General features: G+C 41.9%; 7 protein-coding genes and 1 long non-coding RNA gene across 11 annotated transcripts in view; 4 read left to right on the top strand and 4 right to left on the bottom strand.

The window, feature by feature from the left end:
- Positions 1-54,979: 54,979 nt before the first annotated feature.
- On the top strand, positions 54,980-78,412 carry LOC125310395 (liprin-beta-1-like). The gene is given in 27 exon segments (XM_048267764.1): positions 54,980-55,095; positions 55,467-55,564; positions 62,798-62,879; positions 63,783-63,988; positions 66,189-66,278; positions 66,427-66,540; positions 66,801-66,911; positions 67,709-67,801; positions 68,506-68,623; positions 69,417-69,436; positions 69,438-69,479; positions 69,631-69,718; positions 69,937-70,043; positions 70,510-70,628; positions 70,729-70,783; positions 72,262-72,409; positions 74,071-74,215; positions 74,489-74,620; positions 74,783-74,933; positions 75,221-75,332; positions 75,461-75,549; positions 75,642-75,764; positions 75,909-76,034; positions 76,268-76,456; positions 76,547-76,705; positions 77,018-77,083; positions 77,310-78,412. Coding segments are annotated over 26 exon segments (2,769 nt in total). The 5' UTR covers positions 54,980-55,095; positions 55,467-55,552; the 3' UTR covers positions 77,382-78,412.
- A 282-nt stretch (positions 78,413-78,694) lies between these two features.
- LOC125310396 (NADH-cytochrome b5 reductase 3) lies at positions 78,695-83,661 on the bottom strand. The gene is made up of 9 exons (XM_048267765.1): positions 83,555-83,661; positions 82,850-82,975; positions 82,497-82,569; positions 81,968-82,074; positions 81,606-81,735; positions 81,304-81,387; positions 81,126-81,211; positions 80,670-80,769; positions 78,695-80,358 (listed from the first exon to the last, which is right to left on the bottom strand). The coding sequence occupies exons 1-9, from the start codon at positions 83,573-83,575 to the stop codon at positions 80,186-80,188; spliced, it is 900 nt and encodes a 299-aa protein (XP_048123722.1). The 5' UTR covers positions 83,576-83,661; the 3' UTR covers positions 78,695-80,185.
- Positions 83,662-83,779: 118 nt separating this feature from the next.
- On the top strand, positions 83,780-88,440 carry si:dkey-222f8.3 (Poly(U)-specific endoribonuclease-C-like). Of its 2 annotated transcripts, XM_048267767.1 has the most exons (7): positions 83,780-83,911; positions 85,171-85,270; positions 85,729-85,840; positions 85,971-86,092; positions 86,190-86,302; positions 86,791-86,944; positions 87,284-88,440. In XM_048267767.1, the coding sequence occupies exons 1-7, from the start codon at positions 83,901-83,903 to the stop codon at positions 87,539-87,541; spliced, it is 870 nt and encodes a 289-aa protein (XP_048123724.1). In that variant the 5' UTR covers positions 83,780-83,900; the 3' UTR covers positions 87,542-88,440. The 2 variants fall into 2 exon arrangements, with proteins under 2 accessions (XP_048123724.1, XP_048123723.1); XM_048267766.1 differs by lacking the exon at positions 83,780-83,911 and having other exon boundaries at positions 85,157-85,270.
- A 711-nt stretch (positions 88,441-89,151) lies between these two features.
- Positions 89,152-91,274, bottom strand: tnnt2c (troponin T2c, cardiac). The gene has a single exon (XM_048267768.1). The coding sequence runs from the start codon at positions 90,454-90,456 to the stop codon at positions 89,593-89,595; it is 864 nt and encodes a 287-aa protein (XP_048123725.1). The 5' UTR covers positions 90,457-91,274; the 3' UTR covers positions 89,152-89,592.
- Positions 91,275-92,282: 1,008 nt separating this feature from the next.
- LOC125310394 lies at positions 92,283-94,205 on the bottom strand. Its single transcript, XR_007196303.1, has 3 exons — positions 94,178-94,205; positions 93,030-93,103; positions 92,283-92,329 (listed from the first exon to the last, which is right to left on the bottom strand). It is a non-coding gene; the product is annotated as an uncharacterized LOC125310394 (long non-coding RNA).
- mterf2 (mitochondrial transcription termination factor 2) lies at positions 93,611-100,491 on the top strand. Of its 3 annotated transcripts, XM_048267761.1 has the most exons (4): positions 93,611-93,875; positions 96,164-96,316; positions 96,445-96,639; positions 98,866-100,491. In XM_048267761.1, the coding sequence occupies exons 3-4, from the start codon at positions 96,566-96,568 to the stop codon at positions 100,031-100,033; spliced, it is 1,242 nt and encodes a 413-aa protein (XP_048123718.1). In that variant the 5' UTR covers positions 93,611-93,875; positions 96,164-96,316; positions 96,445-96,565; the 3' UTR covers positions 100,034-100,491. The 3 variants fall into 3 exon arrangements, with proteins under 3 accessions (XP_048123718.1, XP_048123719.1, XP_048123720.1); XM_048267762.1 differs by lacking the exon at positions 96,164-96,316; XM_048267763.1 differs by lacking the exons at positions 96,164-96,316; positions 96,445-96,639 and having other exon boundaries at positions 93,613-93,875.
- Positions 100,492-101,357: 866 nt separating this feature from the next.
- cry1a (cryptochrome circadian regulator 1a) lies at positions 101,358-118,482 on the bottom strand. The gene is made up of 14 exons (XM_048267760.1): positions 117,541-118,482; positions 107,917-108,025; positions 107,515-107,657; positions 107,171-107,355; positions 106,551-106,639; positions 106,277-106,417; positions 105,417-105,728; positions 104,867-105,018; positions 104,231-104,433; positions 103,909-104,022; positions 103,712-103,798; positions 103,513-103,590; positions 102,507-102,614; positions 101,358-102,397 (listed from the first exon to the last, which is right to left on the bottom strand). Exons 1-13 carry the CDS (start codon positions 117,696-117,698, stop codon positions 102,511-102,513), a joined length of 1,875 nt encoding a protein of 624 aa, XP_048123717.1. The 5' UTR covers positions 117,699-118,482; the 3' UTR covers positions 101,358-102,397; positions 102,507-102,510.
- Positions 118,483-132,696: 14,214 nt separating this feature from the next.
- LOC125310578 (ankyrin repeat and BTB/POZ domain-containing protein BTBD11-A) overlaps positions 132,697-144,179 on the top strand; it is a 124,510-nt gene continuing 113,027 nt past the window's right edge. The window contains exon 1 of the mRNA XM_048268134.1: positions 132,697-133,835. Within this exon, the coding sequence (XP_048124091.1) occupies positions 132,971-133,835 (865 nt within the window). The 5' untranslated portion in view covers positions 132,697-132,970. The remainder of the gene's footprint in view (positions 133,836-144,179) is intronic.

Raw genomic sequence — 144,179 nt, 5'->3', positions numbered from 1 at the left:
TCACTGTGTTAACGTCTTTGTCTCTTGTCTGCCCAATCCAATTTTTTCAAATTCAGAGTACTGGCAATCTTATTGTTCTGGTGAATTACACATTTACTTAAAACAATCTGTCAAGCTCATATTTGGTAAGTTAAATGACTATATGTTAACAAGATGTGTGTTTATTGTGATTCTTTGATAACACATTAAAAACAGAGATGCAATATTGTATAGGATCTTATAGTAGCCTACACTAATGCATATCATTCACTAAAGCCTTTAGAGGTGAAAGCCATGAGACACCACCAGACTCCAGTGTTTACTTTGAGTCCCACATATCAGCCAACCAGTACGACCTGCATATCTGAAGATGCTTTTTACCCTCATTTCCCAATGAGCATGGGTGGCAAAATGAAAAGAGGCTCACTTAATAACTCAAAATTGTTCAGAGAACTGCTAGTCTGAAAAACATTAACAAGATTCTCACATAAACACACACACACACACACACACACACACACACACATACACACACACTTTACCAAGTTATTCATATTTTAGTCTGTTACATGATTCTAAAGAGTCATTCTTGCCTTGCCTTGCAGTTTGTGGAGAGCAGTGTAACACTTTACGGTAAGGGTACATGAATTATCATGAATTCATGCATTAATTAATTCATGATTTATGCATTACTTCATTCCTTTATATGTTATGAATTATCAGGAATTTACATGAGTTTATAGTCTCTCATTAATGACCTCATGCATGAACAACACATCAACTAAAGCATTAGGTACGGTGGGTCCATCATTTATGATTTATGATTTGTTAAGCATGATCATGATTACATGCATGTCAGGTTAATTACTCATGAGTCATGTTTGTGGCCCATCAACTAAAGTGTGAACAATGGCATGTGTTTAGAGAACTGCGCAAGTTGTGTTCAAATCAGAATTTGAGTAGTGATGACTACATTTTTGGCAGAAAAAGAAATCATCATGATCATTCTAAATAAATCATAAATCATAATGATATGCTCACCATACTTAAAGGAACCGTATGTAGGAAATGTATTTCAATTAATCATAAAATGGCCCTGATATGTCACTAGACATTAAGAAATCATGTTCACTTCAAATACTTATATCACTGACAACAGTAGTCCGGCCCGGATATTGTCTTTTATAAAGTGAAGTTGCAGCCCTCAACTGATGTTGATGTTGTGTTTTGTCATGTCATGTTGTGTTTTGGCCTGATGCGCCACCCTCTACCTATCTACAAATCATGAAGTCAGTCGTGTTTCGGCATCCCAGGTTGGCAACCTCGAGTCAGGGGGCAGCTTAGATGGGCTACACTGCTCTACAGTATTTTAAAAGTGATTGCAGTAGCAGTTTTGGCCACAATCTTACATATGGTTCCTTTAATGCTTTTGTTGATGTGTTGTTCATGTATGAGGTCATGAATGACAGACTATGAACTCATGTAAATTCCTGATGATTCATGAGATATTAAGGAATGAAGTAATATGTGAATCATGAATTAATTCATGCATGAACTCATGATAATTCATGTACCCTTACCGTAAAGTGTTAATATTCTACAGATATGGCCCAAATCTGCCCACATTAGTATAAGAATACAACACTAGGATAGGAGACATACCTGCTAGCCGATCAATCCTGTCTTGGTCAGCAGCTCAGACTAAAGTTTATGCACAACCAGATAATATCCGCTATATTGACAAACTAATAAAACACATTAAAATGAGTCCAAACATATTTTTTCTCATGGATTATGGACCCTTATGCAGAACTGTAGGCCAGAGGAGGTGGGGTTGTTTGATGTAGCCAAACTCATCAACGGCGGGTACAGGTGACCTGTGGTATGGCCTAGGCCCTCTAATGCCCCCCTTGCTGGGACTGATGCAACACCATTGGGTTTTGCAATGCATCCAAGAAAGACTAAGGACTGCCTTTATTGGTTCAACAGATCTGCTTTTAAAATTGTGGATAGTAATAATGGCTTATGCTATATTGAAAGTGAGGAGCCTGCTGTGCCATTTCTAGTAAAAGTGTTTGTCAAAGTTTTTTGTCCTATTCCCCCCCCACACACACACACACACTTCCCATCTCATTATTTCACCTAACAATTTCCTAGAAAGAGCTACTTTGAGGCTAATTCAGTGATGGTAGTTTAAGACATGTGCCTATGCCTGTACACGCACGCACAAACACACACACACACACACTCACACACACGCACGCACACACACATACACACACACACAGTCACATAGTTCAGATCATGCGGAAAGCCCCATACTGGGATGTTCTGAACAATTAACTTCGCTTGACTTCCTCTTATGGCACCCCGGGTGAAGCCATTATTCAAAGCAAAGGTCCTATGGCTCAAAAAAGGAGCTGATTAATATCATTATAAAAACTAACACTGCAAATCCACAGTTGATTATATATTAGATGCCAACACTGGAGCGATTTTTTTAAAACCGACAAAAGAGAAAAATCACCTTAATCTTAAATTTGAACTTTTCCTGACATCTGAAATGAAATTTTCACTACACACATCAGTGCATCAGAGACAGAACACAGCTGTAGAGGCATGTCAAAGGAATGCCCACTCTCGTCTTCAGTGAAATAACAGATTTAATAAAGGCACTGCTTTTGAGTGTTTTTATTGATCGGTCTTAAGAACTATGCACAGGAAAGAAGTTATGGAGGTATTGATCTTGTGGACATTGAGCAATCATATCACCATAGCAGATGATTAACCTGTCATAGGTCAACTACCACAAGAACTGAAATATACCGAAAGGAAGAGGACAAAGCAATGGAGTAGCTGATCCCAAGAGTAATAGATTAGCAATTAAGTATTTAGGTATTTAGGTGATTAATTGTTTTTCTATCAGATTAAATTCCAAAACTAAATTACTCATTCCCTATACAATTACAGTTTGAAGCATTTTTGTTGGAGGGTCTGTGGCATTGCTGTCCACTCCAAATATGTTTCCATTCCTGTGGGTGGGTGGATGGATGAAGAAGCATCTAGAAGAAATGTTTTCAGGCTATAATTACTCCTTTACAGATTGGATGCTTTCTTGTAAGGCTGCAATCAGGATGTCATCTCTCTTGCTCATACATAAGGGCCCTTTGCCTGAGCGTCCAGTTAGTCACCATTAATTCTCAGATTTGTTGTGACATGCCATTCAACAGACACTATACAGAATTTGTAAGAAAATAATGTATGTACCGGTATGTCATAACAAAATAAAGATTGTCTAGGCTCCAGTTGTTCAATCATCAGAACTACCCGACTCATGCCCCTGTTTAAGTGTTCTTGTTGCATGAACTACAGAGCCTTGAGGCTGGCCCACAGATTAGTGTCCGAACACTCTAGATGAGGTCATCAGGAGCTGAGTCATGGTCACTGCTGATGACATGATATGCCACTATGGGCAGCTCAGTCCAAGAGGCACTCGCTCATTAATGCATTCTGTTTGAAGGCAGAGTCCCAATCAATAATTGCTTCTTTGAGTGTCGCAACCCCCATCACAGGACTAAGGATAACAAAAATAGCATGTTATTGATCTGAGGATGCAACAAATGAAAATCCTTTCTTAAAATCTATGTCTTATATTGCATGTATATTTTACTGATTTCGGTGTTACATTTACAGTACGGATAATAAAGTGTCTGACATTGCCAGTGCGTGCTTGGAAAGCTTGATATTGCACTATGTAATGTTGTCCAGGATCATGACCCATTTTGTTGCTACTGTCTTAGCTACTGGTGCTACTGTCTTAGCGTTAAATGGATTTGAATGTTGATGCCAAGGGGCATAAATGTCAGTTCGTCCATGGTGTTGCTTTAATGCATTTACCAGTACTTTACAAAGTATATACATTGTTCACACCACAATTTATGTATTATTCTGAGAAGACGTGAATATCTCTTGATTGTGTAAAAAATCAAAGTACCCTTTTGTTTCAATATGCATGTGTGTGTGTGAGTGTGTGACTATGCACAGTCAACCTCAGCTTGGCTTAGGGGCCAGACACTCACAATTCACCAGCCTTGGTCTTTGATTGAGGGGTTGTCATGGCAACCCGCTGCCGGTCAATATGGGGATGGACCAGTGGAAGACTTGCCTGCCAGCACGTTGGGCTATAATTAAACTCAAATTAGTGGAACTATGGGCTGTTAATCCTAACAATGGCTTTGTGTGGGTGAGTACATGCCAATGCAGGCTGGTCCTCAATCAGATTCACTACCCCCAGCGTTGCATGTGTATGAACATAGTATGAGCTTGTCTGGTCTTGTGTTTAGGATTATGTAACAATATGTAAGTGCATCCATTTGACAGTGTTCTGACACTTAATTTTAAAGTGCACAATTTCTTTATTCTCCTGTATAAATGGATTTGAATGTTACTGTTTGGCAAGTTGGCAAGTTATTGTTTGCCATGGTATGGGATCCATCACCATAATGCACTAGCACATAAAGGTAACGTATAAAGCATACAACACACTTACACAAAAAATATAACAGAACACAACATGTAAACAGAACATGTTTATCAAATAAGTGGTAAGCTATTTATTGTCTGGCCTTATTTTACACATTAGTCTACACTAACTACACTAGTGCTAATAAAATGGAAAAAATGTTGACTATGAAAACATTGTTGTTTATATGCACATCTGTCTATTGTTATTGGATTGATACGGCCTTCAGTTGCAGCACAAGCATAGTGAAATGAAATGCAGGAATAACTGATTAATGTCAACCTCCTCATCATCGCCTCCTATCACTGGACAAGCTGTGGTGGTTTTAATGGCACCTATGTTGACAATACCGTACTTCTCCACAAGACATAGACAATTAGACATTCTACTGTTGGCAGAATGCAATAACAAGAAGCTACCCGAAAGCCATTAAAAATATTTATGTGAATGACAACAACCCCAGCTGACAGGCGCCTCACATATAAACTATATAATGAATGGGGAGGCAATGGGAGACATGAATGGCTCCTTGATGCTATACGCTGAAAATAGCAATGGCCCACCAGCCTGTTGCTTTTAAGTTCTCATAAAAGAGAGAAGGCTTCTCCACCCGGGCGCTGCAGAAAATAAGCCCCACAGGTTGGGAGATGGAGAGGAGCATGTTTGCTGAGCCCAGCACACATAATCCCTCCGTCCACTGAGACTTCTATATAATGAAAAGCAAAAGAGGGGAGGGGGTGTTCTAACTCGGTCTTCTTGGCAGAAAAAAAACATACTGAATGTATTTATATCCTCTTCCCTCAGTAATGTATGGCCACCCACTCACTCAGGCAGCTCCGCCGACACATCCACCATCTATTCATGTGTTCTGCCTCAAAACAAAGAACCACCCCATCTCTCTCCATCTATCCATCAGTGTGTGCCTGTGTGTGTGTGTGTGTGTGTGTGTGTGTGTGTGTGTGTGTGTGCGTGTGTGTGTGTGTGTGTGTGTCGTGTGTGTGTGTGTTAGGGATGCTGAATAGTCAGCTGTGGGGGGTGGAGGTTATTTATGGAGTAAACTAGGTGGCTGTTAAAAAGGTACCACCCCAACCTCTCTGATGTTATATAAGCAGGTGCACCATCTTATGTAATGAACACTGTCTTATATAAGACACAAGAGGTAACAACCAAGACTTTCTAATCTAGAGAAAAAAAAAGACTAATTTTTTGGCAGGACTGGCTCATCTGTTCCAAATGGCATGTGCCATAAAGCAATCACTGGAATTACAATCCTATTATCCATTCATTCTGCATTTGCACATCATGAGTTACATAACCATACAATGGCTGGATTTTCCTTGCTCCTTCAGAAATGAAAGGCAATACAATGATGAGAAGATCCACTATAAGCCGGTTTTGTTTAAAAGGATGTCTCTCCATTCATTCAAAAAGTATAGTGCTGGTCAACTAGATGTGAAAAATTCCCTTAAATGCTTGATATGCTTTTTCTTGGTGTTCTACAGCGAAACACAGTTAAAATCATCTGCTTAATTCATTGGAGATTGAAAAACAAACCAAAACATTTTTTGAAATGTGTGAAATGTTCATGCATCAAGATCAAAGCCCCTCACAGCCATCTTCCATGTTTCCATGTCCCCACATGTGATCAGACACAAAAGACAACGACCAGAATGCCTTCATGTGCTTAAACAGCATCAGATGCCATTTTGTTCCTGTCTTCCCTCAAGATAAATCTCAGTCCAGATTCCAGGCAGCTATTGTGCTGTGACACAAACCTCCATTAACATGGTGACTTGCGCCTTTGAATGAAGCCACTGAATTACCACTGTATACCCAGGTCTGTCAATTCTATCCTGCTGGTCACACCTACCGATGCTATCAGCTGCCTATTGCCAGGCCCCAGTTGACACACGCATGACAAAATGGGACAATCTACAGCAGTGTAAGCCCTGGCTTGTCACCCACAGCTATCACACCAAGGCAACAAAATGGTCCCTCTTTTATCTCATGTGACACCTCGAGAGAGTGGATTTGTATGTTGTTTGGATCAAAGTGTTGTTGGAAAGTGTACAAAAAGCTGTGAGAGGATATACCAGTTTTGTCTACAATTTCGAGCCATTCTGAGTCAACAAAACACAAAGTCTTGTTCTCATTTAAAAACAGATCCTGTTTAAATCCAGTATGCCTCAGGTGTAAATTTTGATGGTAATTTTGATACCATAGATTTAATAGAGACCCAGTCAGACCAATAGTATGAAAAATCAGGAACAGAGTTTATTTACAATGATGCGCATCAAGGGAGAGACAGCATGACTTTACCTAAAGATCCATCAGCTGCTCTAACTAGACAAGGAAATAGTTAGGGTTTAAGTATCCTTCCAGGCTGACGGGAGATGGCGTTGGTCATCCTATCTCACATGGACTACACTGAATCAGACCCTGATTGGTGACAGCCTGACAATCCGGAGCAGATAGCTACTGACGCAGCCATGCAGAACAGTGAAACACTGCAAAGTCATAATATTCCCGCTTATCTCTAAATACTGTACAGTCACACAGAGATATACACAGGGACAGTACAGATATCATACAGTCATTACATAGAATCATACTTTTAGTATCAAAGTGACCTACTAATGAGAAATGCAGAACATTAAACCACATATTGGAATATTGGACATAATGCAGAACATTAAACCATATATTGGAATATTGGACATAATGTTCTATTCCACTTTCTCTCAATTTGAAAGATAGAAGTCACATTTAGAGGCTTCCTTTCTCTCTTCAATGTGAGGCACATCACAGATATTCCATAGTATGCACATTAAAGAAACACTATTATGGTTGTGCATGTACTTGGTACCATATACTTAGCTTGAGTAAGTAAGTCTCATGCTTAACATAGACAGGTTCACATTAGGTGCATAGATGCCTACATCTGAAACCTTTGCATTGTCCCCAATAAAATATCGCATTGCTGTAAGTTAATTATGTGATGGAGTGGGTACAATGTAACAATCTTTCATTCTGCTGTCACTCAGAGTTCATTTATACGACCTGCAATGACATGTTCTGTAAGACAATTGGAGATCTTGAGAAGCAACCAAAACGTTGTCATGGTTTTACTCTCTCTCACATGTTTGGCCATCTGCAAATGTACATGTAACATACAGCTTATCATTCCAAAAATATACATCGTTTCCCATTGACACATTTTGAATTTAGTTGTCCTTTTACATGCTGCCTAGCCTGGAAACCAGACTCTCTGACTTGCCTAGATCCATAGGCGTTTGTTTATTTCCGGGTGGGAGGGCACAGTTTGAGGTTTAAAATCATTGGAGTTCCTTTGAACCTCTTTGAACCAATCACTAACAACCGGCGTTTCGTCATACAGAGAAGTTTCTCTGCTGCACGCCCATAACAAGCATGGGTGCATCTTATCAGCAAACAATCACACGTTTCATCTGCGTAACTCTCGCCAAAATGCATCATATAGTGTTTTGTGAATGTACCCAAGTCAAACTTTCATATAAATGCATAAGTACGTCCAAAGCGCCACTTTTAAGCTTGTATGCGTTGTCGTTTTCTACAGTTTGACTCGGATACGTTCGTAGCCTATTTCAAGTGACAAAAATCTATGACTTAAGTTTAGCTGACGATATAACATCCTACTCCACTGTGACTTCATTCATGACACTCCTGTTAATAAGCTAAACTATTATTTACATTTGCTCAAAGATTTCATAAGTATAAGTCCTTTTCGCTACGTTGATGTATTCCAAGCGATCTGCTTCAGGGGCGGGGACGTAGTAATTGAAACACCATGCCTGGGTACGTAATCGCTCTCAGGGACGCCCACTGTTCGCTGGTTGGTCAGCTGCCCAACTGCCGAAGTAAACGAGCGTGAATCAACCTATTCCAGACGGAGTACTGTAGGGAGAAGAAATCGACCAGAAGTACGTAGGCAGGCCGAGGCCAGGCTACATGCTGCCATGTAATTTGTATCATTCTGATGATTCCAGTAAATCAGAGTGGGCATTATAGTAAAATGATTGTGTATACATTAAAAATGCTTACCACAGCTCCAACGTTCATCAGTGGATTCATTCAAGTGTTGTCCGTCTGGCAAGATTACAGATCATAAAGACCAATCTTCCAATCCGGTTTTCTGTAATATGACCATTGAAATACAGTAATAACATAGTAATAGTAGTATATTTACCATAATAGCATAAGTATAACATATAGCACAACTTCTCTCCTTTTCTGATTACTTCTAAGTTTGTCCCAGCACTCTTAAAAACAAAAAAAGAGTAAAGCCTGCTCCTACCCTGGAATTCTCTGCAATCATCAATCAGCAAGATTGGCAGGTCAGCAACCAATCACATTGCTGTGAGTTGGTGACTGCTGTTAAACCTAAACTTAAGTCACTTTATTGCAAATGATTACTTAGCTTGTGTTGGCTAATATTACTTTATCTGTTTTATCTAATTTTAACGTATAAACATTTGAAGCTGAAAGCATGAAATAGCTATTAACCATGGCGATAGGTTTCTCCATTGTGTGCGTATGGAATGGTCTCCCACAGAATATTCACATTAAACTTTTCCTGGTGTCTGTACTGCCGCTTGACAAGTTGAACACTGTCAATTGTCAGTGACAAATGTCAGTTGCTTGATGCATCCGTTGACCGATATGTGTGAATCGCTCATCACTCAACAGGCAATTTGATTTGGTTTACTTTAACACCATCAGATCTTATGCTGTTGATAAAATATTTGAGTTGTTATCGACCCAAAGCCATTTCTGAGAGTGTTGCAGCCAAATGTCTCTTCTGAAGTTTTCTAAGCACCTTTTTTCATTTTCAGCCCATAACAAGCCTTTTCATGCCTTCCACTCAAGCCATCTCCACTGAGAGCTACACGACTACAGATACTGTGAAGAAAGCAGTCAGAGTAAAATAAAATGAGTTGGTGGCACAGAAAAATGTCCATAATCACAACCAATCCAGTTTTAGAAGTGGTCATTGACACTGGCCTCCTCTAGGTTGTCAACTCCCTATGGAGTGGACTGCCCGCAACATGCTGTTCTGATCAATGCTACATTTGCCTGCAGCCTTTGATATGGTAAACCACCAATTCATCCTGCCATCACTGGATGAAGATCTTGATCTCAAGGGTAGCTCGTCTACACCATAAGTCCCTTCACATGCACAGCACCTCCTTGCATCTCTTGGATTACATGTATGGACTCAACAAATGCTGAGGACTCAAGTGGCTCACCATATGTCTCCATGTAGATTGCACCAAGACTATTCAACAGCTATGTGTAATGGTTCCAAAGAAATAATTTCTGAAGCACATTATAATGAACCTAAAGGACTGGACATGATAACATGTCTTAAGACTGGAGAGGCATGTAATCACACTTATCTTAAATCACTGAACGTGTATGCTAGAGTTAAGAGCAAAATCAGATATCCCCACAGAATGCATATGATTCTACATTAGTTTAATCATAAATACAACCTCAGTATACAGAATAGAAAAAGAATGTCCTTGGCATCCTGATGGAAAAGCTGAATGACAAATAAGAATGGGTGTAATCAACAAAGTGAAATGCCACAGGCACCTCTTGTATAGACATTTTATATGCTAATTTGGTAGCTTCTCAGAAATCTGAAACATATCCTCAGAGTGCATTTGGACATTAATTAATATGATAATGCTTATATTGCTAACAGATTTGTATGCTGACAAATTCCTCTTATCAGTAATAAAGAGGTCTTCCATTTGGAAACCTACTTGGTTGGAACAGTTAATCTTTTCATTTGACTAATTGGACACTTGACATTACAATAAGAGGGGCTCAAAGATCAGCTCCTGACATCAGATTAGAAATGCATGAAACGAGTCCAATAACAGGCAGGATAATAAGGACTAAAACATCAGTTAGTCAAGAAAATGTACATGTACAACCCCAAAACAGAAAAAGTTGGGATGTTGTGTAAAATGTGAATAAAAACAAAATGTAATGATCTGCAAATTTCTTAAACTCATATTTAGTTGCAAAAAGGACACAGACACCATATAAAATGTTGAAAATGACAAATTTGACCATTTCATGGAAAATGTTAATTTTGAATTTGATATCAGCAACAGGTTTCAAAAATAAGTTGGGACGGGGGTAACAAAATGCTGGAAAAGTTGCGTAATGACAAAGAAAACAAATGGAGGAATATTTCACAACTAATTAGGGCAACTGGCAACACGATTGGGTATGAAAAAAAGCATCCCAGAGAGGCAGGGTCTCTCAGAAGTAAAGATGTAGGGGTATTCATCACTCTGTATAAACCTGTGTGCACAAATGATGAAACAATGTAATTTTAATTCTTCTCAAGATGAAATTGGAGAGTTAATCATCTACAGTACATACTATTATTAAAACATTCAGTGAATCCAGAGAAATATTTGCAAACAAGGGAAGAAGCTGAAACAAATTGGATGGCCCTGGTCTTTTGAACCTCAGATGGTACTGCATCAATACCAGACCTATTTCCAGACCGGTCATTGTATGGGCTCAGGAAAACCTCTTATAACCATTTTGTATTTGCACAGTTTGATACTCAACTCAAAAACCAGCAGCCATGTTGTAAATTGTATTAAGACATGATACAGGAAATACCACTAAATTCTCTGGGCCTAAGCTTGTTTAAAATGGACTGAGGTAACATGGAAAAAGGTCCCGTGGTAACACCAATCAAAATTTGCCATTCTTTTTGGAAATCATGGACTCATCTGGGCTAAAGAGGAGAGGGCCTATCCAAGTATCCAACCTATCCTTGTTTTAGTGCTCAGTTCAAAACCCAACATCTATGACTGTGTGGCATCTTGCACATTTGGCAAAGCACAATCAATTCTGAATGATGTATACAGGTTTTGAGCAACATATACACTGCCATCCAGGCAATGTCTTTTCCAGGGACGACCTTGAATATTTCAGGAAAACAATGGCAAAATGAATTCTGCAAACAGTATTTCTCCATACATGTCTAGGTGCTAAAACGGCCCATCTGCAATCCAGATGTCAAATTAGGTGGATAATGGAATGAAAAACATGACTAAGAATACCCCATACTGTTGAGCAACTGAAATATATTGGGCAGGAATGTGTCAGGATTGTGCAGGAGGACCCAAGTGCAAGACTCAACCTCAGACCAGGCAGAATTTATTTTACAGACAACATACATACATACATACATACATTTTAATACATACATACAACATACATACATACACATACATACATACATTACATACAACATACATAAATACATACATACATACATACATACATACATACAGGACTTTGACTAGACAAACAGCGAGACGATCCGACAAGGAACAGAGAAACAGGAGGGTAGAAATACACATACCAATTAACAGAAAGACAGAGGACTGGACGAAACCAATGAGACAATAACAGGGAACAGGTGAGGAGGCAGAAATGGAGGGAAAACAAACAAGACAGGAAGCACAGACCAAATAAGGAGATGGGGCGGAGACAAAGACAGATGACAGGCAGGTAACACAAAGCACATGGGGAACAGGCAAAAACAAACACAGGACAATACACAAAATGGCCACCAGGGTGGCACAAACTCCAACAGTCCGGGCCAGATCCTGACCGAATGGGACAACATTTAATTCTCAAAACTCTAGTAAATGGTCTCCTCAGTTCCTAAACATTTACAGAACTTTGTTAAATGAAGAGGTGAAGCAGCACAGTGGTACAGTAAACATGCTCTTGTCCCAACATTTTTTGAAACATGCTGCTGCCATCAAATTCAAAATTAACATATATTTTCCATGAAATAGTCCAAATTTTCATTTTCAACATTGTTGTCTATGTCCTTTTTGCTGCTAAATATGGGTTTACGAGACTTGTATATTAGCACATTCTGTTTTCTGTTTTGGGGTTGTATAATCTATACATATACATCTATAATGTTTATTCTATATATATATATATTACAGTATATATTATTATATGTATAATAATTAACACATTTTAACACTATCAAAACTACATTAATATTTGTGTGTTTTCTGTTTTATCACTGATATTTGTGTGTTGAGCTAAGATAACACTTTTATGTACATCATAGGTGTGTAGGGTGACCAGACGTCCCGAAAAATTCGGGACAGTCCCGATATCCAAGCAGCTGTCCCGAATCCCGAATCCTGCCCTAATTGTCCCGAAAATTATACTCAATCAGAATACTGAGTAGTTATTTTCTGATAAACATTAAAAACTGTCCGTAGAGAGGTTGAGTCGACTGCATGCAGCCCCCGACGGCAACTAAGTGTCTGGATGCAGTAGAAGAGAGTTTGGTGTTTCTCACAGAGGGGAGGCGTCATGTGTGCAAAAAAAAATACGTTCGGCCTAATGTCCGATGTAGTTTTAAAAAAGCGTCCCGAATTTTAGCCAATCTCATCTGGTCACCCTATAGGTGTGTGACCCAGTTCGGAAACAAGTAAATATAATTTCTTTCAGCATGACAGGATCTAGAAGAACATCCTGAATTGCATCCATTATTTCTGACACATTATTCAGACACTAGGGAAATAACTACCACCCACTCAGAAGAGATGGTCCAAAATGCAGGCCATTGTCGTGGTTCTTGTGAATTTCATGAATGAGTCTCCACTGTTTTTGGGACAAATGCCGGAAGCGACAGATGAACAGCAAACAGCTTTTCCCCACATGTTTTTCTTTGGAAGTGAGGTGGATGAGTCAGCTCTCTGCTGGAGGTGGAGGTCTCATAGACGAGTCCTGCACACTATGAGTACAATGGACAGACGAGTCCTGCATATTATGTACACTGTAGATGGTCTGTTGCCAAAAACTCTAAAATACAGTAACATTTGGAGAATTATAGAATCAATCAGACCTGTGGCAGCAGCACAGTTCGATTGCAACAGATGGACCAAGATGACTTATTGGCAAAGGCAGGTAAAATCACCTTTTATTATGATGTTATAATGTTTGTAGTTTGCTTTTGTGATCAACTTATGATCAGTTTAACTCTGCTACACTACTGCACTTTCATGTCATCATATGAAGTGGTCTAATGACAAAGGTAACACAAATTGCGGGCATTAATTCAGTCGCAATTTGTGTCTCAGACATGTTAATGGTCAAACCATGTAATGGTTGTCCGCTGTAATTGGTCTATTTCAGCATCAATAGCAGAGGATGAGGTGGGTGCTGGGATGTGTTGTTGAGAGTGATGGCCTTATGGGTCAAACTGTTCAGCTGTCTGGTGCTCCTGGGCTTGATGGAGCAGAACCTGTGGTTGGATGGAAGTTTTTTGACTGTTCATTTCTGCAGATATTAAAAAGCAATCTGATTCAACAGAGTGTGACTCAGAAGATTTGTTGTTGGAACAATATGTTGTGACATTATGATTAGCATTTCACAGTGTAAAAGCATTAAGCCTTTCCTGACATAAATTGCGACTTACAAAAATCTCTGTCAATGTGCCTCTGGGCCTGTAGTTACCCTACTTCCATATTCTGGCCTCGTTGTGAGGATCCAGTGAATAATGTCTGTCTACTCATCTTTTGTCATTTCCTTCTTCAGACAACAATTGCATTCTCCATTAGGTCTGTGAATCTGCCAGCAGTTGGAGATCTGCAGAGAGAGAGAGACGGGATATTTTCTGTCCTCAATAGCTCAGAGACACAAATGAGCCTCCTGGAGAGGCCTGCCAAAGACTCTCTGCAGGCACTGGCAAAACTTCATGTCAGTGAGCTCGCACAAAAATAGATCTCAATTAGAGGGTATAATGGCATGCATTTATAACAAAGGTTTTTTTTTAAATAGTTTTTTACATATTTTCTGTGCTAAAGGAACAGGGGTTTAATGCCATTTTGGAGGGGAAGTATGGGGATAATTTAACACTGTATGTATAAGGAACCAAACTTAGAATCTGAGAAACGAAACCTAGAATCTGTAACCAAGAAATCAAACTCTCTAAACAAGAGCACTGTCATCTATGTTAAAAAGAAACTGTTTAGCAAATATCAAATGTGTAAAGTTCTATTACATTTATGCCATGTAATATTTATGTTTTTTCCCCAAAAGATTTAAAAGGCATCAACAGCTAGCAACATGAGACACAGTGACCTGGATACAAATAAATGTAATATTTTGGTCAGACGGAGGATTTTCTGTACATCATCACACTTAGTGTCTCTTTTGATGTGCCCATCTAAAGCCCATGTCTGTGGCATCCTGATGAGACTTGGCTGTCCTCTGTGTTCTCGGCCACACATTGCCCTTGCCCACCAGATGTTGGCAGTGGAAGCCAGAGTCCTGTCTCACACTGAGCTGGTGAGAGCCGTTTGATTGGATACCTAAAATATCATTTAGTGACCTTAATTATTATAACCTGGGGAATGGGCACATCATGAGATTTTCATGTCAGTATCACATCAATAGCTCAATAACTCAACCATTCAACCAATTTTATATTTTTTCTAATACTACTCAAGCCTATGCTGAGGTTTGGCTTGTTATGATAACTGCAATGCGTGCATATAGTGTGCATGCATTACTGAAAGTACAACACAAAGTTACCTCCACAGTTGCTGACTGAGAATAAACAGCCATTAATGTGTTCAGGGACTGCTTCACCCAAGGCCATTTAATTCATTTCAAATCAATTCAAAACCCTTATTTATCCCCCAGGTGGCAAGTCCCTCATGCAGTCATTACAGCGCAGACGCCGGCCAGAGGGCAACCATTCAAAACTCTATGTAGGACATGGTCGTGGTTTAGCTTCTATTGTGTGATGACCTGTACAGAAGACATAAAGCCCATAAATTAGCTTACACTAGAGAATGTGCAGAACGAGCACCTGGCTGTGTATGCAAGTGTGTGTGCAAATGTGTCTGTCAGTGTTGGTAAACTCTCAGCAGCATCACCACTCTCAGTAGTTGATGCAGCCACTGTACTGTACAGCTAAAGGTTAATTAGTTCCCCACCCTAATATGTCACACTGGCACACAGGAGCCGCACTTCAACATTTTATGTCTACCCTTCCTGTGTCCATTGTCTCTGAGCTGAAAGGGATATCATGTTGTTTACTTTGTGTGCACTGTGTACTTTTGCAGATCCCATGTGAATTCCTCCGAGGTTAAAATTAGTTGCATCTGTCTCCTCAGGAATGACACTACAAGACTGTTGGGCAATATGCCCATAGGTGTGACAAGTATCCTCAATTTGAAGACATTGTCATAATCCCCACTTAGGTTGCTGGAGAAAAAAGATTATTAAAAAGTATTCACAATCTCTGCAGGATGCTTCTCAGACTCCTGAAGGAAAAAGTGCTTCATAACAGAACTGGGCATGCTTCCATTCCAATAGCTCTCCCAATATTGGCTGTATGGGTCCCCTGTGGGCTCTGCTGCTTGTGTTTGTGCTCACCTCCTGTCCTTCATTTCTATGGTGTGTTTGTCGTCCCACTGAGAAATTCATTCACTTACGATTCACCTTGCTGCAAAGCAGGTGGTCTATGGTCTAAGATCTATGGTACCAGCAGCGTGGGGTCTATTTCAATCAATCCACAAGTCTCATGTCTCAAGTAAACGGCTTTCTGTTTGAATAACTGTCCGGGAGGGGTCGCAAAGGTCAAGTGTGCTGCATCACAGAGACACTGCTCAATGGTCACTTTGGGAGATTTGCAATAGATCAGATCGGCACAGGCAATCCAGCCACAATTTTAGTCAGACAAGCGGAATATACACGACGTAGGAACACTGAGGAAAGAGTCGTGAGATAAGGTCCCAGTGGTTTGGAGGCCATTGAGACTAAGACAAAAGCCTGACAGAGTCAAAGACTGGATAGACGTGTAGAGACCGGCACAAAAAAGATGTGAATCTCCATTGTGGGAGAGGAGAAGAAAAAAGGGAAAGAGAACTGACGAGGAAGAGAGACACTGGGCAAATCGATTTCTCGGTCTGTAACAGCAGGATGGTGCATCATGCCTTATGTAACTGGCCTGTCACGAGCATGCAGCACAGCAGGAATAAACATGCCGCAACAACAGCCACTCTGATATTGACAGTGACAGGGGTCGTGACATGGGGGTGACATGGAAACGCAGACAAAATGTCACACCAAGAATCTCTTTATGGCCTTCTTGCCCCCACCTGATGTCTGTGTAAAAGACCAGAAGCAGAAAAACAAAGCAACAACAACAACTCAAAACTGCAGGGATTATAAGGGTTAGAGTCCCCATATGTCCTTGTCCCAGATAAGATGTACTGTACCAGCACATAACATAATACTACTGCAGTGTCTTGAGCTAAAAACCAGCCCACATTCTTTCTGCTGAATAAGGTTTTTGAAGGATCATCACTGACCCTTTCCATCAATCATGATACCTGGGCTATGCATTTGAGACTGAAGAGTTTGCTTTAAGCAATGACTAGACACAATATGATGAAATGCCTTCATCGGGGACAAAAGAATAATATGTTCCCCAAAAAACAATTACCCCTTATCACACCACTGTGGAATACTCTGTTATTATGTTTGGGAAAAGTGGTGTTCAACGGCACAGTGTTTTTTTCAAGGTCAACCATACAATCATAACAGTCCTCACAACTATTATTATCATATTGTAAGGTTTGAAGTCCATAATGAAAAGTAGAGAACCTGTTTGAATGTGATTGTGTCTTATTGAATGGATGACTACCAAAGTATACGTAAGCAACTCAAAGACCCTCTCAGCCTTCAAGGAATGCATGCACAGGTGTCCTTTAAGGACAGAAAAATTACCCATAGCCTCTTTTCTGGTACAAATGGGTCTTAAATGTCTTAATGTACCTACTTTACTCCAGATATATTTAACAAAATATAATAAACAATACATTTCAAATTGTGAATCTTCAAAATGGCCTTTACATCATGTGTTTGTACAGAAAGACCTTCAGATGGAAAGCATCTCAAATCTCAGAAGAGTCTTGACATGGGATTTGAGGGGTGGACTGTGCCCCAGGCACTCAGGCCACTTAAACCCAACCAGGCGAAAGGGCCCTCCAGGCCACTGACAGCTAATAATTATCCAAGGTGGAGTTTGTGTTTGGGGAGCGATGGGGGCTCCTCTTGCCTGTGCTTACCGGAGAGCTCTATTTAGATGCTGTCATTCTGCTTGATGGAAAACATATACACCTAGTAGGTGACATTTTACATCACCATCATCATCATTTGCCTCATGTGAAGGTCAAGACAGAATGTGATCAGTAAAGCCAAATGTTTATGTAAGAAGGGTATGCATTGCAGATATTGAGCATTTTATATGCAGCAGAATTAAAACAATTTCAGTGCAGCAAAATGACAGCTTGGAATCAGACGAGGCACACATTAAAACTTTCTTTCTCATAGTGTTACACTGTGTGGTATTTTAACCGCCTTTCAAGAGTTGGAGTGGCAATCTGACGGCAACATCTGTGTGGTATTTCAGTCTTCCTTACGCAATTTCTTTTCAAGGCCTTCCTTTTGTGGCCAAAACACACCTACTGTAGAGTATTCACTCAGAACACTCTAATAGCTAGAAGCCTATTCGAATCTTAGTAAAGTACACTGATATCAACTGTCTCTGGAACAAATCCGCCCACTGAAGAAATACATTCCATTCATTTCAATCAATTGCATTGTCTGATCCCAAATTAAGCTCAATTGTGTCTCCCTTTTTATCCTCTGGATTGGGTGTCTAGTAAATGTACCTAAAGGATTGTAACTAAAACCCACATACTCATGCCCACCATTCACTGCCAAGTGGACTGAGAGACCTGTCAGTGTAATTACATAGAAACAGCAACCAGCCTGCATACAAACACCCTCTCTTTCTTTTTCATTAACCTTTAGTGCACCCCAAATCCACCCGACACACCAGGGCGTACAGTAAAGGCAGCGAGTGCCATTTCCCGGCACCCCCCCTGTGATTGGCCGCCTCACCCATGTCTGGTCGTGGTCGGGTGACAGACACCTCTCCAAATGTCAGGCTAATGAGGGCGTCTGCGTGGCATGTGCTGCTCTGTCGTCGAGGGCCGTGATGGAAAACATCCCATAATCGCCCGAGGCTAATGTTGTGTCTCACTTGGCCATGGACTGAACTCTTCAGCAGATGTAGTGATCAGCTGATTTGTGAAAGGGAAAATATAATGTCCAGTCATGTTATAAATTATATAAGTGGAAATGTTGCAGTGGGCTAATCTCCACCTGGAGATACCGTATGAATGGATTTGTCATTGTGTCATTTGACATCTGTGAACAGAATAGTCAGTGATTATCTTTCTACATTCACATTCCGAAACAGCAGAGTTGATATTTTGTCAGAATAAATGCTCAAATCAATTACTTCTACAAAACTCTTATACAACTTCATATGAAAAGCTAATTGTGGGGGATTAGCACAGTTCTTTCTCCATCTCTCCATCTCCAACCATTTCCCCATGTAAATTTCCTAATCTCTTGACTGTTGATTTAGCCACATTGTTGTCAGCGCACAGCCCCGTGGAAAAATCCCATTTTGATTGAGTTCAGAGGTTAATCGCACAATCAGTCCACACATGTGACTGTCTGGAAATCCATTCCAGTCATCCAGATTTACATGAACATGTCAGTGTGTATGAAACATGGTAATGGAGAGATTAGAGGTTAATGAGGCACCAGGGAAGCAATGGAGGAGAAATGGTGCTTGATGCGCTGCACAAGTGGAACAACAATTTTTTATTCAGGAATGTGGGCAGAGGAGACACACACACACATATAAATAAACCCACACTACTGCCAACAAATCTTATTTCAAACATCGCTCTCAAGGGAGGTGACGTGAGCAGACAACCACATGCTTTTCAAATGGAACCACCCCAGACACACATTCTTTATTGGATTATGTAAAGGTGTAATCGAATACATTCTGTTTTCACACCAAGCCCACAAAAATAATGAAAAAGTGTTTCAGACAAGAGCATGCTTATATTATAAATGCCTTTGCTCCCTAAAGCAATTATACATGAATATGTATTTCATGTGAGGCTGTATGAAGCCAGCTGTGATCTGTGTGAGTAGTGCAGTAGAGCGTTGTTTAGCCATCACCTGGGAAACATTGCCATGCAAGAGATAGGAGACAGACAGCCCCCTCCAGCAATGAATAAAAGGACTCATACATACATACATACATACATACATACATACATACATACTGTATATACATACATACAGAGCAATTAGTGCTTACACTGTGGAAGTTCTGTACAAAAGCAACCATTCATGGCCGTGGTTCTTGGAACCTTGCCTTCCTAGTGTGCCATTGTTTGATGATATCTGCTGTAATGCTTCAGTGGATAATACCATCCTCAGTATATTATATGACACTATACAACAGGGATATAGTGTGAAGTGTATTGCTGTATGCAGTATATGGCACTCCAAGGTAAAATCATGGTCTATTCAGGTGCTGCTAAAACAATAAATCGTACTCATACATTTCCACCTCAAACTGCAGTATTCCACCCCTTGTGTTCATACACCACTCAAAATGCAAATACCCAGTGGGTCAGAAATGGCTGGCCATTTCGAGTAGTGGGCAATCATTCTGTAAACACTGAGGAAATTCTGTCATCTCAACAAGTGCCAAAAGTGCCCTCTCGTCCTATCACTGGATGCGCTTGCAAACACTATTTTTCTCGATTGTCCAACAGTGGGCAAGTTTAAATCACATAGCAGGCTTGGCAATGGCAACTTTTCATCAGACTGAAAAACCCTATGTAGCTCGGCAAGTGTAGCATATTGGTTGCTTATAAGACAGTGCAGGGCTTTCCATTATGGATCTGCCATGTTTAGCATTGCAATCTCCAGTTAGACTCATTAATTCTCACATAGGTTTGCCTCCCCATATGTCTCTGTGCCGACCACATTCATTCTAAAGTCCATGTCCTATGCTTCCCAGCCTGTGGCAGCCCCTGGTCCATCAGCTGCATGCAGTTCAAAGCCTGTTCCCATCCTCCTCTCCACCATGTCTGCTCTGTGTGTGTGTGTGTGGACCTCCTGCCTGACACTCTCCCTCCCAAAAGGTCGTCTCTGCTTCTTATCCTCCCCTGAAGCTGTGGAGAAGTACATCAAAGGCGTCCTTGAGTCCCGTTTCATCTTTCCCGCCACTTCACTGACACATGGCTTTTTGATGAGAAGAAAGACCGAGCAGTCTGACCTTGTATTGATTACCATGGCTCACCCAAAATCCAGCGCCCCTAGTCTAACTGTCTGGGCAAAAACGTACCAAATTTAACTTCTCATTCCTTGTGAATACATTATGTTGTCACCAACAGAGTTAATACAACTAATTTGACGGCACATTAAAATATAAATTGAATATGTAGCAGAAATGACATGTCGGTGGTAGTAATTTTGAGACGATTCGACGTTGCATTGTCTGGCCTTGCTTAAACTTCCTCGCGTATATTATTATTATTACCTCAGGGGAATGGACTATGCCCTGATGAAACTAGTTGTAAAAAATAAAATTATTACAACAGTGATTGAAGTTTTATTGCAGAAACGCGTTGTCTTCAGTGAATCACAGGGTTCCTCTAGCCCAAAAAGCATGTTGATTCACAGCTGTAAATCCAGCCATTTAAGGTCTCTAAGGAAAAAACAAACCTGGAAAAAAAATCCCATTTGTAATAATTTTAATGACCAGGTTGAATCTCTACAGTTTATATTTATTGCATTAAACACATTTTAAACCTAAACCTGGCAAAACTTGTGAAAATCTTAAGAAAAATTGCAATGCACACACAATCCCTGGCGTTCTCTACCCTCAACAGACAAATTTGGGATATAACAGTTCTGGTTGCAGTCCATTTCAAGTACAAACTTATTTAGAACAAACAGTCTCAGTGTGCCTTGCTTCTTATCAGCATAGGCCTTATTCAGGGCCAATTCCAGCTACCAAAGCACCACAGGAAAACCTGACGGCCACTAAACACCACTAAACGGAGATTTATTCTTTTCAAAGCACACAGTACAGTTGTACAGTTTTACAGATGTTGTCGCGGGCCGCCAGAAATGTTTCCACGGGCCGCCATTGGCCCCCGGGCCGCACTTTGAGAACCTATGCTCTATAATCTTTGCTTGGCTGTCGATTCGAGGATGTCGGGCAAGAAAAGAAAGGTGGAGTACATCAGAAGTTATTTCAAGAAACAAAGTGTCATAATATTATGCACTGGTTATGAAACAAAGTGTAGCCCTAAGTCATAATATTATGCACTAGTTATGAATGCCAGAAAATTCGTTTTTTGGTAGGCTACACATTTAGTTGACAGTGCTATATGTGTATAGCCTATTAAATGGACGTTGGAATCAACCAAATACCAGCTAGTTCAGCTATATTGCGCTAGCAGATTTGTGGTTACTAAGGATAGGACATGAGTTTAACCAGCAATGCAATGTTTGCTAAAATGAATGAAAATGGCACGAGGATGTCAGTGAAAACAAATGCATTTATATGGCGCATTGACGAACTTGACACTCTGCTATCCTCCATCCCTGAGCATGACTGTCCGCTTCTTGTTCTCGGTGATATGAACATCCACTTAGATGCCCCAGGCTCAGCGGACTTTTTGGCCCTGGTCCACTCCTTTGACCTCGAACTGGTTCAAAGCCCACCGACTCACAAAGCTGGCAAAGAGCTTGACTTGATCTTCACTCGGAACTGCAGCACAGACACCCTCATGGTGACGCCTCTCCATCTTTCTGACCACTTCTTCATCCAGTTCAACGTCAGCCTGTCAGAACAGCCTCCGGCTCCTCCTGTCTCCAACGCACTTCTCCTCTGTGGTTGCCTCCGGTCTACCTCCACTCAACACCTTCTCCTCTCTGGAGGTTAATGAAGCCACTGACTCCATGAATGAATCCAAACATTCTCATCCATGGCTAAATGATACCCTCCGATCGCAGCGCACCAAACTCAGAGCCGCGGAGAGGAAATGGCACAAATCCAAACTAGCTGGACGACCTCAAAAACTACCAGACACTCCTGACCTCCTTCTCAGCCAGCATCACTGCTGCTAAGACTGCTTTCTACAATGACAAAATCAACAGCGCTACAGACAACTGTTCTCAACCTTCAAATCGCTACTCAACCCTCAGCTGCCTCCTCCTCCATCCAGCCTTACTGCAGACACCCTCGCCTCATTTTTTACAAACAAAGTGGCGGCAATCAGCAGTCAATTCTCTACATGCCCACTCAACGATCTGACTCAGATACCGCGACTCCTACAACCTCTAGGGACTGCTGGAACATCTTTTTCAGCATTCACGCCTCTCTCCGAGAGTGAAGTGTCCAGACTCCTGACATGCAGCCGCCCTACCACATGCTTTCGCTGGACCCTATACCCTACGAGCCTACTTCAGTCCATCAGCCCCGACCATTGCTCCAGCTATCACACATGTGATCAATGCCTCGCTAACCTCCGGCACATTTCCAACAGCGTTCAAAATGGCCCGGTAACACCGCTATTTAAGAAAGCTTCTCTCAACCCTGCTCAAGTCGGGAACTACCGCCCTATCTCACTACTGCCTTTCCTATCCAAAGGCATTGAACGAAAGCAGTCTCCAAACAGGTCTCTGACTTCCTTTCACTGAACAACCTTCTGGATCCAAATCAGTCTGGGTTCAAAAAGCGGCCACTCTACGAAACGGCTCTGCTGTCTGTAACAGAAGCCTTAAAAGAAGCTGTAGGCGACGCCGGGTCATCAGTACTCATCCTGCTTGACTTATCGGTTGCCTTTGACACGGTTAATCACCGTATCCTTCTCTCTATACTTCGCTGACATGGGAATCTCGGTTCTGCTCTCTCCTGGTTTGAATCCTACCTCACAGGGCGGCTGTTTAACGTATCATGGCTTGGTCAGCTATCTGCACCTCACCATCTCACCACAGGGGTCCCCAGGGCTCAGTGCTGGGCCCCTCCTCTTTGCTATCTACACCACCTCCTTGGGACAGATTATCCGTTCATACGGTTTCTCATACCACTGCTATGCAGACGACACACAGCTCTATCTGTCCTTTCCACCTGGCCACCCCTGGTTTCAGCACGGATCTCGGATTGCCTTTCAGACATAGCTACATGGATGAAGGCACACCACCTCCAGCTGAACCTCTCAAAGACTGAACTGCTGGTCATCCCAGCTAAACCTACCATACACCACGACATCAACATCCAAATTTGACTCCCCTGTCTGTTTCACCGACCAGGACTGTAAGAAATCTAGGAGTTGTTCTCGACAACCAACTAAACTTCTCAGATCATGTTGCCTCAGTCGCCCGGTCATGCCGCTTCGCACTCTACAACATAACGGAAAATCAGGACTTACTTGACTCAAGATGCTACCCAACTTCTGGTTCAGGCAATAGTCATCTCCGACTTCGACTACTGCAATGCCCTCCTGACAGGTCTCCCAGCCTGCGCGAGTGAAACCACTTCAGATGATCCAGAACGCTGGGCGGTGCGCCTGGTCTACAACCAACCTAAAAGGGCACATGTTACCCGCTGCTCATCCAGCTACACTGGCTACCTATGGCATGCCCATCATCAAATTCAAGTCTCTAACGCTTGCCTACAAAGTAGTCTCCGGTTCTGCTCCCACCTACTTGAATGCCCTCATACAGACTTACACTACCTCCAGACCGCTGCGCTCCTCTGATCTAACGACGCCTAGCTCTACCACCGCACGCTTCAAGCCAATCCAAACTTTTCTCATCTGTTGTTCCTGGCTGGTGGAACACACTGCCACTTTTCCACTTTCAAAAAACTCCTGAAGACCCAGCTCTTTAGAGAACATCTACTCTCATAGCAACACTTACAACAAGTCTTACTGATCCTAGCACTCACCAGCCGTTTTAAACTGACAAGTAACTGTTAAAAACAGCACTCACCGACGCACTTATTCTTACTGTACTCTAATGTTTTTTTTAAACTGTCCTAAAATTGTGAGAATTGTTCTAAAACTTACTGTTTACCATGTTGTTAGTCGCTTTGGTTAAAAAAGCGTCAGCCAAATGTAATGTAATGTAATGTAATGTAATATGGGCTTGACGTGCTGGAGATAGAACATGAATGCAAAACAGATGACAGAAAAAGCAACCCAGCCGCTCCCTTTATCATACAGCGTGTGGCAGGGTCACAGCAGCAGGTGAACTTGAATAAGGACATGGTGTTTTTTTAGTGTTAGCTAGTTATAGGCTATAGACCTAGTGAATACTACAGGTCTTCTTCGAGATTTGAGTCGTGCTATGTCACTGCTCATGACATCAATATTTTATTTATAAAGTGACAGAGGAACCCCGGCCAGGTTGTGGCTCAGATAGGGGAGATTCAGGGCTACAGGTACATTTGACTTGGTGTTGGTGTTTTGACTCAATGTTTTACTGCATATGCATCAGTAGGTAATGCATCATACAAAGTTAAAGTCAGGCACGCATCATATATTATTATTATTTTTTATTTTTTTTTGGGGGGGGGTGGGGTAGTCCCCACCAAAGCTCAGACCAAGCCTACGCCCTTGGCAATACCTTTCTGACTCAGTGAGCAAATCGCCAGACAGCACTGACTTATGGTCATGAAAGAGCAGTGTGTGGCTGTCTGTGTGTGTGTGTGTGTGTTTTACGTGGTGTTTCTGTATTAACCTTTTTGTTCAGCACCAGAGACAAACAGTCCGTTCGCCCATCTGACGGCAAAGCAGAGGTGTCGCTGGCCAGATGGGACTAATGTGGCGGATAATGGGTGACCAAGGGACAGGAAGAGAGGCTCCGAGGTGTGGATGTGGAGGTTAGGAGGGTATGGTGTGCTCCCCGGAACCTTCTCAACTTCAAACCAGCACATCGGATTCCTGCTATCAGAGGACGAGATGGGGACTGGTATTGGAAAGTGCTTGGACATCAAGTTCAAGGGTGTGCGTGTGTGTGTGTGTGTGTGTGTGTATCTGTACAACTTTGTCAATGCTTCTAAGTGTGTGTGTGTGTTTGTGTGTGCGTGTGAGTGTGCATGTGCGTGTGCGTGCGTTTCTGTGAATGTGTGTAGGTTTGTGTGCGTGTGGGTGTATGTGTGTGTGTCTGTGAGTGTATGTAGGTTTCTATGTGTGTGTGTGTGTGTGTGTGTGTGTGCATCAGTGTGTGGGCAGGGAAGCAGCTCCAGCAGTGGCACTGAGGAGTTTCTAAATGGGATGGCAGAGTCTCAGGTGGCCGAGAGGTGGACTATTGAACCGGCTCTGTTTGTGGTGCAAGTCCAGACGCCCGTACCACCCTGCCATCCCAGCACCGCCCCCATGCCCCCTTCCATCCACCCCACATACTACTTTTAAAGAGTGTCCTCTAATAGCCTATTAGAACTCACAGTCCGTGCTGTGCGGCCAGCTCCCTGTAGTGCCACTTTTTTTTTAAATGATCACAAAATGCTGTGTTCAGTACAAGTAAAGAAGTCTCTGGTGTTTAGCAGTTAACAAGTCTTCTGGTGTTTATGCTTTTATCCAAGCCAATGCCACCTGGCAATAGTGGTCTCAGGAATCAGTGGGTCATCTATTTGTCAGGCGATAACGTTATCACGGCTCCTCCAGACCCACAGTACTCACAATGCCCATAAGATAACAAGACAAAAAACATAGAAACAGTATAAGCATATATACTCTATTGATCCTGTGAGGGAACACCCATTGGTGGGTGTACCCAGTTATGGTCTGTCATATACGTTTCTAAAGTGTGTTGTTATTTAACACAAGGATGGTTGTGTTTTCTTCATATTCAGTCACATTTGAGCAGCACCACAACAGAGGACTCACTAGGCCTCCACAAACCCATCAGGCTGCCTTTCTCCAGTGTCCACTCCCACAACACTGTCAACATCTTATAACCCGATGTGCAAACAACATCCAGATGACCGTTTTGCATGCGTAGGTTGTGTCCTCATTCTCCACTGACCCATTTAGTCAGTGAATTATGTAGATGAACCTAATCCAAATTAAATAAATAAATTGAAAATAAACCTCTCTATTCAAGTTCAGCTTCCACAAGAAGTACCATCCATATTCTTATACCAGGTAAAAGATAAACCAAACTAGATGTACCGCATAGCGGTACAAAATATGACCGCCGCTCAGTCCTGTACATCCGTTCCGCGAAAATAAATCACACTTCAATTTGTCTCCATATTTTACTCCATCCCCACTCTTGAAACTTTTGTGTATGCTTGTTTGGCATGCCTGAGTGTAAAAAGGGCTGCACAGAAAGTACCCTACTGGTGCTGAAAAGGTGAATAGATTGTAGAATAGCCAAAGAAGATGTAGAATTGTTATAAAACCTTTAAAATCTCTAAACAATCACAAGTAGGGCAGTTCATCACAGTTCATCCATTGCAACTGGATTGATGAAAGGTCACTTACACCTGTAGGCTACATTGTATTTGGGAAAATCAAAAGGTATCAGCATAATGTTATTTATTTATTTATTTATTTATTTTTATGTATTTTTAAACAAAAACATCTCTGTCAGTTCCATGCCGTTTTCAACAGCTATCAAAACAAAGGTCATTTTGGATGGATGGATTTTTGTGAATGTTTCTTCTTCTACATAAGATTTTAGTCATCTTTAGTTCATGTAATACTTTATTGTCAATGCACAAATTAAGTAACAGTAGTCTGAAACGTTATTGTTAATGCACAAATTAAGTAACAGTAGCCTAGTCTGAAACGAAATGCTGTTTTACATCTAACCAGTGGTGCAAATAACTGACATGTCCAAATGGGCCTTGATGAAATGTGTCGCTAGACTGTTCATACACATTTTAACGGGCCAAAGTTGAAGAGCTTTTGTCCGTTATTGTTAGTGCAAATATAGGCTGATTCATGTTCCCTTGCATTGTTTAACTGAGATCCATGGCTCACCCAGCCTAGTCCATAGGCACCCGATATTGTTTAATTTTCCGATTGAGATATACACGCTCTGGCTATTCTAAATGCAAAAATGCATCAGGGAGTTATGACAAAACGGTAACTAACAAACTAGATCCTAATAGAAAGCTGTTAGCTTCCCTAAGCTACAGGTAGGATTATAAGGTAGGCCTATTTACAACATAAATTGTCAATAGGCTATGCTGGCGACACAAATAAAATCTCCTTTGGAAACCAATGGCTTACGCCTTACAGTATCAAGCGGACTTAAACTGTCATATCGTGGCAAAAAGTTGTAATAACATTCACGCACCTCCATGAGTCAAGGAAAGCGCGAATGAAGTAGCCACTTCTAAATGGGACCCACTACACAGTAGCTTAAGGTGTTTTGCTAAAGCAGCCATAATGAAATGAAGGTGTCATTGTTTGGATACTTCACACACACGTGCTTTTTAATTTCACAGACTACAACTACCAAGCTGTAATCAAAGCACATCGATTCCCCTCTCACACTCTGCACGCACTTAAAACAAAATAAACAGGCGTCTCAGTCTCACGCATGTATAGGCAAAACTGTATCAGACCGGTGTAACGTTGGTAAATCTTCCATTGCACAGAATGATTTTGTAGCACGTGCAATAAATGACAGTCGAAAAATACAAACAGTGCTGCTATACATTTGCTTGGTATAACCGCATTTATAGTTTTCTACAAATGCAATAAATCAAATGCCTCCATCACTCAACCAACGCTTAACGTAACATTACCTAGGTCCTTATTGATATTACAAGATTAACGTATCTGCAGTAAAACCAAGCATGTCCGATAAACATCCTCAGATTTATTTCGGCTTCAAGAAGAAATGGGAATTACACTTCATGTGAACATCGCCCTATCCTTATTAGATGTTCGCTGGGCGGTAAATTACAGTCCTTGTATGAAGGCCCATTGTTTTTTCCAACCCACTTTTAACTTCCAACAAAATATATCGCCAATCGCCAATACTGAAAAATGCAGCCATGATGATGATGATGATGAATATTTATTTTGGCTTTCTTTTAATCCTACTGATTTTCATTTTTTCCGGGGGGGGCAAATCACAAATGAGTGATTATGAGCCAGGTTGATGTGGGCCCTTGAGACCAACATACCATAAAAGATTCACAGAGAACTGTGTCTGCCCTACCCTCCTTTCGGGGTCCAGTCCAGCAGGGGGCTGCAGATGAAAACGAAAAAAAATGACGGTTCCATGCTATCCATGTGGGGGTACATGCCCACCAAGTTTTGTGTACCCCGGTCTTTCAGTGTCCCGGGAATCCTTGTTGGTGTAACGCCACTAAATGTACACATAAATTATTTTATTGTAAGGCCCCCATGAACGAAAGTACACAAAACTTGGCATGCATTCAGAGGGTGTCATAATGATCCTACAATTTTAATTTCGTGCAGTTTTGACCTTGTCAGCCAGAGATATTGAGATGAAAACACCTAATTTTTGCTTTTTAATTGTTAACTAGGTGGCTTATACATGAAATAAGTGGTAATGGGATGGGTTGACATGCCCCCTTAAGACCAACATACAAAAAAAGGTGGACCTCCTAGGCCCTACGGTTCGCGAGATATTCACAGAAAACTGTCTCCGCCACCTACAGGCCAGTTGGTGTATAGTAACATAAATTAATTTATTGTGTGGCCCCCATGAACGGAATTCCACAAAACTTGGCGTGCATACAGAGGGTGTCATAATGATCCTACACTTCCAATTTCGTGCAGTTTTGACTATGTTAGGTCACAGATACCTTCAATTACACCACCTCATTTTTACTTTTTTTGTGTTTAACTAGGTGGCGCTATACATGAAATGAGTGGTTATGGAATGGGTTGACATGGCCCCTTGAGACATACAACATACAAAAAAAAATGGTCCTCCTAAACCCTACGGTTTTCGAGATATTCACAGAAAACTGTGTCTGCCCTACCCTCCTTTCGGGGGGTCCAATTCAGCGGAGGGGCTACAGATCAAAACGAAAAACGATGGTTCCATGCTATCCATGTGGGGTTACATGTCCACCAAGTTTCGTGTACCCGGTCTTTCAGTGTCCCGGGAATCATTGACGGAAATTTGGGCACATAAAAAAAAAAAAAAAAAAAAAAAAAAAATAATCTGACCTATATGACCGCTGGCTAAACAGCGGCGGTCATAATTAACACCTAATTGTAGATCCTATCCACCACAGTGTTTAGAATTCATGCTTGATCGACCCCTCAGCCTCCCCCTCCTCTCTGAGCGAGAGAGAGAGGCACACACACTAGAGATGCGCTGATGGGCTATTATTTCAACCATAACTGCATAGCAAAACTTATCATCCATCCGCCATCCATCCGCACCAAAATTTTTTGACCAATTTTCAAAACTGCACCCGCCCGCCATCCGCTGATTGGTTTAATGTGGGTGATGCGGCGCTGCTGACATGAGGCTAGAGAGCTCTTGCCTGTTCTAGAAAGACTGATCCAATGCAGCAAATATATTAAAAGGCTAAAGTCCTACATTGGCTATGTTGTAGCCTATCCCCAGAATATCAGCAGCAAACTCCGTCTCTGTCTCGTAAAACAGTCTCCAAATAAAACGCACATCGGCCTGTTGCCTATTCTGCCAGCTTGTGCCAATATATCGTCCAAAATGCTTGATTGCATTGCAAGTCGAAGGCTGCTGACAAGGCCCCGACACTATTGTAAAGCAATTTACAAAAGATTCACTGAACAAAAATGCTGATGTGGTACATGAAAATTTAGCTAAAAATGTGGAGAATGCAATGCAATCAAGCATTTTGGACGACATATTGGCACAAGCCGGCAGAATAGGCAACAGGCCGATGTGCGCAGTAGTCCATTTCTGTAAAACAAACTAATTTATTTGCGAAACTTTATGCAGTAGAACTACACGCAGTAGGCATGCAGGACATAATGTTTGCGCAGGAGAGAGAATGAGAATAAGAGCGCAAGCACGCACGCAACCACAAAGGATTAGAACACTAGGATAAGATTTGGCCATGGACATACTTCTTTCGAAAATAGAAATGGGGAGGCAAGGTAGGCAAGAGAGATACATTGCTGGTCAAAACGTTAGCGTAAGAACTGGTTTAAAATGCTGAATGAAACACAAAGCTTTACTAAAGCACATCCACTGTTTAAAGTCACAAACACAACGAACTAAGGTAACTTTTATGCATGCGCGAACCTATACATACCGGTAGATATGGCTGTGTAGTCTGTGCCATAAGATTTATTCCTGCAGGCTGCCAGTTTCAGCTGTCATACTTTTAAATGGCTTCGCAGGAAGTAGGCCTACATAGACCATAACTTGTACTACTGTCATCTTCTTTAAGAACTTTTCCCAATATTTCCCATATCGCTTTTCCTGAAGGGGTGTCTTTATTATTTTAACTCGCTTCTTCAGCTTCTTTACTGTTGACTTATTGTATTGATGCTTTACTGTATTGATGCTAGCCTTCTCGTGATATTTTAAGTAGGCCTATTTGTAGAAAATATATATTTAATTAATTTTAACCAGGGCTGTAGTACTCGAGTCCGGTCTTGGACTCGAGTCCGGACTCGAGACCGTTTTTCTATGGTCTCGGACTCGCTAGTATTTGGACTTGGTCTTGTCTCGGTCTCGGCCACTGGTCTTGCCAAATATGGCTTTTGGTCTCAACCGAGTCCAGGTGTCTTTAGGGCCATCAAAATTAACGTGTTAATCGCCGCGATTCATTTTGAAATACATAATGCGTTACAAAACACTCAATAGTGTTTACCTTTTGTGGGGGCTGATGTCACGTAACGGAAGCCATGAAAACCTAAAACCGCAAGCCTGAGAGTTTATTTTACTGTCTGTGGAGTTAGCTGAAGATAAAGAGGAACCAACATTTAGCCAAATAGTAGCTTTACTGCAAACTGCTTTTCACTCTTGTTAGATAACGTTTACAATGTCAAAATGCACCAACAGCAACAGTTACATAAAGACGATACTTTTCGGTCCCTCCATTAAGATCCAACTTGAACGCACTCCATTTAATTGAGAGCGCATCTGGCTATTACCCAGAAGGAGAGAAAAAGGATTGGCAGGCTCCAGCTGGTTTGTCGTTGTTGATGATAATTGATATCTCCTTTTTTAATATAAGAAACTTATAAAAGGAAGGCAACAAAGACGAGGTTAGAAGAGATTGCGGATTTATCCGATTTCCACTACTGACCAGTTATAAACATGTATGACATGTAGGCTGCACTCACTGTGATTTGAAAAATGGACAAAAATATGAAGAGTTGTCTTTGCCTTTGTGTAATGGAACTGGTGAGTCTTGAAGTCTTAAATAATTTGTTTACATGAAGCACATATTATGCCGATTGAAACACATTCCATTCAGATAGCTAGGTGACTGGCTCAGGCTCATCATTCACTTTTAATTGCAAACAGAAAATGTCTAGCTAGCATCATGTCATTACATGCTTCTATTTCCAAAGGAATGAAAACTGTTTATACCAACTTAATATCATGCTTATCATTGTTAATATTGTACAATACATGTGGTACAAACAATATTAGAGCTTGTGGACTAGCTATAGGCTATATTTCAATGGAGCTGGTAAAAAAAAAGATCATTATGAGAATGTGGCCACAATGGGCTTAAAGTGACAGTGCACCATTTACAAATGAGTTAAACAGCATCAAATGTGTAGTATTTCTTAAGAAATGAATACTTTAAAACACAATTACTGTGTCAGTATTATCATTTAAATAATATAAAAGTGTTTTACTTTTACCTTTGTGGTTACTCATTCATTTTGTGATTTATGTTGTATTTAATATGCCATTTAAGAAGCTTTAGTCTTTAGGAACTTTTTAATTGCGGTTAATCGAGATTAATTCATTTCAAAATATATATTTTGAATCGTTTGACAGCCCTATAATAATATTGGAGAAGGGGAATGGCTACACTTACAAATCCTGGGTGTGTTCACACTGTTTTTGCTTTTAGATAATAATAATAATAACCCAAAATGATTGTCTTGATACTGTCATGCATAAGACTTTTTTCCTATCCTGGACTCGGTCTTGACTCGGACTCGAACCTTTTTGGACTCGGTCTTGTCTTGGACTCGAACCTTTTTGGACTCGGTCTTGTCTTGGACTCGAACCTCTTTGGACTCGGTCTTGACTTGGTCTCGACTAGTCCTGGTCTTGGACTTGTCTTGGACTCGACAAAGGTGGTCTTGACTACAGCCCTGATTTTAACTGACCCGCCCGCAAATGACCCGAATATCATTAATATATTTGGTTTATGACTCATAACCGCAGGTGACCTGCAAGCTTACGAGGGGAGTTGTGGGAGATTCAGGTAGGGTTGCGACTTTTTGGACTCGCCCACTCTGTCAAAGAGACGTGAATCATGTTTTGGACTACAAACCTTTTAAAATATCGAAAACGGATCATTGATCAGGGGAAAAAAATATCATGGATCAGGAAAAAATAATTTTCCTCGGCCCTCCCCCCAGGCCAAAAAAATTCTCCTGGGCCTTCCCCTAAGGCTTAAAAAATTCTCTTAGCCCCCCCCCCGGTAAATATCGTACAGTCCCTTACGCCTTCCAGTATCAAGCGGACTTAAACTGCCATATCCTGGCGAAAAGTTGTAATAAAATTCACGCAGCTTCATGAGTCAAGGAAAGCGCGAATGAAGTAGCCACTTCTAAATGGGACCCACTACAGTAGATTAAGGTGTGTTGCTAAAGCAGCCATAATGAAATGAAGGTGTCATTGGATACTTCACACACACGTGCTTTTTAATTTCACAGACTACAACTACCAAGCTGGAATCAAAGCGCATCGATTCCCCTCTCACACCCTGCACGCACTTAAAACAAAATAAACAGGTGTCTCAGTCTCACGATGTATAGCAAAAACTGTATCAGACCCGGTGTAACGTTGGTAAATCTTCCATTGCACAGAATGATTTTTGTAGCACGTGCAACAAATGACAGTCGAAAGATACAATTACAGTGCTGCTATCAATTTGCTTGGTATAACCGCATTTATAGTTTTCTACAAATGCAATCAATCAAATTGGCCTCCATCACTCAACCAACGCTAACGGTAACATTACCTAGATCCTTATTGATATTATAAGATTAATTACCTGCAGTAAAAAACCAAGCATGTCCGATAAACATCCTCAGATTTATTTCGGCTTCAAGAAGAAATGGAAATTACATTTCATGTGAACATCATCCTATCCTCAAGGCTCTCAAGTGTCACGCATTGAGCGTGACAGTCACTCATTTCAGTCTTTTGTCACGCTCTCCCGCCACACATTGTTTTTATCACGCAGAAAAACTATTTATATATTTAATATGCTGCGGCAGCCCAAAATGTCTCTCTGGCCGCTCTCACTATGGAACCGGCAGGAATCTAGCGCGTCTCCCCTGGAGTTGAGCCTGCCACTTATCAGCCAATCAAAAATAACGAGAGGTGCTACACAATAGCCAATCAGAAAATAACTGTATTGTATATGGGTAACATTTAACGCAACAACCAATGAAAAACGCGTATCCTGGAATTGTTGAACGTGAATTACTGAACGTGAACCTGTTACCTACTTCTTCCAAGTTTCGTTCATCTTGGAGCTTCGAGCATCAGTTCATGGTTTCAGCACAGAGTAAGTCATCTTTTAATGTTACAACAAATCCACAACTTGTTTGACACAAACAATGACAATGACTGCTGCTATAGAGAATGTTTCCCAGATAATTGGCATCAGTTGTTCATGACTGTCTGTAACTTAGCCAACAGTTTCACAGCCTGTTCATTGACAACACTTGCTCAGAACAAGTAGCCTATGCCTAGTCATACTTTCGTTCACACGTTGACTGACATATTGTCACATTCTAAACATCTCTCTCTCCAAATAGGCTTAATCATTTTATTAGCACTAAACAAATTAAAGTGTATTGTATAGACTATTGTTATAGGTCACTTTTAAAATCACTTCATATTATATAATTATATCCTGGCCGTGGATGCATTAATCATTGCATCTGTATTCAAAAATGTCGGTAAAAAACAATTAAGCATCCTCTCATTCAGAGGAAAGCCCCCTGAAAGGTCCAGGTTAGTGGATGCTCAGAGGTGGTGAAAAGGCCCATTATTGAATTGTCAGTGCCATGTGTCAAATCATTTCTTTTGCAGATCTGAGCAATTGTAAATTATACTTTTGCCCCATTTTGACTTAGGAGGGCATTGCTCCTACATACTTTAGCCAATAATCAAACGTCTACTCTCTTTTGGAAAGCTGAGACACTGTTGGAAAACAATTCGAATAAGTGTGATGAACTGTCACAAAGTTACAAAGGCTAGATTATTCTTTTATTTTTCTATTGGATAACAAGCATCTTTGAACTGACCACATTTCAGCCCTCTATAGGTCTCGACTTGATATGACTTAAGTCCTAGCATTAGGTCTTGTCATGCTGTGCAAAAGTAGATCAATATAGAATGACAACATGAGTACTTTAGACCATTATTTGCCAAGGTATGCTCATGCATTTGGTAAAATGCCCTATGAAAACTCCCCATATAGGACTTTGGGTTATCAAAAATGCATACTGGCAATCAAATGCTTACTGCATATGAACCCCACATAAGCATAATCTTGGCCTCAAATGAAAGGTAATACTCTGAAGTTTCATGCTTGCATTTGGATTGTAGGCTACTTCAGGTTCTGATATGACTACAGTAAATATGGAATAATTACAAAAAATACAAATCTGCCTGTCCTCAAAACTTGAGAGCCCTGTATCCTTATTAGACGTTCTCTGCGGTAAACTACACTCCTTGAAGCGTCCATTGTTTTTCCAACCCACTTTTAACTTACAACAAAATTACGTCTCACTGCAATGACGCGCCATCTAGTGGACAAACGACTACTTATCGCCAATACTGGAAATGCAGCCATGATGATGATGATGATGAATATTTATTTTGGCTTTCTTTTAATCCTACTGAATTTGTAATTATGTATCGGCCGTTCTAATACCGATAGTATGTGGGTGCCTGTGTGTGTGTGCATGTGTATATGTGTGCACCGCCATCTACAGGCCAATGAGTGTACAGTCACTAAATGTACACATAACCTAATTTTTTTAAGACCCCTAATGGATGAAATTCTCTTAAACTTGGCATACCCCCAGAGAATGCCAGGTCAATCATACACATACAATTTGGTGCAGTTCTGAACATCTTAACTGAAGATAGGGGCGATTAAAGCAGAATAATATTGCATTTTCATTTTTTACGGGGTGCAAATCACAAATGAGTGATTATGGGCCAGATTGATGTGGGCCCTTGAGACCAACATACCATAAAAGATTCTTCATCCTCAGTGCCACGGTCCAGGTAGTTATTTAGGAAAAACTGCTTTTTTTGCGGTTCGGGGCCCAGCACGGGAGTGGCTCGGGATCTAAACGAAAAATTTTCCGTAAAAGTCTAGTGGGGCTACATACCCACCAAATTTCATGTGCCCCGGTGGTTCGGTGTCCCGGGTATCGTTGACCATAAATTCAGGAAGTAGATGACGGAAAAAAAAAAAAAAAAAAAAAAACTTTGACAATCCCTATTTGACCGCTTCGCTAGCTTCGCTAGCGGCGGTCATAATAAGAGCAGCAAAATTTGAGTTGAAAATGTGCAATTGTGCATACAGTAGACAGTCAATATAAGATCAACGTTCCAAACAAAGTAGCAAAACAACCAGGCGAGTTAGTCAAACAAACAAAAATATACCGCTCTCAACTGGATGTTACAGCAGAGATGAGATGCGCTCTCTCTCTATGTTGTGAATGATTGGGTCACCAACGGTTTGAGACATCAAATAGGGTCACCTGCCAAAAAAGGCTGGGAACCTCTGCATTAGGAATTGTGGATATAGAATAGTAAGTGCCAATATTCTGCAAAGTGCTACAGTTAAAATAAACTTTCAAATCTTTTCTAAATAATAAAATACTTTATGTATGCCTTCCCATCTGAAATGAGAGTTGTTATAAGTTAAAATTGGAATTTAAATGATGTAGACTCAATTTATTTTTCCGTGGAAAAGATAGTAAAATCATTTTTCTGCCAAACATATATTTTTGGCTGATTGAAACAGCATTATTGTTTCCCTGGCAGTACACAACCAAACTCTTAAAAAAACTTAAAGTGGATACATTTAAATAATGAGCTTATGAACATGATTTGACACAGGCATAGAAAAGATTGCCAATTACATGTGGAGCACCTACTCAGAAAATCAACCCAGAAAGAAGTCCAAAATAGCATACAACCACTGCATAAGTTCTTGATCCACCCAAGACACCGCTAAGTGAGACCAGGCAACAAATAGCATGCAGAAAATACAATCAAGGGCAATGTTCCAAGTGTTCTCTCTCTCTCTCTCTCTCTCTCTCTCTCTCATTGCATTCATTGCATTCATTACAGGCAGCTTGTGCCACCTAACATGGCATGATAACAATCTGTGTGTATGTCTCTATGATGTGTAGGCAGTGTGTGTGCGTGTGTGTGTGTGTGTGTGTGTGTGTGTGTGTGAGAGAGAGAGAGAGAGAGAGAGAGAGAGAGAGAGAGAAATAGTGACATACCCCAGTGAGTCACATACACTGTCCCACCTGTGGAGCATGCGTCTTGTGCCCAGCATGTGTCGTGTGCGTGTGGCGGCCCTAAGCTGTGAACATAACTATTCCCAGCACATCTTTTACATAACGGCAAAGCTACATGCCCCTGTGGTGGGTACTGGAGACATTACAGCAGGATATTTACAACACTCCAGTGTTGTGTTACTAGGTTACTGCTTTAAAAAGACATACCGGTAACACAGTATCAACATGGCTCAACACAACTATAAAGAGACTAAAAGGATTTCCTTTTTTAATGAATGCCCTTCAAGTGTGTCACAAATGAATGGTTTAATTGTCTGTATAGACATGTGTTTGTGCCAGAAAGAGAAAATGAAAGATTCTTTTCATAACATTTATGTTTAAGAACACTAAACAGTAACAAGACTGGATTGGCTGGCATTGTTATACTTGTCTTTTATTAACTGGGTTCCACCATAAGTCATATTTACCCTCAGGGACACATAGCATTTTATGACAGAGATGTTCTGTCTAGATGTCAGTGTGTCTTTATCAAAGTCATGCTTTTTTAAGATGTTGGCTGCCTGTAATAACTTCTTGCCTTGAAGAGATTATTCATTGAAAAGTCTTCTTCATTTAAAAGTCATAACTGAAAATTAAAAAATGTTCTGTGCATATTAATGGTGCATCAGGTTTGAAAAAAAAAAAAATAGTAAGGCAGAGGTAGACGCTCTGACCTTTGGGAACTCACTTCATGCAGGTTTAAGAGGCTTTACATGTGAATTATCATCATCGAAGAGGAACTGTGGTGTAGATTGCCCTTTTCAAGTCAAACAAAACAATGTTGTCACATGTGCTATACTTATTTGTGAATTAAAGTGTCAGTGCATCAGAACAGATTACTGAAATAGATGGCCTGTGTACTCTTTTGAAGGGTAAAACCTTCTCACAGTGTTGAAGTCACTGTTGTCACTTGCACAAAGCACTATGCAACCATGTGAACAGAAAATGTGAATAGAAAACTGTTTGGTGGAACCTTTACAGGCCTACAGCAGGCTGTTCTTTGCATCTGTAAATAATGTTTTATGTCAAGTCATATTCAGAAATACATAGCACCTATTGGAAATGAATTATTATTTTCAGCCTACTGGATCAACTCATGATGCCACATTCTCATTTTAATATATTTGGTGTCATTTAGGGTTATTATTTCCCAGCTATGCAGACAACGTTGTACTGAGGAGCTCTGAAATCTTCAACCAGAGGCAGGTAAAAAATGTAAGTCCTAACAAATCACCTCAACTCTGTCCAAATCAATAAAGCTTTAGTGTTTGTTGTTTGGCTTGGTTTTAAGAGATCACTGGCAAACACTACACCAAATCCTCTCTGTCTGCAGCAGATGAAGACACTCTACCCTTGGTGGGTTTCTCTGGCAACAGAGCACCATTCTGTGTTGCCTCCTGACATGTTTGGAGAGAGACAGTCCTCTGGCCCGTCTGGGCTTATTCTGAGACTGTGGAATCGGAATCTGACAGCATGCCAAATACTGCCAAGGTTGCATTATTGTGCCATAAAGCCAGAGTCAGCTTTACACTGGAGTTTCAGTGTTAGAAAGGCCTCCATCTGGATGTGAAAAGCACTATGATCATAGAGCGCTATGTGACTGTGCAATAATACCATTTAAATACATTAAGGGTCTACTTATGTTGTTGATGCAGTCCCCACAACAGACATTCCTTCCATGGGATTATTCACTCTGTTTCAGTACATTCAATTCAAGGGTTTATGTCATGTATTTACCAGTAGGCAAAGAGAATTTAACACGTAATTGCAGGGGCGATAGTTTTCATTAATTTCAACCTCATTTGCACAAGTAATCATTAGTTGTTGATGTCATGAACTCCGCTTGTTTTAACACATTTTTCTTATGGTTACTAAAAACTAATTTCCGATGAGCCAAGTCATTAACAAGGTAATATTACATGATTTATTACAAACGGTAGGCTATTGCACAATTGCCATTAAGCAATTTGTGATTCTCCAGGATGGCAGGCAAGTTGCAAGGCTGGTTCTCTGTAGCCAGCTATAGGCTATGGCTGTAGAGGGTGTTCAGTGTTCCCTATTACAATTTTGTTTACCATCCAAATGACATGACAAGGTGATATGAAGGTAAACACTTGCATAGGATGCCTTTACCGTCTCCACCGACTGCTCTCACATGAGTGTCACTGGGACAGAATATCGAAAAGCGCTAAAGGAGCTGGCCTAGAGGCAAAGGAGTTATGGCAGTTATGGCACGTCAGTGCCTGGTGGTCACCAGCTGATGGATCAGAGGTCCTACAGAGGCATAAGCTCTGGCTCCCGAAAAGTAGAGGCCACATGGTTCACCAAGGTGGAGCAATGCCCAGTAGACTGACCATCAACCTGTGTTGCAAGCTTCTGTTTTGGTTGCAGATGAGCAATACCACATTAGCTATACAGTATACATATGCTGTGATCATGTTATGGACCCTTTCAAGAGAGTTCCATTATCAGCATCATAGTTGGCCCCACAAGGCTTCCTTTTTAACATTCCATATGTTATCTTAATGCAGAGGAAGTAGATTGGGGCCCAAATAGAATGTTCAAGCATTGTTTTTGTTTTTATTGTTGAAAGGGTCTATAAACAAGACTGTATATCATGGGATATCTCACTCACGCATTAAGTCTTGACTCATGAAGGGGACACATCTGTGCTTTAGAGTTCCCAAACTTCCAGATGAATAGTAATTGTGCTTAAAATAATCTGTTCTGGCCTAAAGAACATTGCTATAATAAATGGGTGATATGATCCTGGGCAGCTGGTCTAATATGGAGTCTAATATAGCGATAATCTCATTTGACAAAAAACACGTCATGTCCCATAACTGCGGCTAAGACAGAATGCGAGCTGATTCATTTTGGCCTCTCTCTTCAGAGCGAATGGGGAATATCGAATCCCTCGTTAATGTAATTTGGAGTTCAGTTAATTAAATATGGCCGACGAGATCTGGCTGAGAAGAAGCACAGTTTATTCTAACATACTTTACTTTTGGGGAATAGCATTTTCTTTCACAGCTTTCCAAGTGTCCATTTAGTTTACCAACAGAGCAATTGAAATACCCAAGACTGAGAGCATTTGGGAAGATTATTTACCTTGCAAGCATTCTTGTCATTTATGAGACAAGAAAGGGATTGCTTAAATGCATGTCAATTGCTTTGTAAGTCCTCTGAAGACTTGTGTTTATGTTATTCTAAAGCATAGGTTCTCAAAGTGCGGCCCGGGGGCCAATTGCGGCTCGCGGAAACATTTCTGGCGGCCCGTGACAACATCTGTAAAACTGTACAACTGTACTGTGTGCTTTGAAAAGAATAAATCTCCGTTTAGTGGTGTTTAGTGGCCGTCAGGTTTTCCTGTGGTGCTTGGTAGCTAGAATTGACCCTGAATAAGGCCTATGCTGATAAGAAGCAAGGCACACTGAGACTGTTTGTTCTAAATAAGTTTGTACTTGAAATGGACTGCAACCAGAACTGTTATATCCCAAATTTGTCTGTTGAGGGTAGAGAACCCCAGGGATTGTGTGTGCATTGCAAAGATTTTCCAGGTTCCAAGAAGTTTTGCCAGGTTTATGTTTAAAATGTGTTTAATGCAATAAATATAAACTGTAGAGATGCAACCTGGTCATTAAAATGATTACAAATGGGATTTTTTTTTCCAGGTTTGTTTTTACTCCCCCCCCCCCCCCCCCCCCGCCCCTTTGGCGGCCCTCAGTTCAACGTTGGGTTCCTGGATTGGCCCTCACCAATCAAACAAAACTTTGAGAACCCCTGTTCTAAAGTATATTTAGCAACAACAAGTATGGATATTGCTGGGGGTGAGGGCATGATTCACTGGAAAGCAATTAATGGATTATGAACAAGATCTGCCGCTTTAAAGTGTCAATTTTAGTGGGTGGTCACAGTCCCTCCATATGTTAATGTTGGACCAGCGTGGGAATTGAAATTACTGTCTGATTACCACATTCAAGTTATTCAGACATGATCAGTCTCTCATGGCTTTAGGCTCCTCTTTATTCAGCATTGAGAGTTCACAAGTGGGCGCTCACTCGATTGCATCTGATGATGAATTGATTAAGCTACAGATAGAGATGAGTAATCTCACATCAAGGGACTCAATAGAGCATAAGTTACTCTCTAAATTCATTTAGTATGATAATTATAGTAGTAAAATCCAGTTATAGAGGGATATTCAAAATATGCGCAAGAAAATCCTTCCCAAATCTGCCCCAAATGCATTGCAGACGCTTTAAATGCATTGTAAACCATCACAAGAAACACTACAACCAACAGACAACATGAATCAAACATTTCAAGCAATTCTGAAGATGTGAGTGTTGAGCAGTGAGTTGACCACATGGACAAAACCATTCCAGAGGGAGGGAGGGGGCAGCTGGGGAGAGAGCTCCAGCACAGGTCAGGTGTGTGGAATCAGAGAAGTGGAGGCTGCAGGAAGGAGTGTGGTGTTGGAGCAGTTTGGTGAGGGAAGAGGGGGCCTCTACGTCTGGTGATGAAGCACCAGTGAAGTAGAGCCAACTATTCATTGAAGCTTTGGTTTCTCCCAGTGTCCCACAATACTTCACAGATCGGCATTCATTTTTCTCACCACAGCGAATTAATAACAATGATTTGATATGTTGAATTAGTTTAGTTATCTCACAAAGCCATTTGCAATATTCATTTCAGTCAGGGCACTTGGCCAATTAATGTTTCAAGTAACTTTGTTAAAATGGTTCATCATAATTATTTTCACGATGTGTTTAATAATCTAATTCTTTCCATGCCAAGAATTCCCCACTTGAACAGAAATGAAATATCTTGACTGCATTTAGCTACAGTTTTATTGCTTGCATTTCATATTGGTGTTTGGTTCTAATCAGGTATTTTATTCATATTAACTGCCAATCAGCATATAATAGTCAAGGGTATATTCTGAGGGCCTGTTGGCCTATAAAAGAAAAACATGTTCATATCAGACAAATGAGGTCTGCATACCAGGTTTGCATCACAACGCAAGAGTCGCCAACCACTAATGAGCTCCACAAAGGAGGTTCCAGTGTCTCAAAGAATTTGATTTAGACATGTACGCTGAATGGAAGTGCAAGTTAAAGAGGGCAAATATTACAATCAAAAGACCAGACAAACATGCATTCTTGCAACAGGCAATATCCTTACAATAAAGCAGTGTAGATGCAATCAACTGATCTCAGTCATGGAAGGAAGCATTTAAAATGCATAGTAAATCTAATTGAGGTGTTGTGGAAACCCCAAAATGTGACAGACAGACAGACATATAATTACCTCCATTACATCTACAGTATCAATCTCTCACCTTGCCCTATAGGACACATACTGTATCTGCTCCCTGCTATTGCTATAATCCAGCTTTATATTCCTAACTGCCCACTGCAGTTTTCTATAGGTCAAATTCAACACTCTTTTCCTCAGTGGTTCCTGAGTTGCTCAGTGCTCTCCATTCCTGTGATGTTTTGGGGTCTTACAAGAGACATATCTTAAAGACATCAGATCTGACATCTGTTCAGCATACACTTAAGTATAAGTGGTCCTTATGAGTTATGGCTTGTATATGATATTGTTTATTTTCATTACGCTATTCATTGACATTGCATTGACATTATTGATTATTATTGCTATTTTCCTTAATGTAGTCAACATTTTAACATTTTGACCAACATTTTAAAACTGTCCACTGTTCATTTTTAACTATTGTATTTTTTTGTCACTTAAGTCACTTTGGACAAAAGCGTCTGCTAAATCATATAACCACAACAAGACATTAATTTACAGTTATGTGGGGGAAATAAAATTGAAACCCTTTGACTAGCTTATCAATTTAAAAGACTGATTCCACCACCAGCTGTCACAATGGCTGCTTCTGTCAAGTCTGAAGTGAAGTTGACATTACAGTACATCTATACCATGGATGTGACATTTAATTGACATGAATAACATGTTGTTCTATGGGGGAGGGGGTTTGGAGGAAGGCTGTAGGTTGCCTTTATGAAAGTGACAAACATATGAATGACATATAGGAAGTTCCTGGGGCCGAATAACATGTTGTTCTATGGGGGAGGGGGTTTGGAGGAAGGCTGTAGGTTGCCTTTATGAAAGTGACAAACATATGAATGACATTTAGGAAGTTCCTGGGGCCATTAGAAAAATCGAAGAAGGGCTTTCATAAGTTTCTTACCTTTATATTTGAACTTTCTGTTCACCTTCCCTAAAATGTTAAATTGCCTCAAGTGACAAATCACATGACATGACATCAGCAGCCTCATTGCAAATGGCCATTTGTTACCAGAAGTACCCTGCAGCTATTTAAGTATTCTGATCCTCTGCATCCTATTTCCCAGTGATTGCATTACAGTGGTTGGTCAATCAGTGGTAACTGGGCACAATCACCTGTGTGTTCACACCTATAGAGGTATGAATAACAAGTATAGTGAATAGCAGAGGTCCCAGTTCCGCCTACTCTGGGTTTATAGTTAAGCTCTACTGGCAGGCCTATTCTTGGGATTGTTCTACAGGCTCAGTATTATTCAGTCTCCCTCTCAACTACAGCAACAGAATTGATCTGGTTTTAGTCAGGCAAACTTTCCGAGAAATTTGCCTACAAAACTGTTTATTATTGGTCTTCCATCTACATTCATATTCATAAGGTTTGCTATTTATTTTATCATGCAGAGAGATTTTCATTGTACAACTGTTTTCTGACGAATAAGTTTCCATTGGACTTGATTACTTGATTACTACTCTGGTATGACATAAGAGTAATCAACATTTAAATGGGACTTTTTCATCATAAGAGGATTGGACTGTCTTACAACGCAATTTCCGCCCTGCCAGACATAAAAGGTGGGCAGCTTATATGAATATGCAATTTGCATATCTCCTTAGAAAGTAATTAAGTTTGAAAGAGAGTTTAACTCATAGTAAAACATCAATGGAATGTTTCCCATGCAACAGAAGAGCAGTGATAAATCCTCTGAGGATACACAAATGCATTTTTTGCACACCACCTCCTCCGACTAATGTAATGTCAGTCTGCGCTGGCGTTCCATAATAATTCATTCAGTGATGTGAGGTTAATGTTTGTGAGATGAATCTATGATGACAAGGAATGGCAGCCCAGTTGGCTGGTTTTGTGATGTGTTGCTGCAGTGAGACCGTGTTGCTTGGGGGCTGAATTCCACATACAGATCCCTGTCTGACTTTCGCTAGCCGTTCGCTAGCTGTTCCACAGCTTCGCTTTGCCTGAGACCCATCGTCGATCAGTGACTTCCACATTTCAGGAGCCCTGGATCCTGTTTTGTCTTACCCTGGATAATCACTCCCAATGTGTGGATTCTACTGTTCTAGTGCTGTGTGATTAATGCTCAATTCACAAGCAAGTTATATGTGTACTATGAACTATATAGATGCTGGCCTACAATTAATGAACAGCTGGAAAACAGGATCAAGGGGAGACAATCCAAGACACGCCACAGCCAGACAAGTTGTGTGTGTTGCTTGATCTCCCATCAGCTTAGAAAAAATGTGCCGGGCCGACATGGCTTCAGAGGCTGGATTAGGTAGAAAGCATGTCTCTCCTTTTTTAATGAGGTGAAGTGACCCTACTGTTCTTAAACAAAAAGTTCTCGCTCACAAATGCTGAATGCCAAATCTGCGTATCATCAGGTCGATAAGCTTAAATCCAGCAATTTACCTGGCTGGTGTGCATTTTGCACTGACTGTCTTCATTCACAAAGGTTTGGGGATTTTAGGAAATGTATGAGTCTTCCTACCCAACCTTTCAGACTTGCTTCCCAGCACATTCAGAGAAAGAGACTGACATTGAAGTTCTGCCTGATGTCCTTGAAAGGGTCCTTCTTGAATTACACAGAGTGAGTCGGGAAATTATTTCCAGTCGACTTCTTATCCCTCTCCTTTATAATGGTGGGCTATTTTTCAAAAAAAGCTTTTGTTCAGACAGCTCGCACATGTCCAGTGGTCAGACATGATTTAAGCACTTTCAGCTGGCTGCAGAGGAATCCACTGCAAGGACAAGTACTGGTGCGTGTCTGTATCTCAAGATGGAGCTGTTCAGGAACCTTACCTTTAAATGAGAACAGATGTCATCAATGGAAGTCATCAGTGTCCAGTCTTTCCAACTTCATTTGTAGGAGCCCCTTAAACCCTTAAACCCAGTCGGCGATCACCTGAGAAATTTATTTTTGTTTTGTCAAAGTTTGCTGTTGAGAAATGAAAACAAAGTATGCCTTATAGTAAGTATTATAAAGTAAAGTATTAAATAAATATGAAAATAATTTATATTTCACCAACATCTATGTGTACAAGAAGTACAAAGTGAACAGTACAAAGACATATTTTTAAATCATGTTGGTGGTTTACTAGCTGCTACCAGATGGTCAGATGGCTGCAGGACACAGCACACACATTTTTGCACACACAGCTCTGATTGATGAGGCCCTCTCGTGATGTATAGTGCATATGAAGTGCTAGTTTAATGTCCACTTGATGCATACAGACACTGTACAGTATATCCTTCTTTAGCCCTGCTCTTTCCTGCAGAGTCAAGGGGTCCTTCTCACCAAGGAAACTATTTGCAACATGTTTGTCACTTTGACCCCCCCTCCCCTGCTGTCCCCAGTCTCTGCTGAGGCAAAGCCAATCCTGTCACATTTGTGTGTGTGTGTGTGTGTCTTCATATGTATGCATATATGCAAGGTGTATGCATCAAATTTCCTCCAGTAAAATATAACAAGACTTTTAGAAGACAAACTGGAAGTTTGCCTGGAGATATACACTTTTAATCAGAATCATCTTCTCAAAACAAGAAGAGTTGGCAAAGTGTCAGCCTACCTATTAAAAATAATGTGTTCTGTTTGTGGAGTTCATAAATAATGTCACTTGTATGATTTATCATTGTAAAGCCAGTGCTACCCAAATGCAATAACAGAATTTCTATTTAGAACAATCTAAAGATGACACAACTCCATTAATCTATATCATTAATAATAATCCTTCTGTTTGCCCCTATGCCTTGTAAGATAGAGCTCATGCATTATGACTAGAATATTAACTAACCGCTCCCTGCATAAAATATACCACTGACCCTCTACACTGTAATTTAGAATATATGCAGGATATGTACATGTACGAAGGCCAGTCTGCAAAGCTAACAGCACTGGGCGTCACCCAGAAGGGCAAAGACACATTGATATTATGCTATAAGGGATTAGAAATAGCATGTGGATTTGTGTCTTACATCATTGAGTTTCACAGCACATACTTGGCTCGCCGTGGCCTTAACGTGCCAGAGGTGAACATATCATTTGCTAATAGCGCAAGGACGCTGGTGCTGCGGCAACCGTTCAGCAAGGTGACCCAGCGAGGGGCCGCCTGCCCAGGATCCCCCACGCTGGCCTCCTCGCTCAGGTAATTAGCTGTCAGCTTCGTTGCGCAACAGCAGCCGCACACAAACGAGGTAACCCCTCTGCCCAACACACCCCTGGGAAGAACATGATGAAATATTAAATGGCTGTGCCGTCCAAAAAAGCCGAGGTAGTCAAGCAGAGCGGCTCTGGCTCAGTGAGAGGAGAGAGAGAGAGGAGTCGGCGTTTCAAGGGGCCGTCCCTGTTCTGAGGCCATTTGTTATGCATTTCATGGCTGGGGAGCATAAAGCGGGGATTACTACCTGCTTATCGACTGTGTGACTCGCTATACCTGCTGTGAAATGAAATGAAATGAGATTTTGTTTTTACTGAAGCTGGATGAAAACACAGCTTGATTTGCCTATAGACAAAGAATATGAGAAACGGTAAATATTGTTCCACCATAGGAGAGCATACACAGCCGGAATCCTGGAGTAAAACTTCTCTCCTGGGTTCTGAAGATGGGGTTCTATGCTTTACCCAAAGCAGCTCTTCAAATCGTTCATGTCAGTGTTACAGTAAAGCTGTCCTCTTCTTTCAAAGCTCCCACTGTTTGAATGCTTTTTAAACATGACTCCCATCAGCCGGGAGTCATATAATGTTGCAATCGCATATCCCATTTTTGTTCTTTCTGTTTGCCCACTGGGAAAATACAGTGCATCAGATGGTTGCAGCACATGCCGCTCTCATGCCCCTCCCTGATGTATTGAATGCGCATCTGGTCGGGGCAAGAGCCTCCTCAAGTCATTTGCTCTCGGGTGTTAAATAGAATGGTGTCATACATGGTTCTATCGACTCTGGGCTCAAATAGAGGACACTAATCTGCCCAGCTGACTAAAGGGACTGTGAGCCTCTCTGTTAATTGTTAATATGTCCTCAGGTATTACATTTGATGACACTTTGCTAAGTTATATAAAATTGTCCATGTTGCTGAGACTTTTTGATGAACAGTGAAAATGGACCTTGTGTCTTTTTCAGTGACAGGCATTTTTCAACCAAGACATTTGATTCTAACAAAATATGATGCATGACGCATAGTCATCAGTAAATTGACGAAAAGACGTTTGCCATTTCTGTAATGTTATTTCGACAAAATCCTTACACGACTTCAGGAGGACCAGTTTAGGTTACTCATGTAATGTTACTGTATGTTGGCTTTGGGTACTTCAGAAAAGGTGTTAACATGTTAACAGAAAAAATGAGAGGTCATGTTCAAATTGGATTGCCCTCACAGGTTCTTCACAATTCTTCAGCTGCATGCAGGACAGACAGGGTCAAAGTCAACAGTCTATTCTCAGATGATGAGGGGAACCAAGGAGGTGTACGGTGAAGTATATACTGTAAGAATAAACACACACACACACACACACACACACACACGCAGACTGTCTTTTACATTAAAGGTGACAAGTGTGTGTGTGAGAGAAAGGGAGAGTGAGTGTGTTAGTTTTAATGAATTTATGGCACCACACACACACACACACACACACACACACACACACACACACACACACACACACACACACACACACACACACACAGAGAGAGAGAGAGAGAGAGAGAGAGAGAAGAGCACTGGAGGAAGATTGAAGTGTAAAGAAGAGTGGACTTGATGCCATTGCAAGGGCAACTTCAGAGTCAAGAAATGTGCCTTGGCTTGATAATAACAAATGCCTTGCTGAGAGCCAGGGGCTCCAAAGCAGCTTGAATCGTATGTGTGGAACGTCCCTCTGTCCCACCGCACTGAACAGCCAACTGCTAAAGCAAAGCCTGGGTTCCCAGTCATCTTCATGGGGATGGTGGTGATGCAATGGTCCTTACTACAATACAGATAATCACATTGTATTTTTTTAAATGATGCTGAGTGTGTACCTAATAGTTAACATATTTTTGTCAGTCAGGAAATTCGGACTAAAAAGGCATAGAGAAGTCACCATCCACAAGGCTCACAGTATAGACCTCAGTAAGATGGCACCTGTGCCAAACATCCTGAAAATCCACGGTGAGTGCACAACACCTAGATTACATCATGGCACACCACACACAGCTCTTTGACTTGTGCATTCACTTACAATACTACATAAAGCGGGACCTTTCAAAGAAGGAGCCACAAATGCCATTAGGTCTGAAAGGCTTTTCTTTTACGATTCAGTAATTAGAATGTTGCAGAGGGTCAGACGGCAATATCTCGTTTAAAAAGAAAAGAAAATGTACGAAAAGAGACACTTGGCTTTGGTACACACACACACACACACACACACACACACACACACACACACAAGCAAGATTGCCATGCAGCTTTCCCAATGAGCCATTTCCCAAATTGAAACAACTGCAATGCCCTTTTGGCATATCGTAAACAGCAGAGCAACTCTCCACCCCACGGGAGCAAACAGGTGCCGAGGCCATAAAGTGGGGAGTCCCTCCCTGGCAAATGTTGCACTTAAGGAGAGGGAAGTCCCTGATTTAATGATTAGGTGATTATTGATTTTCAGAGAAAAGAGAAAAGAACATACATACGAGATATACATATACGAAAAAACACGTCTCTCACATATTCTCTGTTTTCATAATGTACTAATGCATTCAGTGCACGGTTAGGTGCTAGAGTGCTTGCTAAAGTATTCGGAACCTTGTTTAACAATGTTCACTTGCTATGTTATGATTTCACAGAGCACGTCTCATAACACTTCAATCAACAAAACAACTCTGGCATTTACCAATGAAGATCAATCGAACTTTGGCATTTATAATAAAAGAATTCTTTACATGCAAATATTCACGCATGTACAGGCATAGCGTCTCAAACTCTTGTTCTTTACACCATTTACGACAATTAAAACATAACCCACACTGCGCAAAAATGGTGTTTTGACAGATAATGGGATGAAGGGAGAAAATAATATAAGTGCTTTAAAAGTCACAAATCATACCTTTGGGGAGTGATGCTTTTAAAGTAATTCGCCATAATTTCTTGAAAATTAGAGTAATCTAAAATAAATAAATTGTAAGTGACAATGTGGTCCTCAGGAATGGGAAAAGGATATCTAAGAACTACTGGAGAGAGAACCTTTATGTGTAAATGTTATCTGAATGAAGAATGTTATCTGAGAATGCATGTGTGTGTGAGTGAGTGTGCATGGGTGCGTGTGTGTGTGAGAGCGTATACATGTGCCTATAAAAACTATTCAAAGGTTACAAGGTAAAAAGTATTTAAAGGTTACATTTAGTAATACTACATTACCCATAACGCAGTGTGGGTTATGTTTTAATTGTCGTAAATGGTGTAAAGAACAAGAGTTTGAGACGCTATGCCTGTACATGCGTGAATATTTGCATGTAAAGAATCCTTGTTTTGAAGCAGTTCAAGTTTGCCCATTTATTTGCTGGCTAGAAATACAGAATACTTCACACATATTACAACCAATTAAAACACTTGTAATAGTAATAGTAATAGTGCACAATACTTGTGTAAAGCACAGCTATTACATGTATAGGCTGGAAAAATCTTCTTGAAATTTGTTATGTGTGCATCTGTTGACGCCAGCAAGCTCTCATACTTTTATAACAATTAACAGAAATATCAAAATGGCAAAACAAATGTCTACAGCATGTAAAAATGTCAGATTTTCAGTCATCATAGAAGCTACAGCTTGCAGCAGAGGGGAGAAAGGACCGGATGCCGAAACACTACTGACTTTGTGATTAGTAGGTGGAGGGTGGCGCATCAGGCCAAAACACGACATGACATGACAAAACACAACATCAACATCAGTTGAGGGCTGCAACTTCACTTTTTAAATGACAATATCCTGGCCGGACTACTGTTGTCAGTGATATAAGTATTTGAAATGAACATGATTTCTTAATGTCTAGTGACATATCAGGGCTATTTTATGATTAATTGAAATACATTTCTTACATACGGTTCCTTTAAGTCATAGGTTCTCAAAGTGCGGCCCGGGGGCCAATGGCGGCCCGCGGAAACATTTCTGGCGGCCCGCGAAAACATCTGATAACATCTAGCCTGGGTGTTCCCATGCTGCCTTGCGCGCGATTTGAGTCAAGCTGCTAAGGCAGCCTGGAGACCATGGAGCAAAATTTCGCCTGAGATAGGGAACCAATCACAGAACAGGGGGGAAAGCAAGACGATGATGAGCTATGCACAGACGCATTTGATAGACATCCGTGGCACCCAATAAACGGATCTGGGCATTTTTTTCAAATACGAGAAAATGAACGTTTGGTTCCCAGACCACGTCTCATTGAGAAGTGGTGGCGCTAGCCAGGCTAGATAACATCTGTAAAACTGTTAAAACTGTACAACTGTCCTGTGTGCTTTGAAAAGAATGAATCTCCATTTAGTGGTGTTTCGTGGCCGTCAGGTTTTCCTGTGGTGCTTTGGTAGCTGGAATTGGCCCTGAATAAGGCCTATGCTGATAAGAAGCAAGGCACACTGAGACTGTTTGTTCTAAATAAGTTTGTACTTGAAATGGACTACAACCAGAACTGTTATATCCCAAATTTGTCTGTTAGAGGGTAGAGAACCCCAGGGATTGTGTGTGCATTGCAAGATTTCCCCAAGTTTTGCCAGGTTTAGCCTCAGTTATGAATTAAAATTTGTTTAATGCAATAAATATAAACTGTAGAGATGCAACCTGCTCATTAAAATGATTACAAATGGGATTTATTTTCCAGGTTTTTTTTTTCTTTTTCTCCCCCCGCACCTTTGGTGGCCCTCAGTTCAACGTTGGGTTCCTGGATTGGCCCTCACCAATCAAAACTTTGAGAACCCCTGCTTTAAGTCATATAGCCTAAAGGCCTATTCACACCAAAGATTTGCGATGAGATGAGCTGCAACATTCTATAAACCAGCAACATGCTGCAACATTCTAAAACCTTGCAACTGCGACTAAACATGGTGAATGTTTTGCAACGGCTTGCAACCACGTGCAACATCTAATTCACACTGCTGCAACTCCTTTCTGCAATGGCTTTGTCTCGTTGCGAATCTTTGGTGTGAATTGGGCCTAAAAAAGTAGTTAGTAATAGACTGAATTTAACAGACTTATAACAATAACCATCAACATATACAAACTGTGACACTGTAAGGATAATTAATGAGTTATACAAGGTAAACAGATTAGTCTTGAAGAGCCCAAAACTATAGAATGAAGAGCAGCAGGTAAATCATTCCACCAACAAGGAATCACAAGCAGGTTGGCCAACAAACAATGTATTGCAATCGTCCAGTCTGGGAAAGAACCATAGTCTGGTGTGTGGAATATTGTGTTAGATAGGGTCTGATCTTCCAAATAGGTTAGGATAAACCAACATGATTTTGTGACTGAGGCAACATGCTCAGAGAAATTCAGACTGCCATCAATTGTGACACCCAAGTTATGTGCCGTTTTAGCAGGGGTCAGTAAAGATGAGCCAAGCTGGATGCTGATCTGTTGGGAAATAGCTGTATTAGCTGGGTATACCAGAAGATTGAGCTGAAGGTGTTGATCTTTCATCCAGACTGCAATAATAGCATGGTATGCTGAAATCCAAGCAGAAATAGTAGAGTCATCAGGTGGAAAAGACGGGTAAAGATGAGTATCCATAGTAGTGATCCAAATCTGCGGGAGCAAATGATCTCACCTAAGGAAGTGGTGTCCTTGGAGAACAGACAGAGCCCAAGCACTGATCCCTGAGGTACTGTGAGGTTGTGACACTTTGATACCTGACCTTGCCAAGAGGATGCAAACCAATAGCTTTCACAGAAATTCCTTGGTCAGCTAATGTAGAGAGACTGTTATGGTTCACTATGTCAAAGGCTGCAGATAATTCAGGTCAAATTAAAACATTTAGCGTCTCATTTTCCATAATGAATGTAGAGCAAGACAGAATAGATGAAGTGTATTGAATAAAACTACACTTTCATTTCAATATTCATGACCAATTTTCATATCAATAAATGGTCACCACAACCAAATTGTGAAATCTCTAAAACATCCCCTTGATAGCACTTGAAGTGGCATTACTGGTGACTGGAGGACAAAATTAATTAAAAAGTTTCAGCAGGTGTTCTTAGCTCATATTATCTCAAGCCTTTCATGAAGAAAACTTCCTGTAGATTGGAACACCATATCAACTCACAAAGCATTCCCAAAGTATGGTTTTAATATTGCATTACATTAGAGAGGTTGCTATGGCCACAAAACCAGACAACACAGATAGACATGGTGTGATATGGTGAGGAAATAATACATTTACATTATGTTTAGAGCATGATTTGTTTTTATAGATTATATAGGTTTTTATTGTTATTTTTTTTTTATTTTTTATAGATTTCATTGTCATTCGTTGTGTATTTGGTGCAATACACAATCAATAGCACTAAATATAACAGGCTAGAGAACAGAGGGTGGGAAAGCAGAAAAGGAGAACATCCTTCGAAGCCACAATTTTCTTGTTTCACGCCAGCCTAAAAGCATCCACAGCAGTTCCACAGAAAATCCATAAATCACGGACTAGCAACAACTTTTGGTTGGAGGCTACTAGTCTCCAAACACATCAGTTCCACCAAGGACGTTTGCAGTCTGTTGTGCCTTTGACTGAGTGGCTAAAGGCATAGTGTTGCTACAGAGCAACAAGTACCCCATATATTCAATTACCGACAAGACTGGAGGGGCAAGGAGGCTGTGGCTACGTGCATGCTTCCTTTTAGTCTGTGACATTTTCAGGTGCAGTGATCTAAGGTTATAATCATGTATTTCACTACAACTATGCCTTTCACTGTGGCGGTGGTAATATGAAATGTAGGTCCTAATGATATGGTGTCAATGAAAGGGTTTATACACATTTCATATATGTAATTTAATTTACATACATTTCATGTAATATGCCTTAAGGATTTGCACCCTCACACACACCTCCTCCACTGAAGTCCAATGGGAATTATAAATGCTTGCATTTGTCACCATCTAGTGTGTAAAAGGGCTACACCCAAACAATGGTCGAATCAATGTTGCACAGTCATTTTCTGTCAGATACATTTGCTGATTTTGATTTTGTCAGATACATTTGCACATTTTTACATTTTTAAGCCAAACATAACATTTTGTGTTTGCTTGCATTATATTCCCTCACACAAAACATGTTTTAGCAGAACATTCTCCTCACCAGTATTTGTCTTCACGTGCATATAAGGTCATATGGAAAATACATAGAAAATCATCTGTATCACATGCACATTCTCTAAATACAGTCACCTCTGCACTTTCGCACGCTTTAATTTAATGAAATATAGTAAGGACGGAAAATGTGAACTTTGACCACAACCTAAGGACTAGGTTTAGTTAAAACATTATGGTGTCTGACAACAGCCCATAGGCTGCTCAAGGTTGTGTGATGTCATTTGTGGTTGAATATAGGCCTTCTGTATAAGTGAAGCCTATTTCATGAGGTTCGGATGGTGGCAGCAGTGATATGTTGGCAGCTCAGACCACAAATCAGACTCCCAGACTCAAGATGTTAGACTAGAGGATTTGTCAATGGGTGTTATGACACTGTCGACAATATCATGCATTCCAGCTGCATTTTGTAGGGGGAGACACATAGACTGTATATACATAGACTGTATATACAGTCTATGGGGAGACATGAACACAAGATGGAGCCATTGCACATATTTTCCCTATTTAAATCGCTATAGGCGCTGTGTCTGTTTGCGTTAGCCTACGCAGGACAAAATATTTTGCGGTAGTCCTAAAGAAAATTACTGTAGGCTACGTTACAACTTCAAACGTTTGAGAATGAATGAAAAGACCTATCACAATAACGTAGATTTAACAAGCAATCTCCAGCAATAGCCGACCCACAAGCTCCTCAAGCAGCCAGAGAAGTGCTTGGCCACTGACAGTAGTTTACACACAAACAGGACCGACTGGTCCTTGAGGAATACAAGTAGCCTACAACACATTAGCCTAAAGGATGCAAAATGAGGAATGGTTGAAGTGCCTCTGCGGTCATTGTGGGCACTGTGACAGACACTTATTATGGTTCTAAAATTATAGCCTAAAAAGATTGTACAAGTTTAATTTCAATCGAAGTCTGTCTAAAGAAACTACATGGTTTGTTATGACTTGTTATGCCAAACTACCTGTAGAATACAGGCTAATTAAATAACACCGCCTACTATGATTGGCTTGCGCCAACGCAGGCGCAGAGGAGCCAGTAAAACTACTCAAAGTCAACCAAAGTTTCAAAGGTGCAACTGCAGTCTGGTTGAGCAGAAGTTGGACTTTTGCTGAAGACATGGGAAAACGCTACGAGAATACTACAGCGACGTTCGTGTCTATGGATAAAGTGTAGATAGTCACAAAATGTAAGTAGGCAATTTGTCTATTTCAAACACTAGTTTCTTTGATCTCTAGAAGATCCCGTAATATTGAAGGATATTGAGAAAATACTCATTCGGCTGACTGGGCAGATTGAGGTAAAGTGAGGTTTTAAAATATGGATATCTGATTCCTTCTCAACGTATTTTTGAAGCGAGTTTGACACTCGCAGTATTTCGCTTTAGGTGGGAGAGTTGGGATTTGCTTTGGGTAAATGATAGGCTACTTAACAAAAAAAACAGCATTCTACTCTAACAACAATATTTGATCATTTTAAGCATGACCAGTGTAGGCCCACTTTATAGATTATAGCCTACAGGCTATATCATAAGTTCCTTTTACGTCCATTCATTGACAGATCCTGCGTTTGTCCTATGCAACAACCGAAAGGAAATAGACATCCTGCCTTCACTGATGACAGTCCTGTTAACCACCCAGGAGTAGATGTCACAAGCTGTGAGTCAAGCAGAAATCACTTTTGTCTAATTAAGGGTGGGAAACTTACTATGATTCATTCTTTAAGAATCTTTTTTATTTTGAGTGAGTTTGTGTGGTGGTAGGCCTACTGTTATCATATGCACTCTTTATCAAGTTGTAATGGTGTTGTTATTTACATTACACGCCCACATTCCATTCATATTTTTTTTGTCTGTCCCTGCAGTCATTTATTTTAGGATGCAGTAGCCTAGTTTGTAATGGGTGTGACCACTTGGAGCAGGAGAAACACTGCTACTGGTGGGAGCAGTTACAATTTTTTGTTACCAAATTGGAGACCATAGAAAAAAAAACACAATGTGTCTGAGCATTGAGTCATATACATAGACCTGCTTACAGCATATAACATTCACAATGGCATCATCTGTGAGGAACTGGAGGAAGATCGAGGCTGTTGGACATACGTCATTTCCTTAGTGAGGTGATGACCTCGGTGGGAAAAGTCCAGTTGTGACCATGAGGGTAAACAAGCCTGAGGCGGGAAGCAGTGGGTCAGAGGGGGCTGGGTATCCCATTTCCTGTCCATTCTGTTAAAGACCTGTGCTGGAGTCATCAGTCCTGTCATTGTCTACCTCAGCAGATAAAAAATCTTGGAAAACCATCAGCCCAACCCACCCACACTCTATTCTTGGCTATTTTGTGTGATCAGTTTATCTAAATAAAGATTCAAAGTGAAAATCATTATGGAATCAACAACTCGACTCAATGTTTGATAGCAGGTTTCAGAGTCTATGGTTTCTTTTTGTGTCTTTTTTTAACAAAAAGCTATTGAATATATATATAATACAAACTGCTATTCTTGACTCCTTTATTCCCTGACTTTGGAACCTCTGAGTTGGTGGTGTATTTTTATAATGCAAGCACTTCACACTGTTATGGTTCCTGTGTACCGTGGTTCTCCCCCTCAAAGTGCCATGCCTTCCATGTGACCATTAGCAGAACAAAGAGTTGCTTGTGTGCTGCATCTTGTAGCAGTCCGTTCAGAGGTGCTCAACATGGCAGACGCCGTCTCACACAGGCACTAACCTCTGACCCCTCCTTCTCAACGGCCCCTGCAGTGAGTGCTTCACCTGGGGATGCCTTTGTTTTTTATTCAAACAGGACCCATCGTTTGTTTCACCTAGAGCAGACGGGCATTTCAAGGTCAAGCCACTTTTTTTCTAAGTTAGTGACTCATTATCCTGGAAAAGGCTGGATGTAACTTTGAGCGTAGGCACTGATCATTATATTGTAGAATAAGTATACTCTCATTTACTTATTTTGAGTGTGTTTTGTATAGTATGGCTGGGGCTAGTTAGAGTAAGCATAAGACGTTCAAAGCTTTTTTTTTGAGTGTGTTGCAGTTTTAGAATGAAATTCTGAATGAAAATCTTTCACACTTTTGTGAATGTGCACTGCCATTTCAGAGCTTGGGAACAGAGAACAGACTGTTCCTCAGTGCAGACCTGTGTAGCACATATTTGTGTAATATTGTGGAAGTGGCCCTATAGCTCTGGCCATATTCCAGTCCGCTGAATGGGAGGGTAGGAGAGAGAGCTCTGGAGTTCTGTCCGACATATGTGGTCCAGCTGGCTGTGTGTCTGTGTATGCCGCATACGTTCGAAACACTCGCCTAGTCTGTGTCTTTGTTCTTCCGCGCATGCGTGCGTGTGATTCGACGTATAACCTCGTCAAAGGCGATGCAGGCACACGGTTGTTTTTCTTTCAGAACTCTCTTCCCCCCTTTTCCCTATCTCTACATCTGGTAGATGTCAAACTATGTAAATAAACCAAAATAGCTTCTACCTTTGCTCTCTGATGGCAGGCGTGGCTCGGAGCCAAAACGGGGAGTCGTCTGTCTGAGTCTGTATATTAAACCACAAAGTCCTTTCAAACAGGCCTGCCAGTGCCAGTAGAATAGTCTGACCTTATTTTCATTTGGAGAGAGGCGGATTAGGAGAGGAAGTGGATGTTTGAAGAGAAAACCTGGATAGCAATTGTAGGCCAGACACTAATGGGCATAGCTAAGGGGGAAGAGACTGAGTCTGCTTGGCCAAGGATGGGACTGCAATGTGTACGTTTGTCTATCTGGAGGAATTTAAAGGAATCCAGTGGGAGGAAGCTGATAGTAGTGGGTCACATGGTTACGGAGGGCCTGGAACCTGGTACTAGACAGAGAGCAGAGCTTAGATGCTCCCATGAATTATCCAGACATGACTCAGGATTCACATTTTTTTTAAAGATAAAAAAGGTGCCACTGAGGCACAATAATTTTAGATTGGAGTTTTTAAAAATGCTACTTTTAAATATCATGTGGCGTGCAGATATGTTATGGGGAGGCTCTACACCACAGCAAGAACAACGCAGAAGTGTGTCAGTGAGCTGGCTTTGTTTGTTTGCGTTTCCTTAACTGGAGCATTTGTAAGATATAATCAGCATAGTTTATGTTGTTTTCCAACTGTGCAATGAGCAGACCGACAGAGAGGGTTGCAGCAGGGCAGTGGAAATATGTGACTGGTCCGTTGCGCACTTTCTTATGAAGGCATGGGTCACCATGACCAGATAAACACATGGGGATAGTCATGAGATTAGTGCATGGCTTTGAAAATTTTAGAGGTGCTGGGTATTATCACTGCGAGAGTGGGCCTCTGAATCTGTGATAATATTACATACCATGAATATGCTCTGGGGAACACTACTCTTGTGCTCAAATACAGAGGATGGGCAGAGAAAGCTTTGGTACAGAGTCTCTGGATTAGCTGCCACCGAGTCGCTGGGAGAGTGTCCAGGCTTCCCTAAAGGATGTGATAGCAGACAGCTGACCAAATAGAGACGCCGTCCCTGCCGGGAGGCAGAGCCGCCTCCCCGGACAGACGGAAATGCCTCCGGCACGTCGGCAAGCCACAAGGAATGATGCGGCAGCAAAACCAAATTTTCATCGCAAGAACTTCAGCAGGTGGTCTGCAGTTACACTTTCTGCAGACTTGGGTGTTTGGAAAGGAAAGCACTCAGAGAAATGAGGGCTCACCCAAGGAATGGAAACCCCACTGGTGAAAATCTACTCAAGAATCTCCACACATAGTCTGAGCTGTTTTTCCAGTGGCATGGCCATATCAAACTCTTCCCTGTAATAGAAGAATGGAGGCCGTCTGTTGTTGGGGTTTTTTTGTGCATTGAAATAATAACCCCCACTATGAGTGGATATGAATGAATGGAGCAATTGAGCTCTGGGCCTATGTTACTGGCACAACCCCTCAGCTCCATTAGTCAGTGGAGCCCAGCATTGCTATGTCTGCAGCAATCATGTTGCCATTGCTGCATAGATTAGTGACTCGATACGGTGGAGTGGCTATACTTGTGGGAACAGAATGAGCCCTGCCACACTCCGTATATGAGTCTGGGGGAATGGCAGCACAACTGGGGCCCTCAGTGAGGTAGTGAATGGGTTAGTTGTATCCTGAAATGCTTCGCGTGTTCATTATATGCCTTTGGCTCAACTTAAGTGATCTCCTCAAGGACAACATATGTGCTCTATTAGGACATTTGACTATAGGCTTGTGAATAGTAGGTATAATGTAAATGTACAATAACTAGACAGAAGCAATATACTATTATCATTATGTTCTATTCATTGTGATACTGCAGTGATATTCTATTCTATCCTTTCCTTTTCTTATTCGACCTTAATGCCAAACTGATGAGGAAATAGAAAGCCCTTCATAGTGGAGGAGAAGGTGAATAACCAATGTAGATTTTTGTATTATGTCTTCATTCCATAATAGTGTTGAGAATGTTAGAATATTAAAGCTTATAGCTGACATTGCCACAAAGCGTAATTGCATATCTACGCATTGCACACACTTAAACTTGTCACTGCTGTTTTCTAGTAACTCAGTGGTCATTCATGGCTTCTATGGGTATTTATCATACTGTTCCTTGTGCATTTTATAAATTCCTATACTATATGCATAATGAGTTACCAAAAGCCCCAGTGCTCCAGCTGTTTGTGTTTACATTTTTATTACCTGCTGAAAGATAAATGCTGTTCTCCCCCCTGGTGGAGCAAGAAGCATTAGAATTAATGATGGCGAATTGCTCCTTGGGGGGTCAAGAGGTCGAGAATGCCGCCACCAGGCTCGGTTTGGAGGGTTTGGAATTCCGATCATACCAGCACGAGTCAGTGAGTGAACCCAGGGAGAAAGGCACTGTTATTCGTCAGATGGACGTGCGCTAGAATGGTGTTTTTGGCGTGACTGTTTGACTGAACAATGGGTTTGGCTCTCATAGCTTAGCAAGTTCACACACAATTGAATTTCAGTTAATCATGTGTTCTGTGTAATTATATTGTCTAATTGATCTCTGGCTGATTGTATTTCTCTGTTTGTCAGATAAGTTGCATCTAATTGAGATTCTCACATGCCATTGTTAGTTACAGTGTGATTAGACTGACTACTGAGCTATAGAAATCAATCAATCAAGTCCAGACTCCACGCTGAGAGCATGCCTCGCGTGTTTACCAAGTACAAGCAGTGAAGACCATGCAAAGTGTTTTGCTCATGTCAAGTCAAGTCAAGTCAAGTCAAGTTTATTTATATAGCACATTTCATACACAGAGGTCATTCAATGTGCTTTACATAAACAAAACCAAACAATAATAACAAATAAAAGCATAGAAGGGCAATATAGTCAAAGAATAGTTAAAAGGTAAAGATCATAATAAAAAGAAAACATAAAACACAAGGTAAAATCATTTAAAAATAAAGAATAATTAGTAAGCAAAAGCAAAAGTAGTAAAAAAAGTAATAAAAGACAAAGTAGAATAATTATCGAGGCAGATTCAGAATTTGTAACTCGGCACAGTTAGCAGAAAGCGTCTGAGAACAGTTTGGTCTTAAGTCTAGATTTAAAACTGGCTACAGTTGGGGCCTTTTAATGTCATCCGAAAGTTGGTTCCACAGCTGAGCAAAGATATAGCAGCTAAAAAGCTGCTTCACCATGTTTAGTTCTAACTGTAGGTTTTACTAGCAGGTTTTTCACCTGGGACCTGAGAGGACGAGAAGGTGTGTACTGCTGAAGCATGTCTGACAAGTATTTAGGTCCTGCTCCATTTACTGATTTATAAACAAGCAATAGTACTTTAAAGTCAATTCTGTGACTTACTGGAAGCCAGTGCAAGGACTTAAGAATTGGAGTAATGTGGTCAGTTCTTTTAGTTTTTGTTAGAGTCCTAGCTGCTGCATTTTGTATCACCTGAAGCTGTTTAATAGTCTTTTTTTTAGGAAGGCCTGTGAACAGTCCATTGCAGTAATCAACCCTGCTGGAGATAAATGCATGAATGAGTTTTTCTAAGTCATGTTTTGACATCAGCCCTCTGAGTTTGACAATATTTTTGAGGTGGTAAAAAGCTGATTTAGTTATCGCTTTCATGTGGCTGTTGAAATTTAGATCACTGTCAATTAATACACCAAGATTTTTTTTTTTTTTTAACAGTATCCTTTGCCTTCAACTCTTTTGTGTCAAGGAGAGTGGCAACCCTAAGTCTTTCCTCGTTTTTACCAAATATAATTACTTCAGTTTTTTCTTTGTTCAGCTGAAGAAAATTTTGAGACATCCAGGTGTTGATTTGTTCTATACACTGACACATAGATTCAAGAGGACCATAGTTGTTTGGTGATAGAGCTAAGTAAATTTGTGTGTCATCTGCATAGCTATGATATGAAATCAAATTATTTTGAATGATTTGTCCAAGTGGGAGCATATAGAGGTTGAATAATAGTGGCCCCAAGATCGACCCTGGGGAACACCACAGGTCAAGGGCGTTGGTGTTGAGGTACAGTTTCCGATGGCAAAAAGAAGCTCCTTTCTTGTAGATATGATTTTAGCCAGCTGATAACTATGCCTGTAAATCCAACCCAGTGTTCTAGTCTGTGTAGTAAAATATTGTGATCAACAGTGTCAAATGCTGCACTAAGGTCCAGTAGCACTAGGACTGATGTTTGAATCTGTGTTGAGGCGTATGTCATTGGAAACTTTAATGCGAGCTGTTTCAGTGCTGTGATTTGCCCGAAAACCAGACTGAAAGTAATCAAAATACCCATTTGATGTTAGGAAGGTGGTTAATTGATTAAAGACTACTTTTTCAATAATTTTGCCAATAAAAGGTAGATTGGATATGGGCCTGTAATTGTTTAGCATGGAGGCATCCAGGTTATTCTTCTTGTGAAGTGGCTTTACAACAGCTGTTTTCAGTGATTCTGTACCGTTTTTTCAAGTGTTTCGTAGTCTATCAAGCTGAACTCTGACATAAAGTTTAGTTTCCCTCTGTTTGTTGCTGGAAGTTCAGGTTGTTGAATTTGTAATTGAGCAGATATGTTGAGTCTGATTTTGTCAATTTTACCTTAAAAAAAAAGATGAAAACTCATTGCATTTATTAGTTGAGAGAAGTTCAGGCGCTAATTGTGAGGGGGGATTTGTTAACTTATCAACAGTTGAAAATAGAATACGAGTGTTATTTGAACTTCTATTGATAATGTTAGAAAAGAAAGACTGTCTTGCTTTGCATATTTCAGAGTTATATGTGCGGAGCATCTCTTTATGGATTTCATAGTGGATCTGAAGTTATTCTGTGTCTCTTGTTCTTGTGTTGATAATGCAGTGCATGAAGTACAAATAAATGAGTCAAATAAAGATGGCTAAAAGTTGAGTATTTTCAGCTAAATGAAAAGCAGATTTTTGCTTCAGTCATATTCATTTTGCTCTCAGTAGAAATTTCCAGAAACCTTAGGACTGTGTTGTTTGAATTTATTAAAAAGTTGGGTATTCTGTTACCCATATGAAGTGCCTTTTTTATTCATGCATTCCAAATGAGATGCTAATCCTATGTAATTATTGCGACATGTCACCCCAAATTTCCACAAACCAGTGATGGAATTGGATTGGATTGGTTATGCATGGGAATATTACAAATCATAATGGTTCTCTCGTTTTTTTGTGTACTTTATGTAGTGTTTGCACTTGTCGGGACAGTCGTTTTCACTATTCTTGCTCATCCATCCTTTCATTGAATATGTTTGTTGTTTAAACAGAACCTTTTGTCTCTAACCCCTATTGTTATAACCTCACTATACATGGCAAATTTGAATAAACTGTCCTATTTAGTTATGACATCTTGATGAAACTTTCTGCCTCTGAGATCATGTTTGTCTAATTGATCAGAACCTGAGGGGTGCAACCATGATGAATGACGCCAGTGAGATGTTGGCCGCAGCCTTGGAGCAAATGGATGGAATCATAGCAGGTATGGTGTGTGTGTGTGTGTGTGTGTGTGTGTGTGTGTGTGTGTGTGTGTGTCTGTGTTTATTTCATTGATGTTTTATGTGCTTCCTTTCTCTGTCACTTCCCCCTAACATCTATTCACAGTGGACAGGCTTTGTGATTCTCTCAAATAAACTAGACACTTAAAGTTGGGATGGGAAATGTCCATCCTGGATCCTTCGTGCTTTTAGTGGCCTTTAGAGAGGAAGCTCTAGATGGGAGTCTTCTGTCGTGGGGAACGGGGATGACACATTGCAAAGCTTTTTCCATTGTGTCAGCACTTGCTCCATCTAATGCGTATTCAAGGTCTCTCTCGCCCACAACGGCAGCACCGGCGTCCATCTTCAGCAGAATGGCTTAGCCGGAAGTGGGGGCAGTGAGAGATGGATTGAAATGGGGTCTCATTTTTGCCCAGCTCCTTTTCCACTGCCTCCCGTAATTACAGAGGTGAAGCTGCCAGTGGCAAGAGCCTGGCAGGTCAAGTGGTGTCATCTGACCGAATCAACCACTCCAGCGAGGCCACAGTCTCCTTTAGTCTCTGAGTTTTGCGACCAGGCTATTTTGACCGATCATTTTCATTCAATTAGCAATCATAAACATGTTTTGTGAGACGAGCTGTTCTGACCAATTCTTTTCATTTCATTACCCATTAGAAATAATTTGTCGACTCGCTGCATCTCAAAGCATTGTGATCTCTGGCTACAAAATGTGTTTTCCTCCCTGAAAACCACCTTCAAAACACCTTGACTTAATTCCTTGTCTGATTCCTTTTCACTTCTCGCCTCTAATGTAATGCAATTAGCAGGCGAGACATTCCTCACATTCACTCCTCTGCCCCTTGTGTTTCCACTTAACCTCGTATAAAATTCCTCGCTCTCCTCCGCAGGTTCCAAGGCCATTGACTACTCCAACGGCCTGTTCGACTGCCAGTCTCCCACCTCTCCCTTCATCAGTAGCCTGCGTGCCCTGCACCTCCTGGAGGACCTGCGCGGCGCCCTGGAGCTGATGGACGCCGACGAGCGGGACAGCCTGCGCTGCCAGGTGTCCGACACCACCGCCGAGGGCCTGACCGAGTGGCTCCAGGGACGCCTGGTGAGTCCAGCATCGGGTTTCGGGTCTTGATTCGGTTAAAAAAAAGTTTGCTCCCTAGTGGCGTCCAGTGAGCTAATTGGGAGATAATCATCCTGTGCGCGAGGCTCTCTTGGGTTTGGATGCTCTGAGAGTGCGTGCAGTTTCAAATGAACAACTCTGAATAGACTTGTGGCCGTCAACTGTCTGGTTTGGACTAAAGAGTTGTAAATAAACGAGACCCTGTTGTTTAGTTTACCAAATTCACCCTTAAGGGGTGCTTTGATTGCTGCGTTGGTGGTGGTCAGTTGAAGGCTACAGCTCATTAGAAACTTTACTTGAACGTTTAGCTTTCTATGAGCTGAACCCGAGGCCACTACAGGAATGTTCTGTATAGTATAAATGCAAATGGTTCCTGGGGCATAACCCTTAGTAAAAACTGAAGCTCCTTTAGCTTTGGATGTAGACTACTGCCTACAGCTTTAGACATTAATACCTTTGACAGCCATTTTTCAAGGCTATAAGCTGACCATGCGTACAGTATGGTACACTTTGCTCCCACATTGTACGTACGTACATGACAAAGCGTGTTGGCAAAGCACAGCAGGACCGATGCCAAGGTTAGGACTGCGATCCCACATGGGAGAACTTCTATTAGAACAATGAATTCATTCAGTGTGCAACCAGTGGCTCTGGATAAAGACATTGGCGAACGCTAAATAGTTGAATGTAAACATCAAAGGGCATCCTGTGACTTTGCTCACATATTCAGCACATGATCCGCACTGCTGGACATCAGTTTGTTATCAGTAGAATGTCATCTCTTCTCCTTTTTTCATTTCAATTGAATTTGTTGTCAAAATGCTTTTGTTCCATGTGACTTGGTGGTTGCCCTTTTCTGTCCCTGCACAGTCTGCAGTAGTGCCGTTTGTGCTGTTTCAGAGTCCAACACAGTGGTCACTCATGCATGTACTGCCTTTGCACGTATGCATTCAGTCATCTGACATATTTACAACTGCAACATTAACCAAATTGAACACTGCTCATCCTTCAGGATTGCAGCCTATTTGACCCTTTTATAGCTACCTACTTTTTGTGACTGGACAATAGATTTTCTAACTGTCTGATTTTCTTTTTGACATTTTAACATGTTATGTAGGGAGTGTGTGTGCATGTGTGTGCACCGACGCGTGTGTGTGTGTGTGTGTGTGTGTGTGTGCACCGACGTGTGTGTGTGTGTGTGTGTGTGTGTGCCCCGACGTACGCGCGTGTGTGTGTGTGTGTGTGTGTGTGCACCGACGTGTGTGTGTGTGTGTGTGTGTGTGTGTGTGCCCCGACGTACGCGTGTGTGTGTGTGTGTGTGTGTGTGTGCACCGACGTGTGTGTGTGTGTGTGTGTGTGTGTGCCCCGGCGTGTGTGTGTGTGTGTGTGTGTGTGTGTGCCCCGACGGACGCGTGTGTGTGTGCGGCAGGGGTGTTCTATCCTCTTTTCCAATGATGAATCACTTCAGACTCGCCGTATTACACATTTTCCGTGAGCATTTTTTCCCCACCAGTGTAACCTGAGCCGGGCCGGTTTTATGAAATTTCCAGGCCGCACAAAGCACACGTTCACATGCGAAAGCCATCTAGACCCTCACATGTCTCTCCGGTTACACACTTTCACGTGTTGAAGCCCCTTGTGACTTCGCAGACCGATAAATGCACATGATCCCATTATCAGACACTTTGTTAGAGGCTGTCGATTTAGTAGGGGTGATTTACGGGAATTTCTTTTTACCAGACTGTTTTTCACTTTACGGTAATACAGCTCTGATAAATTGTAATTGTGCTCGTCTCCTCATCCTGGCCCTTATGCATAGGAAATAGACTCCATGCAGACAGTACTTGCGTCATGTCTCACCTACATACCAGAGTAGGAGGCTGCCAATTAGTGTCCAGCTCATAAACTATGGACTCTGAAACTGTGCATCCTACACAGCAGTTGGAACTAGATTTGATGTGATGTGTCAGCCTACAGAGGTGAGATTGGTCTAAGAAGTCTTGTAATTCACAAGTGGTGTCATATGAGGCTCAAACTACGTCATCCCTCCCACTGTTAACAAGTTATGTTTTGTTATGACTGTAGTTGGATATCAGATGAGCTAATGCTGGCAGGGTTGTGTAGGGGGTGAAAAGATTTATATTGCTGTTGTCATTTCACAATGTTTTGCTTGCTGTTCCAGACCAATGGCCACAGCTCTGTTGGAGGGGATCTTGTCTACCAGGAGCGTCTCAGTCGCCTGGAAAGCGATAAGGAATGCCTTGTGCTCCAGGTGAGTAAATGCTGAGGTCATCCACAAAATGTACACCCGCAATGGACAATATGTTTCCATAGGTCAACTGATAGAGCAGGCTTCTAACAGGACTGAAGACTTTGCACAAAGTTTTGTTGCTAACAAGAACACGGACTCCATTTCTCAGGTGAGCGTTTTGACAGACCAGGTTGAGGTGCAGGGAGAACAAATCAGGGACCTGGAGACGTGTCTAAAGGAACACCGCGAGAAATTGAACTCTACGGAAGAGTTGCTTCAACAGGTATGACCACATTTGAAGTCATAGAAATGTCTGGATCTTGTGCTCTTGATATGTAGTACTTTGTGCATACTTTGTGTGACGATATGAAGAGATGATTTCATAGTATCATTTGTGTGATTTGATTGTTTGTTTCTATTGGTGTACACACAGTTTTATGCTAGTGTTTCCCTTTTAGCAATTCCATATACAGTATTTTTGTTGGGAAACTATATTTCATGATTAGTTCTGTCTTTATGAGAGCGTATTTGTGTACTCTGCAGGAGCTGGTGGGCCGATCTACTCTGGAGACGCAGAAACTGGAGCTGATGACTGAGGTGTCCAGCCTCAAGCTAAAGCTGACCGCTGTGGAGAGAGACCGCAGAGAAACCGAGGTAATGTGCTGCAGCCTGTTAAAACAAACATACATTTGGGTGTTCAATTTCACACTGAAGCACGTAGGCTACATAAGCTTAATGCAACATTTAGTAAATTAAGCTACTGGGAGGGAAATTGGTACATTTACATCTCCTGAGATAAATCAGTTGTCCAGAACACCCTTGTAAATTCCTTTGCTTTGAAATGAGTTTGTGTATGGAAGGAGAGGGTGAAATCCATGAGCCCCAAAAGCACTTTCCTGTAATAAAACCCTTTTGGTTATTGTGAGCTGGGGCTATCCTACAATGTGTCAGGGTTTCCAGATTAAGAGGGGGGTGGGGGGTGGGGTTGGGGGATTGTGGAAGAGTAAGGGAATATTCCCTCTGAGGCCAAGTATTTTCAGAGACCGTAAATTCATTCAGGATGGAAAGTTATACCAAGTGGTCTCATATGCATTCAGGGAATTTGAAGCATCAGATTAAAAACCATTGATGCTGTCAGTGCATTTACAAATGACTTTGTATAACATACAAATTGGTTTGTGTTTATTCAACAAAGTGTTTCGCAATGAATCAAGCAGCCCAACCAGTGGCTTCCTCTGGCTTGATGAGAGATTCAGTCTGTGTGAAGATTTATGAGTGCTGAATTCCTATGATATGAGTCCTGTTATATGAGTGGCAATATGATTTAATTCACTGTCTGGGTTGATAATAAGGCATGCTTCAAGTGTCATATTTCCCCAGGAATCTGGAATCTCTTAGATGAGCTATTTAATTATCATTTAATTTAACTTTAATGGTTTTTTTGTCACCAGGCTCTGCACCAGGAGGTCAATGACCTTCGAGTTCGTGTCGTTGACATGGAGAATGAGAGGATACAGCAAGATAAGAAGCTGAGGGCCAACAAAGTGAGTGGGCCATATAAACATGATTAGTGTCTTTCTCTGGACCTACTGCTGGGCTCATACTTATCAAGTACTTTACCAAAACTCAGGCGTAGGCTGGGCCGATTCAGATTTGAAAATAGACCAATGTATATAACAAAAACCAAAAAATCTGCACATGGAAAGAAAATAATATAGTTTCAGCGACATAGAGTACAATTGTCTTGCTTTAAAGCCTTGTTGTTGTCTTTGTTTGGTGTCTAGTTCAGGTGCATCCTTTCCTTCATACTCTTCTAGTATCTCTCCTCCTTTCTGATCTTGATCCCTCTCTTCTTCATTTTAGGAGCCAGGTCTGTCTTCCTCTGCTCTCCTGTGCCTTCTTGTGCCATTGCTGTCTCCTGACTAATCACTGGACTCTGTCTTTCTAACTTACCTCACTCTTGGAGTGAAGACCTGGCAGGTGCACAATAGAAAGATCTCTTATTGGAGTGAAAAACCTTTATTTCTCTACTGTAGCTGTACTGCCATCTTGTTTCTGGCTAAATGTATTCTGTTCTTTCCTTTTCCATGTGTGTTTCACTATTATAATTCATTATGCAAGTTGTATCTCTGTTGCATTTCATGGGGACCGTTTAAATGAACAGAACATCCCAGTGTTGTCATAGACTACCGCAGGTATAATAGTCATGCAGTGTCTGCTAATGGTAATTGTGGGTTTTGCTGCTCAGGAGGAGCTGCTGGACTTGCAGAAACAGCTGGAAGAGAAGGAGGCCGAGTTGAAGAGCCTGCATGACCAGACACAGCAAGACGTTGCAACCCCAAAAGGTGGCCTGAATGTAGACAGAGGTGTGGAGTTGATATTTCTACATAACACTACACCAGTTGTCATTGCCTTGGTTTGGAATGAGATTTGTCCCTGTAAAAGAATCTTAAATTTTTTGTCAAATTAGGTTTTGCAGATTTGCAATGTGAGTTCATACTTAATCTTGGAAAGTCAAGCAGGCAACGTGTGTAAGTCAAGCAGGCAAACATAATCAAATGTAGATGTCTAAAGTCATATAAGTAAATTATTTTATTAAAGTTGCCTCATCAAATGGAGTATTTTGCACCACAGTCTAGTCTCTGTCTGAGGTTGAAGGGGAGCTCTAGCCAGCGGGAATTTCCCTTCGTTAGTTACATTGGCATTGGCTTTTCATATGACTAGAGTTCTGTGTAAAAACAGAAAAATGAAAAAATAAATGCCTTCAGGTTATGTCTGCCTAATGGGCTTCTGTGTGTTCTCAGACATGTTTTTAAATGGGTTTTGATTAAAAACAGTCGTTTACAGATGACCATTTTTGCAACATTACAATGCAAATTCTTAATCATAATGCTTAACAAGCTGCCTATACAGTTCATGTGTGACATACTTATCGGCATTGGGATTGTTATAAACAGGTGCTTGGTTGGTTTCCCTGCATTGCCAGATGCAATGTTGGTTACAGTGAAAAGAATGCTGGCCACAAATACACAATAAAATATACTATGAGTCAGTCATGCTATAATTTACTTGATAGATTGTTATTAATAATGTGTCTGTGTTGATTGAATGTTTGCCTTGACATATGCACAGGGAAATCATGTTAACTCTATTTCTCAGATATGGAAGTGCAAAGAATGAAAAAAGGTAATGGAATCGGCGATGGCAGCAGATGCTGAGAAGGTTAGTATTTTGATTTGTCTTCTTGGTCTGACAGAAGCATAAAAAATATAGCACCTGGGTAGCTATAAAGATTTAGATGTGGAATGTTCATCTGAAGATCTGCTGTCTTGTCGGATTATGTAAGGTGTTAAAGCTGTCTGTGTTCACACAGGATCGTAAAATTGAAGAGCTTCAGCTGTCCTTGACATGCTTCAAGAAGACTCAGGACATCAGGGTTATGTCAGTGCTGGATAGGAAAGGTGAGACTGGGTCTTTCTGAAGCTAGACCTCACCTCAGACAAATTAATACTGTTAAAGTGCATGATGAGACTGTTGACATCCTATCAAAATCTTTAATTATTTTTAATGACCATAAACACTCTCACAGCCATGTGTCGAGCATGTGTGTGATCTTCACTGGCGAAGCATACATGTGTTTAAGGGTGTGTTGTGGATCTATTTCTGTAACACCCTACAGAGAAACTGAGGGAGGACACTGGAGCGGGGAGCCTTGGCGATATCGCCGCCTCGGTTGCCGTGGAGATGAAGACATCCTCCCCGGGAGGTGTGGAGGAGACGGATGAGGTATGGCCCTCCCTCCTGACACTGCGCTTCTTTACACAGGATGCACCTCAGACTCGAGACTTCCTTCAGAAAGCTGCAGTTTGGCCTCCTCTGGAGCTGTCTGTTTTTACTCAGGAAGTGTGTTTGTCTCCCACCCAGCCATTATTTGTTTGAGGAATGCATAATATTGCATGTTATTCTGCTAATTCATTGTGAAATTGCACCAAACTAAAACATGGAAGACAAAACAACATTACAGTCAACAGAAAGATTTTCTTATCTCTCTTGATGAAGCTTAAAGCCTATAATGTAACAAAGTCGTAAATATTGTGGCACTGACAAATCTATTGTTTTGCCTTTTCTTCATTCAGTGTTTGTTTCCTATCAGTTTACATGTCAGAGTATCATTCCTACAGCCCACAGCACTTAATCAGTCTAATATCTGTCTGATATGTGTGTGGCCTGTCCTTTCTGTTTGAACCCTCAGCCCCAGCTGATTCCGTGCACGGAACTCTTGGAGTCGGAGTTAGTTTATATGGCGGCAGCCAAGGCCGCCACCCCAGCTGAGCAGACCAGCGAGCCAAAGGCACAAGGGACCCCAGAGAGGTGTGCTTGCCCTTTCTGAAGCTGCTGTAAAAGTAGAGACATTTATGCAGGGAAACCGAATGTGCAATGATAATATTTTCCCCGTTTTATTTTCCTTCAGCTCTTCGGACGGTTCTTTGTCAAGGAGCGCGGATCGTGTTACCAAGGCACAAGAGGTATGTCTGTGGGTGGTCATAGATCAGATTTTATCCAGCCTCAGATTTGTTGACCATGTTAAATGAGAATACTCTTTCACACACTCTCTCACACACACACACACACACACACACACACACACACACACACACACACACACACACATGTCTGTCCTGCTCACAGGTTCAGATGCCTAGCACTTTATCATCTCAGACATCAGAGTTCTCTTTAGATGCAGCTCAGCCTCTCTGTGACCGCTGAATATATAAGGCTCACTGAACAGATTGAATGTGCCTTCTGCCTCCTTTTTTATGAGCCTCAAATGAGCCATGACCTTCAGCTTTCACAAGTCTCTAGCCATGAGTTCTCACTGCGGCCAGCAGTTGTGGGCGAGCGCTCAAAGGCACCTCCACATCAACATTCTGGAGCTATACACTGTGTCTCTAGCTCTGGAACTTTTCAACCTTCGACTGTTTGGTTGTCACATTTTGGTCAAATAGGACAACATGGTGACGGTGGCGTACATCGACCGCCAGGGTAGCCTGTGCTCTCCGCGGCTCTGTTACCTGGCCAGGAGACTGTTGTTAGCACGCACACTTCTGTTGTCACTATGTGTCTCCACAGTTGCCAATGAGGCACTGTGGTATATATGTTCCCATTGGTAATGTCAAGTGGACTCGACTGAAACAGAACGTATGGTTATGAATATGGCCTTGGTTCTCTGAAGGACAACACAAGACGTTAATCTTTTCTAGCTTCATTTGGCTCTCTGAACCTGGTCCATTGGATTGCTTCAGAGTGCCTACAGAGGACTATCGGTAGTTTCTCACAGTGCAACCTTATACAGGCATTGGCCCACAAGAGACGGGTGTTTGGAGATTTGGAGTTCAGGTTGATGACCTCATCCGTAAATGACTGAGATCAGAGAACCAAGGTTATACTCAACCATAACATTTTCACTCAATTACATTCAGTGTATTACTTTAAGACATCCTTTGTCTTGGTGAGCTGAAACTTAACTGAAGCTTAACCCAAGTGAATTGTGTTGTTTGAAGCCTATCCAAGAAGCAGAATATTTCTGTCCAGTACGTTTGTTTAGACATCTGAATTTAGCATGGCATTTGTTACTTAGTTGTTATCCTGACTGTTGAAAGTCAAACGCTGAATCACGGCACTGCTGAAAGCATGATCTCTGTATCAAACAGTGATGCGAATAATGAAATTGAGCCATGAAATCACAGTGCAGAGTCTTCAAACAGAACAACTGATTCACAGCTGTCTTCAGCTGGCAATACAGTGGAATAGGGGGGAACTGGCAACCAGACACTGAGTGCCACCTACTGGCAATGTGAAGAACTGCAATTCATAGATGCAACTTTGGTTGTGTAGTTACAGTTATACTTACATACATAGAGACACACACACACACACACACACACACACACACACACACAAACTGTATATTTAATTGCCTCTCTTGTGTCCTCCTGGGGGTCAGGAAGAACAGCGGCTAAAGAGCAGCTCAGCAGCCAAAGCTAGCCCCACAGAGGGAGAGGGCTTTGGGTCAAAGAAAGCTCGATCCTCTTTTGGAAGAGGATTCTTCAAAATCCGAGGAGGCAAGAGGACTGCTAGTGCCCCTAACTTAGGTAAGAGAATACTCATTTGTGTGTGCTGTGTGCTGTTGTGGCCGCTGCAACATATTAAATAATGTCTCAAGCATTGTGACTGTTGAAATACTTCTTATTTGGCCATTTTCAGCATTATTATGCTGTGTCTTGCATTATTCTGAACATTTGTTTTGTCATTTTTAACAGTGTCTATATAACTAATTGATTCATGTTGTATACTTGTGTATGAGTGTATAAGTGTTAGTTTTGATGTCCCATGAATTCACACATGTCACATAATATTTTGATAAACAGTGACTAATTATTTGTCATCTCATTCTATTCCTCTCAAACAATTGTAAGATCCCTTGAAATATATTCATCACTATGTGTGTAGGTTAGTGTGTGTGTGTGTGTGTGTGTGTGTGTGTGTGTGTGTGTGTGTGTGTGTGCGTGTCCCATTATATGTTGTCACTACATGTGTGTCTTGTCCTTGTGTCCATGTGTGTCCCATGCTCTCCTCTCTGAAGACCGTAGTTGGAGTGCAAGTGCCCCTTCGTTAGGTACAGTACAGCTTAAGCCACTGGCCTGCAGTATGGGCATCCTGGGTGACCATCAGCAGACGCTCCCTCTCACACACCGTTGGGACAAATTTGCATAGTCAAAATCTGACCACAGAGCTCTTGTTGTCCACTGTAGAACTCTGAGCTGCAACTTCAGTGCTTGATCTTGCAGCCAGTGTGTGTGTGTGGCGGAACTGTATCCAAATCTGTATCCAAATTCTCAAACACTAGATGTTTTAGGTGGGAGCTGATCCAGGATCAGTGTGTTTGCCTGTAGCGTGTTGTGGGGGAGGGCATCCTGATCTGGTGTGCTGAGTCAGCATGTCCGCTGAGGGGATAACGCAGCTGGATGTGCACAGAGATGGTGCCGGGTTGCCACGTGACCCACAGACTAGACTGCGGTGTGCTCAGAGCTGTGTTTGTGCTCCACCCAGAGTCTACTCGTGCTCAGCCCAGTCTTTGATGTTGGGTCATGTGCCAGGCTCTCATCTCTGTGTGCACTGCACGCCTTTGTTCTCCCCATCCTCTTCTTCCTCTTTCTCTTAGTCACATTTTAAATATATTTGAGAGGCTTAAATGTGTCTGTTTGTCTCTCTGCTGCTGTGTGTGTGTGTGTGTGTGTGTGTGTGTGTGAGGGGGGTGGGGGTTGGAAAAATATGTGGTGTTGTGTCTAGCTTCTATTGCGTTTTCTGGCCTTTAGCACATTTTTCTTCCTCCTTTTGCAACACATCTGGCTGTCACTTATCCCATCCCCCAGGGCCATCTGCAATGCCATTTAAACTTTGTAAGTCATGAAGCCCAGTAAATCACAATGGGGCAGATCAGTTTTACTGATTATAGGCACAAAGCCTTCCTTTGATCATCACTGCCAATTCTCTTGGTTCTGCCTTTTAAGGTTGTTATTCTTCCCAGATACATTGAAGGGTTTAATGGGGAAATCAGCTGTGAACTTGAGGTGGTGGTTTTCTGTAAGTTGAGGAGTTTGTCACGCTGACTCCTGAAGAGGTGTTTTTCAGTGGTGGTGGTGGTGGTGTTGGTTTGTTCATATCTCGTGTGCTGTCACAACACGTGAGCGTTCATTCTGGGAGTTGTGACCCTGTGCTTGTCTAATTGGTTTGCTGATTAATGTTGGCATAGCTGAGACCGAGCGAAAGGGGACTGACCACCTGGACTTGGCAGGAGCACCAATTCACAAGTCACAAGACAGAGAGACCAGACAGGCAGCACCTGCATTCACAGACACCAAGAAGAAGCACAAGGGACTGAGAAAGTTCTTTGGGAGGTAATGTCTTTTTTACTCTTAGGGCTTAAAGTGTTCAGGCCTGAATTCAGGCGTGAGCTGGTATGCTTAAGATTTTGAAAATAGGCAATGAGACTACAGTATATATGATGTCCTCATAAATGTCTGATAACTTCAGGCACAGACATTTGTATTGCTTTAAGCCCTGCTTATGTACTATTTTGTGTTTTATTTTACTGTATTATTCCCATACACAGTCATTGAAAAAGTCTACATATGACCTCTTCTATCTTTATATGGCTGATATGTTGCCAGACTCAGGAGAAGTCAGTCCACGTCCTTCAACCTGGATGATGCTGCAGAGGGGGAGTTCAGGAGGGGCGGCGTCAGAGCCACTGCAGGTCCTCGCCTGGGTTGGTCACGTGACCTGCAGCAACAGGGCAACAGGTGTGTGTGTGTGTGTGTGTGTGTGTGTGTGCACACGTTCTGTATGCAGTATAGTATAGTAGTAAGCTGGTGGGCCTTTTGACTCTCCCTCTCTCTCTCTTTTTTCTCTCTCTCTCTCTCTCTCTCTTTCTCTCTCTCTTTCTATCTCTCTGGTCCCTGCAGTGAACTAGACACCCCATTTGCGCGCTGGACCAGGGAGCAGGTGTGTGGCTGGCTGCAGGAGCTGGGTCTGGGCATGTACACGCCTCAGGCCCAACACTGGGTCCAGTCGGGCCAGACGCTGCTGCAGGCCTCTCAGCACGACCTGGAGAAGGTGAGCCCTGGACGCCAGCCGCACGCAGCCAAGAGCTCAGAGATTCTGGATATCTCTTTGCCTTTAAATAGGATATTGACTGTGTGTACATGCACTTAAGTAATCCAGTTACTGAGAGAAACCTGGCTATGACTGAAACGTTGCCATGCACTCCATAAGCCTAATGGAGACCCCAGTAACATTTGCCTCTTGCTTTACCATTAAAGTTAAGGGATCGATAATGAGTATCCTCCTCCTAGAAACCTGACCCTGGGGTGTATCATCTTAACAAGTCCCTCTGATTGCAGGAGCTGGGGATCAAGCATCCGCTTCACAGAAAGAAGCTGCAGTTAACTCTTCAAGCTTTGGGCTCAGAGGAAGAGGATGCCAAGGGCAAGCTGGACTACAACTGGGTGACCAGTAAGTTACTTTGAGTTTTTTTTTTTATTATTATTTTTAATGATGATTGGTATTGTGTGGATTTGAATATAATTTGTTTCTATTTTGCCTGCCAATTTGAGTGTGTCTTCCTTGTCTCTTTCTGCAAGGATGGCTGGATGACATTGGCCTTCCTCAGTACAAGTCCCACTTTGATGAGGGGAGGGTGGACGGCCGTATGCTCCACTACATGACCGTGGTGAGTCGAGTGCACCCGTTTCAGTGCTGCCCGCCTCGAGCTATCCGCAGATCCACCGTTCAGTAACTAACTCCCCCTACTCCGTCTGATAGGATGACGTGCTGGGTCTGAAGGTGGGCAGTGTCCTCCACCACCTCAGCATCAAACGGGCCGTCCAGGTGCTCCGACTCAACCGCTACGAGCCCAACTGCCTCCGCCGCCGGCCATCGGACGAGGTGCTCACGCCGCTTCATTCAGTTGATGTCACATAGAGAGAAACTGTTGCTGCATGGAAGCTGTGCAATGTGAAGGGAAATCTTATTGTTACATTGTTTTCTTTTTATTTTTTTTTTTTTTTTTTTTACATCTGCCATCTGTAGAACAACATCACCCCGGCTGAGATCTGCCAGTGGACCAACCACCGGGTGATGGAGTGGCTGCGCTCAGTGGACCTGGCCGAGTACGCACCCAACCTGAGGGGCAGCGGCGTCCACGGAGGACTCATGGTAAGAGGACAGAGGCCAGGGAGTCCACTAATTAGGGAATAGAGAGAAGTTTCATAAGAAACAACAACAGAAAGGGGGAATGCAATAAGAATAGTGAATAGAAAGTCTATTTTGATTGAGGGCAGGTTGAGGTGGTTGATGCACGTGAGATTTATGAACATCAAGGGATGAAATATTGTGATCCCCCTATTCACTTTTTACTGTCAATTGCCCTCTGTTGACTTTGCTGACAGGTTCTGGAGCCACGCTTTAACGTAGAGACCCTTGCCCTCCTTCTCAACATCCCACCTAATAAGACTCTGCTTAGGCGTCACCTGGCAACCCACTTCCACCTCCTGATTGGTTCGGAGGCCCAAAGACTCAAGCAGGAGTGTCTGGAAAACCCTGACTACACCTTACTCACTGCCACAGCTAAAGTCAAGGTACGTATATAGTATGGTGGCACCATATCCCACTTCTAGCTTAGCCTAGCGTTTTAAAAGCACCTCTGAAGCATCCCCTTCCTCCTGCAGCCCAGGAGGCTGTCGTTTGGCAGCTTCGGGACACTGCGGCGCAAGAGGCAGGAGGAGAGCGAGGAGTACATCTGCCCCATGGACGTGGAGATGCCCCAGAGCAGCAGCTTCCACAGGGGCCTGAGGATCTACGAAGACGAGCTGGACCACCTGGAGCAGGCAAGCCCCAGGAGCACCAATAACAGTGCAGCAGGAGACTAGAACAGGGGGAGCTAGACTGTCACATACTTGGAGAATTGTTTACCAATGTGCGCTGATGGGATTTTCATTTAGCCAAAACTAAAAATAATACATGCGCTCTTCATTAAAATCAGGGTTCTGGGTGGTCTCTTATGGTGAAAATATAACTTTCTTAAAATAAGATTCTTTTACCGTTTAGATACAACTGAGTCACTTGAAGAAGTTCTTGTTCAAAGCCTCTCTGTCAGTCAGACAATCATAATTAGCTCAAGGTTCCCGTTTTGTTTGCAGATGGATGACTCAGAGGGAACTGTGAAACAAATCGGGGCTTTTTCAGAAGGCATTAACAACCTCACGGTAAGATTTTAATCTAATTAGATTTTAACTTACTAGCATATTATCACATCGTAATCGGCTTGGTAGAAATCTTACAAAGCACAGGACATGTCTGTTTATATGCATTTGTGCAAGGCAGCTCTGACAGAAGCCAACACAAATAACACTGTCTTTTGGCTTAGTATCGTCAGACAGAGGGACTATTGTGTGTATTGTCTGTTTTATGAACTTTCCTGTTGTGCTCCAGAGTATGCTGAAGGAGGAGGAGTTTTTCAGAGAGGGGTCACCGGACGCCAGTGCCACGGACGACGACATGTGAACAACACAATGGCTGTCCTGAACCCCCACCACTACAGTATACAAATGACTGGCAGTCCCAGCACTTTGACCACTAAGCAAGCCCAGTGAAATCACACACACAAACAAACAAACTTTACTCCGTCTGAATGTGACAGGTTGGGGTTGGGGGTGTTGGTGGGGGGTTGTGAGTAGACTCGTAAAATTCTTTTCCCCTTATGGTAATGTCTCATGGAATATATCTGAATGCAGCTCTTACATCACTAGTGTTGGTATGGCCCCAGCTTAGAACAGTGTCTCGGTTAGTTTATTACGTTAATCTAATTTACCTCTGTGCTGTGCTGCTTACCATTCAGTAAGACACTGGGCAACTCAGGTGTCTTAATCTGATCTTGTTTGGATTCAGTGCCAATGTCATTTGGCCCATTGCTCCCTTGGTGTTTCAAAAAGGCCATTTGTTCATTTCATGTCTTCACAATGTTCAAATGAAAGTAGCTGTGCATGCATATGATATCCTTATTCATATGGACATGTCATGTGTCCCCTACTTTTTGTACCTTACCTTTCTATTTACTACAACAGAAATATATCTCTCATATAATAAAGGACCCAAGGATGTTTTGTTTTCATACAGTTTAGACTGTATAAGATCTCTGAAGTTATTTTACCTAATCTTGAATCCTTTCAAGCTATTTACTTTTGACCAATTGTGCCTTGAGGGTAACAGTGTCTTAACACAAACATGATGTGAAAGTCCTATAAGCCTGTGAAATATTTTTATTTTCACTTTGGATGCATTTCAAGCCAAGGATTTAGCCCAAATTTCAGTCCGGACTGAAGAAAAATGGTATATCATATTGATCCGTTTTTGCTTTTTACGCTTATTTTTTTCTATTACACAGCAATCATGGTCTATGATACAAATTCTTTACTTTGATAGGCAACTTATCAATAGTGATATTGTTAAGCACAAAATTTAACTCTTACCAGTCAAAGCTATGTGTACTGTGTACGAATGTTTTCTAAGTCAATAAAGTACTTTCAAAAGAAAAATCAGGATTTCATGAATACAAGTATTTTCATGATACCATGTATCTCTTTAAAACATATTTAATATCTGCAATTGATCCAATAGTCACCTTTTTTATTTTAAGTGGTCCAGATTATCAACATCCTGATGGGTAAAGACGCCAGTCAAACTGCAGGTGAATCATAGCTTTTTTATGGACCCTTTCAAGAGAATTCCATTATCAGCATCATAGTTGGCCCCACAAGACTTCCGTTTTAACATTCCATATGTTATCTTGATGTAGAGGAAGTAGATTGGGGCCCAAATAGAACGTCATTGTTTTTTGTTTTTATTGATGAAAGGGTGTCATGAATACACTGACAAATACAACTTGCCTTACAGATACATCTGTAGTCTTAACATCTGTGCATGACTTATTTGGTGTATTGCGTGATGACAAATTGTGCATGTAATGGTAGATAGCAGGTGTTTGTTTCACACAACATACTCAACACAGTGCATAAGGGATATGCATTTAAATAATAGTTTTGATGGCGTGTAAAGCATTTCCACTCAAACATAATTTCAGCGAGTTGTTTCCATAACATCTGCATCATACTGGAAAGGAGAATCTTGAAGAGGATGGTAAGGCACTCATTTTCAGAACAGAAATCAATCGAATATCTGACACTCCTGAAGGCCAGGCAAGACAATGTCTTTCACCTATATTCAGATTTGTTCATTTCAATCGTTGCTGAAGTATACAGAAATATATGGTTATTGTAAAATTAATGCTATGATTATTGATTACACATAATATTTGAGGCAAAAGTCCAGCTGTGAAGTTGCCAAAGCCATCAGCCAATATTCTTGTGTAATATCCTTAGCTTCGGTGTAAAAACTGAAATAACAGCATAGAACTCAAAAAGATAAAATGACAAGCCAAAACATTCAGAACCAAACATTTTGTGACCCAAGGGGACAAGTAACTGTAAAACTAAATAATACAATGGGTCCATTATTTTCTGTTGCTGACAAAATTCAGAGCCGTATTATCACAAAAAGGCAAACACTCCCCCTAGTGGCCAAGCACATGAGCCTTGGCCAAGTACCTGGGTGCAGGTTCCCACTGTTAAGGAGCAGTAAAACATGGGCCTGAACAGATTCTTCATTTAGTCACTCTCAGCCATACATTTTTTAAGTGCAAACTGAGTAGTGAGCTTGGTTGGACCACGGATGTTTCTGTTCAATGTTTACAGAAACTGAAGGAATTTAGTCAGTAGGATTAGGAAGGAGGCAAATTAAAGTCAACACGGCACAATTTGCTACCCATCAGAGCATCCTGATTTTGGTCTCAGTTCAACATGTGTATATTAATGCATACTTCCTCATCAAACAGCAATCATGCAAAATTCATTTGCTTACTTGCTAAAAATATTCAGATACATCAAACAAAATGACATTTTTGCTGTTTCTGTTGTCTACAGCATAACGCCGAGAGCAAACTTCTCATATTGTGTCCAGACTTGACAAGACACAGTTTTTCCCCTCTACATAACTTAATCTTTACAGCCTTAGAGATGCATATGCACTGTTGTGACAGTTTTGGCACTGTTGCTAAAGGAACAAGAATTTTCTTAAGTCGCTCAGGCATAAATACAGGTTGAATTTCGCATGATACCTTTACAATTACCAGGTTTCAAAAAGCAGCGTGTGCAGCCCATCTACACTGCTTGACCACACATACACTTTGATCAAGCGCGAGGGTCAGACTCCCAGTCTGACTGGCCTCCTGACCCCTCCCTCTTTGTGTACATCTAGAAGGTGAAGCGGAGAGTGTCCGAGTGGCCCACCTTGTTCAGGTTGGGGATGCAGGCGAACTCGATCATGGGAGGCGGGCCACACATCAGGATGAGCGTGTCGACGCCTGGAGGCGGCAGATGATTCCGCACCATCTCCTCACTGATGAAGCCTTGGCTGTACGTCCAGTCTGATGACACCCGAGAGACAATGAGAAAGAGAGAGAGAGAGAGAGAGAGAGAGAGAGAGAGAGAGAGAGAGAGAGAGAGAGAGAGAGAGAGAGAGAGAGAGAGAGAGAATGAGAGTGAGAGAGAGTGTAAGAGAGAGAAAGACAGAGTTGAGTTACGCAACTTACAAAAATATCTCATTGCTTCACAGTGGAGGAAATACTTTCATTCCGAGACAATGTTGAGTAATTTTTTAATATAATACAGCCCTTTCATCACTGATGGGCAATATACTGATGGGCCACAGTTCATGATGAAGAAACTAAGATGTTACCCTCATTAGCTTTATCCACAGTGAACCACAGGTTGAATCGGGATGGGTGGTTGGCCAATACCTCCTCAAGCTCAGGTCGAAGGAGAATGTCTTTTTCAGTCTGAGGAAAAACAGGCAAAGGACCACGTGTATTAGTGTGTAACATGAACTAAAATTATGATCAATACTTTTCACACATAAACTGGGATTTGTGAAAAGCCGGGGGAAATGCATACGTCCGTGTATGATCTTGAGGTGAGGTATGCATAGCATTGGCAATTTGCAGTTTTTTCTCCACATCCATACACAAATTGTGTGATTTTCTAGGCAGCTTACACAAAGATTGATACATTTGGACAAAAGGTTGTGTCCACAGAAATTACCAACAAAAAGGTCTAAGCAATATGATCGCTTTAAATACCTACCCAAGAGTCTTATCCAAACATTTGTATTAAATCTTTGAGGATGTAGCTTTACCTGGTTGGCAAAAAGCAAATGACAAACTGTCTGGTCCTTGGGGTCTTTCATCACAGCTCGGATGATCTGCAACATCGGCGTGATGCCTGAAACAAATGAACATCAGCTTCTCCAACCAACCATCCAACTACACTCAACCTGTGGCCACAGTCTCATCAAATGGAGTTCACTAGCTCACCTGTTCCACCAGCAATCATGCCCACATGTTTTGCCTTCTTTATTTCAGCCTGGGCCTTCTTGTCAGGTTTGATAGCAAATTCTCCTGGATAAGATAAGTGACTTTGTTCACTTCTTTGTTGTGTCTCTCTTTCTGTTTATTTTATGCATATTTACAATCATTTCTGAGGATATAATACTGAAAAGTAAAAAAAAAAAAAAAAAGATTCATACATTCAAAGACATAAGATGTCAACCTGCAATTTTCAACATTATACTGATATGCAGTGTTATACAAATCCTTTCCCAGCACCGTTAACAGACCTTTTCCCTGGTAGATTAATAGCCCGCTGGGCCCTCTGAAATCAATAGTCTCGCCAATGCGCAAACTCTCCAAGTACTGACTCATCTTGCCTCCCTCAGGGAACTTCGGGTGCACATTCTTGTAGTAGATCTAGAAGTGGAGCACGACAACATTGAAGAGAAAAAAACAATGCATACAAAAATAAAAGATACAAAGATCGAAAGACACACGAGTTTCATTTCAGATGTACTCATTACTCTAAGTGAGAATTTACTTCCTTCTTTCTTGGTGTCAAATGAAGTGCTAAAACTTGATCACACAGATCATATCTATGCCGCCTGCATGTATCCACCAAAGCCATCCAGTTTGAACCATGTTTTACCTTGACCACCAGGTCCACAAATCCTTTGTCATCGTCACTGGATACAGGAGTGTAAGGCCTCACCACCAGTTTGTCATCGATCCTAGCTGACAGATAGATATGTTGTCCTGGAAACGAGACAAACATTGCATTGATCAATCGGGCAACATGATCAATACATACCAGTACAGCTGTAGAGCTAACTGCAACATATGACTGCAAGCAATTCCATCATTTATTGGATTGTTTTGTTAGCATTCCTCTTGAGAATGAACGTTTCGCATAATAAAAATGAGAGAGAGAATGGTCTTGGAAAAAGTACTGTACATTTCAGTCTGTCACATAAAGCCTTTAATAAGGAATGACCAGAAATACATTGACGTTACATCATGAGGCACCTGCAAGTTAGAGAGTTGACACTGGATAAGTCTTACCTGGTCAATTTTAGCTTACCAGTTCAGCAAGAAAGAATATTTCTGGTCATCTGTAACTGACACACTAGCATGCATTGTCATCATCAGAAAATATTTGAGACTTTGACCGAACTCACCAATGGGCAGACCCAAGACTTCATCTGGGGAGGTAAGGGCAAAGCGGAACTTTCGAGTGTCATGGCTGATAATCTAAAATACATAAACAAATAAAGAAGAACTCTGCTGATGTCAACGGTTTACAAATAACATGCTAATTTGGTTAGACATGAATACAAAAACTTCGAACACAGACAAACATCAAAAGTATCCTCATGTTTCATACAACATAAAAAAACACACTAAAATAAGAATATTTTAAGGCCAACATACACAAGTCTACATGGATAGAGAGTTACATGTAGGCCACTCAGTAGCCTATATGACACTTGGCATATCGGCAGCACTGTACCATTACTGGACAAGCTCTCACCTCTTTATCTATTAATCTCAAGGGGTATTTGATGGTTGGATCTTTCAGAGTAATGGCAGGCTTTCTCTTGCCGCACAGAAGGTTGAAGATCAAGTTGCGGATTCTGTCAAGGAATCCGCATATGAACTGAAAATTGAAAACATGTCACTAGCACTAATACACATTAATACCTAATCCACAATAGAGTTGTTCTCAAAAATGTCATGTCATGTCACGTCTAACATCTTTCTGACATCACGTTATCAAAACACGTTCCAACACAAAAAACAAAAAACATCAATAAAAAAAAAAAACCATTTTTCATCAAAATATTTCCACAAACACCACAATTTGTAGCGGAATAACAGGCTATATTTCATACAACAATGCCTGGCTATCAAGTCTTTAATTTGCTCTAATCCCGTGCCATTAGTTAATACTTTGTTACAGTATGCAAGTTATCCGTGAATACATGTTTTCCTTTGGTTTACAGAAGCTATCTGGTTTAGAAACTTGGGGCAGTTCATTTTTAAGTTTTGCTACGACAGACAGACAAGCATGCTAGCTAAGATAAGTTAGCTAAGTAACGCCAATGGCTTGACAGTTAGCCTACTAAAGCACACGGGCTTTGTGGAAAACACTTCACATTGTAGCAACAACTAGCTATAGATGACTATCAGATGCAAGATATAAAACTTCTTCTTAGCATTCACAGGTACAACTCACGCCACAAATTTGAGAGAGCATCTTTGCTTCGTTCAATGCACTAACGACTTCTGTCTTCCTGAAGTCTGTTTCAGCCACGCCTTCAGAAATGGATAACTCTACAACCAGTAGATTCTAAAGGAGGCGAAGCACCGCCTCCTCTTTTCGTGACTAACCCAATGAAAGACTGGTTTGTTTAATTCAGGGCGGGCGTTGGGTAATCACAAATAAGTAATTGGTTTATTATGGGAGAGGGTGTTTTTTGACGGACAGTTCCTCTATAATTGTAAACCGTGTAACTGTTATCAATTTTATGCGGCTGTAAACTTGGCTACGTCTTTGAGGAAGTGAGAACTAAACCGTAATAATGGCGTATAGGTGAGATTTTCTCTAGATTGCTTTTTGTCATTTGTGACATTATCGTTTTGGGTTACGTTACATACGAGTAATGTTAAGTGAAGTATGGAGAATCTGGTGAAGTTTTCTTAAGACTTTATGGAATAAGTCAAAATTTCCGAGAGGTTGTTTGGTATTGCAAGTTATAGGTCTCTGTCGTTTATTTGGATATTACTGAGTTAAAATAACTTATGATAGTATTCTGGTATTATTTGTGAATGTGGTGTTCTTATCCGTCTTTTACAACCTGTAGGCGATTGTTCATAGGCCAGCACGCATGAAACGCAGTTTGTGCCCGTGTTTACACACACACACCACGCGCTATCACAGAATTAGGCCTAGTTGTCTTGGAATCACATTGAAGCTGAGTAGGCCTATGTATGGGAATTGTTCTCCCAAACATTTAAGATGCGCTACCAACATGGTTGATCCGTTGTGTTTTCTTCCATTGATTATTTATAATGTATCATTTAATGGAGAAGTAGAAATTGCATATATTTCCTGTGCAGTTGAGTCATGGTGTCATGAGTAGCCTTAGATATTTTTCCTGTTCCCTAGATACAGTATTTTGATAACACAAGACTTGGTGATGGCTCTGCAGTTTGAAACCCTTCTGCCTGTGGTCTGACACCAAAGTTATAAAACAGGGAGCAGCATAAAAGATCTGTGCATGGTTTAGCAATATAGAACAAAAAGGGTCTATGCCATAGCCATCACTAGTTCTGCCATCATTGTGAAATTGTTGCAACACTCATTATCAGAATTTTACTGCATCTATTTGTTTAGCTACTTTTTGTGTTTACCTTATATATTATTCTTACTACTATAATGGTACTGCCACTATATTTGTATATGTTGTTCATACATTTTTCATATTGCATAGCCACATTTATTCTGCTCTTATTAGGTAACTGCTAATACACTGCACATTTATATTTAATTTATATTACTTTAAACCACCTTCTGTAAACCAACTGTATACTACCGTCTACATTGAACTATTTTTGCACTTGTGGTTAGACACAAACTTTGTTGTCGTTGTACTTGTACTCTGCACAATGACAATAAAGTTGAATCTAATCTAATTTAATCTAATCTAATAATGTACAGTAATAGCCTATACTGTTGATGACATCCATTACATAATCAGCAACACTTGTGTTGATCCAATCACATTCCTGTTTGTTGTTATCTTAATATTCACTCGGTCTGATTGTTGTGTTTATAATGTGCCGATGTAGTCAAAGTGTGAATGAAGAGATATCTGCTGTCTTGAATGAGCTGTGGAAGCTGGATACTAACCGTCTTAAGCCTGGGAAGGATTACGCCATCTCAACACAGGTAGGCATTGATTGGTAGAATTGCTAATTTCATGGGGGAAGAATAAATGCTCTCCTTTATTTTCCACAATTTGAATAGATTTTAAAGTTCAACAGTTTGAATAGATGTTATATCATGTAAAATTTGCATAGATATTCCACAGCCTTTCATAGTGCATATGAGTCCAATCATATCTGCAGCCTCATGTAAGAATCCAAAATTGAACATTTGAATAGTTCACCTTGACTGCACTATTATAAATTATGCCTGCACGAAAGCAGTGTCATGTGTTTTGGCATTTTATCTGTCGGATAAAAGTTCAGATATATATAACAGATATTTCCTTAATTTTTGTAACATGATGCTGCAACAACCCATGGGTTTTGAATGAATCACTTTGAAACTAAGACTACCATTTGATCTCAGGGGGCTCTATAAATGAAGACATGGCACTTCAGTGATTGTTGTTGTGTGCTTAGGGAAGAGCAGGCTATGTGGCACACGGGAGTAACCAGGCCAGGGACAGTGCAAGGGATCCACTGTTCTCATACGTAGATGAGGACAAGCTGAGGACCATTGAGACTTATGCTCGTAAGTACAGCAAATTCATGCCCGAGGAGATATTTTTCATTAAAAGACAAATTTGTTGTCCTAAAGCCATGCATTTATTTATGTGCATTAATGTTAATGCAGTGTTATAAATACATACTAATGGCTACAGACTTCATCAATCTCCTCGACAACTATGAGATGTCCACTGGTGTATCAGAGACTGTCACATCACAGGAAATGATGGAGAACCATCTCTTTCTGGATGCTGTCCTTCAAACTGAGGTCATGAAGGTACAAGTGTCTTGCTTTTTTCTTATATCCAGTAACACTGCATGGATTCAGCCAAATAGCGTGCTCAGTGACTGACTCCAGTGTTTTGTGTTTACAGTCTGTCCACAGATACTTGGTCAAGAAGGGACAAGCTTCTTCAGATGCAGTGCAGTTCAAGAAACAGCTGTTTGACATTTGGTTTCGCCTCTACCATCGAGACAGAAGTGGCGGGTGGGTCCCTTGCATAGTCTCTTAGATCCTTTGCGTTTGCAAGTGCTTTGCTGTTATAGTCTCCCTCATTGTTTGAAAATTCACAATGCTGTGGTGTCTTAGCGGCAGAACTAGTCATTCTATCTCTTAAATTGTACATCAGATTGTGCACTAAACTTAGTAAACACTTAGCACACTTAGTTTTTAGTAAACAGGAAACCATCTGGCAATTAGTCCTAAGAAATAAAACTGCTATATACATACTTGTCACTAGGTTGCACTGTACCGTTACTTTTGCAAGTTTAAAGTCAGGACATGGCATTAAGCATATCCATACGACTTATAGACCTGTTTCCATGTTCTTTTTTCGAGCTTTCTTATGTGTAATAGAAGAGGTATAAAGCACAAAGACATACTTTATGCTTCATAAATGCTGAATTTGAAGGAGCGCGTGTTGTTTCAAACTCACTTTCACACACACCCTCTCTCTTAATTTGCTCTGTACACAGGCAGGATTCCTGCGGTTTTGAGCATGTGTTTGTCGGAGAGACCAAGCACGGGAAGGAGATCATGGGTCTGCATAACTGGGTCCAGTTTTACTTGCAGGAAAAACACGGCCATGTTGATTACAAGGGCTACAAAGCCAGGGGCAATAAGGACACAGTAAGTACACATAGGGCCAGGTGTGGTATGCAGCAGCAGTGTCTGTAATCTTAGATGATATATAGCTGTTCCGCTCTGCAGGCTCAGTGTGTGTGTGTGTGTGTGTGTGTGTGTGTGTGTGTGTGTGTGTGTGTGTGTGTGTGTGTGTGTGTGTGTGTGTGTGTGTGTGTGTATCTACTGGCTATGTGTCTTAGTAGTCAGACAACTGGGATCACTTATACTATCATTGATGTACTGTATGTATGTTCCACACATGGAGAGCATGTCTTGCTGAATGTCTCTGCTAGAGTCTGTTATGTTTTTGAACAGTGTGTTTACTTGTGCTTCCTCCTCACTCAGCCTGATGAGGACGATCATGTCCTGAACCTGCAGTTCAGCTGGAAGGGCCTGGTCAAGCCTGTGGGCAGCTCCTTCATTGGGGTCAGTCCTGAATTTGAGGTGGCTCTCTACACGTTGGTCTTCCTCATGTCCAATGAGAGGGTCACCAAAGTGGTGGTGAAGGTGGATGAGTACCTACTAGAGGTGGTCGTGTGCAGATATGGGTACTCTATTGGGACATCCTATCCCAAGATGCTTAGCAGCAATGACAGGGATTAGCATCCCTCAGTTTAGGGCCCATCCACAAATATTGTTTTCGAAACATTTCATTTTCTTGTGGATTCACCCTACAAGTTTTCAAGTACACCGTTTTCAAGTACAAGTGAAAACAACTACATCATTTGCAGATGTAATAATAAGTAACATAGGGCAACTGAGCTTGATACTGAGTGTAGAAATGCACAGGAGAAATATTATTATGTGGCAGATATTTTGTTCGTTTGTTTAAACTTGCATTTTATGCCTGAATTTACAGGCTCTCTAACATACATGAAATACACATTATTATAACCACCTCTGAAGAGCAGAACAGTGTCTCAGCTAAAATCAAGGGGCATTTTCAGTACTGATATGCAAACATTTGGCTTGGAAATTTGAATCGGGCTTGGTAGGCTTTATTATCTTGGAAACACTATGCAGTGGTCATAATATGTGCCACTCTATGTAAGGGATAATGGATGACACAGTGCTTAGATACCCAAATCCCTTGGCATGGTATAAAAGAATTGCACCTTACCAGCTTGTAACCTTATGTAAGAAATTACCAGATTAGTTGATAATTTTGTACTGTTGATACAACTGTACCTTTTGTACTTAAAGTATTACATTTATACCATTACAATGTTATTTATCTTTCTTAGTCAACATTTAATTAGCATCTACATTATTTGATAAGTGACTTTGTTTATTTTTTTGTTATTGAAGTTCATAATTTGTTTGTGTTAATGCATGTTCATAAAACTGGAAACATCTTATTGACAAGATTATCCCTCAAACGAGATGAAGTCTAAAAGGAAAAATGTGCCATAATCTTTGCAGTGAAATAGCCTCCTGGCTTAAATATCTCCTCGCTTATTTTGATGTGTTCAAATGGTGTTCAATAAAGTGTTAATGTACAATATGTCCTACTAATTATCAACAGACGTTATGAAAGAAAGCTTCACACAATCCAGTACTCTGTTCACACTGCTAAATTGAGTACAGTATGTTCTACACTCAATACAGTTCAAAATGCACTCTGCTCGTCATATCAATTCACTTTTATAAACACACCATTACTTAACTCACTGGAGGTCATTACAAATGTAAAGAGTAGCACAAGGTTCTGACTGCATGACCACACATTTAGGAACAGCATCTCTGCTGGCTTTCGACCCCTTCACCTTGCCTCTGAGCTTAACTGAGCCACATTCCTTCTTGAACTCAGCTGTCACAAACTAAACAGCCAGGCAGATGGACATGCATGCCACAGTTGCTCTAATGGGCGTCCACTGGACGAAATGATTCAGAAGAACAGCTTCCGTGGGGAGTGAGCGTAGGGGTACCTCATTGACTGATAAAATAAGGGGTTGACAGGAAGACTAAGGTCCTTTTATGGTTTGACATCTGAAGTTCCAACAGTTTCTATAAATATGGCCCAGGAAAACTAATTGGAATAGGAGTCAATCAGATGTCTATTTGTTTCAATACACAACAATTGATCAACTGATATCAATTTATATTTAATAATTGAAATATCTTTGAAAACTGAAAGAATGTTTGTCTTCTTTCTCAACAAGACTAATTAGTGTGTTTCCTCTGTCAAAACTTAAGGATAAACTTCCATCACATCACAACAAACAATAGTGTTCATTTTTATTTTTCTTTGTTGTTAAACATCTGTGTTCAAACAGTGATAATAATTGTCTCTCATATGTTCCTGGAGTGAAACAGTGACATAATATACCCCGGAAGGCCAACATTTGCTGGATTTTAATAATACTGATGTACTGAGCATTGTGATTCCACATCAGATTACTTTTTAAAATATATATATCAGTGGTATCTTGGTGGAAGTTAAAATTGTGCAAATTTTACAATTTTCAACAACAAAGACTGTTAGGCCTGTAACAGAGTCTGTGGTCTTACAGCATGTTTGTTTCACCGTCCATAATGACTTGTTAGGCTTACAAATGAAACTAGTCATGAGTCCAATGGAAATGAGCCAAAACATGCAACAATGACAAACCTTTAAGCTACTCCCCAACACAAAAGCCACCCAAAGGAGGCATTCACTTCCATGAGCCTGTCTTGCCCTTGGCGGCCCTGGTGGTCTTGGCTGCCTTGGGGCCCCTCTGGTGGTCACTGACCCGGTTGCGCAGCACGCTGACCTCGTACTTCTGCTTCTTGTGCTGCTCGGTCAGGTCGAACTTCTCGGAGTGCAGCTGATTCAGCCACTCCCACAGGTCGCGGGCCTTCTCGGCCAGCTTGTCCTGGTTCAGGTGGTCGATGTTGAGCGGCTTCCGGCGCTCCGTCAGCACTTTGGTCTTCTTCTCGCGCTCGGTCATCTTCTTGCCCCTCTTCTGTTCCACCCTCTGCAGGTAGCTGCCGAAGCCCTTGTTGGAAATGATCTTCTTCTTCTTGGCCTCCTCGTCGGCACGGAGCTTGGCAGCCTCCTCCTCTCGTCGGGCGCGCTCCTCGGCGAGGCGCGCCTGCCGCTCACGCTCACGTTCGGCGCGCTCGCGCAGCTGCTCGGCGCGGTCGGCACGGCGGCGCTCAATGCGGCTGCGGAGGGACACCAGGTCGTCCTCCTCCTTCTGCCGGGTGTTGAAGTGCAGCTCGATCAGGCTCTGCAGCTCGTTGAAGTCCTTCTCCATGCGCTTGCGGTGGAGGTCATCAAAGTCCACTTTCTCGCCGTCGGGCAGCTTGGGTGGTGCGATGTTAGGGACGTACATCTTAGCCTTGGGCTTGGAATCCTCCTCTTCATTCTGCTCTCCCTCTTCCTCTTCCTCCTGTTCTTTCTCAGGCTCCTCTTCTGGTTCCTCCTCTACCTGCTCCTGTTCTTCAGCCTCCTCCTGCTCTTCCTCCTCCTTCACTTCCTCCTCAGCCTCCATCTCTTCTTCATACTCCTCCACAATTTCCTCAGTGTCAGACATGATCTGAATCTGAACTCTGAAACAAGGACAAAAAGCTGTGCTGCTTCCAGTCAGCCCTCAAACCCAGCAGCTTCGTCTAAAAAGAGGGGGAGAGTCCAACAGCCCCGCAGCCACAAGACTTTATAGGGTGCCGCCACCCATGTGACCTCAAACAGACCCAACTTTGAGCTGCAGTGTTTGAACTGGGGGGGTTAGAGTTAGGGGGATGGTGCTCAAACAGATGGAGGCATATCTATTTTCTCCTTTGCTCGAGACTTGCCCCGTTCTCTCCCAGGACCACTGGCCCTTCCTACCCCCCTCAGCTCTCATTCCTTTGTCAGAGCAAGAGGGGAGACTATTTTAGACGCGGAGACAGATGCACTCACACTTGTGCTCTCCCCAACCTCCTGACAGTGGAGATGACGGGGCAAACATTCTGCTTTGTTTCATATTCACATTCATCTTTACAATGGGCTGGAGTATTACAGTTCCTGTGTAGGCTACTTTTGGTGTTGCTTTCAATGTGCCAATAAAAGTGTACATTCTAAACTTTTCTGAAGGAAGTGCTAAAGACTATTATTATGCTTGTTGTATGAAATGTTGTAAGAACATTTGAACACTACATTTTCTTTGTTGCCCTATCTAGAAAATCGGGCAATTCTTCACTTGGGGGTTGAGTGATATGCTGAAGCAGCTGTGTTCCATACAATACAATTTAATTGGCCTTGAAATAGTTGTTCTATCTATGGATAGTTAATATTGTCTGTGTTTGTGGAGGAAGTGAAGTCATCCAGTTACCCACTGTTTTTCATTTACATCATTGGCTCTTAAGAATGCAGTTAAAATATTTGTCTTGAACATTGTGACCTTGTCCGTTTTGTTTACATTGACACTGTTTGGATTTCCAGACAGACAGCCACACTAGAAGACCAATGAAAGGAGCTATAAATATTTTAATGCATGTTGCTCGTAAGAAAATGCCACAATGTTTAATGTCCAAGGAATAACTGACATACACAGACAGGTGTTTTGAAGGGTTTCAATGGCATCATTCCCTGGTGTACTTTAGTCCCAGTTTATTGGGAATAACTGTTATACCCAGTAGGACATCATGACTTAAAATCACATTGCAAACATCTAGGTATATTATGACTTATGATTGCATGATATATTCTCTCTCTTATGAGATAATTTGCTGACTATACTTTAGTATGGATTCTACATTCAGTTATTATAAGATGTGAGTATTCTCTGCCATGAATATGAAGATAGTGGAAATATTGCAGACAAAGCCAGATGTATTACATGGGCACGAGTTCACATACCCAAAACCCTACACTAGACCAAGTCGGTGATGTTATGGCAAAGCCTAAAGAGGTTTAATGAGGTGATGACACACCATTATCTCAAGTGGGGACAGCCAAATGGACAATGCTCTGAAGACCCTGATAGAGGAATGCATGTGTCTGGGGTCATTACATATATAGCACTCCATGACCATGGGAATTTCATTTTCTAGAGGAAGTGACAAAATTCAGGCCTTGTTGTTTTGTGGCTTACAGGTGGTAATCTTATTTAAATCAAGGCTCTGATTGGAAGATGGTGGTGAGAGACAGCTGTGTCTGTCAGTAAGGCTGCAGGGAGGCAAAGACTGATAGGCACTAAAAATAACGCCATCCTCCCTCTCTGTTATAATGCAATATATTACAAAAGACTAAATAAAATGATAATGCTTTACCCAGTAAACTATTATGCATGTTAATCTAATACTGCACTGCATGGGTAAACAAAGTCAGTTTCATGGCTACTGATTTTCTTACCAAGACTGTACCTGAAAGTTTACATACCTCACATCTCATGGCAGCAGAAAGATTGGTAGACTACTTCAGTGGTCCTGAGAGGAAAATGTACATAATGTGAAATTAGTAGCAAAATGAAAATGTATACTTTATAGAAGACCTAAAGTAAAAATATGGTACTATACTCAAATCACCCAAATCAAACAAGGTGGCCATCTTCATAAGTCTAACATATGGCAGTGGTTCTCAAACTTTTTACAATGATCAGAGAACAGGGCTCTCCAAATATGACCAACATTGAAATACAGTATAGCGTAGGAAGAAGGATTTATTTATTATATATATTTTGCTATAATTTGTGATGTGATTATTTCATCTTTATAAAAAAAAAATCTCAGGATTCCCAGGGGTACCACTAGACTGAGTCCGCGTACCACAGTTTGAGAACCACTGACATGACATTACAAGACATTACATTTTATTTTAGAGTACACACACTTTCTGCTTGAAGGGCACACAATGTTAAACGATCTTCACCTTGTAAATTAAGTATGTAAGTAAAATATATTTATAGAATTTTTTTTACAGGAGTCACAAAGTGCTTTACAAGACACACAATATATAAAAGACGAAACAGACACACAGAGAGATGACAGATAAAAACAAGAAATAACATAAGATTCAAGAGGGGACACATGTTATGATATACTGTATGCTGAAATGGCAGCCTCATATATGACTGGCTGACTACTGTAGCACTCCTGAGGACAGAGAGAGAGAGAGATAGTACATTACAGGTCAGGTCAGTGAAGAATGGCACAATCCTGGGATGATGATTTGGTACAGCCTTCTCTCCAAATCCAAGACAACTGATAATGAATGTAAAATGTATAGATTCATACATAGTTATTTTTGTATATTCCTAGACTATGTAATAATATGTTTATACATTGCATGCATTGTTGCAATGCAATTGTTTATTGAAAAGGACATTGCAAAATGTTCATGTTTGTTGTGTTCTATACATTCGCCAGTAGGTGGCGAGAACGAATAATTCTGTGATTATCATGTACGTGATTTGATCATAGATTTGATATATGATGAGAAGAATACTTAATGACACGTTACTGTTGTATCTCGTCTTACTTATCACTTACATATTACTTTGCATACCTATTATCCCAATTCTTACTAGGCCTATTACAACCTAACAGTTGTTGTTAAAATTGTTCATTCCATTCCTCCATCAATGCCAAAAAAGTACGCTTCTCGTATAAAAAAAATATGCTCTTTCCCCTACGTATTCGGCCCGAGCGATTCGATTGGTCAAGGCCCAATGTTGTGAGTTACGCAAGTACGTTTGGTTGCATATGCTATGTCAACGTAGATCAAGCTGAGAATAGCGTTTACATAAGGTACGCAGACTACGCACATCCTATAGGCTACAAGCCATTGTGCGCACCGATGGACCACTGCTGCTGGCGCCGGGGAGAGTATTGTTTCACTCTGGTCTAAAACAGTATTCTAATGTCAATTTTGTGTGAACAAAAACACCAGTTCAAACTGCTTTTGTAAGTGGAATAACAACAGTCACGCTACCTACGTGGAGAGAAAGGCAGGAACGCCTGGACGCTGACTTTGGTGAGCTTTCCTCTTTACTCCCTGTTTAACCTAAACAATAGCGTTTAGTTGTATTGTGATTTTCCGCTGAATTGCATGTGTTGCTTGTTTGCAAGCCTACATATAAAGTTGTCCATTTGTGTTGTCGTTGACATCAAATGCAATCTGCCAAGTTTACTTGTGCATATACAGAACATGTTCTTCCCAGTGTTTTTTTTTTTGCATAGTCATGTGTTGTCTAATCAGCGCTTACAGGGGTGTTGGTGTTCTGTCCCTAAAGCGGGAACAAGGTGTACCCATGACATGTAGCATGCTATACTTACAACCGGACCCGCGTCACACAGAGCAGGTTGTTTGCGCCATGCCCCTTTTGAGGGGAAAACATTCCCTCAGAACAAGCCAGAGTGAACCGGTAGACATGTACCAACCACACAGCTAAGAACCCTCCCTGAGTTTCTTTTTTGCCTACCATGTCCTCAAAAAAAAAAATCCTGACAGAAGAAAATTATGGCTACAAGCCATAAGAAGAGAAGACCGTATGACACTTCTGGTCACTGAGTGGGGTTGTTGCACCACTTCGTAGCCTACTCGGGAGACTGAAGGGACATGTTTTTATATTAATTGAATTAAGCTTTTGTAGGTATCTTTCACGGTCAACGACCGGCAAAGTGGTTATGTATTGAGTGGTCATATTGATTTGTGGTATTTTTTGTTATTATTTACTCCTGCGATTTCTGTACGAATTACGTTTATTGACCATAATTTGCGTTGGAGTTAATGAGAGGGGTTGTTTGTTTTCCCCCCGAAAGGGGCGGGAACGTTTGTCACGAGTCAAGTTCCCGGATGTGCCGGTCTAACGTATGCCAAATTTCACCACCTGACTCTTATTTAGTTGTGGTAGTGTTGACAGAACATCAGAGTAACGCACCCTTGTATGGCAAGATTGGGCCTCATATAATTTTAATAATATACATCCTCACTTAAAGCTCTCCAAAACCATATGTACCGTATGCTATAACAACAAGGTAATAGTGATAACAATATAATAATATTATATTATTATTTTTATAATGTAACATTATAACTAGTGCTGTCAAACGATTACAATTTTTAATCACGATTAATCGCTGAATTCCTATAGTTAATCACGATTAATCACATATTTTATCATATGATTAAAATTCTATTATTTTGCATTTCTGAACTTTCCAGGAGTCCATATTAACAATAAAGCAATAGTTGTGTATCTTGACTGGGATTGAAATGAAAGCAAAGCAAGTTTTAACTGAACTTTAAGACGTAGGTCTATTTTGATTATTTCAAATCAAATTTCAAAAGATGTGCAGCAGACCTGAGGCAACACAATATATTCTTCAGAAATATAGCTGATATAAACTGAAATAAATGCTACTGCAGAAGTGCATGCACAAAATGTAGGCCTACACACATTATAAAGGGCATAACAGACAATAGTTCAGTTGAAAATAAGGAACTTTTCAACATGAGTGCATTGCAATTTTATAGGCCTACAGTCTATAGTGCACTGTCACTTGTCACACACATCAATGCAGAAGTTTTTAACAGGCAAACACTGGATGAACAATAGATTTTATGGAGTCGACCAAATAATATACTGTAACTGAATCGTGATTTACACGGCGGCAAAGTGCGATGCTGGTGTGCGGAATTGTATGGAAAAGAATGGAATCTAATGTAAATCAATGTCGAAAGCAGAGTGCATCGCAAATAGTAGCAGCCAAAGAGGAATGTTGATAACAGAACAAGTGACGGTGGAAAAATCTTTGGCGGCACACAACTAATGCGTCAGCCTAGGCTACGACTCTTTGGCCGGCTCGTAGGCCCAACCAAGTGTGTGCAGCATGCCTTTACGTAGCCTACTAACGGCGCATCATCATAAAGATACATTCTGCATCACGCCCCATTTTAGCGGAAAACATGTTAACATATCATTGATCTCTGGGTATTTTCATTTTCATTTCAGTAAAAACCCAAAGCCAATGTAACGATGACAATGACACAAAGACTTTTTTTAGAAGCAAGATAGGTCTTTAATTCATTGCTGAGTTGCCCATGCCTTCACTAACGGCCCATTCTGGTAATTGACCAGGAAGCAGGCCACACTGAACAGTTCATCAATGTTCCCACATATAGACAGTGGTATCTCCTTGTCGAACAGTTTGTTCTCTTTCACTCTCCTTATGCACCTCTCCACATGCACTCTCAGACGTGCAATTGACTGTGTTTGTCTGACATCCTCCCGACTCATTTGCTGTTTTTTGCTGAGAAAGGCAGGCCGGTACACCTTGCAAGGAGCAAGGTTGTCCACAACAAATCCTTTGTCCACCATGATCGCCATACCTGGTTTCAGCAGCTTTACAATCCCGGACTGCTTGAAGATCTCGCGATCGCTCATAGAGCCTGCATACAGTCCAGACACAAAGGTGACAGCACCGTGGGGTGCCATGCCAATCAAGGCCTTGAATGTAGTGTGTGACTTGTAGGTAGAGAAAACCTCACTCTGAAGCAGCAGAGAGGATGGCGACTGACAGATTATCTCTGTACAATCAAGGATCACCTGTGTATCAGAAAAAGCTGCAAACTCAACTGGCAGGTGAGCTCTCACTACCTCTGGCGGAATCCAAAGGCGCTGGCTTCCCAACAGGCAGTACAAAAAATGAGTCCATGTGGAGATGATCCGACTTGCAGTAGTGCGGTGTATGCTGAACCTCTCTGCAAGGTCCCTGGGAGGAAAACCCACTGACAGGTACATCAGGAACAGCAGAAACTCATCAATGGGTCTCAGTTTCTGTTGTGATATAAAAACAAAAAGCCTCTGTTTAGTTACTCTGACATTGTTATTACAGAATCAAATTAAGTCAGAAAATAATACCAATATCAGCTGGTTGGCTTTTACTTTTTTGTTAGATATTCTATATAGGTGCAAACAATCGGATTTTTGGTTATTTAACCATCAGTTAACTTAGTTAACATCAGTTAAAAACAGGCATTTTACTTTGGATAGACAATAGCAATACAACATAGGAGTGATTAACGTCAAAAAATCTAGAAAATACAAACCAATAGGGGTTAATTACAAAATAAAACAGTTTGTATCCAATTTCAGAGTTACAACTCTTAATATGCACGTCATGTTACCACATTTGTCACTTACCGTTGTTGGGTGATGAACTGTGCTGATGCTGGCAGAGGCTGTCTTTGCGCTTGTTATGCGCACCATCTTGTGGGTCACGGCAGGTTCAATTAAATTCCAAAATACCATGAAACTCCTGTAGGACGCAAACCTGGTATAAAAGCGCCACGCCCTCATCTGATGCAGACAGGGCTCTATCCCAAAACGCTGGCTAAGTTTGAGGACTTCCAACTGCTGTTGTAGCTCCCTAACCTGGCGACGAGAGCTTCGTTCTCGCCGGCCAAATTACTCCCTCGCTCCTGTTTGAGGGACTACAGAGTAGTCATGATCTGGTGGAGCAATTTAGGTCTCCATCTCCGAGTCCGAAGTCTGACTCTGGGGCAGGACTCTCGCTCGCTGGACGCCGTTCCCAGACGCCGGTCGGGCGCAGGTAGTTCGTACCCATTCCATGAGAAGTAAACGGCGGCTCCCTTTTTTCAGCCTCCTCAACCCCCGGCAGTCACGTTAAAATCAGCCTGCTTAAAATGCCGACTACAGACTCGGTGTTTTTGGTCGGGTTGAAGTCATCCCTCGGATCTTCTGCATCCACTCAGCCCGCATGCGTCAAGCGCCAACAGGGAATACATGAAAGCTGACTTCTCTGTTGTAACGTGACGAAACGGGTACATAACGGCACACAACAATGAAGTGCTGAGGCTCTCACCCTCTGAAAGGCAAGTCAGCCTCTCTTTAATCCTAAAACACTCATTGTAAAGAAATATCTCTGGTAATGGAACTCGGTCGCTGTTGTCTATGGTTGACTCTCACTCTCGCGTCTCCCGCTCTCGCTGTCAAATCACCGGAAGTTTTCACCGGAAGTACTGGCGCGCACACTCAAGTTCGAACGTCAACTGTCGCCATTATTGTGCTCAGAGCGAATGGCTAAGACAGTAATCACACGTTGACGTTACATCTAGTTATTAAACAGGACATTCAATCATTTTACTAACACGGCAGTTATGAAGAATTATGTTTATGTAACTTACTCATGTCGAAACTATGTACATTATCAACCTAATTCGTTTGCAATACCCCATGTATTGTACAAATGTTGCATGTAGCTAGCAGCTACACTTACCATAATATCCCATGCAAAACGGTTGGCTTGCTAGCTAGCTAACTGTGGAACTTCAGTATAACATAGCCAATTATCTCACCTAGTTGTAGGAAATAGGCTATGTTCATATTACAAGTGATAGAATGAATGTATGACTTATGTTTAGTTGAACTAATTATAGTCAGCCGTTTGAATGTGCCTATCCATACATTCGTGACACTCCTGTTAGTAAACTGGAAAGAGCGAAACATAGGAACATGGTCACGTTAATCTCAAACACACAGATAACTCTTACGCCAACCTTATTTTGTGCCTTTTATTCACGTTTGTTCCAAGATGTAGTAAGTATACTATAAGCCCTTTTCGCTCCCCACTTGGATGCAGCATAGGTTTACATTATCATCTTTTCCTTTAAAGGGGGCGTGTACATTCCATTCCATCGTCAGTGCAGTATTGTTTAGTTTCCGGTCTAGCTAGATCCTGTGTGGTGTTGTAGTTGTTCTAACGTTACTAGTTGTTGCAACAGCATGTGAAGAAACTACAAAGTTTGTTACACCAAAAATAAGTTAATCTCGCGATAAAAAAATGACGCCGTTAAAATAGGTTAACGTTAACGCCGTTAATAACGCGTTTAACTGACAGCACTAATTATAACACATATTAATAGTAGATAGTGGTAGTAGTAGTACTACAACAGGTATTAACAGATCTTTATATAATGTATGGTCTTGTTGTGTTGACAGGTTGTGTCCTGAGTTTGCCACATCTGCCATCATGTTTCGTGCCACCACTGCCTCCCTGTGTGCCTACTGCCATCGACTACGCCTGCTGCCCTCCACTGGTGCCTATCCCAGCAGCACACTGGTCAGCAGTCTGGCAGAGAACCAGCACACGGTCAGTACTCTCTACGACCTGTCAGTGGACATCCGCAAGGTGCGCAAGTTCAAGAGCTGGGTGCTCTTCGAGAGCCCCACGTACGTGCGCGAGACAGCCAGCCTTCTGCACGACATGGGCGCCGACACGGCCTGCGTGGCCCGCGTGCTGGAGACCCACCCCGAGGCCATCCTCTGCCGGCCGGAGGACGTGGCCGCCCAGCGTGACCTGTGGGCCTCGGTGTGCCCCAACCAGCGCGAGCTGGTGGGCATCATCGAGAAGTTCCCCGCCTCCTTCTTCGCCGTGACCCACCACGCCAACCAGCGCGCCAACATCCGCTACCTGCAGAGCATGCGCCTGAGCAAGCGCATCATCGGGAAGCTGATGGCCAGCGCGCCGCAGAGCTTCAGCCGGCCCGTGGAGCGCAACCAGGAGGTCATCCACACGCTGCGCGAGACCTACCTGGACCTGGGCGGCGACGAGGGCAACCTGCGCGTCTGGCTCCAGAAGCTGCTCAGTCAGAACCCCTTCATCATGCTGCGTCCGGCCGAGGCCTGGCGCGACAGCCTGGGCTTCCTGCACGACCGCGGCTTCACCACCGAGCAGCTGCTGCAGCTGGTGTCCAGCCTGCGGGCGTGCATCTCCGAGATGGACCCCACCACCATGCGGCAGGCCATGGACTACACGCAGGCGGCGCTGGACTGCTCCGACGGCGAGCTGCACGACATCGTGCTGCGCTGCCCGGCGCTGCTCTACTACTCCGTGCCCGTGCTGGCCGGACGCTTCAGCGGACTCATGGACGCGGGGCTGACCGCTGAGCAGGTGCGCGAGACACCCAACGTGCTGGAGCTCACCACGCAGATCGTGACGTATCGCATCAGCAAGCTGGGGTCGTACGGCTACGATGTTCGCTCCGGGAGCCTGGACGTCATCGTCGGGACCAAGAAGGACTTTGAGGCGAGCTACGGCCGGCTAAAGTTACGCACAGAGAGGCCACTCTTCAACCCGGTGGCCCCACTGAGGTGTTCAGAAGAGTGATTCAGATTGTTTTTGTTGAGTCACTGCTGTTATGCCCTTTGCATAATAAACTGTGGGGAAATTGAAATGCAATAAAACCAGACTGGAGGGAATGACTACTCTTTAAACGTGAAACATGATCACTACATGTTTATAGATCTCAACATTTGTGAAATGCAAAAACTTTTTTCATACTGTTAAGAGGTTAAGTTGGGGAGATAAGTAATGTAATGTTGTAATAAGTAAGTTGACAAGATATAATGACGTGGTTCATACATTGGTTCAGATCAGCAGAAGAAACAAAACTTTCCCATTGGAACAAAAATGCAGTAACAAAATTGTAGGAATTATTTAAGTTCCAATTATAAGTCTGAAAGGCTGAAGTATTTCAGACTGATGAGTGTCTTGCACTAAGGCTATGCACAAACATTGCAAAGCAATGAAAAATAATAAAATAAATGTTGGTTTGTTTATGTCAACCTGCTTATCCTTTTTACAAAGACCTTAAATTAATAAATCAAGGTTAAAATGTTTGTTATTATTTGTAAATATTCACAGTTGTACAGTAATGCTGAATCATCATGATACCCATACAGGGGATGAACAGCTAGAACAAGCTCAGTATCTCTCAAGAGGAGTGCTCATCACATTTTGAAGCACAACATAACAATTTCAGTGTCTTATATCCTGATTCAGAGCCACCAAATAATTTGCTACATTTTCACAATACTAGTGTTAGGACCTGTACTCATAACTGTATTTTTCATTCAGGTTGTCACTTGTACTCTGCTCCACTCAGGGCCTTCATACACACTCCATTCTAATAACATCCTGTAATGAGAGTTACCATCCATCTTCAACTTCAAGAGGAGTAAACAAGACTGAAGTGGGTATTTCATGATGTGCTGCCAAATTCAGGTTGATAAGCCAGGGTTGCAAGACAACCACAATTATTATTTCACATTCAGCATAATAGTAATACTAATAGTTTGAAAGCACAGCTCTGTTAGTCCTCAGAAAACAAATTAGAAAACCAAGAGCCCTGGCTGCTTATGACAATGTTCTTAGGTCTAAGGAAAAAAACTGCAGTCAAAAAGAAGAAACAAATAAACAAAAACACCTTCAGTGGTTACGCAAGTTGCAAAATATATACAAACATAGCCAAAGAAGGTGACATTGTAGTATGTTCATACTAATGGTTTTGTATAAAAATATACTATAAATATATATATTAGCAATTAGTTATATATTAGCAATTATTCTTTGCAACATGCCTAATCTTCAAAGCATTTGCTTTGTCTGAATCCATTTCATTTCAATAATAATAAAATGACAACTATTATAGTTCACATTTATCATTTTATTTAATAAACAAGCACAACATTAAGGGATGAAGAAGCACTAAGTGATGTGTTACACTTAAATAGTACACACTCAAATAGTACACAAAGATAATCACAGAAGGGGAAGTTATTACCGGCGAGGGGTGGAACAAGATTGGCCTGAAGTGACAAGCAGAGTGGACCTCTGATCATGGGTGCAATCAGGATGGAAAATACTGTGAGGAGCTAGTGCGGAACTTAACCACAGAGAGGGCAGAAGAAGTGAATGTTTGAAAGTGAAGACAAAAAGACAGCATAGAGGCTGGGGTCCATTGGTGGGTGGGCAGGGTGGTGGGGGCAGAAGGGAAAGAGAAGGAATCAGAGAAGTAATGGAGCTGAACAGGAGGAAGAAAAAAAAAAACGTGCCAGCAAGACCCAGGCACCCAGTTGACCTTCTAAGGGGTCAAAAAAGTTTTTTTTATTTTTATTTTTCCATAAAGAACAGAGTAAAATCTCAATCTCACAAGGATTCTTTATATCAAAAATATATCAATGGGCCTATGACTAGACGAAAGAGAGAGAGAACACATCCAATATCAAATATGTACAGGTTGCATGTGAGTTGAACTCATCAAATCCTTATATACACAAAGGTCTGCCACCCAAGTCTATCCGAGCGCTGAGGCAACTTCAGGTGGACAGTGGCAGGATGAAACCACAGGGCAGTAGAATTCGCTGCAGGGTTGTGAAAACATTGCCACCTGCTTGGGTGTAGTCCAAGTGACTATATTACAGTTTTAGACTTCAAAACGTGGATGTGCTTACAGGAAAAAAAAAAAACAGACCAACATGTGTTTGGTCGAGTAAATGTTGTCTTCGACCTTTCTCTTCACGGACATGTAACAGGTTGAAAATGTAAGAACAGCGTTTTTGGTCTCCGGGTTCTCTGGCCGTCATGTATGAACGACATCATCTGGTTTTGGCTGTGTATATCTGTACACATGTATGTTTTTGAGAAGTTGTTGCAAGTGTTTGTGATGCTGCCCTGAAGTCATCCAAATTCCTGAGAAAGCACAAAACACACAAATAAAAGGGATTAAAATGGGCGGAAATCTGATTGGTACTTCAAGCAGTTCTTGACTCAGAAGGCCCTGTCAAACGGTGATGCTTACCTGACTAAGTGCTGCTCTGCCGCTGCACCTTGGAGCCCATGCTGGGAGTCAAGTCCTCACTGTGGCGTTTCCCAGGGGGGAGGGTGCTGGTTGGATGGAGCCCACAGCCTGAGGAAGTGCAGGAAGAATGAAGGAGGAATATTAACAAGGATGGAAAAGCATTTAAAAAGTGGATGGTTGGATAACACCACTTTAGAACATAAACATGTCATAAATAACAAGAGCTGTCATATGAGACCAGAGCAGAGATATTAACCAAACCGAAACAATTTGTTACAAACTCCAGCATCGGTAGCATTAGCCACATTTACATGGACACTTTTAATCCAATTAGAAACGGAATAACAGCTCAATCGGAATACAAATTCTCATATAAAACCCCTCAATCGGAATAAAAATGCCTGATCCGATCAGAATTTTAAATCAGCATGAAAGAGGTGGTGTGGTTCGTTCCTATTCCGATTGAACAGCCTTATATACAGTCAATCGGATTGCCTGCTGTATCTTCTTAAGGAAAAGTAGGCAACAATGGCTATTCCGATCAAAGATTCTAAAGCGCTTGAGAGCACCTGTTAGGAATAGAACAGACCCCATGTAAACAAGCGGCACATATTTTTCAATCGGAATAGTTTAATCGGAATGACCATGTAAACGTGGCTATTGTCTGTGACGTAATACATCAACCTGAACAGGCTCAATACTTACAAGCTATATCTATAGCTCGACTTAACTATGCATGTTTACATACTGACAGACACACGGATGGACAGATAGCCGCACTTGATTACATAAATTACAAAATTTTGCCATACTGATATCTACAGCAAAATCTTTTCTCTGAAACCGTCTAAGTACAACCTTTTGACATAATTCTGTTCAATTAACATTCAAAATATCTGACCAATTATTGTAGACTAGAAATTGATTAACACAAATGTATGGTTTAATATAAACTACATTGTACTTTATTGACATGCTTTGACATGACTGGGCACGCCTACTGTACCTTGCTGCACTGAGGGACCTGGCATCTGCTGAGCCTCCTGCCTGTAACAAGCCATACTGCTGCTATTGCCAACATAACCTGCCAGAGAACACCACAAAAACACAGATTAGTCAACAGTACACACAGGCTCGAGGCTTTATTGTTTTCATGGTCTGTATGAGAATTGGGTGTGGCTGCGTGTTTAGTAGTTGCTCCTAACCTGATCGCTGTGCTTTGGGGTCGGTCTGTGGGTATGCCATCACCCCACTGTGCCACTCTCCCTGGGATGCCATGGGCATCTGATACCCTGCAAACACCCCCAGAAATGTCACTTTAACTGGCTTACAACTACAACCAGGCTTATTTGGATGGAGAGGAATGTGTAATGTCACACACACACACAGTCATTACACATACCTGAAGAGGTGGCGGCCAGAGATTCCTGTGTATTCTCTGCAGTGGGGAATCCCATCATGCCGCTAGAGGACTCACCATTTCCATTGGGGTTGGACGGCACCGTGGCTAGCAGGCCTACACAAGTATCACAAAGGAAAACGGTCACCCTCTGAAGTACCCAACCCAGCCAACAGGACAAAATGACAGAAAACAATCTGATCAAAGGAAAATAATTTCCATCACAGTAATTTCATATTGTTTTTCCCCAAAGTGGATGTGATTAAAATAAAACATGTGCTTCGATTCTAAGAGCAGGAGAAAAACAAGATTCTTCTTGACTGACCTAATCCTCTGTAACAGGAGAGCTGCTGGTAGATCTGCTTCATGCGTTCGATGTTGAGTCGGCTGGCTTCGGCGTGGTTCACCATGGGCTTGGGGTAGTGGACCCCAATGATGCACTTGGCTGCCTTCTGCACGCTCTCCGGGGCATTCCAGGGGTCGTAAATGTACTTGGCTGGAAAACCCCTCAGGATGGGCAGGTAACGCCTGAGGACAGAAGAGGGACACAGTCCAGGTAAGAACAGGACTGACCACTGAGAGGGAGTTATGCTAAACAAACGTAGCCAAAACAAAACGCAGACTTGAGTAATTGGTGGTCTGAGCCTCCACATTCACTCAGCTATGGGGATGTTCTTTCTATAGGAGTCCGTTTTCACCCCAAGTAATCTAATTTTTATTCGACTTGCTTGCCCTTTTCTCCCTGAGCCACCACCTGCCCTGTTTAATTACTGTTCACACACACTTGATTGAAACTCTGCGGGGGAAAAGCTTCCTTCATGCAAATATTGGTTTAAAGTTGCTCAAGGTCGGGATCAATGTGTTTTAAGACATGACACACAAACACAGAGATGTACAAACAGCTGTGTGAGCCAAGAATGACCACAAATGACCACGGTGTGCACAGGAGCGGCAGGCCCACCTGATGTAGTCTCCGTTGGGGTCGGTGCGGCGGCCGAAGCCCACGGGGCAGTAGCAGTGGAAGAACTGCTGGAAGAAGGAGCTGCAGGAGAGCCACATCCAGCTGCCCGCGTTCACACTCCAGTCGGCGTCCAGCAGCAGCTCCTCAAACACCTGCCAATCACACACGCCACCACGGAAACAAACAAGGTTTGTGATGTGCACATAAACAGTCTTCACAGAAGGCAGAATGTGCACAAATAGTTTTAAAATGAAAACATCATGAGTGTCAGCTTATGAAAAACAAACACCATTATCTTAGAACCTTGTTCAGCTCCTTTTGCTTTTAAATGAGCTAAAGGCCTAATAAGAGTGGCTTCTCATGACTTGTTAACATGGAACCATGTTCTGTACATTTAAAGCTCAGTAAATCTAATTAATGAGGTCTTCATTTGTGCATTTTCCATTTGAAACTAGCGTTTCAGTAGCTAAATTGGAGACTGAGCGGGCCATTCCAATAGCCCACATCCTCTCCATATAGGTCACTCGTTCTACCTAGTGCCCCAAACTACCTTCATGCCCTCCTCCCAGCTGATCCACAGGTCTCCTCTGGTCAGGAAGCAGGCCACAGCGTGCCGGGCCAGGTGATGGATCCAGCCCTCTTGTCGTAGCTGGGTCATGATGGCGTCGATCCAAGGGAAACCGGTGCGGCCCTCGGCCCACTTGGCCAGCGCCTCGGCGTTGCGGTCCCACGGGATCTGCACGCAGATGGGGTTGCCCTCCATCTTGTCGAAGCGCGGGTTGTTGGTGGCGGCCGTGTAGAAGAACTCGCGCCACAGTAGCTGGCCGTAGAGGGAGAGGGGCGGAGAGCTGTTCTTCTTCACCTGCACGGGGAACAAGACCAAATGCAACAGGAAGTATGAGTGTCTTGCTCAGATCCATGCAGCGCTCATCCATTAGGTTGATCCATTATAGTCATCTAGGATTTTGCACTAATGGGGTTTTCAAGGGCTCTTTCATGGACCTCACTCCAACCCATTATGGTAAAGATCCTCATATGATCAGAGAGCACTTCAGTCTTTAATAACATGTTGGGATGACACAGCGACATCCCATCCACTTGGTGTGAGGGGACAATTTGGGTGAAGAGAGTACTAATGATGAACATAGTTGTCAAATAGGTAAATGGGGGTCGCTAGAACACCACACACACACAAACACACATTGCACAATGGCTGACGTAAAAGCAGGACTCTCAACACAGGCCAGGAACACCACTAAAAGGCTGTTACATAAGTATAGGACTATTTAAGCTTCATTCAGTCCCATTATGTCAGGATGTTTGTTTTTGGGGGATGTTTTTTTACATTAAAATATTTTTTTCCCAGATTATAAAAAGGGGACTTTGGGATGTTTATCTGCAAAGACTCACCTTCCGGAACAGGTCAGTGAGTTTGAAGTAGAACAGGCGGCAGGAGAGACATCCGAAGCGCAGATACGGGCTGAGGCCTGTCGGACTGGCCAGCAGCGAGTTGGCGTTCATCCTGGGACGCTCAAAGTTGGCCACCCATGCCTGCAGGACAAAGAACACAGGTCAATGACCGGCGCCTCGAAATTATAGCTTGAGGTAAAAATAAGTGGACAAAAGTGCTACTGTGGGGATGAGGGTGTCCAAATGTGCATGCTAGGAGGTGGGCTGACCATACCTTCCTCTCCAAGTGTCTCTCCAGACGAGTGAGAGCTTCAGTCTCGCCTCCTGGCCATACGGCTGAGGAGAGGCCCTCTGTGTCGAAACCTGGAGGACACAGAACACAGAACAGGGTGAGAATCACTTGTCAACGCTGCCCACATAGACCATCGTATAAAAAACCATCAGTGATCCCATCAGGACGAGACTGTAGGAAATACCAGACGCCTACAGGAAAAATGACACCTGCAGAAAATAGACACAGCTGAAGCTAAAAATAGCACATTATGAAAGAGGTTGGGGTTGGGGGGGGGGGGGGAAAGAAAGAAAGAAAGAAAGAAAGAAAGAGAGAAAGAGAGAAAGAGAGAGAGAGAGAGAGAGAGAGAGAGAGAGAGAGAGAGGAGTTTCCACATGAATAGTTCTACTCTTAATCATGACCTGTACAGTTTAACCAATGTTCTTTCCCTTAAAACCACAGAGGAAGGCAATTTTCCAACATTCCTGCATACAAAGTAAGTCGTTTTCCCAGTTGCTAATTCACAGGACTTCAGATATGCTGAGTGAACTGGACGTGGGAATTGAATGTGTTCATATCCGAAAGGGGGAAAAGAGAGTGAGATGAAAGGGGGCGATGCCTACCCAGCTCCTCCAGAGAAGGCACCCCAAACTTGTCATCGTGGTCGTCTGCTATGGGCGTGGTACAGCTCCCCATTACGTCGGCCGTGATTACCTCTGCGGGCATCTCCACCGGCTCCATGCGGCTGATCAGCGTCTGGAAGCGCTTGTAGGTCAGCGGGGACTGACCGCCATTTAGCTCTATGATCCTGAACGAGGGAAGGGTAGAGGGAAGACAACCAGAGAGAATGAGAGATTGAAAAACACATACAAAACAATTAAGAGGAATGCAAAAAACCCCAAACAACCAGAAAACGAATATCACAACTGTACTTAAAAAAGATCTGGGGTCAGCCAGGGTCGCTTACTTGTCCAGGTCATAGAGCGTGTGGGAGATTCTCACGATCACCTCCACGCCGGCCTCACTGGCCAGCTTCTTAATGGCAGCATCGCGCTCCTTCCCGAATGGCTCGGAGTCATATTCATAGGACAGGCGAGAGATGTTCCACTCCTGAGGACAACAGTCGTGCGAGAGACACACACACACACACACACAAAGATCAGATCATATGACCATATAAAAGCCACTTGGGTTTCGGAATACAAAGCGCCACAAATATGTAAGTATGACAATCACTGATGAGAGTGTTTGTTTTAAAGATCTAGAATGATAAAAGACTTGCTTGTAATGTTGGCTATTCAATTACTGGAGGATCTAACTATTAACATTTAATTCAGTTTTAGACATGAGATGCCTGCTTGTCCAGTACCTTGAAGAGCCTGGGGAAGACATCGGTGGGCTGGCCCCGGATCACAAACAGCCGAGAGTTGAGTTTGCGGAGGCTGGCATCCAGGTCCTCAAGACACTGAAGCAAGAACCTGTGGAGCAGAGATCACAGACATAAGATTTCCAGAAGACAATACTCTTTAACCAAACGCTCCACTTCATTTCAGAAATGTCTTTGGTCTGCTAGAGAACAAAAATAGATCCAACAGGTGCTTAAAACAAACTTCTCAATGGTAAGGAACCGCCTAGGCTAGATCACCAAAAAAAAAGAAAATATCATCTACCCTCAGCGATCAAAACAAGAAATCAGCCTATAAACAACAGTGTAGTGTTCAGAAATAACACAAGGGGCTGACTGGAGCTGCAGACACACAGTGGGCGGTCTTCTGATCACAAGACTTGACTGAAGGTCAATCCCTTAAATAGAAAAAAGGCTACAGAGCAGCCATCCTACTTGGTTTGAACAATTAAAAGTAATCTTTTAAAAGAAGGGGTCTTCTGTAAGGACATGACCTGAGGATGCCGATTGAGGACATCAACAGTGAAGTGGACAAGACGTTACAATGAAACACAGATGTTGAATATAAGTCTTTGATCCAATCTTGCTGGATTTAGGACACGTAAGACCTTGGGAATTTAGTTCTACACTATTAAGCGTAGCTGTTTCTCTCCTGATGCATCACAGCTGAGATTAATGAGAGTACAGAACACAATGTTCCTGAGTAGAGACAGTACAGGGAGGGAAAGACCAGTGAAGATATCAGAACAGTGAGCACTATTCTCTCCACTAGGTGGCAATAGGGCGTTGAGTTAGACACTGCAGTGCTAACAGACCAAGTGGAGCTGGTTGCACTACATAAACAGTCGGTTTCCCATCAACAAACCAAACCAAACTATGACTTCATCTGGGCTGCCTGTGCAGGGATATAATTATTGGCATAAGACTTAGCAGTGATGATTTGAGCAGGACAAATTTGTCTGCAGTCATGGTGGCAACTCGGGCCAAAAACCACTGCAGTGACGTTCCAGTCAGTCACACGGCCCGTTTGTTCTAAGGTCTGTTGTGCATAAAAGGCGCAGTTAAAAAATACCCGGGAACTGGAATGGAGAGAGGAGGGCCGTGCCCCTGACGTCATGAGAGTGTGACCCAGAAACCCACTTCCCGCCTTGGGGTCGTGCCAGGGTTCTTACATAACTAGCCCTCTCCCGGCAGCAGAGGAGATCACGCAGGGCCCGCCGGCCGGCCGGCAGCACGTCGACCGCGAAGTCACCGCTGTGCAGCCCGCTCTGCTTGTAATGTGTGTGGTGATCTGCTCTGGAGCTCTCTCTGGGCTGAGAGGAAACCTCGGCTGGCTTGAAGCACTGAACTTTCCCCAGAACTAACTTTATGGAGTTTTAATATGCTCAAGGTTACAAATGTAACATAGAGAACATATGATGCACTTATGACAAAGATCTGAACACAAAGTAAACTGGTCAATGTAATGCTTTATGTAAGAACAGTAGGCATGGTTTTCCTGATTATTACAGCATTCGATGACAATTTCAGATTCACACAATAACATTTACACAGATTAGCCTAGCCTAGTTCATGGCAAGTGAGTTTTCAGGTTTCCATGACAATAAATCAACACAACAGCAGAAAGCATAAGAGCCCATCGTGAGTAACCGGTGCAAGTCAAACTGTGGACACAAGCAATATGAAAATGGAACCCAAGGTAAAAGCACAGGCTAGTCCAGGTTGATTGGGTATGCTAATTATTTAAAAACAGCACCATGCAAGGCATCACTGCATTACTCATTGCCAAATGAGCCTTTTGATGGAGAGGTTAAAACAGGTCAGGCTGTTTGTTGATGTACGAGATGAGCCTAATGCAATAGACAATGCCTGTGACTAGGCTTAAATATTCAACAGCCAAATGCATTCTACAGTGCATCTCATCAACAGAGTTGAATATTCTAGCAGGGTCTGTTTGCCAAAGCATGCGTCCTTGGCTTCGCTGCTAATGTGAAGGCCTATAAAGGGAAAAATGCTATAAAATGTAAAACAGTAGCCTAACCAGTTCTGATGCTCACTAGTGGAGCAGGAGTGGCAGCTGAGCAAGACTGGCATTTCATGGGCGATTTGCGTCATGAGTCTTGCTTGCATCCCGCCCCTCGGACTGAGCACTGCGAACGGTGAGTGCCCAGACCCTACATTTTAATGTGGGTCTGGCTCGTCAGGCTAGCTGCGCTCATGCCTGGAGGCAAAAAATTCCTTTCAGTGAAAAACTTATTTTGTTATTAGTACGGACAAGCTACCAGGCCCGCAAATGACGTTCAGACAAACCGCAGCAGAGGCCTATGGGTGTAGGCCAATACATAATACCAGATGGAAGACGCCAGTTATTTCAAACAGACTGCCAGGCTTCTGTTGATCCAGCAATGTCCTATGGAGGTGTGGGTCACATGAACAAACCTGACAGTTACAAATGTATATATATTCTCCCCTATGAGTGAAGTACTTGAATAAAACAGCAACTTTGATGCTGCCATTTACCTTCAAGTCATAGTGAGTGACAGGAAAAGCAGCTTGGGACTGAAATGAAAAGCTAGTCATGCATTTTAACCTGTCCCTTTCTACAAACACAAGGTGCTTGAAATAGGGAGTGGGAAGTCCACCTCATTTGGCATGCTGTGGATCACCAAGGACATTATAAGTGCTGTGCGTATGCGTCTTCATGAGTCACGCAGGACACACTGGAGGAGGGCACGGGGCAAGCCTGGCCTCAAAAGGCGCGTAAGATAACCAACCAATCAAGCTCCACAGGCTAGCAAACATCAACAACAGAATTCAATTCCACGTGTGGCGGGGTGATCAGACTTACGGTGAGTGACGACTGTCAGGGCAATCATTTTCCCCCCCCTTGTCCTTTCGCCTCTGCACTCACATCAAGCAGAGACAGACCGACGTCACACGGGCCCATTAAACCCGCTGACTGGAGCAACACGGGTAGTCACAGGCAACAGTTCACGTGGGAGAGACTGGTGAAGATTCACACTGGCCGGAATCCCTACTTAACGCCAAGGGACATCAGAGCAAAATGACATGGCGCTGCGGATGATATCAAAGACTGGTGCGAAGTTGTTACCGACTTGTGAATGGTCGGTTACAGCACTGGCTGAGAACACTGGCAGGCAGATACACAACCTGACAGTCCCCTGTGTGAGGTTAATTATATCAATCAAGGTGGTTTGCATTTGACCAACATGGGAAATTGCTACAGCCATATGTCTGAGGACAGTGGCTACAATCCTGCATCTCCCTGACCAACCCCTCTGATATCACAGCAGGCCAGTGGAATTAGGTGGGGGGTTGCCACATCGGCATGTTACAACTGTAGAACTACTCTGTCTGTGGTAGAGTAGTGCTAACAGGCAGCATGCCAAGCTAAAACGTTACTCATTACGACACTGGAGGAGATGGCCTACACTTTCAAGCTGGTGCCGATCCCTCTGTGTAATAAAGTAAGCTTCTCATTCAGCACTGTTCAGAACATATTTATTAGTGCTGATCCACACCTACAAAAGAAAAAAAACTTGGATAGAGTTACTACTATGTCATGTCACTAGGCCCTACATGCTATACAACAGTATCTCTGTATGTGGCAAATAGAGCCCTTGAATTCATGTTGTGCTGCTGCTGAACACCAGACACCTGGCTGATGACCAGAAATTCACTCGTTACAGAATACAAAACAACATCCTCTGACTAGCACACGTGCACAATTTGTGCTTTTGTCATTTAATTAGTGAAAAGGAACTCATGACATTTTCACCACCAATACTGGGGGTTGACTATTTTTCCAACCAATTAGACCTCATGAATACGCTACCTTGGGATGTACAAAGTGGAACAATGACAGCATTCTCTGTCTGAAACAAACAGGGAGAGTAGGGCAATATTGTGTAATCTACACGCCCAAAGCTCCTCTGTGATGTTGAGGCGTATCGTCATGGTTACCAAATCCATCACAAGAAAGAAAATACTTCACCTGCACTCAGCAATGATCATAGATGGCCAATAATCATCACACACACACACGCACAGAAAAAGTCTCCAAGGAACATCCTCTCCTCACTGCAGTGAAAGCCAGCCGTACCAACTGCCAAACACGATCTAACACCCTTAGCCTTAAAATGAAATTCCAATATGGACCAGTTGACAACTTTAGAACTGGCTATTTGGATGTAAAATTTAAAATATTGTGCAGTGATTGTGTCAAGGGGTGTGAATGTGAATCTCTTTAGAATGTGTTCTACACCCTACAGAGGCCACCGAGGTGACTGTCAAAAACCTTTATCAGGGTTCCTACACATTTTGCATTTCAAAATTCCTTACTTTTTCCATACTCAAATTTCCAAACTTCGGTAGATTTTTCTGACCATATTCGACATTGCGGCCACTTCTGGTTTGGGATAACTCGGTGAAAACAAAGGTATGGACAACTGAAGTGAATTAAAAAATGACACTTAATATTCGTCCATTTAGCTGGGTCATTTTTAGTTGTATCTTAGTTGTATCTTGACTATGGGGACTGACAGTTAAGCTACACAACAGTAGGAATGGTTCATTATGACCGGAGTGAAGTGATTAGTACTGCAAATGCAATAGTCTGGAAAGAAATATTTCTCCATACCCTTGTTTCTTTTTTCCATACTTATCCAGACCTGGAAATTACTAAAATCAAATTCCATACTTTTCCATACTGCGTAGGAACCCTGATTTATTGACATGGACAGGCACCAGGCAAGACAAAACACACACCAATAACACAGCCACAGGTCCTCCAACCTCATCACTTCCTCCAACCTCATCACTTCCATAGTGATCAAAATGCTCCCTGCTAGTCTGACCAGTTAAGGAAATTTCCGAATAGGCTTGTCTGTGTGAGGGTGGCAGAAAGAGTGAGGAGGGTGGGGTGATCATCTTCGGATGGAAACTGCCTCCAGTTGCCAAGCAGACAACAGTGGCCTGCACTGGCCAGGGACAGAGACGGAAACATCCTGATCATTTCCAGACCCTGGCCTGAGAACAGGCTCTGCTAGCTTAGAGAACTTGCGGTCAAGGCCCTTGATTGAAATATCAGGCACAGCTGAGAATGACATGTACCACCGTTGTTCAGTACTATGCCGTGCTTCTGAACTCAATGAAACATCAACATGTGGAAGGCCCTCTCTCACTGACCAAGTGTGGAAGGCCCTCTCTCACTGACCAAGTGTGGAAGGCCCTCTATCTCACTGACCAAGTGATGACATCTGAAGCAACACAATGCAACGATGTCACACTTTTTGTGGGTATAATTTTTTTTATAAACAACTTCTTTTGACATCATCTAATTGGCTTTGATGGGACAGGGCTATGTGAAGGACACGTTAACACACATCATTCCCACTAACCGGCAGGCTAATGCGCTATGTTCTGTGGTTCCGGGCTGGAATGGGCAGCAGAAGACAGCACAGAACGACTCCACCAACAACACCAAAGATTCTAGAGCGGAGCTCTGTTCTAGAATCTTTGACAATACGGTCAAAAGATGCCAGTTAGCCTACCATCAAGCTCTTATCAGTGCCAACTGCCAACTGGGCTGTTGCTGGTGGCTGTAGGGTAAGCTTTTTGCATTCTTTTAGGTAGGTGCCTGTCTAGCTTTAAACCAAAACTCCATAATCAGGCCCTCCTGGAATTTTGTGATCATGCATTTTCACAATTCAAGAATTTGCTGGCACTGCAGTTGCAGGCTGCAAATTTTATCTTACAATATTTCAACAAAAACACATGGAAAATCATGTAATTTCTCTTCTGCAACAGATTTTATTCAACTGAAAAACCACCACAATTCCTGCAGCAAGTTAAAGGAGAGTTCCGGTGTGATATTGACCTAAAGTGTATTGAAACATGATACCAGTGTGAGCGTATGTCTCATAACCCATCTCGGCTTGTCCCCTGCACTCCAAAATCTGAAGCTAGTAAGCCGATGCTACCAACAGCTTTTTCAATAGTGGTGCCCGAATCGGGCTAACCATGCAAATAAATCACTGTTTACACCCATTTACAAGGCTCAATGTATCTCCACACTTCATTGGTAGACTTCGAGGGCCCTGACATTTAAAACGAGACATTGAGAACTTTGAAAAAGCACTGGTAGTTTACTTACAAGGCGATTTATACAGACAGTATCTTCACAGAGTTTAGCGTTTGCAGCCATCTTGAATTTAGTCACGATAAGTCGGCGGCGGTATGAATGAACAGGTATGATAAGGGGATCAGATTCCAAAAATAATTCAGTGGAAATGTATGGATTCAGTTGCTGCTACTGGAAGAAACTGGAATCCATGCATTTCCACTGAATTATTTTGTAATCTGATCCCCTTATCATACCTGTTCATTTTACCATTGCTTTCGACTCTATCGTGACTAAATTCAAGATGGCTGCAAACGCTTAAACTTCGTGGAAGATACTGTCTGTATACATCGCCTTGTAAGTAAACTACCAGTGCTTTTTCAAAGTTCTCAATGTCTCGCTTAAAATGTCAGGCCCTCAGAAGTCTACCAATGAAGTGTGGAGATACATTGAGCCTCGTAAATGGTGTAAAACAGTGATTTATTTGCATGGCTAGCCCGATGCGTCAAGCACCACTATTGAAAAAGCTGTTGGTAGCATCGGCTAACTAGCCAGATTTTGGAGTGCAGGGGACAAGCCGAGATGGGCTAGGAGACATACGCTCACACTGTATCATGTTTCAATACACTTTAGGTCAATATCACACCGGAATTCTCCTTTAATGTACTTTTGATTACAGCAAATTCAGTCACACATGAGCAAAGTTCAAGGCCAAGCACCGCTCTGAGTACAAGTGCTTCCTCCCTTCTGACACACTAACCTATTTGTGGCCCATACGTACACCACAGGAGTGGGTTGTGTGGGCCTTGTTCTATGTCCCCTTTCTGGGATGAGGCCCACCGCAGAGCTGGGGACACAAATGCTCTCAACCAAGCAGAGGACACGTGGCTACTCTGCTCACTGAGGACCGCTTGGACTAAACGACACTAACGTGGGGATATTGCACATCTAACTCTCAGACAGGTTCTTTGGCACATTTCCGACAAATAAACTTTCAAGAAAGTATTTAGTTCACCAAATACAATATCCCAAAATGCACTTTTGGATATTATTTATGTTCTGTGTAGGACAGAATATTACTCATGTTCCATGCTATCAGGTGGAAGGGTGATGGTATTCCATGTATAAAATTTCTCTCTCTCGCTCTCTCTCTAAACAGCTTGTGTGTGAACCAAAGGCAGTAGTCCAGATGGGAGGGGGGCACAGCCATGCATAACGGTGAGAATAGATAATGTCTCTCCAGGCACCACATTACATAAGCTCAGGAGTGAGACAGTGACACACGGCATGCAATTTGGGGAAATTATGCTCAACGCCATCAAAACAACAACAATAATCTTTTCCTTCTCTTGCTCACAATCCTCTAATATTTTAATTGCTGACCTTTCAAGATAGTGACTGAAGGCATGGCCTGTCTTTGGCGGGACACATTAGCTGTTCACTGTATTATTTAATGCAGAGGACTCATGAGCATTAATGCGGTCAGATCGTTGTGGTAAGAGGCAGCAGACGTGACGATGAATCCCAATCGCATAGAAACGGTCCTATGTCCTCAAATGTTCTTTTGCTGCCTAGGCCTTGAAAACAATTAATGTATTAATGAGAACAGAGCTAGGGCCTTCTTATGAGATGGACTTAACTGTGCTAAACTGGCAAGTTTATTCAGATGCACTGTAAATCTGAAATAATTCTAATGCTTATCAAACAGTCTGTGAAGCATGTCTACCGCCCACATTACCAGTTAAGTGGGAGCGTTTCCGGTCACCTCAGACACTTTAAAAAGCAGGGCTAAGGCAGGGACAAATCAAGTTCTAGCTTAAAGAAGGTAAGAAATTGTGATTTCAAAAGCATTCTTGTGCGTCACACGATCACATGATTTTTGCTATATTTGTACAATGAGCTGTATTGCTAGTGATGGTTTTAACTGGCTACGATTTCAAAGTGAATTATGCAATTATGACAAAGTTATAATAGCCATACTCTGGTGCCTGTTCTAATGCTCTAAAGTGTGCCCCAACACTGGAAAGGTTACTAAAGACTCAGTAGTTTAGTCATTACTTGAAACCCCTATTCTAAAGTTCCTAGTAATTACATTGGGTGTATGGGGTGCTGTTGTTTGGATAAAACGGCGTAGGCTGCAAACTGATAGTCACAGCTATATAATTTCACGTAGCTATAACTACTACCCTCATTATTACATAACAAAACATCCGTCATTTTCGATAAATGAGGACTGACTGAGGTGTCAGAAAATAACATTTTTACTTTCTTTTTCACCCACTCAACAGGTTACAGGCAATCAGGGACAGTGTGACATCTTAAAAACAGAGCAGAAGCGAAGACAAGATCTTATCACATTAACAATAAGCAACGGATTCCTCCGCCTGAGTGCGTGAGGGGTCGTTGGATTCCACCCTTAGCTGCATGCCTTACAGATGAACTCCAGTGCAAAAAGGTGTTGAAAATCCCCGTTGGCGACACGAGTATGACTGCTTTGCCAGGCACTTAAAGTGGTTTGGTACTGACCATGGCCGACATTCTTTGGACTACAGTGTCGCACATATGGGGTGGGGAGCACACTCCATTCAGGTGAGATCTACCCACTTAAAGGTTAGATTTTCACCAATCTTACGTCCAGCTACTTAGTTCCATCCCACTTGTTCCTTTCCCTTCTCTTATGTACCTTCCTGAACTCAGTACACACACACACACACACACACACACACACACACACACTTCTACAGGCTGGTGTGCAGTGATGACGACCACTCTTTATGATAGGCTATTCATTAAAATGCTGGTGTGTGGTACTGAAAAAAAGAAAGAAGTCCCCTAAATATCAGCATTTATCAGACGTCTCAATACTGTAAACTATCCATATTAAGTGTTGGCTGGTCTACATGTGTTAAATGTAGTTAGTCAGATGTAGTCCATCTGGAGACTGGGATTTTTTCAATGCAAAGTGGTATCTTTTGACCTTTGTCCTGACTAGACTTTAAAGGTGACATAATAATTTCATGGTGGTTTCATTAGTAAACTTAGCATGATGATTAAATACAGAGATTCAATAATGACACGGCCATCAGGCATAGTAAGGTTAGGTAGTAAGGACCACAACTTAAGTCATTCAGCCACCTTGTGCCTTGTCTTAAGAGACGTACTTGACTAACGTGTGTGCAAAGGAACATCATCAGTATTACTGTTAAGATTACTTTTACTTCAAATTAAATAGCTTCTTCTTATCCAAACATTGCATGAACAACATATTAAAAACAGATGAGAATATTAAATATAAATTTATTATATATATATATATATATATATATATATATATATATATATATATATATATATATATATATATATGTGTGTGTGTGTGTGTGTGTGTGTGTGTGTGTGTGTGTGTGTGTGAAAGCCCAAAATCAAACCATGATAAGGTTACATACCTCCACCTGCTGATGCCAACGTTGGATGATCCCGCAAACCAGGGGTCGAGAATATACACACAGCGGACGGAGTCCGCTCCTTGAATTGATTCCCTGAGCGAAGGATTATCGTGGAGCCGCAAGCCCTTCCTGAACCAGTGGATCGTATTTACGACCATTACTCCACTGAACCAGTCCCTTAGGATGTAATGTTTTAAATGTCTCTTTCGCCCTGAAATACCGCTCTGAAGTGGCTATGACCCAGTGATCTAAAATGACAATCCCCTTATTTAGGGAGCGCGTTTGGCAAACTAACTAGCTATCGACTTCGTAAGACTTATAATATGCGTTGTTGTAAATATGGTTCAGCGATGTGAATTAACCTTGCTCCAATAAAACCTTTTCCATTATGTCAAAGAATCTGGACAGTGACCGCAATTGAACCATTTGGCCAAGAGTAAGCTACAAGCGCTTTAGGCAATAATCTGACTGGCGTTAAGACCACGCCACACAGTCAGCGCTGCCCTGTTGTATAACATGTTTTTCTGAATGGAAAGAATATGATAACAGAAACCCTATTTAAACCCTATTTATACAGATGATTGCAAAAACTGAGAACTTATATCACCCTAACCTAAAAATGTATCGTTTTAGCTCCCTGAGACTAAAGTATTAAGTGGTTCTTCTGCCAAACACGGCTGTAACGTCAGCCTTCGAAAGTATGCCAACCGCGGTGACAAGGTTATGTAAATATTAACCAACGCTAGAACATTTCTTTATAGGCCTTATGCGTTTTGAATTGATTGAAAACTACCGTTGCGTTAAGTGTATCCATTCAATAATAATCCACATGAAACGATAGATCCAAACTTTCCGTAAAATCCCGTCGAAACTCAGTTTAGTCAACGGCACTCCCGAATACAGGCAGCCATGCACTTCAGTCGTTATCTGTGCTGCTCCAGCTCCGCCCATTCTCATACGCATTGCCAATAATTCATCTGGATTGGACGATTGTTCCACATACGTACCTAGCCTTTGGTCACGTTCTTCAAATGTGGTTATCTGAACTTTGTTATTTTCTTTGTGAGAAGGTTCTATAAAATTATTAAGTGTCTGATGTTCACCTGAATTGTTGCCTTGTTGTAGGTAACTCTTTTCAAAACCTTACAACCCCAAGGGACGGGAAAAATAAATTAAATACATGGAATGACTGCAGATCCCCGCTCATTTCCATCTCTAGATTGTGATTGGAGGATGGAAAAAGTCCCGGATCGGCACATGTATTAGGGTATGATAATCCACCATTTTGGACACGTGTACTCAGCACAGGCTAGCCTACTTCATGGCGCAGCGCGTATCGTCACAGTAATACTGTCATTACTACTAGGCTACTTCCCAGAACTAATGGAGGCGCTGTAACAAATTGCACACACATTCTGTTCATTTAGTCTATAATAATAATAATAATAATATAAATGTTAAATGTTTCCTTATAGCAATTCTGTAGACCTATCCTGTATCCTGATAATGATGATGATTATAATAATAATATTCATAATAATATTCCTTTATTGTTATGATTATGATTATGATTATGATTATTATTATTATTATTATTATTAATGTTGATAATAATAATAATTATTATTATTATTATTAGGTTATTATTATTTAACAACAGCAACAACAGCCTAGAGGTTATGCTTGTATTATGAAAGGAGGATGGTATTACTCATCAACAATGACTCATCAACAATAATCAATATTACAGGTTCAAGTTGGCCCTGATATCTTGTGGAGATTTACAATCTAGTAAATAATGTTCCTATTATGATTGTGACATGGTTATGACATGTCATGGAGGGGGTCTGGGATATGCCACTGGGCCTAATTCAGAGGTCTCCAACAGGTAGCCTCCCCACCTGTTTCTATGTACAGTAGGTCTTCAGTAGGTTTGAGGAAGATGTTTATAAATCTGATAACCCAGTCACTTGGGAAACATGCAATCCCTATGAAATCATATTCAGTCTACAAAGAGAGAAGGTAAATGAGTTTAAAGGAGCGCTTAAAAAGCATACAAACCCGGTTTTGGGTGGAGGTCAGCTATGTGAATACATAGCATTCTTTTATTACAGTATGCTCTCAGTGTTTTCCATGCAAAAAAGGTCAGAACTCGGTGACACTACCTGAAAATCACTAGACACAGACACTACCTCAAGCAATGAAATGAAGACTATAGTTTTATTGGGAAAGACTATTCAGCATCCATAAGTATAGTTCATTTTGACTGACATGACAAAGCAACTGATACATGTCCAAAAGCATTTGCAATTTGTTCAGAGGAAGGAGAGATTGCTATGATGTGCACAAATGACTAAATGTTGTGGAGGTTGAACTAATAGATGATCATTTTCATTCTGATCTGAAAAAAGCACCAAAGCGACTGAGAAAAACTGTAACATAAAGGTCTCGGCCATGTCCATTTTGTCAAAGTAGCTCTCGAAACAAAAAAGGTGGCCTAATTCAACTACACAGTAAACGCTGAAGTAAGATGGCTGCTTTAAACCCCCAGTAAATGCTCAGAAAAGGCTGCTTTATCAGAGCTGTTGTTTCTCGCTGATTAATTTCTTTGGTTGGGCAATCAGGTTACTGTGCAGTTGTTGGCTATACTGGCAAATTTGGTACCATGAAGATAGATAGATAGATAGATAGATAGATAGATAGATACTTTATTCCTCCCGAGGGAAATTTTAGGCATCCACCTTAGACAGCCATAACACAACAAACACACATAAGCACATATATCTCACATGCATAAACATGAAGGAGAGCCTTTAGGGTACAACTGGCGCGTATTGTGGCTGCAGTTGTTTATAGTTGTATATCTTGCGTTATGACTGGTAGGAGTGCCTTTGCTGATGCAGGTGCAGCCTGCGGCATGTCTTGCTGCTGTCTCAAGTTGACCGTAAATTGCTTTGCACCCTGCATGTTGTATCATGATCTTTCAGTGCCATGGCCCGTGAACGTTCTAACAACATCATGACTGCATCAACAACAACACCTCTTTCAAGACACAGCTGACAACACATCTTTTCACTACTCCTCCACTACTCCTGCTCAACACACCTTCCCTTCCTCTGCCAACTGTTACTTTCACTGTGTTGTATGGTTGTCTGTTATGCTGTCAGTGTCCTGGCAATTACGTGTCATTTTGTCCCTTTCTGTTGCTGTGCTGTTATGCTGTCATTGTCAATTATGTTTTGTATGCATTGTTGTCAAATTTGCTCCTAGGTAAAGCGACCTATAACAAAGGTATTATACAAATACAAATGATTCTAATTTGTATCATTATGCTAATAAGCCTTGGTTTAATTGGTCACTGTGGGAGGTCCCCAACCGATATAGACCCTTTCAACAATAAAAACAAAAACAATGCTTGAACGTTCTATTTGGTTCCCAATCTACTTCCTCTGCATTAAGGAATGTTAAAACGGAAGCCTTGTGGGGCCATATGATGCTGATAATGGAACTCTCTTGAAAGGGTCTATAAGGAATTGAAGCCTGTTCTCCTCATGCTGACCATTCTCGGCTTTTGGGCTTTTGTTTTCCGTTTGACATGACAAACCCCTAGACACTGATTTAAGCTTGTTTAAGCTTTCACTATACTGACCTTAGCAACGTTGACTGGGAGATGTTCAAGACGAACTCTGCTGACATCAATGAGTTCACGGAAGTATCATTGAGTTACATCAATATGCTAACTGATTCCATCATCCCAACTGTAAAGATCCGAAGCTTCCCTAACCAGAAGCCATGGGTGGATAGAGAAGTGAGAACGGCATTAAAGACACGCACCATGACTTATAATGCTGGGCTTATTTCAGGGGATATGATGGATTACAAAGCAGCATCTTATAGTTTACGTAGTGCTATTAAAGATGCTAAGCGGCGCTATAGAGACAGAGTTGAAGGTGATTTCTTGGAGGGTGATCCAGCACGAGTGTGGAAAGGACTCCGAACCATCACTGGCTTTGAAAGAAAGTCCCCTCCTATGATGAATGTGAGTAAAGCCCTCCCTGATGAACTTAATGCTTTTTATGCTCGCTTTGACATGAAAAACACAGACTATCTTGCACTAGCTGCAACATGTGAAGCAAATGAGGATGCACCTTTCTGTGTCTCTGAGGTCGATGTGAGCAATGCCTTTAGGAGGGTTAATTGTAGAAAAGCTGCTGGACCGGATGGAATTTCTAACAGGGTTTTGAAATCCTGCGCTGCTCAGTTAGCTCCTGTGTTCACTTATATCTTTAACACATCATTGGCTCAAGAGACAGTTCCTACTTGCCTCAAGCAGTCTGTTATTGTTCCAGTACCGAAAAAGTCCATCATGTATGAATGACTACCGCCCAGTAGCCCTGACGTCTACAGTGATGAAGTGTTTTGAGAAGCTTGTGAAAAACATTATCTGCTCATCCCTCCCTGCCTCCTTCGAGGGGGGTCTGACATCTGACTCATTAACCATCAGCACTGGTGCTCCCCAAGGCTGTGAGTCCACTGCTGTACAACATCTACACACTGCAAAGCCAACAGTAGTCATACCTCCATCATCAAGTTTGCACATGACACAGTGATCTTGGGCCTGATTAGTAACAACAATGAACAGCTCTACTTGGAGGCGCAGTGGTGTCAATCTAACAGCTTGACACTGAATATCAATAAAACCAAGGAAATGGTAGTGGACTACTTAACATGACTTAACATGGACTGTTAACACTCATTATGTTCTGAAGAAGTCCAGACAACGACTCTACTTCCTTCGTCAGCTAAGGAAATTCAAAGTTTCTACATCCATCATGAAGGCCTTCTACACTTCAGCGGTTGAGAGTGTTCTAACTGGTAGCATCATCACCTGGTATGGGAACTCCACAGTTAGAGATTGTAGTACTCTGCAGAGAGTAGATGCTCAGCTGAAGCGTACTATAAGAACTCAACTCCCTGCTCTACAAGATATCTATTCCAGAAGAGTACTCCTAAGAGCCCAAAAGATTCTGAAGGACTCCTCTCATCCTAACAATGGATTATTCCTACCGCTGAAATCAAGAAGACGCCTATGTAGTCACAAAGCCAGAATTGAGAGACTCAGGAGAAGTTTTTATCCCCAGGCCATCCGAACTCTGAACTCACACTATACTGACTTTGCACTCATTCACTCCCCAGCACTCATGACCCCCCATACACACACACCTACAAGACTTTTAGCTCTTTTACATCCCCTCTCCTATGCTACAGACCTTTTATTTATGTTCTTATTTCATCACACGTCAAAACACACACACACACACACACACACACACACACACATATCTGACTTTCTCCAACTTTTGCACATCTCCATAGAACTTTTTATTTATTATTTTTGATTTCTCCTCCATCTACCCATGTCCTTGATTGCCTAGCCTTTCTGCCCCCCCCCCCCCCATCCCCAAACACACACACAAAACACACACTTACATCATCACTGTCATCACCTCACATACATACAGCACACTGCTTGCTACAGTAAGCCTCCTCTACATACTTGCTGCACACTGCCCCCTCCCACATGCACAGCACATTATTTCATCAGGAAGCTTCTCCAACACACATCCCCAACATACTTACAGCACACTGCCCCCCCCCCCCAATACACAGCACATTGTCTCATGAGGAAGATTCTCCAACACACATGTTGCACACTGCCCTCTCCCCACATACACAGCACACTATCCCATCTCCCCTGTCATCCCCCCAACACACATCTGCCCAAGGTTTCTTCCTTGGTAAGGGAGTTTTTCCTTGCCCCTGTTGCTCTTGGGTGCTCCTTGTTGGTGCCCCCATCCCAATCCTCCCCCACCTTTCTTATGCAGCCCTTGCCACTTATACTAAACCCCTCAAATAGGCTGACACCAGACATAATTTCACTGCATTTCTTACTTCCAGTAACTATATGCATGTGACAATAAACTTCCTTGTATCCTTGTATCCTTTATGTTCCATGCTAGAGCCGGCATGTTACACTGTACTTGCGTGTTCCATTGAGTCTTTGTCCTACTGACAGTGTGTAGCCTAAAAGTCATGGGCCATCAAAAAATACCAACTTCACCAGTCTAAATACAACACTGTTTTCATAAAAGTTGGGACGCTGTGTGAAATGTATAAAACAGAATGTGATAATCTGTAAATCTCATAAACTCATATTTAGTTAGCCTGCAAAAAGGACTTGAATGTTAAATGTTGAAATTACTTTATCAGATGTTGAAATTTGATGCTACAACATGTCTCAAAAAAGTTGTGACAGGGGCAACATATGCTGGAGGCTTGTATGCAATTTTTATTTCTTTTATTTAACCAGGGGGGTCATATTGAGACTAGTCTCTTTTTTCAAATGGTCCCTGGCCAAGAAAGGCAACACTGTAAAAATGGAGAAACCTCATCTACAAAAAGACAAACAATCGACCAAGAACAAGACAGAACCATGCACACATAAACAGCAGCAAACACCAGTTAGTGCAGACAAAGACAGAGCACACCACAATTACATAACATTATGACACCACCACACAAATCACACATTATACAACATAACAAAGCACAACACAACACCTAACAACGACAAAAATTAAACACAGCAACAAAATAAAATTATAAGAATATACGTAGCATATAACAAGACATCACAACAAGCAAAAGCCACAAACAGTAAAAACAAGAGATAAGAACAGTAGCCTATATGCAATTACATTTGAAGAGTTCAGATGCAAAACCCTCTAAATCCGTCTGACCACTTTTCTTTTAAATGAGCATTTAAAATCAGGTTTCTGCCTATAAATCGATATTTCAGACCAGGAAGAGAGTGGTATTTAGTGGGTTTTGAAGATAAATTATTTGACTAACGTATACTATGTGTGGAGAGCATCCACTCACCATCTTTATCTAATTTTTGACGTAGGTGGCATTTAGAGGCTTTTGCACCTGAACCCTTCATTTATAGCTGAAGGTCTCTGAGACATATAATTTAAACTAATTTAGTGAGATAAAAGCGCTTTGTTTCTGCAGAGCATTCCAGGTTGAAGGGGCAGCAGAAGGCAACTTTACCAAATAATTCAGATCTTATACGGCAGGTAATAAAAAAGAATTGTTAGACCTAAGATTGTACCTATATACAATATATTGTTTTCTACTAGAGATAAAACTGATAAATAAGAGGGCAACAATTCTATCACTGCCGTATAAATAAAGACAAGCCAGTGATGCTGTCTACGAACTGAGAGAGGAGGCCAACCTGATACACTGTATAAGCTGCAGTGATGTGTGCGTACTCAGCCTTAGTGACAAAGCGCAAGGCAGAACGATAAACAGAGTCCAGTGAACGTAATACAGATTTTGCTGCTTGCATATATAGAATGTCTCCATAGTCCACAACAGACAAAAAGAAACATGGAGGAGAATTTTACATGATGGGGTACAAAAAGAGCATGCAGAGTTTCTCAAAAGTAACAATGAGAGGATTCATCACAAAACATGTGTGGGCAAATAATGCAACAAAATATAATATACTTCTCAACATGAAGTTGCGAAGAATTTGATTATTTCATCATCTCCATTTAGATATTCAGAGAATCCAACGAAATTTTTGTAAACAATTGTGACAGGTCTGAAAAACAATATTGAATGGTCATGATATTTGAGCCCTCAGGTGGCACTAAAAAACACTGGATTTTGATCAACATCCATACAATGTCTTTCAGGGAAGACCTTGATTTATTTTATGGGAAACAATGGCAAATTGCATTCTACACATATAACAGTATGGCTCCATACCATGTCTGCAGTCTGTTGAGCAGCTGAAATACTATCGGGACAATATCAATGCTCAATATCAAGACAATATTTAATTTAACTGGTCTCCTCAGTTCCAAAACATTTACAGATTGTCGGAATAGAAAGGTGAAACAGCACAGTGAAAATATGCCCGTCACAACTTTTGAGACATGTTGCATGGCTTCAAATTCAAAATGAACATAGTCTGTAAAAACAGTCAAATTTCTCCCTTCACACGCCTGATTTGTTGTCATTGCACTAGTCTCAATTAAATATTATGCAAAAGTGTTAGGCACCCATTAGATTTGTTGTTTTAGCAATGTTTTGATGACCATATGTTTATTTCTCATTGTCTTTATTAGAATTCAACCAGAAGAGAAGGAATAAAAAAATTGCATTTCTGGTTCAGGTTCTAGTATTTTGCATCCATTCGATTGGTTGTTTTTGCAGTGTTATAATGACCAATCTCGCAAGAGGGAAGCTGAAGCTGGTACTGGCACTGGTTCTGGCTCTGACGCATTGGTATCAGAAGTGGGAAGGAGACAATACTTTGACAGATCGAAGATCTCTTTCAAAAAGCTACAGCTGCAGAGTTCATTGCTCACCTAAATCAGGACTTTCAGACCATATCACTGTTATGCTAATGCCCGCATACAGACAAAGGGTAAAAGCGAACAAACCGGTTCGTAAGCAGGTAAAAGTGTGGCCTGAGGGAGCCTCCGATGCTCTTCAAGACTGCTTTGACACAACAGACTGGGAAATGTTTAAGCAGGCAGCCACTTACAACAACCGGACAGACATAGAGGAGTATACAGACACTGTAACCTCTTACATCACCAAGTGCATCGATGATGTGACCCACACAAAAGACATCATCACTCGGGCTAACTGGAAGCCATGGCTGACAGGGGATGTCCTCAGGCTGCTGAGGGCCAGAGACAAAGCCTACAGAGCTGGGGATGAAGCTGGCATGAAAACAGCGAGAGCCAACCTGTCCCGTGGCATCAAGGAAGCAAAAAAGGAATACACTCACAAGATAACCACCCACTTCAAAGACAGCAGGAACTCACAAAGCCTATGGCGGGGCATTCAGGCCCTCACGGACTACAAGCCCAGCGCCACAGAGCTGTGAGAGCAACATCCCTCTGCTCAACAACCTGAACCGCTTCTTTGCCGGCTTTGAAGCACAAAACAGCACCTGCCCACAGAAGACCCATCCCCCTCTACATGAGCAGCCCCTGTGCCTCTCTGCCGACAGCATGAAGAGGGACACTTGCTGCTATCAACACCTGGGTAAGGCAACAGGTCCAGACAACATCCCAGGTTAGATGGCTGAAGGACTGCGCGGGGAGCTTAAGGATGTCTTCACAGACATCTTTAACACTTCCCTGAAGCAAGCCATCGTCCCATCATGTTTCAAAGCTGCCACCATCATACCTGTGCCGAAGAAAACTGCTCCATCCTGCTTCAATGACTACCGCCCTGTGGCACTGACACCCATCATCATGAAGTGCTTTGAGCGGCTTGTCATGTCACATATCAAAGCCATTCTCCCCCCCACCCTGGACCCCTTCCAGTTTGCATACCGAGCCAAGCGGTCTACAGAGGATGCAATCTGCTCTGCCCTCCACCCAGCCCTCAAAAAAAAAAAAAAAAGAGACTCATATGTGAGATTGCTGTTTATAGACTTCAGTTCTGCATTCAACACCATAATACCACAACAACTCATCTGCAAACTTCGACAAACTGGGACTCAGTACCTACCTCTGCAACTGGCTACTGGACTTCCCTCTGTCAGAGGCCCCAAGTAGTACGTGTTGGCAACAATACCTCAAGCAGCATCACACTGAGCACAGGGGCCCCCCAAGGCTGCGTGCTCAGTCCGCTGCTCTTCACCCTGCTGACGCATGACTGCACTGCAACCTACAGCAACAATCACATAGTGAAATTTGCTGGCGACACAACTCTGGTGGGTCTCATCACCAAGAGGCGGCGAGACTCAATACAGGTTGGAGGTCGACCATCTGACCGCGTGGTGCAGGGACAACAACCTCCTGCTGAGCGTCAGCAAGACCAAAGAGATTGTTGTTGACTTCCGGAGGTCACACCCAACACCTGCCACTGACCATCGACGGTGCTGTGGTGGAGAGCGAGCAGCACCAAATTCCTGGGGGTGCACATCAGTGAAGACCTCTCCTGGACCACCAACACTGCATCACTGGCGAGAGCTCAGCGCCCGCCTGTACTTCCCGCGGAAACTCAGGCGAGCAAGTGCTCCACCAGCCATCATGACCACATTCTACCGAGGCACCATTGAGAGCATCCTCTCCAGCTGTATCGCTGTGTGGGGCGGAAGCTGCACTGAATACAACAGGAAAGCCCTGCAGCGCATAGTGAACACAGCTGGAAGGATCATCGCCCGCAAGGCGACCAAAATTGTGAGTGATGCAAGTCACCCCGCTCACAATCTGTTTGATCTACTGCCCTCTGGGAAGAGGTACAGAAGCCTGCGCTCCCGCACTACCAGACTCACCAACAGCTTCATACACCAAGCTGTAAGGATGCTGAACTCTCTCCCTCCTCTCCCCCCTCCACCCTCCGCTACATAACATCCTGGACATTGGACCCACAATGGCCGCCTGCACTACTCCACTTGCACACTTGAACACTTGCACACTTGTACACTTTACAACTTGGTGTTGTTGTCCTGAAAACACAACACTTCTGCTGCTCTTACATAACTTGCACCACTATGCCACTTTCTTTATTACTCAGGTCAAACAGAACTACCCAAGCCTCTTATTGGCCTGACTTTGCACTAGTTTTTTATTGACTGTCTATGCACAATTTCAACAAAATTTTGCTGCTCTTATTTTTTCATTATTATATGTGCCCTCTTATTTACTTATTTACTTACTTTTTTGTTTACTTGAATGTTATGTTTGTCTGTGGACTTAAAATTGGTAAAATATGTCTTGTCTTCACCGTGGGATAGTGAGAAACGTAATTTCGATCTCTTTGTATGTCTGGAACATGTGAAGAAATTGACAATAAAGCTGACTTTGACTTTGACTTTGACTTTAAAGTGAAAAAATGTGTGGCCAAAGGTTTCTACTCAAAGAACCTTGATTAGGCTGACACCGTGTTAGCTTCTGGGAATATACAAGCAAAAGGGTCACCGGAGATGTACAGTACTTTTTTTTAGGTCGCTCCTCCACTTTGCACCCTGCCAAAAGGCTCTTGACACCACAGCGTCAGTTTAAGGGTGAGCCAAGTCAGCAGCTGGTCATGTCAGCAGCTGATCTCAAGACCCCATTATCAGCCTCATGGTTGGCCCCACAAGGCTTCCGTTTTAACATTCCATATGTTATCTTAATGCAGAGGAAGTAGATTGGGAACCAAATAGAACGTTCAAGCAAAGATTCTATAGTAAGCTTTATCAACCGTCTCTGGTTCAAGCATTGTTTTTGTTTTCATTGTTGAAAGGGTCTATATTATGCAGTTTCTGGCAGGCCAGGCATGCCCATCAGTGGCCTGGGTGGGGAACAACATCTCCATCAAGTGCTTCCCCCTTGGGTGATTGGTCATTAATAGTGCAACAAATCAAATGGTAGACTGAAATTGGACTGGTATCAGAACAAACTACATTTCAATTCCTCTGCATGTCTATGTGAAGAAATTGACAATAAAGCTGACTTTGACTTTTTTTTTTACTTTTGTATTTAAATGGCCTATGTACATATTTCCTGAGTTCTCTGATCATATTCTAATTAAGAAAGTGAGAAATAAACAATATGGTATATGTAAATAAAAATGTACATTTTACACAGCATCTCAACTTCTGTATGCAGGGCGCGTAATTTCCAGCCTTAACTCCTGCTAAACCTACAGCCAATCCTTGTTCTTGACCTACAGGCAATCCCTCGGCTGTTGTATTTCTTGTGTTGTATTGTTTGGCTGTCTTTACTGTACCTTTTAACACACATAATGGCAGAGGAGGGATATGCATACAGGAGCATGAAGTGTTTGTGTGAGTAATCGCCACTAGGTGGCAAAAAAGGACAACACATTTTCCATTTGTCATTGTGAGCACATCCAACCGCAAGTTTAGAAAGTTCAGAAATGTATTTATTTATTGTCACTGCTTTTTGAATGTTGCAATATTCATGTTGTATTCATGATGTATGCTATGGTATGGAAATTGACCATTTTATTTTGAATGAGCATAATACTTATGTAGCCATACCTTTTGGTGGATTATAGCTCAGATCACTATTAAGTAAGTAAGTATATATACTCTTTTGATCCTGTGAGGGAAATTTGGTCTCTGCATTTATCCCAATTTGTGAATTAGTGAAACACACTCAGCACACAGTGAACACACAGTGAGGTGAAGCACACACTAATCCCGACGCAGTGAGCTGCCTGTTACAGCGGCGCTCTGGGAGCAGTGAGGGGTTAGGTGTCTTGCGCAAGGGCACTTCAGCCATTCCTACTGGTCGGGGTTCGAACCGGCAACCCTCCGGTTCAGTCCAAAGCACTAACCAGTAGGCTATGGCTGCCCCAATATATTAAAATAATATATTGATGCAGATTATTTAAAATCAAGGTTGGCACACAATGGGCCATTTATTTTGTCCTCTTCTTATTGTCCCTTTCTTATTTTCTCTCTTTTGAGTTTACATATGCACAATACAATGCAAAATAAATAATGGCAGCATATAAACTGGCCATCACCTAAGCTGAAGCTAAGAGAACATGGTTATAGCAATTATTTAATGGAAGTATGCCATAAATTTAGAGGAACTCATGTGCCTCAACACAATTACTATTTCAAGCATAAACAACAACTGGCAGATAATCAGACAGGGCATATTAATCAGCTTTGCAGGCAGTCACACCCTGATTTTATTCAGATACATCTCTGTCTACTCCTCATACAGACTCACATTCCTGTTGGTTACATACACCATGTAGCTAATGAATAAATTGGTTATATTGCAACAGTAATGTCAGTATCAGTAAACTTTGACATGAATGGTGTGTTAATTCATCATTATCTCACATGAAAAGTAATAGTCCTGATGTTAGTCCTAAACATTTTTCTACAACATTTTCTTGAGAAGTTTCTATACCAATTTTAGGATTATTGTTTTCTGAGTTTGTCTCCAGTCCCATCTATGAGAATGTACAGTATAGGTCTATGTTCATTTTCCTTCTTATTCGAAAGCGGTCTGTGTGACTAAAAACACACTTTTATGCTCCTGTTTGTCATAGCAAGCTGTACATTTTAACTTCTATATATATACCACTCTTTGTGAAAGGTTTCATAAGGTGGTTGCATTTGTGGTGAATTGTACTGAGATATACAAGTAAACTACTTTGTTCAAATGTAATACTGTGCAGATATCTCTGGTGGACTTAATGCATTTTGATATTTTTGGAATAGTGATTTCAGCAAATGCATTAATGAGCACAAAGTAATAACCTATGATAGTTATTCCAGACACACATCAAAGACTGGTCTCTGGCTACTTCTCAAACGGTTTCCAGGCAACCAGCTGCTGGAGAAAGCAGGTTGGAGACCAAGCATGGAACGTTTCTTCAATTTTTACTTCTGCAAACACACGCTCTTTCGCATACACGATGCGTGGTGACACCTAATTGGTGGAGAAGATAGATGGAAGGCAATTGGAGGTGTGAGGCTTTTTTTTTTCTCTCCTTGGGCTCTTGTAATTACCAGAGCTGTCTAAGTTTTAGGATGAATAACTGTACATGTACAAATCATATCACACCTTTTCCTCTTTGAGAGTCATAGCCTATAGTGATAAACACAGGAGGGTGAACTGTTACTGATGTGTTTGAGGAAGGGAATAGCAAACAGATTGTGCAGAATGTATGCCTAGGGGTTTTGAAGTATATGGCATCAGGTGCTCATAGCATTCTTAGCATCTGATCCATCCTTTCATGGACCATTTCTGTCAATTGTATTACTGCAGCGCTTAGTGCCCTGTCAAATGGCCTTGCAAGTCCACGTGCATGCAGCTATGCTTGCCTCTCTTCAGAGAAGAGCTGTTGATCCATCTGCCAATCGTTTCAGAAGGTTAGCCTCATGGTTGAATTCACTGAAACCTTGGTAGAAAGTCGCATCAGAGGCCTAACTTGAGTGAAAATATGTCACTCCACTCTCTTTGCTGAGGTTGGCAAAAGCTCAGTTTGTTGGATGCTGACTACTCTTAGCAAGGTACTTTCACCTTCTTGCAAGTCTTGCAAGCTCAGTTTTTGTTATGCAAGGGATGATTCAGTCATTTTCAGTTTTTGTCAAAACCTATTGAACACCCGGAAACATGGAAAACATGATTTTAGATGTTTTAGATTTTTCACTTGAGTTTACTGAATGGCTGAGGAAAGGAACAGGGTACATTAAAAACTAACAAAGGCATAACAAGTATAAATACACTATTTCAAGTAGTTTTTAGGTAGGACACAAAAGGCACTGCACCACAGCCTTCTTTTTAAGAAGGCAGAAATGTTTTTCTCATGTCTAGGGAGAAACTTACAACTTTTGATCATTCTGGCCCTAAAAATCTATAGTAAGCTACTTCCCTGTTGCAACCCAATTCACATAATTTAGATAAAAGATAGAAAAACCCCTCATCCATCCCTGTAACACAGTTGATTCATGATTTCGTGTAGACATCTAATTATTTGTCTGGAAATTGATGCAGGTAGTCTGCCCTTTAACGGCTTGGGGAATAATAGCTTCAATTTCAGAGCTAGATTGGCTCGGATGGATAAAAGGAACTGGACATAAAGGCATGTGAACCAAATTGCTTTGATCCTGACTCAGCCATCATAAATGAACTTTGCATGCTGTGGATCACCTACCAATATTACGACTTTTGAACTCTAATGTTTAGCAAAATATTGATGTATTTGTCTTCACGCACAGGGCCGAATCTTAAACTAGCAAATGTATTAAACAAGCTCAGGGTCAAAATATAGGCCTATAACGTTTAAGATATATTAAGGTTAAAGAGCGGTTGATGTCAGGATGTGGAAAAATCAAAACACTGGGAATAATGTCGGTGTGAAAAGAGAATAGGCCTACTTGGGGGAAAACGCCAACAGCATCCACAGCCCACGCGTTGAATAAACGAATGTGAAAAATTGAGTCATGTTTGTCTCCAGGTTGAACAGATACGCACAGTCACTGTTCGAAATCTACAGCTGTCAGGTTCGCCCTGTCATAGCGGACTTATTGACATCTCTGATTGGATATCTTCTCCCCTTCTGCATATAACCCCTCCCACTCGTGAGAGATGCTTTGCAGAGAGCATTGCAGTGGTTAGTCGGGAATCCACGAGCTCTCAAGTTACGCACACGAAGTTAAGCGCAACAGCGACTTGATGCTACAATTTCGTTGAAGTAGGAAAACGGATATTTTAAGAAGAGTCTCGGTTTCTCTTGGAGATCAAAGGAAACACTTATCGGAACGAACGGAGCAAACTGCAACACTGGCGGCAGTGAAGTGCAGAAACGGGTTTTTGGAATTTCTTTAAAAATCAGGTATACATTATGAGGTGCAGCCATGGCAGGCAAGGGTAAGACTGCTGTGAAGACGCTGGAGGATTTAACGTTAGATTCCGGTTATGGTGGAGCGGCGGACTCCTTCAGGTCGTCCAGCGTGTCTCTGTGCTGCTCGGACACGCATCTCTCGTACGCGCATGGGGGTAACTGCTGGCATCTAACCGAATCCATGCACAGCAGACATAACAGTTTGGACACAGTAAACACAGTCCTGGCGGAAGACACAGAAATCCTGGAGTGCTCTGGTCAGTGCGCGAAATTGCCCGAGCTGGAGGACGTGCCATGGAACCTCGGAGATGTGGAGAGCGCGCTCAGAAAAGAGGAAGAACTGCGAGTAGGGTGCCCGCCGAAGGAGATCCTGGCCAAGCTTTCTGCTCTGGTGAGCCGCGCGCTGGTGAGAATTGCCCGGGAGGCGCAACGTCTGAGCTTACGCTACGCTAAATGCACCAAGCATGAAATTCAGAGCGCAATTAAGGTGGTCCTTTCATGGACCATTTCTGTCAATTGTATTACTGCAGCGCTTAGTGCCCTGTCACTGTATAACATGAGCACCGGTGACAAGTTCAGTCGGGGCAAGTCAGCACGCTGTGGACTGGTCTTTTCAGTCGGGAAGTTCTTCAAGTGGATGGTCGACAGCCGGGTGGCTTTGCGAGTCCACGAGCATGCAGCTATATATCTTACTGCTTGCATGGAGAGTCTCTTCAGAGAAGTCTTCAGCCGTGTTCAACGTAGTGCACTGATCGAGAAGGACAACGGAATCCCTAAGTTTACCTTGGAGACTTTGGAGCAGGCTATCAACAACGACTCGGAATTATGGGGTCTCCTGCAGCCTTACCAGCATCTCATTTGTGGAAAGAATGCGACCGGTAAGAGCTCAGGCCTTAATTCTGTTGTGTAGTAGTTTATGTGTGTTTTACAATTTCCTTTGGTTTTACCTGTTGGTTTGCAGCGGAAACGGTGAGATTACGTATTAGGTATTCAGCATCTTTTTTCCCGACCCGTTCCTCCTGCCTAGTGTGTTATCAATGGCTCGTGCCGGCGTCCCAATTTAATTATACAGTTCAACTAGAGTGCACTCTCAGTGTTGGATTGATTTGAGGTGTGTCGACTGCTGGCTGAAAGATAGTGGCCAAGGCAAATGCGCGGGCATTTTCCATATCACACAAAAAGAAAAGCCCCAGTAACTCTTCATGTAAATATGTCTTTTTTCTCTATTCTTACATTGACCTATAGACCTCTCTGGCGAAGACAATGGACATGGCAAAAAAGAGCCATATCACTTCATTAGTAGGGTTTACTAAAGACACATTACCCATAGTGAGTATTATCCTAGAATGGCCTTCTGTTCCCCACATTTATTTAGGCACACATTCATGCCAGCATCCCTGGGAGAGGAAATGCTTGGAGCAGATATTTACCGCCATAGCAAATGCTCCAACATGTCCTATCTTGAATCTGTGTGGAAGAAACACTTTCTTGCTTATCAGCTGAAACAGCCTTGACTCATTGACCCAGTGTTAAAAGCATACAAATATGGGAATGATAAGGAGCCACTGAAAGCCTGTGAATACCCAGAGGAGCAGGGTTGTATTTGGGACAGGACCTAGATAGAAATGCAACCCCTCACCAGGCCTCACTGGCACTGTGCAGGTGCTCCGGATAGCAGCTGAGACTGGTCCAGATCTGGCACGGGTCAGGCGCAAGACAACTGCTCTCTGATTTTCACAACCATTTGAGTTGGCACACAGTAAACACTCGAGTAGTATAGAATTCTCTCCAGTGTGTTGCCTTTGGCTTCAGGACATACATTGTGTCTTTTTGGCTCTTTTTGGAAACACATTTTGTTCCCCTTTTCAGAATGACCCAGCAAACTAGAGTTGGTGTCTTGTGTGAGGTGTGTAGCACTGGCTGCTTGTCCAAAGTAACACCAGATTGTGCACTGAATAAATGTGGCATTTGAAGAGCTGATGGCATATTTTTTTCTCTCCTTATGCCTGTACTTCATCTAAAAAAAATATTTTACTTTTTGATTATTTAATATAAGTGAAGGGAAATGTTGAAGCCTGATTAAGAGTAAGGGCTGAATAAACACCAAAAAAAAAAAATCATAAGACTTCTCTAATCATACATGTAAATGAGTTTGAAATACTGTATATCTATTTATTCAAATGGCACTGTTAGTTAACTCATCACTGGCCCTCATTCCGTGGTATGACAGGGGCCGTGAAACCTTTTACAGCTCATTAGTTTCTGAAATGATGATTGGAAGACACAATTATTACATTATCATTTGATAGCAGCGTGCATACTGGCAAAGCCCCTCGGGAGACAACATTGACACGAGTAGAAGGCCAGTTAGTAGATGGCTAGATTGAAACTGGCATGTTAAATCGCTTGATTACATCTGATTGTATCTATAATTTACTATGACCTTACAGCTGTGGCCCAAGTTGTCTTGCGCCACAGGGCATAACAGATTACAATGATGATCTGTTATAAACTATGACCCGTGTTGTAAAGCTGATTTCAAGGCATGAGCTCAAGTCAGTACAGCATTTCATTCTGATTGGACTCCTTTGACTTGGAGTGGCCTACTGGCCTTTATATATAGATTTTATTTTCCGATTTATATGCATATTCTCAGCCTTGGTTTCAGACCTATAATTTTCCAGGTAATGACTAGCTTTTTATGTCTATGTTGTGAAAGGAACAGTTCAACAGCCACTTATTGCTGGCATCCTTGACGACGCCATTTTTAAGGTCATTTTCCCCTCCTGTAGCCCCCTGTGTATTCACAGATGAGGCGACAGATTGCCACTTTTCCAGCATGGCACTGCAGGCATTGACCTATGCCAAGTCAGGGAAGTTTGATCGCACTAAAGCTATTGACTGTGCTTCATCTTTTCTTCACTTTTACATTTTATTTTCCTTTTGTCACCAGCTGTGAAATTTTGTCACCAGCATTCTGCTTGCTCTTTCCCATTCTACTTAGTGCAGAGACCTGGGTCTTTCTTCAGGACCTTTGGAAAACTGACCCAATGGAAAGCACTACCATGCTGTTGGTGTAGCTATGCTCTTATCTGCTTTTATGCGCGTCTGCCTTCATTTATACAATGGTGGCAAGGGCTGCTGCTCTTAAACACCAGGTGACTCTGTCATTGGCAGGGTTTTGTCCCTCTGTTGTTCTGTTTATATAAATCATATTAGTAAGGAGTATGTTGATTATGAAAACTCCTCTGTGAGCTTTTGTGATAAAATCAAAGAGGCCTCCAGAGAAAGAGAATGAAAAATGCACCTTCAGTGAAAGAAAAAGGGTGACTTGAGGTCTGAGGATAACTGAGCATGTTATTGGAAATTAATTGAGAGTGAAGAGAACATGGAGGAGACTGATTGGCCGTGGATGTGTTCAAGGTTCGAGTTCAGAACAGTAGACAGTTATATGAACTTGTCAAATCCAAAAACAGCAGGAAACTAAAATTTCCAATACAAGGCTGTATGCCTCCATGAACCAGTTCAGTTTCAGTCTACATAAAACCCTGTATCCAATAAAGAATGGACACTGTGTAAAATGTAAATAAAAACAGAATGTGATAATGTGCAAAAAGGTTAGTTTCAAAAAGGACATAGACAACATATAAAATATTTAACTTGACTATTTCATGGAACATATAAGCACATATAGTGAATGCCAATAGCTAGCACAAATTTCAGGAGTGCAGAAGTGATGGGAGTAAATTACTCACATGTTCATGGAGACTGAATGAATGACAGTGTTGTTGCATGGCAAGGTAAGACAAGAGATTCCTTGTGAGAGAGCGAGGTTTGAGACTCCTGGTTTAAAACCAGTTGTGCTTCAGCCTTTTCATTTCCCTCATCACCATGGACATTCGTATAGAAATATATTCCATTCCATTCCAGGCTTTTATTTGTCGATCAATAGCCTTGCTATATAACATGATTTTCAATGAAGGGCGTTTTGCAGCCACTATAGCTGCCATCACTGTATTGAATATCCGCCACTGTTCTTTTATAGGGTGCCTGTAATCTCCCATACAGTAAGGCCTCAGTAAAACAAGATCCCCTCATAAGATCCTACCACAGTATCCATGGTGTCTGAAACCCTGGCAGGGTATCTGAAACCCTGAAAGATAAATCCTTGTGTTTACTGAGTCAACACACTTCTACAAGCATGGCACAACATGGCGCTAGTGCTTATGGAACAGGTGGCCATACCAGGAGGAGGGTAGGCATGGATGAGTCAGTGCAGTACCTACAGTAGACTCTGACAGGAGATAGATGGTCAGGGGCAAAGAGAGGTCAGCTGATTAGTCCAAAAAGTCTCTCATCACTCTCATCACCAGCCAAAGACACGTGGTGGTGAATTGAATATCAATGTTCCTTATGATTTAAAATGGAAATAGATGTCTGTTGTCTTGTTGCTTAGAAGATTGAAGTACTTGAAGTCTTGTTACACAGGATAAACCGTGTTATGTATAACATACTGCGGCATTGAACTCTGATCAACTTGGAATAGAAGCAAGTTTATATTTGCCTGAAGGATGTGAACACATTGACAGGGTTAACCCCGTCATATCAATTTTCGTGATATATGATTTTTTGTTTTGTTTTTCTGTAAGATGAGATGTATTGCTGTAGTTCAGTTTTAGAATGTGACGTCTTATTTCTGTCATCCCTTGAAGTTAGCCAATAGGCATGTGTGTTTGGTGTATGGAAGGCTTCCGTGTTGCTGGGTAATCTTTCGCACACACAGGGCATGTAAGATTACTCACCACCACTTGTGTCCTCCTCACCAGAGCACACAGCTCAAGTAATTCTCCCAAAACACTTGAAATCATGTCAATAAGCTCACAGGCAATTTAACAAGAACACCAATTTGCTGCTGTCAGCCATGCTCTTCAGTTGAACCCTGTCATATCCGTGATGTTAGGTACCCTGCTGACCCTTAGATGGACCATATCTCCTTCAAGCCATAATGTTATGTATGTTAGCCTATGTATGCTGCCATACATACAAATAGTGTCATTCACTGTCAGTATGCAGTTACAGTGGTGGTAAAGGGACAAAGGGGTTGCTATTTTAGCAAGGACTGGTGCTGGCACAAAGCCTGTCTCTTGCACCAACATCGTTATGAAACCCTTAGATGATTGTGAGCCATCTTGACCTGGTATTATGGAGAAAACAAGGTAATCTTTTGCAAACAACACCATTTGCCCTTTCTGCAAGGGGGTGGGGGCAGGGCGGATAAAGAAAGATAGAGACAGAGAGGGAGAGAGAGTGGGGGGGTGGGGGCTTGATTTTAAACAATTATTGATTATTGTTATAATAAACTGTATTACCAGTGAAATAATGATCAGATTATGATTTAACAGTCATTATGCAATATCTCGCCAGAGTAGGGAAATGCATGGATTCCAGTTGCTGCTACTGGAAGAAACTGGAATCCATGCATTTCCACTGAATTATTTTTTGGAATCTGATCCCTTATCATACCTGTTCATTCTTACTCGTTGCTCGACTTATTGTGACTAAATTCAAGATGGCTGCAAACGCTAAACTTCGTGAAGATACTGTCTGTATAAATCGTCTTGTAAGTAAACTACCAGTGCTTTTTCAGAGTTCTCAATGTCTCGTTTTAAATGTCAGGGCCCTCAGAAGTCTACCAATGAAGTGTGGAGATACATTGAGCCTCGTAAATGGGTGTAAAACAGTGATTTATTTGCATGGCTAGCCCGATGCCGAAGCACCACTATTGAAAAAGCTGTTGGTAGCATCGGCTAACTAAGCCAAATTTTTGGAGTGCAGGGGACAAGCCGAGATGGGCTATGAGACATACGTTCACACTCGGTATCATGTTTCAATACACTTTAGGTCAATATCACACCGGAATTCTCCTTTAAACACATGTGGGGAAACTGAACAGTCTAACCAGTAGACTATAATAAACTAGAAAATTAAGCTAACGTTAGGCTACTTTGTTTACAATATTTCCAGGGTTCAACCAGTGCTGCTTTTCATTCAGACTTATCTGCACATTTATTTATTTGAGTGTTTTTCATGATTGTGTTGCCATTTCTTTTCCCTGTTTGCTTTGATTGATAACTGAGGTGATTAAAATCAGAGGAAGGTTAAGTTTAAAATAAAGTAATAAAGTGTCTATTATGTGGGAGCTCACTAAGCGAACCAGCAAGGATGCTAACGTCACCTACAGGAGCCCAGATGACCAATAATAGCCTTGCTATTGAAAACAACGTTTACAACCAAATACATTTACAAAAAAATATTTCCATAGGCTACAGGTTCGAATATTAAGAGATCCCTAAAATTCGTTCGAATATCTTTAATTTTTAAAATAATCGAATTATATTCGAATAACGAAGTTCGGAGTCAAAGCCCTACGCCATAGTAACCTTTTACCAATCAAGTCACACCCAAGCTTCAATTCAGCTATGTTTCAAATGAACATGGTCTCGTAGAGAGAATTTAAGCATAATAGGATGTGGTGTATGTGAATGTAACATGGTCACAGGTGTTATTTGAACAACCACATCATATCAAAGAGGTATCCAGAATTTCTTGTTTAACATTTCTATTTCAGAGCATGCCTTCAGTTCCACTGACATTTATGTTTCGCCAGGACCGTGTCTTTGCGAGGTGACTCTTTTTCTGAGTAGCCTACGGTCTTGCACAGTGTAGACCCACACAATATGTTCATGCTAGTGTGTTCTGTTGACTTACACAATATGTTCATGCCCGTGTGTGTGTGTGTTCTGTTCACATGTGTGTATAACGCTCATCACAATCTCAATCTCTGCTCTTTGACACCAGTTGTGTCATACTTGTACTGTAGGCGTACTAGTACATTATTCTGTGTGTGTGTGTGTACGCATAATTTATGGCTGTCATTATCACCTGATGCTTAAGAAGTTGTGTGTGTGCAGCTAGATGTATGAGGGTATCAGTGCATGCATGCTTGTGTTTGTTTAGCTCTGCAGTGAGGATATGGGGACGTTCCACTCCATTAAGTCTTCTGGTCCACATTAAGTCTTCTCCTGGAACTATATTCCTGCCTGTCAGTTTGTCCTCCACATGGACTGCTTGGCAGGAAGTAGTTTAATACTCTGAGCTGTGACAAGAAAACTGGCACAACATCAACCTAATTATATTTGTGAGTGTCTGCAGAACTGCTTTCCTTTGTTTTTGCTTCCCGTTGTTTGTCTTGTGTGGTTCAGACACAGACGATGTCCCTTGTGACTTTGCTGCTTGTGGGGACCCACAGCGATCCCTCTGATGCACTCTGCCCAAATTAGAGAAGGTGAATCCAAGTGCTGCGTCTTTCCACGTGCCTAGGATGAGATCATGATGAGTTGGTGTTAGCCGCCACAGTCATGTCCCTCTATGTTGAAAATTTAATATTGTGGACTTACAGTGTTTCAGACATTACATGATTATTTGGCTTGATCTGGTCTATGTCCCATGTCCAAGAGGAAGATTAAAGGCTACAGGTTTTTCTTTTAGTTAGTTTCCAGCGATTTGTCTGTAAAGAATTTGGAGTGGTGTCTGAAAGCATGAGATTTCCATTTCTACATGCCCTAAAAAAGGGTACATTGATCAGGAGAGAGCTTTTCCACCAGGATTTCCACTGGAAATCCAATTTTGTTTCAAGAGAAACACACTTCCCCATACTTCAGGGATTGCTGCAATTTGAAGCTCAGCTCAGTTGCCATACTGATACTTTGAAAAAGTACAAAGCTAGCTGAAATACTAAAATAAATGTACTTTTAATTTCAACACATATTTACCGATAATTGTTTTGCTTTTTTGGAGAAGTATTATTCAGTCAGACTCTTCACAAAACTCTTCTGCAAAACATCTTTTCCACAGTTTATGACATCTAGATATAGGATTATGTCAAGATTCATATGAATATTTGTGCAGGGACCTTCTTTTCCATCTTTTCAGTTAGAATTTCGAGTGGTCATGAATGTCACAAAAGCTTTGAAGCTTTACAAATTGAAAATAACTGTTTCAGAGAAGGCAGAAGGTGTTGAGGTGCATAGGGACATCTTTTCAAACCCTAAGTGAGGAGGCACGCACATCCAAAAACTGGCAGGTGCTGAAATTCCAAAAGTTTAGAACATAAAATAACAAAATTGAATCCGCACACTGAGAACACTGAGACACTCAGTGTGCGTATTCAATTTTGTTCTTTTACATCTTTTCAAACCACCATTCAATTTGTTGCCATGGATGAGGTTATCGACTCCAAGATGAAACCAGAAAAGAGTCTCCAAAAGAGCGGGTGGAACTGCCGTCCATTTTTGTCAAGGTCTGTTGTAACACCGTGGTGCCGGCTCTTCTCACTCTACCTCCCCCTCCTGCTGTCCTACTTGCTTCCATCTTTCAAGTCCCGAGCTGCATATAACAGGTGACTGCACTACTGTTTCTCAAGGTTTGCCACTGTGCACCAGGGAAGATTCCAGAAACACCCACAGCAGTCATGCCAGCAGACAGACACACAGTCGAGGCTGGGGGGCTATGAATATCTATAACCCAAGTGGCTGCTGTTTCCAGTGCGAGTGGTCTTGTCTTTCTCTTCTGTTTTGCTTCAGTCGTGGCCATTCAGTGCCCTAAGGGCTGTCATTTGTGGGCACTGGGAAGAATATTTGATTCTACACAAAATGGTTGCCTTCACTTCTATTGGATTTTTGAGTCTTCCTTGAAAGTTTCGGTCGAATTAGTCCAGCTCCAATGACCAATAAAATACTGCATGTATTTACGGTAATAAGAAAAATGTGGGAGCTAAAAAGCATTGCACTCTCCCTTTGTTGGCCAGTTTTTTCATGACTCAGGCAGTGAAATAGTCCAGGCAATGTACTTATGTCTTCTTGATAAAGATTTAGTCAGTGTGATTCATCTCAGCTAGACCTGAACATACAGAGCCATCTGCAGTCTTGACTCTCAGTGTCCATTTCCCAAAGGACACCAGGAAGAGCTTGAATACTTTTTGAGTTGCATTATTCAAGGAACAGGTGCTGTTTGTTTACATGGCTAAATGTATTTTCTACCTGAAGGTCAAGCATGTTCTTTTGGACATCTGATCTTCTGGCGGTGGCTCGGATGTATTAATCAACCTTTCATTAGTTGGGAGACGAGGTTCACGTCTTGTCCCCGTGTTTGATTTGAGACATTTGCTGAGGGCCAGAGCCCTTTGGCTTCTACTGCCCTCCCCCGCCTTTGCTCTCGATGAGTTTTAATTAACAGTTTTCAAAGGACCTTCCCGCTCCTATTTTTGGACGGCATGCTAATTACTGTTTTGCTCACAATCTCCGGAGGGAAGAGAGGGGAAGAGGAGCAACGACGAGCAAATTGAACGGGTGTCGTTCGCCCAGCAGACGCACGAGCAAAACAAACAAATTTCAATTACGAGCATCAAGGTGGAGGCCAGAGGTCTAAACCAACGCATCACTTAGCAATTTAGCAATCAACGAGGATGCAAGCCACGTTAGCACAGAGAGGACGAGGTGCCCGTCAGCCTAGAGCAGCAGCACTGTTCTTCCCCCTCTCCTGCACAGCGAGTTGGGTTATGATTGACCGAACATGGCCGACACTCCCTGTCCCAGGCCCTTAGGGCTGTCTCTGAAGATTGCTAAAGTCTACAACTCGATAAAAAAAAATGTTTCAGCCAGTCCACAGCCCGAGTAAGGGTCAAGTGTGTGTGTCTGCTATTGGTGTGGATGTGGTGATGGATATTGTTACTAAACACTTGTGCTGTGCTTGAGTATATGACTGACTTTTGAAAAAGGCTCCTGTTGTAAGAACACTCTTCCACTAGTCTCTTTAAGGTGACTTTGTAAACGTTCAGTAACTACATGCCTAGTGAAGTGGTTGTGTCCTAGCATTAGTAAATGTCTTTCCCATGAGAGCAGTCTGGTATAACCTGCCCGCCTTTGCCTCGGGGCATCTGATATTTTGTTAGAGACCTGCCGTTTTGCCTGTGGGCTGTGGACAAGTGCAGACCTGTGGATACCACACTGGCAGTAACAAGGGAATAGAGTTACCTAATTTCTAATGACTTTAGGTCACCACTTCCCCCAAACCATCATATATTACCTGCATTATGTAAATGCACACATAGTAATTTAATCCTCAAATTATCTTTCACCTACTTTGATCTTTGCATCAGTAATATCAGGGACATTTTTTGCTATCTGTATCTCAGTTTCTCTCTCTCTCTCTCTCTCTCTCTCTCTCTCAGTTTTAGCTTCTATCATGCATAAACATTATATTTATTTATGAGAATGCAAACAACACTATAAGCAGTATTGTTTTGTGTGTAAGAATATTGTCACACTTAGACTCCATGAAAACATCCCCACCCTGGGAAGTAATCCTCATCCCAGCCATTATTCCCTGTCAGGAGCCTCTCTCTCCCTCTCATCCACACCTACAATCCATCTTAATTTCCCAGAGGCACCACGGTGGGGCTGCCCAGTGGCAGTTCATTTTTCAGCCGTTTCAGAAATATAAATGTGAGATCAGAGTGAGCTTGTCCCTCGCCACTGCATGGCAAACCTGAAATGTGTCCCCCTCACAGCGCACTGGGGGAACTAACCCCTCGTGTCATATTGTAACATCACCCTCCGCAATGCAATTTACGGCATCAGCTGCCTCTCAGTGAGTCCGGCCCGACGTAAGCCCAGGAGGAGACTCATTCCCTCTTTTGGAAGATAAACTTGCTCAACGGTTGTACATAGGGAGTGTCAAAAGCTGTGTATGTGAAGACATTTAAATGCATTGCAGACAGCAAAGATGCTAAACCAATCTGGACCCTGACAGTGTGTGCTAAATGCTATGTTAAAGCGCTAATGAAGAGAGATTACTGCATGAAAAGCATGGGGTGACAGTGCTGTCCACATTTTCTGATTAAAGGCTAGCAGTGTGTCCTCTGCGCTCTCTCATGCATCCGCTCACTGTTGCTGGGGGAAACTCCACACTACATGAAGTATTTCTAGAACCATCCATCAGCGGATTTCTCTCTCTCTCTCTCCTGCTTTCATTCTCACTTATGTTTTTGCTTCATAATCTTGGGTCCTCCCTCCTGTTGCTGAGGTAACCCCCTAAGGAACCAAAGTGTGCCAGAAACAACTCTTACTTCCTCTTCAAATTCTCTCCCTTGCTCTCTCCTGCTG

Source organism: Alosa alosa, chromosome 17 (assembly GCF_017589495.1).
Source record: "Alosa alosa isolate M-15738 ecotype Scorff River chromosome 17, AALO_Geno_1.1, whole genome shotgun sequence".
NCBI lineage: Eukaryota > Metazoa > Chordata > Actinopteri > Clupeiformes > Clupeidae > Alosa > Alosa alosa.
This window is presented reverse-complemented; position numbering and strand designations above follow the sequence as displayed.

Bases quoted from the DNA above. Each gene is read 5' to 3' on its own strand.
- LOC125310396 (XM_048267765.1), bottom strand. From the start codon at position 83,575: ATGCTCTCTCAAATTTGTGGC. The intron at 82,075-82,496 runs GTGAGTTCGGTC...TCTCGTTTCCAG, and splicing joins AGTCTTGGGTCTGCCCATTG to GACAACATATCTATCTGTCA. The intron at 80,770-81,125 runs GTAAAGCTACAT...GTTTTTCCTCAG, and splicing joins ATTTGCTTTTTGCCAACCAG to ACTGAAAAAGACATTCTCCT.
- si:dkey-222f8.3 (XM_048267766.1), top strand. From the start codon at position 85,157: ATGTGCCGATGTAGTCAAAGTGTGAATGAAGAGATATCTGCTGTCTTG. The intron at 85,271-85,728 runs GTAGGCATTGAT...TTGTGTGCTTAG, and splicing joins ATTACGCCATCTCAACACAG to GGAAGAGCAGGCTATGTGGC. The intron at 86,945-87,283 runs GTAAGTACACAT...CTCCTCACTCAG, and splicing joins CCAGGGGCAATAAGGACACA to CCTGATGAGGACGATCATGT.
- tnnt2c (XM_048267768.1), bottom strand. From the start codon at position 90,456: ATGTCTGACACTGAGGAAATTGTGGAGGAGTATGAAGAAGAGATGGAG.
- mterf2 (XM_048267762.1), top strand. From the start codon at position 96,566: ATGATCCGACTTGCAGTAGTGCGGTGTATGCTGAACCTCTCTGCAAGG. The intron at 96,640-98,865 runs GTACATCAGGAA...TTGTGTTGACAG, and splicing joins GGAGGAAAACCCACTGACAG to GTTGTGTCCTGAGTTTGCCA.
- cry1a (XM_048267760.1), bottom strand. From the start codon at position 117,698: ATGGTCGTAAATACGATCCACTGGTTCAGGAAGGGCTTGCGGCTCCAC. The intron at 107,658-107,916 runs GTACTGGACAAG...TGTTGTCCTCAG, and splicing joins TCTTCCCCAGGCTCTTCAAG to GAGTGGAACATCTCTCGCCT. The intron at 102,615-103,512 runs GTACAGTAGGCG...GCACTTCCTCAG, and splicing joins AGGTCCCTCAGTGCAGCAAG to GCTGTGGGCTCCATCCAACC.